This window comes from Eurosta solidaginis, chromosome 3 (genome assembly GCF_040869045.1).
Source record: "Eurosta solidaginis isolate ZX-2024a chromosome 3, ASM4086904v1, whole genome shotgun sequence".
Taxonomy (NCBI): domain Eukaryota; kingdom Metazoa; phylum Arthropoda; class Insecta; order Diptera; family Tephritidae; genus Eurosta; species Eurosta solidaginis.
In genome coordinates this window covers 220577253-220721431 of record NC_090321.1, presented here as the reverse complement: position 1 = coordinate 220721431, position 144179 = coordinate 220577253, and positions in this window count along the sequence as shown.

Genomic DNA, 144179 nt, shown 5'->3' with positions numbered 1-144179 from the left:
TCTTAGTGCATTTCGGTTAAAAGCGTACATAACTCCCATAATAATAATGCTATAATAATGAACTAAAATTTGAAAATTTGCTTAGTTCCATTGAGCAGAAGTTTATTCGCTATAGCATACTGTTATGGTGATTTCGATGATTTTAGGTTTCTTGCACCTAAATTGATATACATAAAAGGTCAATTAATTGTGTTAAGCAATAGTGCATAAATCATAATGTGATAAAGAGTTTCAAATTTTATATGTAAAAATTATATCAATTTCTTGGATATTCACGAGATATAGTTTCAGGCGCAATAAAGCGCATCCTCATACATCTCTAGTTATCAGGGTGTGTGCAAAACATTTGCTGTGCATGCACATGTATGCATGTGACGTACACAGGCATAATTCGGGTCTACCTATTTAGCTATAGAACCTCTGGTTCTAATTGATTATGATTCTTCAACTACACGCATGTTTGATTACAGCATAAACCTATCGCGTTTGCATCCTCGTCTTCGCTGGTACCAACGTCGCATCGATGGTGTAGCCGAGTAAGCATGTAAGTAAATCCGTTCACATTCTATTTTACATATGTATGCACATGTTTTATGTCATTCTTTTTTTTGTTTTTTTTTTTGTAAGTCAAGAGGGCATTATTTTCAATAGCCTCTTAAACTAAAATTTGCAATCCTTGGGTTTTAACCACGATTTCCCGGATATTACCGTTACATTGATATGCGCATTTGATCGCATGTGTAGGTCGATGTAAAAATCGCGTGGTTACAACAATTTGCACACCCAAGTTAGCTAAATGTGTATTGTGGAAAATACTACAAGGATAATTATGGTAGTAACCTTAAACAACTTCGTCCTCATATTTAGCCTACGTTCTAAATACATTCTAGTAAGCCAAATACAATTACATTGAATTTCTGTTTGTTAATACGTATACCTTCAGTGATATTTAGACTAATAGGCTATCTGTTTTGAACACGATGATAAAGTTGATTGAATCTAAAGTATTTCGTTTGAATAGATAACTATTAAATGCTAACAATAAGGAAACAGGGAAATTTTGTTAAAGATTTTCTTATGAATAAAATGAGAAATTGTGAATTGCTAAAGATGGAATTCTAGGGTTTTATTGGCCGTTGACGAAATGTAGGGATATTGGTGGCTGAGATGAAGTAAGTATTAAGAGGGTTAACCGACGAACATAACTTTTTTTTTTTTTTTGTTTAACAGGTCGGGTGGGTAGAGACATGGGGAGTTCTTCCAGCTTTTCTTCCCCATAAACGATGATTGGTGTAACGTTCCTCGTTCTTCTTTCTTGCCTTGTTCATTTTCCTAGTCACTTGGTTTTTTCTTTGTTTGTTTTGCGCTGTCAATTTGCTGGCGCAATTCCGCGTGGAATACCCCCTTGTTACCGTAGGCATATATTTAAATATTGTTTGTGCGACTTCGTTGCATGAGGCTGAAGCACCCCCACCCCCAATTTCCCTGAGCTAAGCTGAAGCATAGCTAGATATGCCACCTCGCCTCAGTCCAATCGCACCTTTGTAAATTTTCCTTATTTGAGCAACGTCGTGAGGAGAAGTTCGCTACAGTTGGAGGAGCTATAAGTTACGCTGGCAACCTCTTGAAAGTATTACGCTACACAGCCCCTTGAATCAGTTTAGTATTTTAGTCGCCTCTTACCTGCCGCGGATATATTCTAAGACCTTTAACCCACTAGGGGAGGTAAGGTTTGGTTGAACTGGCTGGTCAATGCTGACCTCACATAGATTGAATGTATCCATAGTGTTACCAGAATTTGTTTGATCAAAAACCCCAATTATGTACCAGGACTCATGTTATAGAATAACTCCATTGTTTTGGCAAATACTTGAGATCTGGCAACTCTTCCGTCCCTAGTAGCTGGACCCTTGACCTCGGGAGCTCAGTGCAAGAATATTCCCAACCATTAATTTCTGCAGCTTGCACTTCTTACATCTATATTTACTTATAAGTATGCGGCGCTAGAAAGCAGTGTACAGTTGGTATTCCCATCGTAAGTCTAATGCCTTCCCTCTTTAGATATCTCAGCAACTTTGTAGGTCTAATTCCGTAGGATATGTATATGATCTTAGAAATTTTGTAGCTCGCCGCTTTTATTCACGCTGGCTTGATGTCTCATTTTGATTTCTTTCGAACGTCATCCTTAAACAAGCCAAATATTCAATTTAAAAGCTCAGCTTTTTCCCCACTAAATATGCGCAATCAAAAGAATTAAGTTTTTCCATTAGACGAGTGTGCATAAATGCCATAGGAAATCTCTCCATCTATTGTTTACTTCTATTTGCCCTTATGCTGTTAGTTATTTTCTTGTTTTTGTTTGTATACGTTTTTATTTTCTCAATTGTAGCAACCAACAAAAAATTAAGCAAAAATTTTAATCCCCATGCCAGGTTGCTTATTTACAAAGTATTTATCGTAGTCAAAATATAATAAAAAATATGTTTATCACTTCAGATTACGTCATTTGCTAAAAAGGTAAATACAGCAATGTGCTATAGTTTTATAATTTTTTTTTGCACCCTCTTGAGTATAAAATGTCATAGTTGAAAAACACTTAAAAGTGAGAAGGTTTAGGATTAAAATACAGACACATACTGTGAGTGGTAAATAAGTTTCTAACGTTGCGTTTATATGTGTGTGTGTGTGTGTGTGTGTGTGTAGTACATAAAAACATACAAATTAGCTGGCGATCGACTCAAAACTTTAACGATAATATTACAACGACAAAAAGTGTGTCTATTATCTTAGCACACATACACATGAAAATAAGAGAAAAGTGCTAGGAACAAAACAAAAAACTCTTTTCTAAGAAGGACAAAAGAAAGCAAAGTTTTGAGCTTTGAAAAAAAAATCATAAAGACTTTATTATGAAAACATTAACTTACCTACAGAGTAACAAAGTTGGGTTTGTATATATATATATACAAATTCATAAATGTATATAACCCATTCAGAGTTGACATGGTTAAATATTTATATAAACTCGATTAAAGTTTAAAACTTTTCTTTAAGAAACTTTCCCTCATTTCATTTTCATTTACTAAAATTTACATTAGTACATTAAGACAATATATCTCTAATAGTATAACAAAAAGTGTCATAGATATATATTTAACTAGATTGAATAACATTTTGGGATAAAAAAGGGGTCCCAGTATTACTAAAGTTAACGTAAGTTAACAACGCTATATAAAGAATAATAGTAATAAAATATATTTTGGCGAATAGTAGCGTCAATATGCTATTAGTAAATGACCACAATAACAAAAACAGCAAGCAACCACACTTATGTACGTGTACACATTAAAGCAAGCAGCCAGATACAAGGCAACGAAAAATATTCCAAACATATAACGAGCAGCTTGAAGCAGAGAGGTTGTATGCGATACAGCTGTTCCATGTTCGTGAAATGTCTAGACCTTAGGATAAAGATGCAACAGATAGTTCCATAGGTGGGTTCCGATAAAAACATTTTCTTGGCCGGAGCATCGTCATTCATTCGCATAACATGGCCTAGCCAGCGCAGCCGCTGCGACGAGAAGTACATGCACACATATAACCGGCAGCTCGAAGTGACGAGATATCACACACACACACGCGCATATAGCTCAATTACCAAGCAGGAGATACAACATTTCTAGAAGGTGAAACGTCTAGACCTTTGGAGAATTATGCGGAAGAGGCAATAGAGAGTACAAAAGCAGCGCAAGCTGACAAATAACTAAACAATTTTATTTAACACGCTATTAGTTGTGAAGTATAATTATGAACTACTACTCCTAAAGTTGTCTAATAAAGACCATTTTTCAATACTGAATATTGGAGTTATTTATTCGACAGTTCAGCGACTCGAACGTTAGCAGAAGGTGTATAATTATCAGGAACTCCCCAAAATGTAATACAATGTATAGAGTTAGTAGACATGTTATAGATAGTGAATTAAAACTATAGTTAAATAGACGATTTAGGAAAAAACTTAGAAAATAAATAGTCAGTTTAAAATTAATGTGAAGAGAAATAATTGAACAGAATGCGCTTGTAGCTGCTTTGGTTTACATTGTTCCTTATTGCAGCTGGGAATGAGTTCCATAAACGAATGGTGTTGACGAAAGACAGCGTTGATGCGAACGCTGATAGCAACACTCAGCGGGTTACGTGGCTTAGAATATACCCGTTGCAGGTATGCCTTTCCTAAGAAGCGACTAAAAAACCAAACTGATTGAAGGGTCTTTGGGGAGTATCCTTATCGCTACAACAACTACAATAACGCAGATATCAATAATAATGTATAGTCAATGCGCTCGGTATAGGAGCGGTCCACCAGCAAGGACAAAGAACTAACAAGATATGGAGCTTAAGATAAGCATCTCACAATACCGGGCTGCATTAAGAATTTGCATCGCTTGCGTCCAGTGGTTGACTCATGATGAGAGAGGTCGCTTGGCATGTGCCCAAGAAACAGTGGAAGAATGACCGTTCACCTACAAAAGCTTTTCTATGATGACCCAACGTCAGTTTTACAACCACAACGGAGAGAAAGAAGCCCCGAGAGGCATCTATCGGCTGAACCTGACAAACCTGATTTTCATAGGAGAAGGGGGAGGGCACACTTCCATTCCCAGTAGGAGGAGGTGAAATAGCCGGAACGACAGGAAGCAAACCTAAAAATCTGCAAAGTGGAGAGAAGAATGAAGTATAAGTGCTGGAAAGCCATTAACCCCAAAAGCTGCAATACAGGCAGAGGAGGCCAATAACGGTTTAAAAAAAAAGCGTAAATTGTAGTAAGCTGAAAGGAGGTAACGATCAGGCTGCAGCTTACTTGGTGAGCTAATTTTAAGACTCCGGTTTTCAGCGAGAAGAAGATTTACTTAACTGCGAAGCAGTCCCTGACTGTGGCAGTGCCAGATTGCAGCAACCGCAATGGACATGTATCAACAGAAATTTGAAGATCCGTAGAAGGGGAGCTAATTAGTATTTCCAAAATTATGCATAAAAAAATAAATACACCGCTAATATCCTTCGAAATAGCAGGATGCTACAACGGGGTTAAAATGATGACCTGCACCAATAACGCGACTTTAGAATGACTGTAGAGAGTTGTTCCAGGTCTTCAGAAACAACAAGGCGCAGGGTTGAAGGTGGTGGAAAGAGCAGTGATCCCCACGATACCAAAAGCCATGGTTTGAATACACCGATTGCTGAAGACGGAAGATACGCTTAACATCCTGAAGCACCAAAAACCGAATAAACTAACATGGGGTTGAAAGGTACTTCACCATACAATCGATTGTTCAGACAAGAAGCTTTTCGTAATTTCTCCCATTTTAACAGCTAGAAACTTTAAGTTTTACCGAATGCTTACTAGTACGGTCAGTGGGCTGGCATATAGGTGCGCAAATGGTAGAACATACTACACACGAAATATGTAGAACCTTATCCTATAGGCTGCCAGACCACTGCACTGTCTTTCACAGTAGTTGCATATGATCAGTAGAGCACAAAACGTATGTATAGGGAGTATATGAAGTCATTATTTTCGGGCGAGTTCAACCATATTTAAACACTAATTTTGCTTTGCACTTGGAGTATTCAGGTGATCAAACATATACGCTTACGCATAATTTTAAAAGAAATAGGTTGATTGAGAGCTTACGTAAATAAATAAAAATAAAATAAATGTAAGGTGCGATAACCTGCGAAGAGATCCAAGGCCGAGCTTCTCCTCTAAATTGCGTCGTGCTTCTCCTGATTTTCCTTACAAATTGGCCGGACACATGTTTTATGCCGACTCCAAACGACATCTGCAAAGCAGATGAGTTTTCACAGAGAGATTTTCATGGCAGAAATACACCCGGAGCGCTTGCCAAACACTGCCGAGGGGCGACCCCGCTTAGAAAAATTTTGTTCTAATTGAAAAAAAATGTTGATGTTGTTTTGCCCGGGGTGTGCACCCAGGGCATACGGTGTGGTAGGCGGAGCACGCTACCATCACACACGATGGCCGCTTACGTAAATACCCTAACTAAATATTCCAGTTAATAGTTAATTCTTTTGCTCATGTATGGTAATAAAAATCTAAGCTTAAAAAACTTGAAACTAAATAATGGAGGGTACTTGTAGGCGACGGTCTACATCAGTTGGTTTTTGTATCATTGTAAATGAAAAGTCAGGTAAGCTGAAATTTTCAAAATATTGACAAGACAAATAAAGAGAAGAAGGTACCCAAATAGACTGCGAATGTCAAGCTCATGGCTAAATCAATCCTCTGGCCTACTGGTATGTAGTATAGTTGAACATCATTGAAATACAGGACCAGGGTGCCTTTCTTAATGTTCAGCAAAATTTTATCGAGCCGTTTTTAAAACCCGTCATTTACTCCTGTTTCGCTAAGTTCGAAGAGATCAAAAGCAAACAGACAGGGAAGGAAGCCAAGAGGTCAAGTTTTAATATTAAAATACAAAACGAAAATGGTTTGAAAGTTTTACGAAACTCTAAATAATTCAATAAATAAGAGGTCTCGAAATGATTATATGTATGAATAGATTTACTTGCACACTTGCTTCTATGACTCAATTTGCAAAATTGAAAAACCAGATTCATCAAATATGTATATACATATGTAAGCATATGCGTGCACGTATGTTTACCTGTACATTGATGTTAGTTATGCAAGAATAACCTAACAAGCTTTGTTTTAAGTTTGTAACCTTACAGTACTCTGAATATTTCAATTGGATTTACTAAACAATTATTAACTCTCTTACCATATATATTTATTCTCTTGAAAATAATATTTGTATAAATCACTTTGGGAAGTTGCATTTCAGGAACTTGAATATAAAATTTAATATTTCTAAAAATACCCCAGGCTTCTACAGTATATACAGTGATGTTCCATGAAATAGTGCCAAGCAATATATAAATCTTACAAATAAATAAAATAATTAAAAAAAAATTTTATTTAGACGGGTTTATTGAAAACAATACTTACATTAAGTAATAATGATACCAGAAGCTACAAAATAATTAGGTAGGTCCTAGGTACTAGCGATCGCACCCCTCATTAATCTAGGGCGTTGATCAAACAATTAAATAAAAGCGTTGGAAGCGTCAAATTTCTGTTGGTAATCATAGGTAAGACCAACTGAACCTTAATCAGGTTATGCTACGCCTCACATTTTTAGAAACATCACGCGCGCAACGTTTATATTTAGTTGTCTGATCAAGGTCCTAGATTGACGAGGAGTATGATGGCTATTACCTAGGACCTACCTAATTAATGTCTAGCTATTATTATTACTTAATGTAAGTATCGTTTTCAATAAAACCGTTAAACTTAAAATTTTTTTTTTTTAATAATTTTTTTTTTTAAGTTTTTAATCTTAATTGGCTATTATTTCTCATTCTACTTAGTTCATTCAGTGATTCATTATTACAAGGACCCTTTCCCGGCAATTTGTTACAATCTTAGTCCTCGAACTCCAAAGTATTTTGATGTCACCTCTAACAGACTGTATATAATATTTCTTCCAAATATGAGCCAAATCGGGCCACAGATACGAGCATTTTTGTACTCAACTGAGCAGAGCTCACAGAGTATATTAACTTTGTTCGCATAACGGCAATCCGTAATGGAATAAACTAATCGATACAGATATAGACTTCTATATATCAAAATGATCTGGGCGAAAAAATAAATTCATTTAGCCATGTCGATTCGTCTGTCCGTAAACACGAAAACTTGAATAAATTTTGAGGTATATTAATGAAACTTGGTGTGTAAGTTCCTGCGCACTTATCTCATATCTTTATTTAAAAGGAACGAAATCGGACTGCAACCACGCCCACTTTTTCTATATCGACAATTTCAAAAAACATAAAAAGTGCGATAATTCATTACCAAAGACGGATAAAGCGATGAAACTTGGTAGGTGGGTTGACCTTATGACGCAGAATAGAAAATTAGAAAAATTTTGGACAAAGGGCGTGGCACCTCGTACTTTTAAAATAAGGTAATTTAAAGGTTTTGCAAGCTGTAATTAGGCAGTCTTGAAGATATTATGATGAAATTTGGCAAAAACGTTACTCATTTTACTATTTGTGTGCTAAATAAGAACTATCAAAATCGGATGGCGAATACGCCCACTTTAAAAAATAAATGTTTTTTCATCAAATTTTGACAAAAAATTTGATATCTTTACAGTATATAAGTAAATTATGCCAACATTCAACTCCAGTAATGATATGGTCCAGCAAAATACAAAAATAAAAGAAAATTTGAAAATGGGCGTGGCTCCGCCCTTTTTCATTTAATTGGTGTAGAATACTTTTAATGCCATAGGTCTAACAAAAATTTACCAATCCTTGTGAAATTTGGTAGGGGCATAGATTCTATGACGATAACTGTTTTATGTGAAAATGGGCGAAAACGGTTGAAGCTACGCCCAGTTTTTTTTTATACACAGTCGACATCTGTCCTTCCGCTCGGCCGTTAACACGATAACTTGAGCAAAAATCGATATATCTTTACTAAACTTAATTCACCTGCTTATCTGAACTCACTTTATCTCGGTATAAAAAATGGCCGAAATCGGACAATAACCACACCCACATTTTCGATATCGAAAATTACGAAAAGTGAAAAAAAAATGCTATAATTCTTTATCAAATATGAAAAAAGGGATGAAACATGGTAATTGGATTGGTTTATTGACGCAAAATATAACTTTAGAAAAACTTTGTAAAATGGGTGTGACGCTTACCATGTTAAGTTGAAGATAATGAAAAAGTTATGCAGGGCGAAATCAAAAGCCCTTGGAATCTTGCAGGAAAAATAAATTAGCGGTACCCGACAGAAGATGTTCTGGGTCAGCCTGGTCCACATTTTGGTCGAGATCTCGAAAACGCCTTCACATATTCAAGTAAGGGCGACTCCCTTTTAGAACCCTCAATAATACCTTTGATTCGATACCCATATCGTACAAACACATTCTTGAGTCACCTCTGGTCCACCTTTATGGCGATATCTCGAAAAGGCGTCCATCTATAGAACTAAAGCCCACTTCCTTTTAAAATACTCATTAACACCTTTCATTTGATACCCATATCGTACAAACACATTCTAGAGTCACCTCTGGTCCACCTTTATGTCGATATCTCGAAAAGGCGTCCGTCTATAGAACCAAGGCCCACTCCCTTTTAAAATACTCATTAGCACCTTTTAGTTGTTACCCATATCGTACATAGAGATTCTAGAGTCACCCCTGGTCCACTTTTATAGCGATATCTCGAAAAGGCGTCCACCTATAGAACTAAGGATCACTACCTTTTAGAACACTCATTACCACCTTTCATTTGATACCCATAACGTACAAACACATTCTATAGTCACCTCTGGTCTACCTTTATGGCGATATCCCGAAACGGCGTCCACCTATAGTACTATGGCCCACTCCCTTTTAAAATGCTCTTTAGTACCTTCCATTTGATACCCATGTCATACAAACGCATTCCAGTGTTACCCTATGTTCATTTTCCTAAATGGTGATTTTCCCTTATTTTGTCTCCAAAGCTCTCAGCTGAGTATGTAATGTTCGGTTACACCCGAACTTAGCCTTTCTTACTTGTTAATATATCGATCCTTGCCGCACCTAGTGGGATTTTTATTTTTTTTTTCATAAAGCGATTTATATTTCTGTATGTAATATGTTTTCCAAATATGAGTCAAATCGGACCACAATTATGATTTTTTTAAATATTTCGATCCATGCGTCACCTATCGGGTTTTGAACTAAATTCCAAATTTGAAGCTTTTAGCTTATCGGGAAGTTACTTAAATTTCAATTACAAAATTCTTGCCGGCTGTCCTCTCAAATCAGGCTAAATAAAACCGTTTAAAAAAAAACCTATGGTATCAAATATTTTTAGGTAATGGGTAGAAGAGTTATATTTGTAGGCTTCACATTGATACATCAATTCAATTGATAAGCCATAAACCATTGACTCAAAAACTGCCTTTAAGCTATTAGCTCTTTGATGAATCGGGTGCTTTGGACACACATAACTGCGCATCTAATACCGGGTTAGCCTCCAATGCGGACAAGGCCGATATGGTCTTGTTTACTGAGAAGTATAAGGTCCCAAACTAGAACAAGTCTAAGCTGTGGGATGTAACCCTGCAAGAGAAATCGAAAAATATCTAGTAATACGTCTAGACAGTGAGTTGTCATGGAATCTCAATGTGAAGAAGGAGGTGAAAATGGCCTTGACAGCCACTCAAAGAAGTATGCATACCAAAAAAATTAGAGGGTCTTTGCAGATTATCCATGCTAACTACATTGGCCAAAGATATGACGTTAGTAACTGCAACAAGGCTGAAGGCTTCGGGACAGCTTGATTGCCGGCCATATGGCCATGGCAGCATAGCGTCATCTAATATAGGGCGAAAGGATATTACGGTCTCGCACTTGAGATTCTAAGGACATCTTTTGGCCACAATAGACCCGGAGGGTTCGCGCTAGGGTGTGGTAATGGCAGAATATACTATGCAGGTATATACAGATGGTTCCGAATTAACAGAATTGATCGGGGCTGCTATTTTCTGTGCTGATCCAGAAAAAATTATATCCGACATCCTGCCAAATAACTGCAGTGGCTTTCAGGTGGTCATTTTAGCGCTCAAACAAGTAACAGCAAATTTGGAGGAAGCGTGCTTAAGCTGCAGTTGCAACAATAATTGTATAAATAATCAGGCTTTATAAGGTTTAAGGCAATAATCTCATACACTACTTCATGAAGATGTCTCACGGAATGCGTAGAAGCTCTAAAGAGACTTTTTTAGGCCGGACCATAAATCTTTACTAGGTTCCCAGCCATAAAGTAATAGAACTAATAGGAATAGCACGCGGTCAATCGACGGTATAGGTCCCAATCCCTTTGGGAGAAATCAAAAGGAGATGAGACAGAAGTTGCATATGAAACAGCAAAGACGTGGACTGAAGCGCAGGGCTCCTTATTGTATAATCATAGAACAAAATTGCCTATTTCTCTAAATAGAGAAGGCTTAAGTTTTACTATGAGCATATTAACATAGCTCATGTAGAAAATGTGAGCTGCAGGAGAAACGGATTTTTATTTTATTGTCTGGTCGTTAAACAAAGTCTGGTAGCACTATGGGCACACTCAATCTTTGTGAGGTCTTTATTGACCGGCCAGAGATTATAGGATCCTCATAATGAATTTCGAATACTCGTGACTATGATCAAGGCTTATGGCAATATTAAGTACACAAATGAACCTTACCTACCGATTAAAAAAAAAATTGGATTCGACCTGTTTCTGAGATGTTTTCACTTAAATGATTTTGAAAGTACCTGACTCTATTTCAAAGAACATCACTGTATGTACATACTCATATAAACAGAAAAATATGAATGTATGCTTGCACGCTGGGAAATATAAATTTCCTGTTTAATCAAAGGAATTTATTCTATACAACAAATTTGTACACGCACCCTGTAAAAGCACAACCTACGCCCATTTAACACTTAACAAGTCAAAGAAGACCCAACGGTATGTATGCGCACCAATTTCGGCATATGAAAAACAAAGACACTAAATATGAACGTTTGAGTATATCACGGTATCGTAATTCGCAATAATTCATGGCGCACTTTAACTGAAATACAATATATACATTAATAAACAAACAAAATTTCCAAACAAAGCCCCACAAAAGTGCGCCAACTCGCACGTGCATTCGCGTCTTGGGATTCATTCACGCAAATTAAATAATACGTTAAATAAGTCTGGGATTTATATCAGGAAATTATCAGTATATATTGGAGGTAATTCTTATGATGGCGCGGTGGGGGATGAATATTTTTAAATTCAATTTTTAATGTAGCGAAAAAGCAATAATGCTTGTGATTCATTCTATTTACTTCAATATTTGCTGAGGATGTAACAATCAGTCTAGCGTATATACATATAACAACATGAAATTTTATGCTGACAGTTTCCTGAAAATAAATTAAAATCAATTTTCGGAAACATGTGGCATGCGAATAAGAATGTATGTATGATGAAATTATAAATTTATTTTTGTTACGTATACGCCGTGTATTGCCGTAGTGTGTTTCCATGGAGGTTGTCTTGTTTGATTCAAATGTACTTATATTGTTTCCATAGCTGAAGCTAACGAGCAATTTCAGTTGACATATTTATAAATTTAAAAATTCTTTCTTTAACGTTCTTGTATCGCACACCTATATCAAAAGGGAGCAAACTCAAAAATTTTAAATTTCAAAGTTGTCAGTATCTCAGGGCTTTCTGAGTCAATAGCTACCGAAATGCATACTCGCTTTATCAATACTATTTTAATCAGCGAGTAAAACAAATGCATTGGGAGAGAGGCAGCATTTCGTGTTATGAAATTATTAAGATTTACAAAAAGTACCCGCCACTTAAAAATACCCAGTTCAAAATATCTACCCGAAACCGAAAAATTACTTGGTTCCAAATAAGTATCCGGAACCGGAAAAGACCCGGATCCGTAGATTTTAAAAAACAACACAGATCCGAAAACATCTGCAAACATAACCAGTCATAAGAAATAAATCGGATCCGCAAAACGGCGCAGTTTTAAAAAAATGTCCGGTTCCCGATTCTTAGGGTTCGAAAATGTAGGACATTCTGCAAACATAACCGAAAAGAGGGAAAAATTACCCGGTACAAGAAAAAACACGAGGATGGTACCCCGATTTGAATAAGTATCTAGATCCGTAGAAAAAAATATCAATATCCCTAAGAGGAGTCGCTCTGGAGAGAATCGGGACAGGGAGATGCATACATCTATATTGGGTCTCAGGGCATATGGGAATAGATGGAATGAAAGAGCGGACGAACTAGCTAAAAAGGGCGCATCCCGTGAAGCTTACTCCGTAGACGTCCCAATTAGACTGGGCGAGATTAAGCGAAGGCGAGAGGTGCACATGATTGACCAAGCGGGAAAGGCGTGGGTTCAAGCGCGGGGTTGTAAAGTGTCGAAGATTATGTGTAGGTCTTACAACCTTAGACTAACAAAGTTGCTTCTATCATTAAAAATAGGGGACTGTAGACACATGACGGGTATTCTGACTGGCCACTGCCTTCTGGCGTCACATGCCTTTAAATTAGGCTTGGTCAGTGATAGCATATGTGGGAAGTGCGGGTTGGAGGAGGAAACAATCGAGCACGTTCTGTGCTCGTTCCCTGCGCTTGCCAGGCTAAGACTCCGGCTATTAGGAGTGATACAGCTGTCAGATCTAGAAGCAGCAAGTGGCTTAAGTCCTAGGAATCTTCTAGTATTTGCCAAGAGGACGGAGTTATTTATAACATAGGTCCTGGGTTTTGATAAGGTTTTTCAATTTGGTCGTTAAAACAAACTTCTGGTAACACTACGGACTCAATCAGTCTATGTGAGGTCCTCATGGACCGGCCAGTTCAACCTAACCTAAGAAGAGTCGGTTCTGAAAATGTATCCAATTATAATAAACTACCGCCTTTCGTAAAAGTACTCGGGTCTAAAAAAGTACCCGGATTCAAAAACCTACCCATTTATTAAAAAATTACCCGAATCTAAACAGTTCTCTATTCTCAAAACCACCCGGATCCAAAAACATACCTCGGAAAAACGGCGCGGTTCTGAAAAAATATTCGATTCCCTATTATAAAGTTTTGAAAAAGTATCTGGTTCTCAAAAAGTTCCGGATCCTAGAAGGCACGATGGTGGGAAAAATTATCCGGTACAAAAAAGCACCAGGATGGTACCCCGAAATAAGAGCCGCTTGTGGAAATGTATCCAATTATAATAAACTACCGGCTTTCGCAAAAGTACTCGGGTCTAAATAAGTATGCGGATTCAAAACCCTATGCAGTTTTGCAAGAATTACCCGAATCTAAACAGTTCCTTATTCTTAATAAGCACCCGGATCCGAAATTGTACCCGGTTTTAAAACAGTAAGTGGTTGTGAACTGCGCACGATCCTCAAGGTAAAAAAAGCACAGATCCGAAAAACTACCCAGTTTTAAATAGAGTTACTGGTTTCTGCGATGTACCTGGTAATAAATAAATACTCTGTCCTAAAAAAGTGCTCGGTCAGAATATACAATGTATCTGGTCCTTAATGAGTACCCGGCTTCGAAAAGGCACCCTTTTCTGAAAAAGTAACCGGTTCTTAAAACAATATTCGGTTCTTATATAAGTACGACAGTCAGAAGCATATTTTTTAGTTTTCTAACCCATATTTATATTTACATATTTTTATGTATAATAAAACTAAAAATTTATTTTAGGTCGGCGTTTTCGTTCAATTAACTTGTTAAATCGAAGAGAGTAAACATGATCACATTGCTATTCGAAGCCAGGCAGATTGACATTGGATGCGCGCAAAATTTCCGCTTGGATTAGCTATCCCGAAAAAAGGAAAACCCTAAACGAAAACATCAATGTGGCGACTGAACGGAGTATTTTCTGCCAGTGAAGATGGAGATGGTTCCAATTTGTGCCAATGGCTTACGCAACCTGAGGCTAGAAAGGCTTGAGTCGGTTTCTGCTTCACAAGTGAAACAAAATCAGGGGCCCATAACATGCTATCGGTGATGTAAGTTTGCATCAAAAGCAGACACAATTCTGGTGCTCTATAGGGAAGGCACAAATTCGGTTGGTAAAAAAATAGTAATTTGGCTTTTTCTGTTGTTTGTGCTCCATCTCCCCTGGGTCATAGATAAAATGACGACCAAAAGACTCTACCTGCGAGCTTTACAGGGGCTTTATTTGAATGATTCCTGTTTTGAAACTTAGCAAACCTTGCTGATTCCTTCGATCAAGCATATATCGAGTGAAATGATACCAACCTAGCAACTTTAAGTAAAATCTCGTATTTCCCTAACTCTTTGCTGGCAGCATGAAAAGTTAAGGATAAACACTCATAACTACCCAATTTCCGAATTGTGGATTATTTTTTTCTATTTCTATACTATATGTGACCTGGCCTATGAAAAGGTGGCTTATGGCTCAAAAAAGAAATTGCGAGAAACAGCTGATAAACAATGCATTTCTTTAGTTTCTTAGTAGTTTCCCTTTTGCATTATGAACAGTCATGCCCAAAAGGCAAAGCTCAAACCAGTTTCTGATCGATATTTTGGCTCCACTGCCATCGAAAAATGGTATCAAAACAAGTAAGGAAGGCTAAGTTCGGGTGCAGCCGAACATTGCATTCTCAGCTGAGAGCTTTGGAGACAAACTAAGGGAAAATCACCATTTAGCAAAATGAACCTAGGGTAACCCTGGAATGTGTTTGTATGACATGGGCTTCAAGTGGAAGGTATTAAAGAGAATTTTAAAACGGAGTGTGCCATAGTTCCATAGGTGGACGCCATTTCGGGATATCGGCACAAAGGTGGACCAGGGGTGATTCTAGAATGTGTGTTGTACTATATGCGTATCAAATGAAAGGTGTTAATGATTATTTAAAACGTAGTGGGCCTTAGTTCTATAGGGGGACCCCTTTTCGAGATATCGCAATAAGGGTGGACCAGAGGTGAATCTAGAATGTGTTTGTGCGATATGGAAATCAAATTAAAGGTATTAATGAGGGTTTTAAAAGGGAGTGGCCCTTAGTTGTATATGTGAAGGCGTTTTTGAGATATCGACGAAAATGTGGATCAGTGTGACCCAGAACATCATCTGTCGGGTACCGCTAATTTATTTATATATGTCATACCACGAACAGTATTCCTGCCAAGATTCCAAGGGCTTTTGATTTCGTCCTGCAGAACTTTTTCATTTTCTTCTACCTGCTACTTTTTTTTTTTTTTTAATATGGTAGGTGTCACACCAATTTTACAACGTTTTTTCTAAAGTAATATTTTGCATCACTAAACTAATCCAATACCATGTTTCATCTCTTTTTTCATATTTGGTACACAATTATGGCATTTTTTCTTATTTTTCGTAATTTTCGATATCGAAAAATTGGGCGTGGTCATAGTCGGATTTCGGCTATTTTTTATACCAAGATAAAGTGAGTTCAGATAAGTACGCGAACTGAGTTAAGTAAAAATATATCGGTTTTTGCTCAAGTTATCGTGTTAACGGCCGAGCGGAAGGACAGACGGTCGACTGTGTATAAAAACTGGGCGTGGCTTCAACCGATTTCGACCATTTTCATAGAAAATTGTTATCATCATAGAATCTATGCACCTACCAAATTTCACAAGGATTGTTAAATTTTTGTACGACTTATGGCCTTAAAAGTATTCTAGACGAATTAAGTGAAAAGGGCGGAGCCACGCCCATTTTGATATTTTCTTTTATTTTTGTATTTTGTTGCAACATATCATTACTGGATTTGAATGTTGACATAATTTACTTATATACTGTAAAGATATTAAATTTTTTGTTAAAATTTGACTTAAAAAAAGAATTTTTTTTTAAGTGAACACGCCCACTTTTAAACAAAATTTTCATCCGATTTTGCTAATTTTTATTTAGCACACATATAGTAATAGGAGTAACGTGCCTACACAATTTCATCATGATATCTTCAAAGACTGCGAAATTACAGCTTGCAAAACTTTTAAATTACCTTCTTTTAAAAGTGGGCGGTGCCACGCCCGTTGTCCAAAATTTTACTAATTTTCTATTTTGTGTCATAAGGTCAACGCACCTACCAAGTTTCATCGCTTTATCCGTTTATGGTAATTAATTAACGCACGTTTTCGGTATTTCGAAATTTTCGATATCGAAAATGTGGGCGTGGTTGTAGTCCGATTTCGTTCATTTTAAATAGCAATCTGAGATGAGCGCCCAGGAAACTACATACTAAATTTCATCAAGGTACCTCAAAATTTACTCATGTTATCGTGTTTACGGACGGACGAACGGACGGACGGACATGGCTAAATGAATTTCTTTTTTCGCCCAGGTCATTTTGATATATAGAAGCCTATATCTATCTCGATTAGTTTATGCCGTTACGGATTACCGTTATGCGAAAAAAGCTAATATACTCTGTGAGCTCTGCTCAGCGGAGTATAAAAATCTGAGGATGCTTCACCAGCCACCAAAGTGGCATCGAAGGAACCAAAGGCTTCATCGTCTTTCATTTGTGCTCTTTCTTCTCTACATTTTTAGTAAACATCTAAGCAAGCAAATTAGGACTTTCTAGTTTTCACCACCTAAAAGAGCGTGTCAAAAACTATCAAAACCAGAATAAAAGTGGAAACATTTTTTTTTTTTTTTTTTGAGTCATTAGCCACCTTTTCATAGACCGGGTCATATATGTATATTACATTTTTTCAGTAAATTTCCAGAATTTATGCAAAGCCTATGTCAATGAGCTTAAAGAAAACTTAAAGCCACAGCTCGAATAAAAATACAATAAAATAAAAATGCAAATAAAAAATTTCGTATTAAATAAGTAAAATATAAATCTCAAATAAACTGAATTGAAAAATACATTTTTTTTCCAAAAAAATAAAAGAGACGTCGTTGAACAAACCAAACCAAACTCGTCCATAACAAAAACAAATTGAAGAGCTTTAGAGTAGCGCAAACAATAAGAGTTAAATATCATATGCCAATCAGTAAACGTCAAACAAATACATACAACTTGCTCACCACTAAAACAGACAGGATCACGAACAAGGAAGACGCTTATAACGACAGGATATGGAACAGCACGTTCAAATCAATTTACTGGTACATGCAGAGAATGTGTAATGATAGATAATTTGTACAAATTACATTCATCCTTCATAATGCCAAAATAGATTTATATCATAAACACGAACACACATACACACATACATATATACACATGTAGAAGGAAGGCTGCGTTTTGGAAACGTTGTCCGTAGTTGCGGGTCAATTGTTTTTTTTTATTGTAGTGGCAAAATTTACCCTTAGAGAGGTTTTATTAGTTCGTCATTAAGCTAAACTTAGCTCAGAAATACGCACCGCCCATGGTTCTAGATTGCAATGAAGTCAAGATTTTCTAGTGTTGGCTTCACACAATTAAGAAACTTGCATTATCAACAGGTATGGATCAGGGAGAAAGGGGTGTTAGAGGCGTTAGTTCCACATTGCAATTGAAAATATGGTTGGTGCCATGTGAGCACACGTTACAAGCAGGAAATGCACTATGTATGTTGATTTTTGACAGGTAAGAGTTTAACCTGTTGCAGTATTTACATCGAAGGTGACGCAATTCACCCTGGGGAGGTTACTTTCCTCTACTACGAATTCAGGGTATTTGACTTTTAGAAAGGAGCACGCCAAGTTATTCCTGGCATAGAGGTCCGATGCGTTCTGTTGGATTTCTCTGAGAACATTTTTGTACTATTTTTCTTTATATGGCTGAGTTTCCTGGTACAGTTTTTCCTCAATAAGGCGACTTTATAAGTACATGAGAGGCTGGGCATTTTCAGTCAGATGCCTATTGGATTCCCAGGTTTGTTCAGCATTTCATTTCTCTCTTTTATGGAGAGAACTCTAGTTTGACTATGTAAATAATATTCTGGGGACATCAGAAGATAACAGTACCATTTCTGAGAGCGGTTTTTTGACAGGCCTGTAATTTCTTCCAACTTTTAGTAACCTATTGGCTCGGTGATTCAGTGTTGGTGAGCGTCTCTTTATCTTCAACCCAAGTGCTGCCGGTAATAGAATTGCGGATTTTATTATGGCTGTAGATTTAAGGTACAACTGCAGATGCATGCTCGCCAAAATGTAGAAACTAATCGAATCTAGGAATACAACTAACTAATCGAACATCACACCCAGTATTTTTTGATATAAGGCCGCCGGTGACGTAATGTCATCGACGTGGATATTCCATATGGTCAACATTTGCTAAGTCTGTGTTGTAAACAAGTTCGCAAGTTCATTACAGACATTGACCTGAAAGAGTTTAGAGCTTTGATAGCCGCTTGGCTATATGAGTAAATGTTAAATTACCTAAAAGTTACTGCTTCGCATAGCATCTACCATTTACCCCATCCTTAATAGCAGAGGCCTCTGAATGAAAAAAGTTGCAATGGTCGAGCAGCCTAATATTCCATTTAAGACAGAATACTTCACCACCAACCACGTATACATTAGTAAACAAGTTCACCAAATTCCCGTCCCATATTAATTTCCCACTCCATTTACTCCTTGAGTGAGTACGAGTGCTGAATTTAGCAGCAGGAGCGCGGCAATAAGGAAAAGAAAAGCAATCAGTAGATCTAAAGTCACATTACTTTAGAAATGATGCACGAATAATGAAAAAATATTACACTAAATGATGATGAGGAGGATGAACGTGACTCGGAAATATGGAAGGAGCAAATACAGTTTGAACGATGTAAATAAACTTTATGTAAGCTATAAATTAGTACTTGCTTACGACGAGTATTTAGCCTTAGCCGTATTATGTAAGTAAAATGAGTGGGATGAGATAACATAAGGTGGAAAATATGCTTTAAAAAATGTTTCGTATGTTTTATAAATATACTGCGTCTCATAAATATAGCACACATTTTTCGTCAGTGAATTAATTGGTGAGAAGTTATTGTGATGCTCTTAGAAATAATAATTAGGGAAGGCTAAATTAGGGTGTAACCGAACATTACATACTCAGCTGCCAAATAAGAGATTGCAAAACTTTTAAAATACATTTTTTAAAAGTGAGCGGTGCCACGCCCATTGTCAAAAATTTTACAAATTTTCTATTCTGCATCATAATGTCAACTCATCTACCAAGTTTCGTCGCTTTATCCGTCTTTGGTAATAAATTATCGCACTTTTTTAGTTTTTAGAAATTTTCGATATAGAAAAAGTCTATTTCTAGTCCGATTTCTTTCATTTTCAACAGCGATCTGATATGAGTGCCCAGGAACATACGTCCCAATTTCATTAAGATAAAAAAAAATAAATGTAAGGCGCAATAACCTCCGAAGAGATCTAAGGCCGAGCTTCTCTTCCAATTTGCGTCGTGCTCCTCTTGATTTTCCCTACAAATTGGCCGGACGGGACCTACATGTTTTATGCCGACTCCGAGCGGCATCTGCAAGGCAGATGAGTTTTCACTGAGAGCTTTTTCATGGCAGAAATACACCCGGAGCGCTTGCCAAACACTGCCGAGGGGCGACCCCGCTTAGAAAAATTTTCTTATAATTGAAAAACATTATTTCTAAAATTTTGATGTTGCTTTGCCCGGGAGTTGAACCCAGGGCATACGGTGTGATAGGCGGAGCACGCTACCATCACACCACGGTGGTACCTCAACATTTACTCAAGTTATCATGTTCACGGACAGACGGACGGGCATGGCCAAATGAATTTCTTTTTCGTCCAGATCATTTTGATATATAGAAGCCTATATCTATCTCGATTAGTTTATGCCGGCACGGGGTACCGTTATGCGAACAAAATTATTATACTCTGTGAGCCCAGCTCAGCTGAGTGTAAAAATATCGAAAAGTACGGCTATTCCTTCTCACTTATTTGAGCCACCAATTCTTCGAATATCTTTCCTGCATTGAATTGACCGTTATAAAAAACCAAAACACTTCCCAGATTGCGCTTATAACTCAGTTGGAAAATTACTCTCTAAAGGAAAAGTAGCTTCTTCTTTTTTGTACGTACAAATCTAAGCCAACGATGATAAAATTGCCACGTGGAACAAAATTAACTGAAACCGAAAGAAGAAAAATTTTGGTTTTGAAGGAAAACAATTTAAAAATTAGTGAAATTGCAAAAAAATTGATCGGAGTCGCAAAGTTGCGAGCAACTTTTTATTAAATAACAGCGGAGTTCCACAAGAAAATATTTTACTTTCCGAAACAAAAGCTTTCGGATTGCGAAATTCGTGAAATTATTACAAACGCCAGCAACTCCTCGCTGAGCTATTCAAAATTGGCGACACTCTTAAGGACAAGCGCAAGCAAATCAACAATAGGGAGAGCTCTGCAAAATGATCCAAATATTTTTGGCCAAAAATTTAAGATTGCTGCTTTTTTAACAGAGCGACATAAAAATGCTCGCATTGAGTTCGCAAATGAAAATGGACTGGTTTCATGTAGAGAAGTTTAATTGCTTTTTTGAAGATGAGAAAAAATGGAACTTAGATGGCCCGGACGGAATTAGAGGATATTGATGGGATTTCGAGAAGCAGCCCCAAATTTTTGGGTAGCATTTACAGGCTACTAGAGCTGTAGTATGTGATCTGATAAAATAAAAATCTCAAAATACTTTAATGTAATTCAGTGCAGTCTTCTTTCCATTTTACAGGTAAATAGTCAAAAACAGTGGACTTTTAAGCAGGATAATTCACCCATACATATCAGTCGCGAGACAAAAATATGTATTTCTGAAAATATAGTTAATGTTTTGGATTAGCCAGCTTGTTCGCCCGACCTTTATCTCATCGAGAATATATCGGGATTATTAGGCCTTAGAGTCTATCCCGAAAACCATCAAAATAGCTCCACAATCGAATTGAAGGATTCTATTGTGGATGAATGGGGTCAACTGGAGGATCATTTACTTTCAAATATAAAAAAAATGACTACTAGGCTGACTCTTATGCATGCAAAGAGTGCTAATTCACATCATCTACATCAAATGTCCCGGTAATGGTTCATTTTCCCCAGTTCAGCTTTCCTTTTTTTTTTTTTGGGAATTTGGGAAAGCAACAGGTGCTTGAAGATAAGAAATTTTAAATTTTTCAATAATCTTCACAGTTTTTCGGTAAAATTATTTGCATAGTGGTTAGTAATATTAAATTAAAATAATAAATAATAGAACATTCTTTGAGATCATATCATCCACTCCACGATTCATAATTCGTAGACAAGTAGCAAGGAGATATCAGTTTAATGATATAGTGTGATATAGATCTTTGTCTCTTACTTTGCCTTGACAATAAAACGGTAGTAAAGCGAATAGCGTAGTGCGTATATTACAATATGCTATTCAAAAACATCAAAGAAGCATGCGACAAAGGATCTCACAACAGTGCTGAAAAAGGAATAAGTCCAGCAGCATATCAGGGTGTGGGTAGCCAAGAACTGAATTGGAAATGGCATGACACAATTTCTGACTCTTGAAGAACGCAGTGGTGAACTAACTTTGAGCTCTCGAAATTCACCGTGAGAGGATGGCTTCGTGATCAAGAGAAAACTACGACGAAACACATTATGGTCCACCCCTGTTGAATCATCAAGTTTCCTTTGACTCCCGTTAGAGGATATTGATGACAATTTCTGATCGGTCGCACCTATTGGGTGGGGTGAAGCACTGCTAAAACAACAATAACAACGACACACTGTGTGATGCCATTCAAAGGACATTACGATTCTCGAAGGAGTAACTGCCGAAGTGACTCTAAATAGTAAATCAACTAAGATGATCGTTATTCTTTCCATTTTTTAAGACCACTTGGCAGTTTGGGAAGTGAAAAGTACAGGGTGACACAGTGCTGCATGGGTAGAGGCTTGGTTTTCTCAAACGCGTTGCCTCTAACTATATAGAGACATTACATTGCAATGTAAAAGCTTTCAGAGGAAACCAAGCCTTAACCTTTAATAACTAAAATATGGTAAACTTTTTACCAATATATTGAGAGACGAAATAAACATAGGACATTTTTTTCCACAGCTTCAAATTTTGTTATGCTCGGTTAGAAAAAAAATTCAATGGAAAATCAAAAACTAATTTATGCGAGAAGAAGTTTATTACTTAGTTTGTTTTTGCTGTATGCCAAATATATAGAAGTGAAAAAATTTATTGCTGGCTGAATGTGCACTATGCCCAACTATGATTACTAGCTATCGAGGTAAGAATCATTAATCTGGTGTTGTAATTTGAATGAATGATTGGAAAGGCCATGCTCGCGATCCATACCTTTGATTTGTACTTCGATGGAAAAGACTTTTTTTCCAATGCACGGTTTGTTTCTGGCTCTGTTGCGTAGTCGGATGATGGATTGATAAATATCAAGGGGAGCTAGGACTGAAAAATGCATGATTCCAAAATGTGGGCGGTGCTAAGCCAATTTACCAAAATCTTATTACATTGCTATCTGACGTTACGAAATAAATCCGTTTGTTAAATTTTATAGATATAGGTATTTGAAATGCATTAATCATTTCTTTTAACAACTAAAAACGTCACATAAAATCTCTGCTAAACATATCAACATCACACTTGTGTTCAGTCATATTTGGTTTAATTTATATCGAAACATTTCGTAGCAATATTTATAGCTCTAAAAGGTTTCACTTTTCAAATTTTATGGCATTTTTAATTTAATGTAGAAAATAAAAGAAATGACATATTTATTGCAAAAGCAAACTACAGCTGTGAGTTAAACATATTTTAAGAGTAGAATGTAAGAACACAAACAAATGAAATATGAGATATGCTAGATAAATAAAAATACATTCACTTACATATTTTACAACAAGCATAACCATCAAAAAGCTTAACCCACACGAATTAAGCGGGGGTTGCCCTTATTGCTTTTAAATATATGAAAACATTTATTTGAAGCAATTTTTAATTTTTATAATTTATTTAATAATTTGGGAAAAATTTAAAAAACTTGACATCGTTGTAGTGCGGATTCAAGTCCCACTGCCGGGAGAAAAGGCTTTGAAGAGATTTACAAGGTATAATCTTAACAGCTGTCGCCTTGCGCGTCGTGATGTCACATTGTTTAAATGTTTCCCAAATTATTAAATAACTTAATCCACACCATTCTCAGTTAGTTGCGAAAAAATAAAAAACATATCCCAATAAACATTTTTGTCAATTCTCAGTTTGAGATACATTTGAGAATCGGTCCATTTCTCACATTTCCAACGTTAGTTTTCAAATACATTCCAAATAACCGTTGATAGTATTCTCAAGTTAAAAGGCACATTTTTAATATGGAATTTTTCTTTATTTTCAAATTGAGAATTTTTGGATTCTACACTTTTTCTCAAACGAGAATAAAGCGGAACGAAATGGAATCCACTGTTGTGCCACTTTCGGTAAGCAAATTTGTTATTTGCCTCACTTCACTTTTAATTCGTTTAGATTTATGCATATTGTAGTACAATATCACTTATTATTAAAATATATAAATACTTCCTTTTTTTCACTTTATGTCCAACTTCACTCAATAAAATCGCTTGTTTACATTTCCAGCTAAAATATGCAAATTAGAGATCTGCGAACTATCAACGGCACTATCGACGACACTATCGATAGCATTGATGTAAAACAAACATGTTGTACTGTGTTTTGTTTTATTTTTGGGTTTCATGAACACTTATTATGTACTTTAAAATTTAGACACATTGGCGCAAAACGTATTCACATTATTATTAACGAAAATATTCCATGATAACTATAGATGGTTTTCAACCAGAATGGAACGAAATGCAAGTATATCTCAAACCCTTCTCAAGTTGAAGAACAACGTTTGAGAAAAAGTTGAGAGAATATGTAGCTTCAAATGATTAATAATGCTGAATATCAAACTGAGAATTAATGTTTTCTCAAACATTTGAGAGAAAAAATGTTCAAGTATGTCTCAAATTATTCTCAAGTTGAAGATCGATGTTTGAGAAAAAGTCGTGAAAATACTTTGTTTTAAATGATAAATAACGTTGAATATCAAACTGAGAATCAATGTTTTTCTCAAACATTTGAGATTTTTATTTTCAGTGTTTGTTGGGATATTAGTTTAACGCAGATATTTGTACATGTGTATGTGCTAAAGGCTTTAGGATTCTTTATATTCATGTATAACATCTGCATTAAATTTATGGCGCTTTGTAGCAAAACATGTCAATAAAACAGAAACTAAAATAACACTTACATACATGCCAACAAATACCCGCCAAGAATGAACCCCATATCCTATGCAAACAAAAACGTACTAAACTTTGCTTTTTTATATTTCCACTTAAGTCACAGCTTTGCCATCAACAACAATTTACTCTTATTGCGATTTTTATATTCACGCTTTTTAGCCTTTCAATTTTATTGTTCGCTTTGGCTACGAGAATGTTTACTCGACATTACTGCAAATTGTGACACATTTTGAAACAGCAAGTAAGAGTGTACCAACTGTTTATAACTAACATCGTAAAATATATGCAGCGTACATAAGCATACTGCTAACTTCAGAATATGGCTATGTGGGGTGTAATACACATATACCCATGGAATACGAATTCTTTCCACAAAAGAAAGCAAGTTTTTTAAAAATAAGGAAACCAGTCTAGAAGAAACTTTTATGGTGAAAAATCAAACAAAGTTTTGATGTTCTAAGGAAATTTTTTTTATACCCAGCTGTTCTTGTATACAGGGTATTATAACTTTTATTGGATAACGGTTGGTTATACAGGTATAAAGGAATCGAGATAGATATAGACTTCCATATATCAAAATCATCGGTATCGAAACAAATAATTGATTGAGCCATGTCCGTCCGCTCATCCGTCCGTCCGTCTGTCTATTAACACGATGACTTAAGTAAATATTGAGATATCTTCACCAAATTTGGTACACGAGCTTATCTGGACCAAGAATATATTGGTATTGGTAAAATGAGCGAAATCGGATGATAACCACGCCCACTTTTTATATATGTAACATTTTGGAAAACACAAAAAACTTGATTACTTAGTAATTAATACACCTGGAATGTTGAAATCTGACATGTGGACTGATATTGAGACTTTTGATAAAGGTTGAAATTTTTTTTTTAAATGAACGTGGTACCGCTCACTTGTGATAAAATCAATCATAAACCAAAAATCGTTAAACCTATGGTAACAAAATTCGGCAGAGAGATTGTATTTGCTATGGGAATGAAAATTAATGAAATCGGTTATGGACCACGCCCACTTTTATATAAAAGATTTTTAAAAGGGTAGTAGCCGAATAAAATAAGCTATATTTTTGCAAAAACGAGCTTTATATCAATGGTATTTCATTTCCCAAGTGGATTTATAACAATAAATAGGAAAAATTTCTAATTTTAAAACATGGGCATGGCACCACCCCTTTTATGACTAAGCAATTTTCTATGTTGTGGGAGCCATAACTGGAAGAAATATTTGTTCAGAATAGAAGCATATTTATATGTATTATTGCGTAGCCTTTTAACACTTTAAGCACACAAAACAAACAACAACAGCATTTCAAGTGTTCAAGTGTACATCTGGGTGTGTAATGTTCGGCTTCACCAGAACTTAGACTTCCTTACTTGCTTACTATGTATTGAGTACCAGCTCCATAAGGATTGGGAAGGACCACCCCGAGCTATTCGAAATCAAACGAGGCTTCAGATAAAGCCACTCCTTTGCGTGCAATTTCTTTAACATAATGCTGGAAAATATAATTCCACTGGCAGAACTAACCCTTAGAGGTACAACATATTATAAGAGCCTACAATTACTGAATTGTGCAGATGATATTGATTTAATTCGGCAGAAAAAATGCGCTGTGAGTTCTGCGTTGTCTGGATAAGATTTAGAAGCAAAAAATTGGATCTTGCAGTAAATGAAGGTAAGATGAATTATTTTCTCTCATCCAAGAAAGAATAGGCGCTTTCGCGGCTTGGCAGTCACGTCACTGATATAAGTTCTAGATTGTGAAGGATATCGTCTATTTGGGAACCAGTGTAAACAGCAAAAACAATGTCATCGGAGAATAACTCGTGCCAACAAGTGCCACTTTGGACTGAGTAGGCAATTGGAAAGTAAAGTCCTCTCAACAAAACAAATGCATGCTTTACGAGCCGCTCATCATACCTGTCCTGATGTATGGCTCGGAACCATGGACGCTGTCAAGAGAAAATGAGATAGTTCTCGGAATATTCAAGAAAAAAGTTCTCCGGAAGATTTATGATCCTGTCCGTGATGCCAACAGCGAGTACATAAGGAGGTATAGTGATGGTGGGACTCGTTTGAAATAAAGTGCAGGAGTTCCTCTTCGACAAGCTTTATACTTGGCCCCTTTCTTCCCGGCATGTGAAGCAAGGGCCTACCTATTACAATAAATTTAATTTTTTGTACAAAATTTTTGTAATGTTTTGTTTATGCAGCCTTTCTAATAGGAAAAGTAAGAGATTGGAGTGGAAGCTGAAGAGAGGAAGAGATATATGGAAGGGTTAGTATAAAGAATGAGTATATTGTGAGGAATATGAGTGACACTAAGTGATACTCACATCCCTAGTCTGAAGCTAAGTAAATGAAGTCACAACAATAAAGCAGACAGTCACTTTTATCTACATAAACGAATCAATCATTATGTCTACACATATGTACGTACACGCAGTTGAGAAGCAATGCACAACCACATGCATATATCTGAGATACTCCCGAAAGTAAGCAATGAGAGAAGCTATAAAATCGTGCAATTGTAGTTACAGCTGAGAAATTTGATAGCTGATGGCCAACTAGTAGATTCTGGAAATGGAAGCGCCTAGAAGATGCGAACGAGGAAATCAGAGAGTAGAAAGGGCGATACCAGTAGAGGCGCTAAAATCAGTTTCGATTAATCACGCTATCTGTCGAGCAATAGCAGTATTATTTTGAAAATCAGTTTGAGTGTTGAGCTGGATTGGGAGGCAGACCAATGAAATAAGGGACGGTCAATAATTATAAAAAAATCCAAGACAGAGTAAAAAGGAATGAGAAAGGTAGTGAATAGATGAAGCGAGGATCAATTTCTAAATATATCAAACCAATTTTCGAGCAAAAAGTCTGCGTGGTACTTATTTTATTTATTTTATAAATTTGTTAACAACACTTATAATAATAATTTTACCTAACTCTTTTCCATCAAATGCTTTATACTCCATTAATTTCAGCGCCTATTTCACTAGCTTGGCTTTGCAGATAAAAAAAGCCTATTTTTTTTAAGTTTCACTTTAAAACCTCCCACACACATAAATCAGAGCAAGAGTCAACTATATTTTTTTAAGGCACATTTTTAGTGAACTTTGGTTGCACACACGTAACTTTGCCAAGCACTAAAATGGATATAACGCGCCCTAAGGCGCAAATAACTCTCCAAAGATTGCCTATAAATTTAAGCAAAAAATCTCTGACTGTATCCGTGTATAATTTGTGAAACATACTAATGCAAAAACATGTATGTACAATGTGCTTCTCCCACATGATCAGATCCCTAGAGTCCATGTCGTCCTTAACAACCGAACCCTGCACAAGTGGCCATACATTCACTATGAAAAATCGTATAAAGAATGAATGTTAACAAAACGAAAAAGTTAAACCTAATGATGTTTTTTTTAGTTTTTATAAAGAAATGAAAAAATGTTGCCGTTGCTTTTTTTCTGATAGTCTTTTGTATGGGAATGTTAACGGATGAGCCCAAAGTGGCCATACATTTTAAAAAATTTCGCTTGTGAATCAATTACTTAAATGCTGTTCACATTTTGGCCCAATAACGAAGCTGCACGTACATTTTTTTTTTTTAATTTTTGCTTCTCTGTAGATATTTTTTTATTTTTTATACTCAGTTGAGCAGAGCTCACATAGTATATTAACTTTGATGGCATAACGGTTGGTTGTACAGGTATAAAGTAATCGAGATTGATATAGACTCCCATATATCAAAATCAAAAGTATCGAAAAAAAAAAAAAACGATTGAGCCATGTCCGTCCGTCCGTCTGTCCGTTAACACGATAACTTGAGTAAATTTTGAGGTATCTTGATGAAATTTGGTATGTAGGTTCCTGGGCACTCATCTCAGATCGCTATTTAAAATGAACGATATCGGACTATAACCACGCCCACTTTTTCGATAACGAATATTTCGAAAAATCGAAAAAGTGCGATAATTCATTACCAAATACACATTAAGCGATGAAGCTTGGTAGGTGAGTTGAATTTGGCAGGAATGTTACTCTTCTTACTTTAGGTCTGCTTAATTAAAATTAGCAAAATCGGAGAACGACCACGCCCACTTTTTAAAAATTTTTTTTTTTTTTAATTCAAATTTTAAAAGAAAAGTTAATATCTTTACAGCATATAAGTAAATTATGCCAACATTCAACTCCAGTAATGATATGGTGCAACAAAATACAAAAATAAAAGAAAATTTCAAAATGGGCGTGGCTCCGCCCTTTTTCATTTAATTTGTCTAGGATGCTTTTAATGCCATAAGTCGAACAAAAATTAACCAATCCTTGTGAAATTTGGTAGAGGCTCCTAGAACGATAACTGTTTTCTGTGAAAAAGGGCGAAATCGGTTGAAGCCACGCCCAGTTTTTATACACAGTCGACCGTCTGTCCTTCCGCTTGGCCGTTAACACGATAACTTGAGCAAAAATCGATATATCTTTACTAAACTCAGTTCACGTACTTATCTGAACTCACTTTGTATTGGTGTAAAAAATGGCCGAAATCCGACTATGACCACGCCCACTTTTTCGATATCGAAAATTACGAAAAATGAAAAAAAAAATGCCATAATTATATACCAAATACGAAAAAAGGAATGAAACATGGTAATTGTGTTGGTCTATTGACGCAAAATATAACTTTAGAAAAAAACTTGGTAAAATGGGTGTGACACCTACCATATTAAGTAGAAGAAAATGAAAAAGTTTTGCAGGACGAAATCAAAAGCCCTTGGAATCTTGGAAGGAATACTGTACGAGGTATTACATATATAAATAAATTAGCGGTACCCGACAGATGATCTTCTGGATCACCCTGGTCCACATTTTGGTAGATATCTCGAAAACGCCTTCACATATACAACTAAGGGCAACTCCCTTTTAAAACCCTCATTAATACCTTTAATTTGATACCCATATCGTACAAACACATTCTAGAGTCAGCCCTGGTCCACGTTTATGGCGATATCTCGAAAAGGCATCCACATATATAACTAAGGCCCGCTCCTTTTTAAAATACTCATTAACACCTTTCATTTGATACCCATATCGTACAAACCAATTCTAGAGTCACCCCTGGTCCACCTTCATGTCGATATCTCGAAAAGGCGTCCACCTATAGAACTAAGGCCCACGCCTTTTTAAAATACTTATTAACACCTTTCATTTGATACCCATATCGTACAAAAAAATTCTAGAGTCACCTCTGGCCCACCTTTATGGCGATATCTCGAAAAGGCATCCACCTATAGTACTAAGGCCCACTCCCTTTTAAAATACTCATTAACACCTTTCGTTTGATACCCATATCGTACAAACAAATTCTCGAGTCAGGCCTGGTCCACCTTTATGGCGATATCCCTAAATGGCGTCCATCTATAGATCTATGGCCCACTTCCTCTTAAAATACTCCTTAATACCTTCCATTTGATACATATGTCATACAAACACATTCCAGGGTTACCCTATGTTCCTTTTACAACATGGTGATTTCCCGTACTTTGTCTCCACAGCTCTCAACTGAGTATGTAATGTTCGGTTACACCCGAACTTAACCTTCCTTACTTATTTTATACTCAGTTGAGCAGAGCTCACAGAGTATATTAACTTTGATTGGATAACGGGTGGTTCCACAGGTATAAAGGAATCGAGATAGATATAAACTTCCATATATCAAAATCATCAGTATCGAAAAAAAATTTGATTGAGCCATGTCCGTCCGTCCGTCTGTCCGTTAAGAGGATAACTTGAGTAAATTTTGAGGTATCTTACTGATATTTGGTATGTAGATTCCTGGGCAGTCATCTCCGATCGCTATTTAAAATGAAAGAAATCGAACTATAACCACGCCCACTTTTCGATATCGAAAATTTCGAAAAACCGAAAAAGTGCAATAATTCATTACCAAAGACAGATAAAGCGATGAAACTTGGTAGGTGGATTGAACTTATTATTCAGAATAGAAAATTAGTAAAATTTTGGACAATGGGCGTGGCACCGCCCACTTTTAAAAGAAGGTAATTTCAAAGTTTTGCAAGCTGTAATTTGGCAGCCGTTGAAGATGTCATGAAGAAATTTGGCAGGAATGTTACTCCTATTCCTATATGTATACTAAATAAAAATTAGCAAAATCGGTGTACGAACACGCCACTTTAAAAAAATTTTTTTTTTAAAAGTCAAATTTTAACAAAAAATTTAATATGATTTTTAATAATCGGGGATTGCCCATATTGCTTTTTTTTAAATGTATGAAAACATTTATTTGAAGCAATTTTTTAATTTTTTATAATTTATTTAATAATTTGGGAAAAATTTAAACAACGTGACATCAGGACGGACAAGGCGACAGCTGTTTCGATTATACCTTGTAAATCTCTTCGAAGCCTTTTCTCCCGGGAGTGGGAGTCGAACTCGCACCCCTACGATAGTTGAAATGGTTGTAAACGCATTCAGCTACGTCATGCCTGTTGTGAAGTCTTTCCCAATTGCCTTCTTTTTGCATATTTTAATCTTTTACACATTGCATACTTCGTATGCAATTATGTGTTAAAGCTATGCTTGGTACGGCGGTTGAAGAGATTTACAAGGTATAATCGAAACAGCTGTCGCCTTGTCCGTCCTGATGTCACGTTGTTTAAATTTTTCCCAAATTATTAAATAAATTATAAAAAATTAAAAAATTGCTTCAAATAAATGTTTTCATACATTTAAAAAAAGCAATATGGGCAATCCCCGATTATTAAAAATCATACAAACAGACAAAATTGGTTAATTCGTTGTAGTTCTATAAATAGAACGAAAACAGCAACAAAACCAAAGTTTCTTTGAAAACCGCCGTACCAAGCATAGATTTAACACATAATTGCATACGAAGTATGCAATGTGTAAAAGATTAAAATATGCAAAAAGAAGGCAATTGGGAAAGACTTCACAACAGGCATGACGTAGCTGAATGCGTTTACAACCATTTCAACTATCGTAGGGGTGCGAGTTCGACTCACACTCCCGGGAGAAAAGGCTTTGAAGAGATTTACAAGGTATAATCGAAACAGCTGTCGCCTTGTCCGTCCTGATGTCACGTTGTTTAAATTTTTCCCAAATTATTAAATAAATTATAAAAAATTTAATATCTTTACAGTATATAAGTAAATTATATCAACATTCAACTCCAGTAATGATATGGTTCAACAAAATAAAAATATAAAAGAAAATTTAAAATGGGCGTGGCTCCGCCCTTTTTCATTTAATTTGTCTAGAATAATTTTAATGCCATAAGTCGAACAAAAAATTTCCCAAACCTTATGAAATTTGGTAGGAGCATAGAATTCATGACGGTAACTATTTTCTACGAAAATGGACGAAATCGGTTTAAGCCACACCCAGTTTTTATACACAGTCGGCCGTCTGTCCTTAGGCTCGACCCTTGACACGACAACTTGAGCAAAAGTCGATATATCTTTACTAAGTTTAGTTCACGTACTTATCTGAACTCGCTTTATCTTTGTATAAAAAATCCGACTCTGACCACGCCCAATTTTTCGATATCGAAAATAACGAAAAATGAAAAAAATACCATAATTCTCTACTACATATGAAAAAAGGGATGAAACATGGTAATTGGATTGGTTTATTGACGCGAAATATAACTTTAGAAAAAACTTTATAAAATGGTTGTGACACCTACCATATTAAGTAGAAGAAAATTAAAAAGTTCTGCAGGGCGAAATCAAAAGCCCTTGGAATATTGGCGGGAATACTGTTCGCGGTATTACATATATAAATAAATTAGCGGTACCCGACAGATGCTGTTCTGGGTCACTCTGGTCCACATTTCCATCGATATCTCGGAAGGGCTAAGGGCTACTCCCTTTTAAAACCCTCATTAGCACCTTTCATTTGATACCCATATCGTACAAACAAATCCTAGAGTCACCCCTGGTCCACATTTATGGCGATATCGGGAAAAGGCGTCCACCTAAAGAACTAAGGCCCACTCCCGTTTAAAATGCACATTAGCACCTTTCATTTGATACCCATATCGTACAAACACATTCTGGAGTCACCCTTGGTCCACCTCTATGGCGATATCTCGAAAAGGCGGACACCTATAGAACTAAGGCCCAATCCCTTTTAAAGGACTCATTAGTCCTTTCGTTTGATACCCATATCGTACAAACACATTCTGGAGTCACCCTTGGTCCACCTCTATGGCGATATCTCGAAAAGGCGTACACCTATAGAACTAAGGCCCACTCCCTTTTAAAAGACTCATTAGCACCTCTCATTTGATACCCATATCGTAGAACCGCATTCTAGCGTCACCCCTGTTCAACCTTTATGGCGATATCTCGAAAAGGCGTCCACCTGTAGAACTAAGGCCCACACCCTTTTAAATAATCATTAACCCATTTCATTTGATACCCATATCGTACAAACGCATTCTACAGTCATCCCTAGTCCACCCTTATGGCGATATCTCGAAGGGGCGTCCACACCTCACTCTCTTTTAAAATACACATTACCACCTTTCATTTGATACCCATATCGTATAAACACATTCTAGGGTCACGCCTGGTCCACTTTTGTGGCCATATCCCGAAATAGCTACCTATAGAATTATGGCCCACTCACTTTTAAAATACTCTTTAATACCTTCCATTTGATACCCATGTCATACAAACACATTCCAGGGTTACCCTAGGTTCACTTTCCTACATGGTGATTTTCCCTTTTTTGTCTCCATAGCTCTCAACTGAGTATGTAATGTTCGGTTACACCCGAACTTAGCCTTCCTTGCTTGTTTATTTTATTTTTTTATATTACAAAACATATATTTAACAAGTAAGGAAGGCTAAGTTCGGGTGTAACCGAACATTACATACTCAGTTGAGAGCTATGGAGACAAAATAAGGAAAACCACCATGTAGGAAAATGAACCTAGGGTAACCCTGGAATGTGGTTGTATGACATGTGTATCAAATGGAAGGTATTAAATAGTATTTTAAGAGAGAGTAGGCCATCTATGGATGGACGCCATTTAGGGATATCGCCATAAAGGTGGACCAGGGCTGACTCTAGAATGTGTTACGATATGGGTATCAAAAGAAAGGTGATAATGAGTATTTTAAAAGGGAATGGGCTTTAGTTCTATAGGTGCACGCCTTTTCGAGAAATCGCCATAAAGGTGGACCAGGGGTGACTCTAGAATATGTTTGTACGATATGGGTATCAAATGAAAGCTGTTACTGAGTATTTTGAAAAGGAGTGATCCTTAGTTCCATAGGTGGACGCCGTTTCGAGATATCGCCATAAAGGTGGAACAGGGGTGTCTCTAGTTGTACGATATGGGAATCAAATGAAAGGTGTTACTGAGCCTTTTAAGAGGGAGTGGGCATTAGGTCTATAGGTGGACGCCTTTTCGAAATGTCGCCATTAGGGTGGGCCAGGGGTGACTCTAGGATGTGTTTGTATGATATGGGTATCAAATGAAAGATGGTAATGAGTATTTTAAAAGGGAGTAATCCTTAGTTCTATAGGTGGACGCCTTTTCGAGATATCGCCATTAGGGTGGGCCAGGGTGACTCTAGAATGTATTTGTACGATATGGATATCAAATTAAAAGTATTAGTGAGGGTTTTAAAAGCGACTGGCCCTTAGATGTATATGTGAAGGAGTTCTCGCGATATCGACCAAAATGTGGACCAGGTGATCCAGAAAATCATCTGTCGGGTACTGCTAATTTATTTATATATGCAATACCACTAACAGTATTCCTGCCAAGATTCCAAGGGCTGTTGATTTCGCCTTGTAGAACTTTTTCATTTTCTTCTACTTAATATGGTAGGTGTCACACCCATTTTACAAAGTTTTTTCCAAAGTTATATTTTGCGTCAATAAACCAATCCAGTTACCATGTTTCATCCCTTTTTTCGTAGTTGGCATAGAATTATGGCATTTTTTTCATTTTTCGTAATTTTCGATATCGATAAAGTGGGCGTGGTTATGGTCGGATTTCGGCCATTTTTTATACCAAGATAAAGTGAGTTCAGATAAGTATGTGGGCTAAGTTTAGTAAAGATATATCGGTTTTTGATCAAGTTATTGTGTTAATGGCCGAGCGGAAGGACAAACGGGGGACTGTGTATAAAAAACTGGGCGTGGCTTCCACCGATTTCGCCCATTTTCACAGAGAACAGTTACCCTCACAGAATCTATGCTTCTATTAAATTTGAGAAGGATTGGTAAATTTTTGTTCGACTTATAGCATTAAAAGTATTCTAGACAAACTAAATGAAAATGGGCGGAGCCACGCCCATTTTGAAATTTTCTTTTATTTTTGTATTTTGTTGCATGATATCATTACTGGGGTTGAATTTTGACTTAATTTACTTAAATACAGTAAAGATATTAAATTTTTTGTTAAAATTTTAATTAAAAAAATTTTTTTTTTAAAAAGTGGGCGTGTTCTTCATCCAATTTTGCTAATTTTTATTTAGCACATATATGGTAATAGTAGTAACGTTCCAGCCAAATTTCATCATGATATCTTCAACGACTACCAAATTACAGCTTGCAAAACTTTTAAATTACCTTCTTGTAAAAGTGGGCGGTGCCACGCCCATTGTCCAAAATCTTACTAATTTTCTATTCTGCGGCATAACGTCAACCCATCTACCAAGTTTCATCGCTTTAACCACCTTTGGCAATGAATTATCGCATTTTTTCGGTTTTTCGAAATTTTCGATATCGAAAAAGTGGGCGTGGTTATAGTCCGATATCGTTCATTTTAAATAGCGATCTGAGATGAGTGCTCAAGAACCTACATACCAAATTTCATCAAGATACCTCAAAATTTACTCAAGTTATCGTGTTAACGGACGGACGGACGGACATGGCTCAATCAAATTTTTTTTCGATCCTGATTATTTTGATATATGGAAGTCTATATCTATCTCGATTCCTTTATATATGTACAACCAACCGTTATCCAATCAAACTTAATATACTCTGTGAGCTCTGCTCAACTGAGTATAAAAAGAATATAACCGCTAAATGCTTTACTATGTAAATTTTTAAGTATTTTACGTAAAGAGAGAGAAAGAGCTTTGATAAACTGCGTAGAAAAGAAAATGAAACTTTGTTCGTTTTATTAAGCTGTCTGCATAATTTTTAATGTAATTAAGTACTAACAGCTTATAAATAGAAATTTTAAATCTTTTTTTACTTACTTACTTGAGGTGCCAATAAAAAGACCCTACAAAAAAGTTTATTTCATGATTTCCTGTTTTATTATAAACAAGGCGAAAAGAAAATACCTTTTTTCGATATAAAGTTTGTTTTCGTAATAGTTATAGTAACAATACCATGGCGCTATAGTGATAAACAACGATCTGGAATAACTTAAAATATCGTCGCGAAAGTGTAAATATGAAGCTGATGATTTTTGTTATATATATGGGCAATTTTTTAAAGTTCGAGATATAAAATATGAAAATACATCTCTCTTCCTCTGAGAAACCTGCGAAGCATATTTTATTTGTCCCGTTTGGAATGAAGACAAGACATGGGCTCCATATGTTTCTTGTAGTTCTCATAAAAGATGGTTGGAAGATAAGCAAATTTTATTTATATAGTAAATAAAATAAAGTAGATATGTTGATTTCTCTTTCTAAATTTTAGGTTGGTATCGAGGTGAGAAAAGATCTATGAAATTTGCAATACCAAGAATCTGGCGAGAACCAGAAGCCTACGTTAAAGACTGCTACTTTTGCATTGTGAATCCGAGTAGCAGCACATGTACTTTTAATGACATCCTGCAGCCCATCGCCTTAAAATTTTTTAGCATATTTTCAACTAGCTTTTGGTAGTTTTCGTCTTTGTTATTTCCTAAAAAGACGCAGGGTTCTCTGCTCCAGTCGTACACGATCTGAAACGACCAGTACCAGATCCACCGAAAAAATTATCGCAGAGAAGTGGCTCATCTCTTAGTTCTTACAAAAGCAATGCCGATAAGGAGTTCTTACCGGCACCAGAACAACCAAAACATCATTTCATCACTACTGAAAATTTTAACGATTTGATTAGAGATTTAAATTTACCAAAAAGTAAAGCAGAGCTTTTAGGATCTCGCTTAAAGCAGTGGAATGTGCCTGCTGATGTTAATATCACGGATCAGCGAACTAGGCATGAAACATTCTCAACATTTTTCACAAAAGAAGATGGACTTTGTTTTTGCAATGACATAGAAGGTATGTTCGAAGAAATTGGCATACCTTGTGTTCCTAGCGAATGGCGTGTATTATTCATTGACAGCTCAACAAAAAGCTCTAAAGCTGTTTTAGTACACAACGGAATTAAATTTCCATTTCTTCCAATTGCTCATTCAGTACATCTTAAAGAAAATTATGAAAGTGTTAAAATTTTGCTTGAATCTATAAAATATCACGAGTTCAACTGGCAGCTGATTGGAGATCTTAAAATGGTGGGATTTTTGATGGGACTTCAAGGCGGATATACAAAGTATCCATGTTATTTGTGCTTATGGGATAGTAGAGCGCATGCTAATCATTATAACCAACGCTCGTAGCCTGTAAAAGCTGAACTTTGTGTCTGGAAAGAAAACGTAAAATTTGAGGCAATTATTGAAGCGCAAAAGTGTTAATGCCGGCTTTGCACATTAAATTAGTGTTGATGAAACAATTGAAAAACTGGATCACACTTCAGAAGCAGTTGAGTACTTGAGAAAAGTTTTTCCAAAGTTATCGGAAGCAAAAATTAAAGCGGGTGTTTTTATTGGTCTACAAATCAGATAGATTTTCGCCAATAAAAAATTTCGAAAATTGCTGAATCGTACTCAAAAAGCGAGTTGGAACTGTTTCAAAGGTCGCTTCTAGTTTTTTAGGAAATAACAAAGCTGAAAACTAGGAAAAGCTACTTGAAAGTATGCTAAAAAAATGTTAAGCGATGGGCTGCAGGATGTCATTAAAAGAACATATACTGCACGCTCTTTTAGATAAATTAAAAACAACATGGGAGCATATTCAGAAGAGCAAGGAGAACTTTTTCATTAGGACATTATGAGCTTCGAACAGCGTTATCATGGCCAATTTGATGAGAACATGATGGGAGACTATATTTGACCAGTAATTGCATCTGCTTTTCCAGAGTGGCAGTAGCAGCGAAAATATACTCTATTCCTGCTCCGACTCTAAAACAGAACAGAGCAAGGAGCAGTGCAATATCATAACAAAATGATAGCATTTCTTTTACTCTGCTATGAGCTACTTTAAAAGTAGAAGCTTAACGAGGAAAACAAGAAATCAAAAGAGTAATGAAGTAAAGAGATGTAACCATATTGAAAAACAACGCACGAGTTTTAATTACTTCTACATTATTTTTGCATCATTCTGGCAGACGTTGTCCAGCCTGAAAATTGCGCTGACAACATTTGAAAAATTACTCTTCCTTCCATTGTTATTACTCATTAAGTCATCCTCTTCTACTTTGTTTTCAATCTCTCTTTCATATTTCTGTCTTCAATCTCTCCTTCATATTTCTGTCTTTCCCTTGTTCTATATAAGGTGGAATTGGCTCAAAGGTAATTGATAAGCGCAATCACACCTTCGGCAACCCAATTATCAACCTCGCCTACGCGAGGCGAATTCCTCGTTTTTCCTTACAGGCAGGAACTATTGCTAAGTAGAGATATCAATGAAAGCACAAAATCACAAGGAAGAATGGTGGCCCAAAACTCCATAAATTGGAGGAGATACATGCGCCTAATTTTCATGGTGGTATATCTCACCAAATTTTAATAGAACAATAATGACTCCAGCTTGAATTGCTCATAGAAAAAGAATATTTTGAATTTTCGATTCAAAAAACTTGTCCAAATATTATATTAAGAGGCTTACGCAGAGGTCAAAGAAAAAGTATAGTTTGATATATTATATTTTTATAGTTATTTATTTATTACAGCTTAATTAAGCCTAGCTTATATCTATTTACAATGTATATATATAATAATCTTAACTAGACTAACATATAATTCTAACCTCTATGGACTACCGTATGGTGCTGAACTGTGGCAGACCTCCGAATCATGCCAACATTATTTTGATGCCAGTTATCTGAAGGTCGTTTACGAATAAGTATAAAGGCGACATCCGATGCACTGATATGATCGAGTGATGCGTTGCAGTATGTGCTTCGGCGACTTTTATTGTATGCGCACGATAACTTGGAAGTGAAATTGTTGGAAGACGCTTCATATCAGAATAGTTAGCAGGCATACATTTTTATTGATTCTATTGAAGCCTGCCTATACAGTACTAAATTGGTAGTGTTTTGCAATGAGTATATAATTTTTAAGCTATTATTGCATAGATTTTATCGCGGGCTTGGCAACTAAATCAAAAAAAACCGTAACGGATATTTGTCAAAAAAAGATCCGAAAAGGCTTGAAAAGGTTCGTAAAGGTTCGGTGTTAGCAACAGGCCAAATACATAAAATTGGATCTCTATCATAAACAGCGGTGGGCACCACTACATTTACACGGTTACCAAATTGCAAATGTGTTAGTAAACACGAACGCGTAGCGAGCACGAAAGAAAAAACAAATATTTATTTAGTTTGACTTCAATGCTTGAACGATAAACATATGTCACAGGCACTCTTTGGTACTCTGTTTTAAGGGCGCGTGCGACACTTCTTCACCGTACGACCATCGAAATCAAACTAAAAGAGCTGTCGTTGATTTTCACGAAGTAACCATTGTGCTATCGCTTATCGTATACATATATGGTCGCTTACAAGCCAACCTAATAAAACCGCACTGCGTTTTTTTAGCGCACGCAAACAACCGGCGTTTTTTGCCCAAACCCAAATAAGCATGCGTTGCGACAATATAAAGCATGTGCGCAAACGTCAAATCTAAATGTCATAAAAAAAAAAATTGGAAATCGAGTTAGGTTTTCACGCTGCAAATTCAATTTGAGTTGCTCTCATACAAGTTGTACTTATGTGCATGCGACATTTTTGACAGAAAATTACTTGCGTGCAGGTTATATTAGGTTGGCTTGTTAACAGGTGCTAAGCTCACGCCCACCCGGGATCATAAAGTTAAAGTTAAAGTTAAAGTGAATTTTAAAGTGAATTTTAAAGTTAAAGTTAAAAATAAAGTTAAAGTTAAATTGAAAGTTAAAGTTAAAGTTAAGGTTAAAGTTAAATTTAAAGTTGAACTTAAAATTAAAGTTGAAGTTAAAGTTAAAGTTAAAGTTAAAGTTAAAGTTAAAGTTAAAGTAAAAGTTAAATTTAAAGTTAAAGTTAAAGTTAAAGTGAATGTTAAAGTTAAAGCGAAAGTTAAAGTTATAGTTAAAAATAAAGTTAAACCTAAAGTTAAAGTTAAAAAGGAAGTTAAAGTTAAAGTTAAAGTTAAGGTTAAAGTTAAAGTTAAAGTTAAAGTCAAAGTTAAAGCTAAAGTTAAAGTTAAGGTTATGGTTAAAGTTAAAGTTAAAGTTAAATTTAAAGTTAAAGTTACAGTTAAAGTTAAAGTTAAAGTTAAATTTAAAGTTAAAGTTAAAGTGAATGTTAAAGTTAAAGTTAAAAATAAAGTTAAAGTTAAAGTTAAGTGAATGTTAAAGTTAAAGTGACGGTTAAAGTAAAAAGTTAAAAATAAAGTTAAAGTTAAAGTGAAAGTTAAATATTAACTTCTCATTTATTCAATAAAAGTAAAAAATTTGTTATCTTATCGGTCACACGCTTAAAGAGGTAAACTTGATTTAATATCAAAGACAAAACTTGAATTAATACCAAAGAAAAAAAATGTTGCATAAATATTATAATTGCATAAGTTGATAGTATGCAACAGCTTTACCGCGGCAGTCCCCGAGTGCCAAACGTCCGTTTTTTTTTTTTTTTTTGAATCTATTGGCATTATCATTGATATCATTAGGTTGCTCGTTATAGCAATTTAATCCTTTATAATACAAGTTACGTTTGTCTGCTTCAGTTTTATAAGCAGGTAGGTTGAAGTTATTTTTGCTTCGAGTATTTACAGAATGCATATATTTTACATATTTGATGTTACTCTTTAAGTACGCAAGCAAATTACCGTCTATTATGTTCTTAATAAATTTCATAGTAAAACAAAAAACTTGCTGTCTAACGCTTAGCCAATTTAGAGCAGAGAGCATGCCCCTGATAGGTGTGTCATAGCGTTTTTTGAGAATGGATCTCATAGCTCGGTTCTGTTGCTTTTGTAGCTTGTATATCTGACTATCTCGCAATATGAAAAATATATTCGGGCAGTAAATAAAATGTGTTCGATTATTGATCTATAAACCATTACCTTGTATTTCTTATTTAAATATTTGCAGGTTCTCTCTGTAAAATATATATTTTTTTAAGCTATTTTTCCCACTGTATAATCAACGTGCTCATTGAAATTGAGACTATCGTCTATTTTTATTGCCAAATATTTCATGGTATTTACTTTTTCGATTACTTCGTGGTTAATATTTAAATTTTTTAGGTCACTATTCCGGAAATTTCGTCTGGAAATGACCATAAATTTGGTTTTTTTGACATTCAGTTTAAGTCTGTTCACGCATAACCAATCATAAACACTATCCAGATCTTCTTGAATTTTATTATATATTTCAGTTATAATTTCCCCACTAAGCATCAGTAGTGTATCATCCGCGAAGACTTTAATATCTCAGTAATTTATAGAATTAATTATATCATTGATATAAATATTGAACAGTATTGGTGCCAGCACTGATCCTTGCGGTAGGCCAACTGGTACCTCTCTTTTCTCCGATAAGGATTTTTCAACTATTGTTCTTTGATTTATATTAATGAGGAAGTCTTGAAACCATCTTGACTCATTACCAGTGACACCTATATTGGCTAGCTTTTTTATTAGAAGCTTTTGGTCTATAGTCTCAAATGCACGTTTTAAATCCAAAAAAATACAGCTATTGTATGTTTATTCCTGCTTAGGTCTCTTTCCAGTTTGCTATAACTAAATTCAAAGCACTGAATTCTTCTTCCGAAAACCAGATTGCTGGGGGATAATAATTTCATTATCATCTAGGTATTTTACAAGTTGTTTTTTACCACTGTTTTTAGTATTTTCTCGTCACATTGTAACGTATTAATTGGTCTGATCTCATCCGCTTTAATGGTATTTTTAACCTTTTCTATGGGCACAACTATGGAAGATTTCCATAACTTAGGAACTGTACCTGTATCTAAGCTTTCGTTAAAAATTTGATCGTAAAAAAACCCTGTATAAGTTATGGAGTCTTTAATACACCTTCCGAAAAGAAATTTTCCCCTCTAATTTTGTTTTTGAACCTGCTTACTATTTCAAGTACGTCAGTTGTAGTAACTTTTTTAAACATAAAAACATTTGTGCCATTTTGCACACCTAGATAACTATCATGATTAACGGAAATAACCGGGATATGCAGACAGAATTCCAATATACTGTCAATAAAGTAATCATTTAAAGACTGCGCTATTTCACTTTCCTGATTATATCGTGAGTTGAAAAAGGAAGCGAGACGCCTTTTCAGGAAGAAAAAAGCAGAATCAGAAAGGCGTGAGTGCGAGGAGCTTGAGATTCTAGCCACCAGGAATAACGCCCAAAAATTTTACCAAAAAATACGGCGACAGACGGAAGTTTTTAAGACCGGGGCAAACTCCTGTAGGAATGAAAACGGCGACCTAGTAACTGATGTCCAGGGAGTGCTTAGATTATGGAGGGAACACTTCTCTGTTCTCCTAAATGGAGACAGCAATTCACCGCGCAGAGATGAAGAACCCGATTCCGCAATCGTTGGTGATGGAATATATGTCCCCCCGGCCGATTATGGCGAAGTTAGAATAGCAGTAACCAGATTGAAAAACAACAAGGCCGTGGGCGCTGATGGATTGCCTGCGGAGCTATTCAAGTACGGCGGCGAGGAGTTGGTAAGGCGCATGCCGCAGCTTCTTAGCAAAATATGGGCGGAAGAGTGCATGCCCGACGGTTTGAATCTAGTCCACAAGAAGGTGGATACTGCAAAATGCACCAACCATCGTGTAATCAGCCTTCTTAATATCGCATATAAGGTCCTTTAAAGTGTATTGTGCGAAAGATTGAAGCCCATCGTAAACCGGCTGATTGGACCTTATCAGTGCGGCTTCAGACGTGGTAAATCTACCATCGACCAAATTTTCACAATGCGCCAAATCTTGGAAAAAACCCGTGAAAAGAGAATCGTCACACATCACCTCTTCGTCGACTTTAAAGCCGCCTTCGACAGCACGAAAAGGAGCTGCCTATATGCCGCTATGTTTAAATTTGGTTTGCCCGTAAAACTTATACGGCTGTGCAAAATGACGTTGAGCAACAACATCAGCTCAGTCAGAATTGGGAAGGACCTCTCCGAGCCGTTCGAAACTAAACGAGGTTTCAGACAGGGTGACCCCCTATCGTGCGATTTCTTTAATTTGATGCTGGAGAAAATTATACTAGCTGCAGAACTTAACCGCACTGGAACAATATACTATAAAAGCGTGCAATTACTGGCATATGCTGATGACATTGATATCATCGGCCTAAACACCAGCGCTGTTAGTTCTGCTTACCCCAAACTGGAAAAAGAAGCGGTAAAGATGGGTTTGATGGTGAATGAGGACAAATCGAAGTACCTGCTGTCATCGAGCAAAGAGTCAGCGCATACGCGCCTTGGCAACCACGCTACTGTTGCCAGCCATAATTTCGAAATAGTAAAAGGCTTCGTTTATTTGGGAACCAGCATCAACACTAGCAACAACATCAGCACTGAAATCCAGCGAAGAATCAATCTTGCCAATAAATGCTACTTTGGACTAGGTAGGCAATTGAAAAGTAAAGTCCTCTCTCGGCGAACGAAAATAATACTCTACAAGTCACTTATTGTACCCGTCCTGCTATATGGGGCAGAAGTATGGACCATGACAACAGCAGATGAAGCGCTTTGGGAGTGTTCGAGAGAAAAGTTTATGGACCTCTACGCGTTGGCGATGGCGAGTACCGAAGAAGATTTAATGATGAGCTGTACGAGCTATACACAGACATCAACATAGTCCAGCGAATTACAACGCAGCGGCTGCGCTGGCTAGGCCATGTTATGCGAATGAGAGATGATGCTCCGGCCAAGAAAGTGTTTCTATCGGAACCCGCCTATGGAAGCAGGGGTAGAGGGCGGCCCCAACTCCGTTGAAAGGACCAGGTGGAAAACGATTTCAACTTCCTTGGTGTAACCAATTGGCGCCGGTTGGCGGAGCGAAGGAGCGACTGGCGCGCCTTGTTGGATGGCCATAACCATTTAAACGGTTAAGCGCCAATTAAGTAAGTAAGATTATGAAGTTGGTCGTTTATTATTATTATTTGAATGCCATTATTTTCTTTAGCCTTGCTAATGCAATTCTTTTAGCTTTTCCACATGGCCTTTCTGTCACCAACATTACAACCGATTTTGCGTTCCATATACTTCGCTTTTTTAATCTTAATTAGCTGTTTATATTTACGTTTTATAGCGATATATTCTTTCCATTTCCCAGTTGTTATAGCGACTTTGTAAAGATCTAGTTTAGCTTGTTCAAATTTGAAAGTTCAAAATCATACCACTTGTTCATAAGCTTAACACTGACTTCTTTGGAGTATGTCAGTGTGGCCATTGCATTTGATAGGGTATTGTGTAGCAAGATAGCTTTATTTTTGATACTCAAGGTTTCAAAGTCAGGGAAGTTGAACTGTCGTAATTGGTTAATAAGACTGTCACATGTACAATTTGCCCAAGAAATGATGGTTTTCTTAGTTCTCATTTGAAGTAATTTATCTAACTTGATATTGAATTAAATAGTTTTGTGGTCTGAAATCTGATATTCTTCTAGTTTTGCACATGATATTGAGCTACTATCTGTAAATAATAAGTATATACAGCGCTTTACCTAGAATATGATCTCTCTGGTAACCTAGGCGAACTGAGCAATGGTTTTTCTGATTTTGTCACAAATTTCCTCAAAACATCCCATAGTAAGCTACTAACGGAGTTCTGCCTCACAAGTTCGAATTTAAAATTAATTAAAATACAATATGAGCATTCGTTGAATTATAGCACTCAACGTCACAGCACGTAACATCAACAGCTACTCACGTGCATCAGCAATCAGCGCAGTAGTCGTCTTCTGTGACAAATCACAAGGTCACCTTGTCATTTTCATGATTATCCAAGTGACTACCGCCGCCAGCAAACTCCATATCAAATAAACTTCAACAATGATGTTGACTGGTGAAGATGAAGACATCTCTACGGTTTAGGAAGGAATAACAAAATTAAAAGTAACAGAAGCAATAGCAAACGATAGAAGCAAAGTTGAAGAAATAAGTAAAAAAAAGATGTTTTTCCGCTATATCTTACATTAAAAAATTGTTTATTCTCACCTCACCCCATTGCCACCAGCACTCAACTTAGTATTATATTAAATCTTATCAACTTAGGTAACATCATGCCTTTGCTAAAATTTGCTTTCCGACGGTGTCCCTCCTCATCATCTCTGTGCACATATATGCACATTTAAATATACTTACTTATGTACACTTGAGTAAAGATATATTGTTTGAATTTCTTCAATACATTTTTTCTTTTTCTTTATCTTCTTTATCCTCACATTATAACTACCCACGGTTTGTCCTTGCCCATTGAGTTTAATCCCATAGTGGCACGATTTTTCACCCCCACTACATTTTCATGCATATTTTCACGCATACAATGTGCATTGTTGTTTATCTTTTCTCTACATTGTTACTTTTTTGTTTGGCTTCTGTTGTCTTCTACTAATTTTATTTACTTACGACACGTCAACTTGTATGCCCTATGGCCTTATTTGACAGTAACTGTGATAGCAGTTATATAAACGCCAAAGATTATCGAAAATAAAGATGTTGCAGGGACGAAAAATGGTGTGAAGCAAGCTTCACAAAATTCTAGTAGGTCACATCCACCACTTACCACGGCAGAATTTGTTAAACTACCACTGTCTGTATTTATTATTTAACAATTATTTGTACACGTTTTATTCAGCTAATGTATTCAGAATTTTAAATTTTACTCTCTAAAACTCCAATCAGTGTATTTCTGTGCTTAAATTATGTTAAAAATTGTGTTAAAGTTTTTGGTGTGGTGAAAGTGGCCTACTTGGCTTTGTTACGCTCCACTGCTTTCCACCGAAGTTTGCGCCTGCAACATCTTTATTTTCGATAATATTTGTAAACACGCCGAGTGCCGCATACCAACGCGTATTGCATAACTAAGTCTAAAGGGAATTAAGTCAACAATTATAAATTTTGAATATCAACATATAATAAATATATCGCCTGACCACGCAGAAAACTTAGCAAAATGCCAAAACAAATTCTTTAGCGCATTTAGAAAACACCAACAGTGGTTCAAGCTTTATGAACTTTGTGAATTTCGCGCCAATTGCGGTTAATATCTAGGATTGCTTTGTAAATAAGTTTTTATTGTATTAGCTATAAAAACATTCATATGGATATCTATGGCGAAATGCTAAAATAAATTAAAGTCTTTTAATCTGAAAAACAGTTTGCCTACTTTTCAGTACAATTTCTGCATTTCTACAGTCTTCTTTAACTGAAGTTTAAGCTAAGCTTAAGCGGTTGATCTGGAGTGTTAAACTCTAGTGAGCCTATCAATTATTTCCGTACCATCGCAATGGACCCGAATATGCTTAACAAGCATTTTGGCTTGAACACCATTAGAGCTCATTTTGATAGCTAGCAAACTTCTCTAAAATCTCCAGAGTTGATTCGAAAAAGTGGCTCAACTTGTGAAACAAACAGTGCCGTAGTAAGGATTTCTTGCGCCCGGGGCGAAGTATTTTTTTGGCGCCCCGTCAACATCTTCTCCATACGAGACTATAAAAGTATGTAATTCTAACGGAGTAATATTTTACAGTCACATATTTCGATAAAAAGTTTACCCACTTTCGTACAATTACTTTCTAAGTCGTTATTATCCTTGTTTAACAAATTTCTAACGTCTAAAAGAAATCCAAATCTAAAACAAATAAGGAAAGCTAAGTTCGGGTGTAACCGAACATTACATACTCAGCTGAGAGCTTTAGAGACAAAATAAGGGAAAATCAGCATTTAGCAAAATGAACCTAGGGTAACCCTGGAATGTGTTTGTATGACATGTGTATCAAATGAAAGGTGTTAATGATTATTTAAAACGTAGCGGGGCTTAGTTCTATAGGTGGACGCCTTTTCGAGATATCGCAACAAGGGTGGAGGGGTGACTTTAGAATGTGTTTCTACGATATTGGTATCAAATTAAAAGTATTAATGAGGGTTTTAAAAGGGAGTAGCCTTTAATTGTATATGTGAAGGGGTTTTCGAGATATCGACCAAAATGTGGACCAGGGTGACCCAGAACATCATCTGTCGGGTACCGCTAATTTATTTATATATGTAATACCACGAACACTATTCCTGCCAAGATTCCAAGGGCTTTTGATTTCGCCCTGCAGAACTTTTTCATTTTCTTCTACTTAATATGTTAGGTATTACACCCATTTTACAAAGTTTTTTCTAAAGTTATATTTTGTGTCACAAAACTAATCCAATTACCATGTTTCATCTCTTTTTTCATATTTGGTACAGAATTATGGCATTTTTTTCATTTTTCGTAATTTTCGATATCGGAAAATTGGGCGTGGTCATAGTCGAATTTCGGCCATATTTTAGACCAAGATAAAGTGACTTCAGATAAGTACGTGAACTAAGTTTAGTTAAGATATATCGTTTTTTGCTCAAGTTATCGTATTAACGGCCGAGCGGAAGAACAGACGGTCGACTGTGTATAAAAACTGGGCGTGGCTTCAACCGATTTCGCCCTTTTTCACAGAAAACAGTTATAGTCATAGAATCTATGTTCCTACCAAATTTCACAAGGATTGGTCAATTTTTGTTCGACTTATGTCATTAAAAGTATTATAGACGAATTAAATGAAAAAGGGCGGATTTACGCCCATTTTAAAATTTTCTTTTATCTTCGTATTTTGTTGCACCATATCATTACTGGAGTTGAATGTTGACATAATTTACTTTTATACTGTAAAGATATTAAATTGTTTGTTAAAATTTGACTTAAAAAAAAATTTATTATAACTCGAATATAGTTCTCTTTAACTTACTCTCCTATATACGTTAATATCATCTCTAGTTTTTACTATGCTCTTTCTGTGTGAGTAGGGAGTAGTGGGTTAAATTTTAATGGTATGCAGATCTATGGGATTTGAGTTGGGAAACTGGGTACTATGTATAATCTCAAATGTTTCTACATAGTTTCCTCTTGTTGTGTGTTATATGTTCCAATGTAAGCAATATTCTCATAGAGAAAGTAATGCGGAATTGGCTGAATTTATATACCTTCCCGATTTTTATACTCAATTGAGCAGAGCTCACAGAGTATATTAACTTTGATTGGATAACGGTTGGTTGTACAGGTATAAAGGAATCGGGATAGATATAGACTTCCATATATCAAAATCATAAGTATCGAAAAAATATTTGATTGAGCCATGTCCGTCCGTCCGTCCGTCCTTTAACACGATAACTTGAGTAAATTTTGAAGTATCTTGATGAAATTTGGTATGTTGGTTCCTGGGCACTCATCTCAGATCGCTATTTAAAATGAACGATATCGGACAATAACCACGCCCACTTTTTCGATATCGAAAATTTCGAAAAATCGAAAAAGTGCGATAATTCATTACCAAAGAAGGATAAAGCGATGAAACTCGGTAGGTGAGTTGAACTTTTGACGCAGAATAGAAAATTAGTAAAATTTTGGACAACGGGCGTGGCACCGCCCACTTTTAAAAGAAGGTAATTTAGAAGTTTTGCAAGCTGTAAATTGGGAGTCGTTGAAGATATCATGATGAAATTTAGCAGGAACGTTACTCCTATTACTATATGTATGCTTAATAAAAATTAGCAAAATTGGAGATTGACCACGCCCACTTTAAAAAAAAATTTTTTAAAGTCAAATTTAAAAAAGAAGTTAATATCTTTACAGTATATAAGTAAATTATGTCAACATTCAACTCCAGTAATGATATGGTGCAACAAATACAAAAAAAAAAGAAAATTTCAAAATGGGCTTGGCTCCGCCCTTTTTCATTTAATTTGTCTAGGATAATTTTAATGCCATAAGTCGAACAAAAATTTACCAAATCTTGTGAAATTTGGTAGGGGCTTAGATTCTAGGACGATAACTGTTTTCTGTGAAAAAGAGCGAAATCGGTTGAAGCCACGCCCAGTTTTTATACACAGTCGGCCGCCTGTCCTTCCGCTCGGCTGTTAAGACAATAACTTAAGAAAAAAATCGATATATCTTTACTAAACTCAGTTCACGTACTTTTCTGAACTCACTTTGTATTGTTATAAAAAATGCCGAAATCCAACTATGACCACGCCCACTTTTTCGATATCGAAAATTACGAAAAATGAAAAAAATGCCATAATTCTATACCAAATACGAAAAAAAGGACGAAACATGGTAATTGGATTGGTTTATTGGCGCAAAATATAACTTTAGAAAAAAATTTTTAAAATGGGTGTGACACCTACCATATTAAGTAGAAGAAAATGAAAAAGTTCTGCAGGGCGAAATCAAAAGCCTTGGAATCTTGGCAGGAATACTCTTCTTGGTATTACATATATAAATAAATTAGAGGTACCCGACAGATGATGGTCTGGGTCACCCTGGTCCATATTTTGTTCGATATCTCGAAAACGCCTTCACATATACAACTACCACCACTCCCTTTTAAAACCCTCATTAATACTTTTAATTTGATAGCCATATCGTACAAATGCATTCTAGAGTCACCCCTGGTCCACCTTTATGGCGATATCTCGAAAAGGCGTCCACCTATAGAACTATGGCCCACTCCCTTTTAAAATACTCATTAACGCCTTTCATTTGATACCTATATCGTACAAACAAATTCTAGAGTCACCCCTGGTCCACCTTTTTGCCGATATCTCGAAAAGGCGTTCACCTATAGAACTAAGGCCCACGCCCTTTTAAAATACTCAATAACACCTTTCATTTAATACCCATGTCATATAAACACATTCCAGAGTTTCCCTCGGTTCATTTTTTTACATGGTTATTTTCCCTTATTTTGTCTCCATAGCTCTCAACTGAGTATGTAATGTTCGGTTACACCCGAACTTAGCCTTCCTTACTTGTTAATAACTATGTTTTATTTTTAATACTATTATTCGCTCCTTTTTCATTTACAGTACCAGTTCTAGTTCTAGTTTCGGTTTCAGTGCCGGATTCCGTTCTGTTCCCATTGAAGGTTCAGTATGCAATTTGGTTTAATTATGGTAGAATTGTTTTCGCTCCGAATTCGGTTTCGGTTATGATTTTGGTTCCATGACGATTTTCAGTTAACGAGTAATTTTCGTTCTTAAAAATTTCTAAAAAAAAAACAAAAATTGCTCACTACGGTTCCAGTTTCGATTTAACAAATTTTTCGGTTCCGATTTCGGTTACTCAAAGAGATTTGGTTTCCGATTGTCTAACTTTCTAAAAAATGTTTTTTGTTTCCGTTCTGAACGCGGTTTCGTTTGCGCCTATTTTTTCGGTTCCGGCTTCGGATTCTCAAAAAGGTTTGGTTTAATATTGGGGGTCGTTCTTCAAAATTCCTTACGTTTTCTAATTAAGAATTCCCTTGACATTTTGGGCCCTTTACGGTCTCGGTTGCGATTTCGATTTTGTTTTCGAGCATTATTTCGATTTCGGTTTTGCCCTTTTAAAGAGTCCCTACATTCGATTGGGTTCCACTTCGGTTTCGACTTTGCGAGTACTTTCCTACTTTCCTACTTTCCTTTCTTTTCTACGGCGGCCGCCGTGGTGTGATAGTAGCGTGCTCCGCCCACCATACCGAAGATCCTGGTTTCAAAGCAATATCATGATTTTAGAAACAAGGTTTTTCAATTAGAAGAAAACCTATTTAAGCGAGGTCTGCTTAAAATAATTAGGAAAATTGTAGGAAAAATTAAAAGGAGCACAACTCAAATTGGAAGAGAAGCTCGACCTAAAATCTCTCCGGAAGTTATTCGCGTCTTACACTTATTTATTTATTTTCAGCTTGGGTTCCGATTTCAAAATTTGGTTCAACTGCGCTCTTGGTTTCTGTGCCCGTTCTTCTATGGGTTTCAAGATTGTAAAAATTCGCAGTTCCGGTAGCCTAAGTAGAGTATTTTCAAGTTTTTCTGGGTCTTGTATTTCGAAACAGAACTTAGATTTTTTTCGCTTTTATTTTCGGTTTCTGCTTTATTTGCGGTTTCTCTATCATTTCGAGTTTCCCTTTCGTTTTCAGTTTCAGTTTTTATTACCAGGTTCTCATTTATTTCCGGTTTCTCTTTTATTCCCGGTTTCTCTTTTATTCCCGGTTTCTCTTTTATTCCCGGTTTCTCTTTTATTCCCGGTTTCTCTTTTATTTCCCGTTTCTCTTTTATTACCAGTTTATCTTTTATTTCCTGTTTCTCTCTTATTACCAGTTTCTCTTTTATTTCTGGCTTCTTTTTTATTACCAGTATCTCTTTTATTTCCGGTTTCTCTTTTATTCCCGGTTTCTCTTTTATTCCCGGTTTCTATTTTATTTCCCGTCTCTCTTTTATTACCAGTTTATCTTTTATTTCCTGTTTCTCTCTTATTACCAGTTTCTCTTTTATTTCTGGCTTCTTTTTTATTACCAGTATCTCTTTTATTTCCGGTTTCTCTTTTATTACCAGTTTCTCTTTCATTTCCAGTTTCTCTTTTATTCACGGTTTCTCTTTTTTTCCGGTTTCTCTTTTATTCCCTGTTTCTCTTTTGAGTCCGGTTACTCTTTTATTACCAGTTTCTCTTTCATTTCCAGTTTCTATTTTATTTCCGATTTTCCTTTTATTTCCGTTTTCTCTTTTATTTCCAGTTCCTATTTTATTTCCTGTTTCTATTTTATTTCCGGTTTCTCTTTTATTCCTGGTTTCTCTTTTGAGTCCGGTTCTTCTTTTATTACCAGTTTCTCTTTCATTTCCAGTTTCTATTTTATTTCCGATTTCCCTTTTAGTTATGGTTTCTCTTTTATTTCCAAATTCTATTTGATTTTCAGTTTCTATTTTATTTCCGGTTTTTCTTTTATTCCCGGTTTCTCTTTTGAGTCCGGTTCCTCTTTGATTACCAGTTTCTCTTTCATTTCCAGTTCCTATTTCATTTATGGGTTCTCTTTTATTTCCAGTTTCTATTTGATTTCCAGTTTCTATTTTATTTCCGATTTCACTTTTATTTCCGGTTTCTCTTTTATATCCGATTTCCCTTTAATTTTCGGCATGTGCTTGGTAAAAATTTTCAAAATAAGATTGCAGTTTAGCTTCCGGTTTCTCTTTCATTTCCGCTTTCTCCTTCATACTCGGTTGAGGTATTGTAAAATTCTTTACATAATATTTCAATTTCATTTCCTTTTTCTCTTTCATTTCCGGTTTCTCTTTCATTTCCCGTTTCTCTTTCATTTCCGCTTTCTCTTTAATATGCGATTTAGGTTTTCAGTTACATTTTCGGCTTCCCTTTCATTTCGGTTTAAAAAACACAATATTTTTTCGATCTCGCAAGGTTTTTCAGCTGTTTTTAAATTTTGGTAAATGATTCCTTTTAAAGTTTCTCTTTTGATTGAGATTTAAGTTTCTTTATTTTTTCTTTTAAAACGTGAGGTTACTCCCTTTTAAAATACTCATAAACACCTTTCATTTGATACCCATATCTTACAAACACATTCTAGAGTCACCCCTGGTCCACCTTTATGGCGATTTCTCAAAAAAGCTTCCACCTATAGAACTATGGCCCACTCCATTTTAAAGTAATTTTCAATACCTTCCCTTTGATACCCATGTCTTACAAACGCATTCCAGGGCTACCCTAGGTTAATTTTCCTACATGGTTATTTTCCCATATTTTGTCTCCTGGTGAGTTCGGTTACACCCGAACTTAGGATTCCTTACTTGTTTTCTTCTGCTTAATATGGTAGGTGTCACACCTATTTTACAAGGTTTTTTCTAAAGTTATATTTTGCGTCAAAAGCCAATCCAATCACCATGTTTCATCCCTTTTTTCGAATTTGGTATAGAATTATGGCATCTTTTCATTTTTCGATATTTTCGATAGCGAAAAAGTGAGCGTGGTCATTGTTGTATTTCGCTCATTTGTAATACCACGAACGATGCAGTGAGTTCAGATAAGTACGTGAACTGAGTTTAGTAAAGATATATCGATTTTTGCTCAAGTTATCGTGTTAACCGCCGAGCGGAAGGACAGACTGCCGGATGTGTATGAAAACTGGGCGTGGCTTCAACCGATTTCGCCCATTTTCACAAAAAACATTTATCGTCATGGAATATATGCCCCTACCAAATTTTTTGTTCGATTTATGGCATTGAAAGTATTCTAGACAAATTAAAAGAAAAGGGCGGAGCCACGGCCATTTTGAAATGTTTCTTTTATTTTTGCATTTGGTTGCCATATCATCACTGGAGTTGTGTGTTGACATAATTTACTTTTATACTGTAAAGATATTCAATTTTGTTTAAATTTGACTTTTAAAAATTTTGTTTTAAAGTGGGCGTGTTCGTCATCCGCTTATATGAGTAACGTTCCGGCCAAATTTCATTATGATATCATCAACCGCTGCCAAATTACAGTTTACAAAACTTTTTAATTACCTTCTTTTAAAAGTGGGCGGTGCCACGCCCATTCTCCAAAATGTTACTCATTTTCTATTCGGCGTCATAAGGTCAATCCACCTACCAAGTTTCATCTCCTTAGCCGTCTTTTGCAATGAATTATCGCACTTTTTCGATTTTTCGAAATTTTCGATATCGAAAAAGTGGGCGTGGTTATAGTAGGATTTCGTTCATTATAAATAGCGATCTAAGATGAGTTCCCAGGAACTTATATACCAAATTTCATTAAGATACCTCAAAATATACTCAAGTTATCGTGTTCACGGTCAGACGGACGGACGGACGGACATGGCTAAATGAATTTCTTTTTTCGCCCGGATCATTTTGATATATAGAAGTCTATATCTATATCGATTAGTTTATGCCGTTACGGGGTGCCGTTATGAAAACAAAATTAATATGCTCTGTGAGCTCTACTCAGCTGAGTATAAAAACATATGTATGTATGTGCGGCATATGAGAATTGGGTAAACACTGCTTGACATGAGAAAAGGCCCAATTTTTTTCATAGGAGAAGTCAACTTTCGCAAAACGATTGTTTCGATTGCTTTCATTTAACATATGGTTTTAAAGAGCTGATAACAACTTGAACTACACGAAAGAAAAACCATTTGAAAATGGACAAAGGATATCATGATATTCTTCAATTTCGCAAGGATGTGTTTCAGAATAATTTTATTGATCGAAATAAATTGTTCAACACTTCTGTTACGTTAAGGTCTTTTGTTGGCTTTTTTGCTTTTTTTTTTTCTGATATCCTTGCTAGAATAAACATGTTGGAATTTCCTTTCATCACTTTGTGTTTGTCTATTAAGTGTAACTACTTCAAACAAGTAAGGAAGTCTAAGTTCTGTACACTTGAAATGCTGTTGTTGTTTGTTTTGTGTGTTTCAAGGCCGCGCAAAAATATATATGGGGTATTCCATCCCATTTCGACCAATTTTGAACCCGACCCCTTTAGAATTGGCTGAAAGTTTTTCTTCTTTTTCTAGCTTACGAAAGACGTTCTTCAGAAGGTTTTCAAATTTTTTCATCCAACTCAAAAAAAGTTATGAATTTAAAAAAAAACACCGTCTTTGTTTTCAAAATGCTATAGCTTTTTCAAAAATTGGCTGTTTAGGAACTTTTTTTTTTTTTAAATTTGGTTTTAAATATACTTTTCGGAAAAACTACAAAAAAATGTTTAAAGTTTTTGTTTTTTGTAATTTTTCAGTTTTTCGAGATTTTTCGAATTTCGCCCTTTTTTTTCTCATAAAAACTTCAATCAATTTTGCAATCATCCCCACTAATCCCGGAGTGGGCCGAGAATTTTTTTTTTTTTTATTTAATTGAAAAAAAAACTTTAAAATTTTTTTTCCATTTTTTCCGAAAAGTACATTTAAAAACATATTAAAAAAAAATAAAAAATTTATAGCATTTTGAAAACAAAAACGGTGTTTTTTTAAAATTCATAACTTTTTTTTGAGTTGGATGAAAAAATTTGAAAAACTTCTGAAAAACGTCTTTCGTAAGCTAGAAAAAGAAAAAAACTTTCAGCCAATTCTAAAGGGGTCGGGTTCAAAATTGGTCGAAATGGGATGGAATACCCCAACATATGGTTCTTTTCTGAACTAATTTTCGTTTAAATAAGCCAAAAGATACAGACGCTAACACCAATGACCTTGAGCGGGTAATAATGCAGTTTTCCTTCAGATATGTGGTTTTTCCTACTGTTTATATTAAAGTAAAGATATAACAGAACAATAAACATAAACACACAAGTGCCATTGAACTAAAAAGCGTTATTACAAAAAAACAAGGGCACGGTTATTAAAGAAATTTTCCAACTTTTACTAGAAATAGCTTATTACTTGCATCTACGCACTTTTACAAAATCTTTTATATAAAAGAAGGCAAGTTAACCGATTTAGTCCATTTTTACTGAAAATATTTCCTGTTATGTGCACCAAATTTTTCGTAGAGTTATGGCTAATGTGATGCTGGAAATACATTGTAATAAAGGGGCAGTGCCACGCCCATTTTTCAAGATTTGAATGTTTTCCCATTTCTTGTCATAATGGCACAAAATGCGATTGGTACAAAACTATCTTCGCTAAGATTTAAATAAATTTTTTTTTGCCTACGACCCTTTTTATAGTCATGTATATAAAAGTGGGCGTGGCCCTTAACCAATCTTTTCCATTTTTAATAGAAATATTTCCTGCTATAGGTAAAATTTTTGAACCCAACTTTTTTAAGATCCGTTAATTTTTCTTCGAGTTATGGCTCTCGAAACAAAGAAAATTTCTTAGTAATAAAAGGGGCGGTGCCACGCCCATTTTTTAATATTTGAAGTTTTTCCTATTTATGGTTATAAATCCACTTGGGAAATGAAATAACATTGATATAAAGCTCTATTTTGCAAAGATATAGCTTATTTTATTAATCCAAGACCCTTCTAAAAATTTTAATATATAAAAAACACGTTTCACAATATTTTCGGCCGCGATGGACTCCTAAATTACTGAACTGATTTTGAATTTGTTTTGCACCGCGTGTGTAGTTTGATCTATCTTGAGACATAGGATAGGTTATATCTTAGTTTGTAGTCGCAATATCATTTTATTGCAATTTTTTTATTTGTTTATTCGTAATAATAAAATGTTACATATACGCAGTGGTCCACCTCTTTTCAGTTTGTATGGATATGTTTGTGCACGTGCTTATTTAACTTTACATACATACATGTATATATATATTATATATATATATATATATATATATATTGTTCGGCTGAGTGCGTCTGGCAGTGGGTAGGCGCACACGGGTCGATCTCGGGTTGATAGTGCTCTCGAAAGAAAATAAAAGAGCAAAACGCAAAGAGGATTTCCTCGTTATAATAGTGTTTTAATTAGAATGTAGGAAACTATATACAAGGATACAATATTACCTTCGAGTGTAAAAATGATGACGGTGATCCTCGGCGATGTGTGCTGGTTGGCGTTCGATCGAAAAAGAGGCACAACCGGCATGATGACAACCGCTAAGCCGCGAAAAAGTCCTCCGGTATTAAGGAGGGGAAGAGCCACACACACAACCACCCTTACGTATACGTGCATGGGTGCTGACAACCTGCACACACACACGTGCATGTGTATGAAATGTATGCATGTGCATGCATGCACACAAATGCGGCGTGAGTGTGGGTGGCTGGAAATATTATTAAAACATTAGGGAGGGGCTCCGTCAATCAGTTAAAGTTAGGCGTTGGGCCTAAACATGCCGCCCCTTGCGGTACGCAACGTCACAGTCCGCCAAGGATCACCGACTGTGAAGAAGAGGAAAACAAATAAAAAACTTATAGCTAATTATATCTAACTTAACATAACGCCGGCCAGTCCGCCGGCTTGGCGACACGCAAGATGGTTTGCGCAGTATGCGAGCTTGGTTGCTGATGCCTCGGTCATTCGGCACTTTCCCGTTCTGGTTCAAAGCCTGAGCCAGGTTTGCCTAGAGCTAGGGATTGCGAAAAGAAGTAAGAAGATACATTTGTTGATATTTCTTGCTGTTTATTACAAAGTCATTGGAAATGAATAAGCATAGAATTCTGTATGAAGAAAATTCAATAAAGATAACTTATTGTAATGATAAATGATTGTAAACGCACACCTCCATTGTGAATTCATACAAGTGGCGAATTTTTGATAAAACGTTCACAATATTGAACAGCTTCGATCACCTGTTCAATCGCTGTTCGATTACTTAAATCTTTAGCTTAACAGTGGTTTTCAACCATCTTTGTAGACGACTGGTATATTGTTTCATTTACCTATTTCAAAAATGCCGGCATGGCGGATTGCTCAAACTTAATCTATAAAGTTGATTTTTGGAATGAATATTAGTATGTAGTTTGATTTTCTGTATACACATTTAAAGGAAAAGCTGATTTGAAACACAAAAGTGCAAATTGTGGCACTTCAATTTAATAACGGCTAGTGAAACAAAACCTTTCTTCCATTCTCTGGCCATTCGCGACAACCGTTCTCCGTTTATTATTTGACAGGTAGGTATGGCAATGGAGGAAAAGAAAGATTTTTCGTTGGTATGAATTCACAATGCACATCCTTTGCAACCGTGTACAAAAAAAAAATTCAATAAAAATAACAAAGCGTAAAAAATGCATGTGTTTCGGTCGTTACCGAACATTTTGATGTTAGGCCTTGGTTGTGCCCGAGAGTACCCAACCGAAGATGGTACTCTGAGTTAGCAAAGGGCCAAACGTGGTGGGCAGAATCCCTGGTAGCATTATTTCCGCATATACGTCTGTCCCTGGTACGAGGCGGATAGGGGCGGATGAATAAAATTGCGGATCCGCCAGACGGAGATGTGCATACGGGGATGCGATGGCGCTGTCGACGCTGGTCGTGGGGGCCATTCGCCGAAAATTGGACACGACCGCCGCATGGGTTGCAATCCGTTTGTTTTGACCGTGTCTTCCTCGTATGCGTAGTAGGCATCCTGCTTGCCTGCCAATGGTGCTGGTAGGGAGTTGGAGCTCCTGGGCGAGCTCATCCGCAATCACTGTGGTGGGGGAGCATCCATCGATTAAGGCGCGAACGAGGTGTAGCCGCCCCCCTGCTTCTATTTTCACGACCGCGGTGGGGGTGATCGCTACCGTCGGTATCATGGTGGCGGTGGCAGCGGAGTGCGGTGCGAGGAGCCCTGCCCGGAAGGTGAACGCTGTGGAGAGCTGCAACGAGCTGTATCGTTGGCTGCGGTTTTGTGTCTGATGATGGGTGTGGTGTCGTTGTTGCCTGCGAAGAGGCCTTGTCTCCGCTCTGCGGTCGCGCGGTTGTTGTCTTCGTTGAGGTTCCTTGGTTTGCCGGCGAAGAGATGGAGTCTCCGCTCGGCCGTCACGAATATGGCTCTGGACTGTCGATGTGTTGTACTGCAGCCGCTTCCTTTCATGCTGCAAAAGCGGTAGAAACGATTTGGATGCTGGTGTTGTGTTCGGGCGAAGAGACCGAGTCTCCGCTCCGGTTCGGTGGATTCGAGCTGGACGAAGAGGCCCAGTCTCCGTTCCAGCATCTGACGCATATAATGATATGGAGTCGTCAATCCGCTCACGGGGTGATTAAAGCTCCTCCTCAACTTGTACACTCCATGGCTTGGAGCGGGCTTCGTGGAGTAGCTGTTCCTCTTCATCAATCGAGGAGATGTGAAGCATCGTGTGATGTTTTTCGCCGCATTTTTTACATCGGCCTTGGCTTGGGCACGCGTTACAGCGGTGGTCTAGAGCCAAGCAATTTCCACAGCAGCTCCCGCGGATCGCTAAGTACAGACGCTCCTCGGGTTTTTTGGCCCGAATAATGGGGCACAGGCGTATGGGATGTTGCTTAAAATAAGCGCGGCATTCCTACGTATAACGCATGACGTTCTTGGTAGCATTTCGTTGCATAGCGGCAAAGCGACCCATTTTCCGGAAAGAAATGCAATATGTTTGACTGGGTCGAGTCATTCTCGAAAATGCGGGGGCGAGTGGTCCCTAATTGTATTATTCGGATTTGGGAAATTTTTTAGCGCGCGCATAAGGGGAAACATCTGTCGCCGAAAAAAAAAATGTTCATATGTGACGTGCATTATGAACATGGCCTCTTTCCCCGCACGTTATGTGCCTGGGTCTTTAGTGCCTTATTTTGTTTATATCGTGTCACCCGGTAGCGTTTTAGTTGCCCTACAAAAATTTGGTCACAAAACTTACCCACGCCCATGCAAATGTGACTATGAATATGACCTATGACCGTAAAATGACTAGTCAAATGACGTGGAATGACGATAGCGTTTTTGCAGGGTGGCCACGGGCACACTAGTGCTGCAGAAAAATGAGCATATACGATTTTCGATTCGGGTAGAAAGTGTATAGCGTGGGTTCTTTTGAGTCGCTGTGATTTGTGTTGTTGGTGCTAAAAAACCAACAACTTTCCTGTCCGCCACAAAAAAAATGTTTGGACAGCAAAATTTTATGCGATATAAAGGAAAAATTTATATTTTTATTTCGCTGTATCATCGGTACTTCTTAAATATCGTTTTTTTTTTTTATATATATATATATAAGTAGAATGACGGTATTCGGCCACTTATTGATTCTAGTTCGTCTTGTGTGTCCCGAACCATGGCTGTTGACAGGAGGTGTAGGACACCTTTCCCAGATCGCGTCCCAAACAATCGGACTTGTTGCGCTTAAGGATCCGAATTCTGATTCCCATGGATCGCTTCCAACGTGTTCACGGCCGGAGGAAAATGTTGTACGAGTGGCAACCTTTCTTTGTTCATTCAGAAATGTCATTCATTCATGAAATATGAATACACACATATTGAATGAATTTTCATCCGGACGAGTACAATGTGGTTTGGTAAGTATATTGATAATTTCTTATAATATCTTCCTCTTTTACAGCTCTACTAATTTCTTCTTTATTTTTTATTTCGTTTCAGGTATCTATTTAAGCAATGCGCCCAAAAAACAGCAGCACCCGCTGAAAACTCGCCGAAAGACCACCAAAAACCTACCTGCGGAAAGGGCTCCTCAAACATTTGAGATAACGGGAGAAATCTCGACACTTTCCGAGTGAGTTTTACCCCAGAAGCTGGGCCCATTGAATTCTTACCAACAAAGCATACAAAACAACGCCATGGCCAACGAATCATCGCCGGCACCCATGTCCAACAGAACCAACAAAGCTTTCGAAGGAGCAGCGGTATATAGGGCCTAATTGTTATGCTATAACTCCAGAACCACCACGACAAATGATAGTTACGAATGCCGTTCAAGTTACGCCTGTTACTCATACAAGGCAACGACTTTTTACCTTCAACCCTGCAAATAAAGGTGGTATGCAACGCTTCATAGCCTCACGTGGAAAATTATAATTTAGCAATAATAAAATAGCTAACAATAAAATATTCTTAAACACAAAAAACGGCAGCGACTTTTCTCAATACAAATGCTCCGAGTAATTTCACTATACCAAGCTCAACATTGTCGAATATCCTAACACCAAGTACTGTCATACCTGCTGTTACAATGACCCCTCCTCATATTGAAAGGGATGCAGATGGAAGAGTGATACGACGCGGTTATGTGCCAGGCGAAATTAAAATTCAAAAAGAAATTGGGGATTTAAAGGCACGTGAACATGAACTAAAAAAAACGTAATAAATTTCGACAATCCACATCCGATTTACTCTTGTCTATTGGAAATGACTTTGCAAACACAGATGACGAAGACCCTGAAGTGGAACATTGTCTGGGGCCTACACAACTTCGTTCAGCGAAATCTGTCAGTGAAATTTGTTACTCCACACAGTTGAGTAATAGCATTTCGCCCAGACAAACCCCTAGTCCAGATTTTGATATTAGAAAAGGAGGTTGCGGTACAATGCGCCCTGCTATGCCATTGGCTCAGTTATGTGATTTGCCACCAGAAGAGGCTCCATCTTCGCATCGTCTCATAGAGGAATGGGAGAATCGCATACAAAAGAATGCTGCTCGTAACGCTGGTGTGCTTTTGAATGAAGAGTAGGTAAGCTTAAAGTTGCAGGAAACGAAAAATTATAAGGCACCAAAATTGTTTATAAATTTTCTGCTAAGCTTAAAACACCAGAAAAAGTTGTATTTTTAGTAGGCCATTTACCAAATATTATATTAAAGTATAGCGATTGTTAATGGCTGCTCTACAGAACACTCGACTGGCAGTTTGATCACGACTGTGTCTGTCGATTGTGTTAAGCATATCCTCAAGAAAAGTATTTAGGTACATATAAGTGTACTATAAAATCAAATATATGTATATACTTACAGTATGTACATAAAAACAGGGTACATATATACATAAATGTATACAACATCTCGTCGATGTGCAATTAATCTTAGTTTGGGTGTTTTAGAATAATTTGAATTTATTTTTATCTATTTATCTTTATAATCTCCATATGTATGGCCCATATGTATTCGCCATAAACTGAGTTTAATAAAAGGGTATACACGCGCTGCGCCAACAGAAATAGCTATTTGTTTTTCAGTCACTTTTCAGGAGAGCAAACATTATTTTTCTTTTCATAGCGTTTACAGTACTTTGAGGGCATAGCAGGCTCCTCAGTATACATTTAGATTTGAGTCACATCAGAGCTCAAGTTGAGGACAAGCTTAATTCTGAAATTTCAAGCGTTCTCAATAGTTGCCTAACTTGAGGATCATTGCGTTCTTAACCAAAGGAGAACTTTTTATGGCAAAGAATACTGTATGATGTTAGCAAAATGACAAGCACACGTCTTATTGAAAACAGATGTAAATCAAAATTTTAATTTTTCGAGATTTAATGATACTTAAAAACAGCCGGCTGGTGGGATTATTTTCACAAAGATAGAATACTCCTATGGACATAAATTACCGGCATTGTGGTCCTTGAACTAAAATTTTCTATTGAAGCTGTATAAAGAAAACAAAACTTTGTTTACGTTTTCCCAACAAATATATGTACATATGCGTGCGATGTATGTACTTATGTTTGTATAAATGATTTTTAATTTATAAAGTTTGATCAATGCTACCAACCTCTTATTAAGTTACTTCTGTACAATAAAAAGCTTTTGGCTTTGTTGGTACAGTCTTCGAGAAAATTTATATTTTCAATTTCATCTGAACTCAATATCTAATGTGGGATATCAACCGGAGAAATATGTTGGATATAGATTTGAGAACTGTAAATTCGTTCAAATTTCTCTAAGGTTGGAGAAATATTTGTTCGATGTTTAGTGGGTTTGATTAGGTCTCAACCAAAAGACATCAAAATGGCAAACGAAATATGCAATAAAAAAACTTACGAAAATGTAGGACCAATGATATTTATAAGCAGAGAAACGGTGTGAATTTTTAGGCTTATCAGCAAACTTTGATAATATTTTAGTATCGAACAAGGTATGTCCTTGCGATACTCGGATGAAAAGCGCATAGAATCAACGCGTTCCTCCCTTTTTATTGTCAACAAAAATTCATTGGGGATATTTGAAGTTTTATTGGGTGCGCCGAAACATCATCTGAGTATGTCCAACGATTTGTTAAATCAAACTTATCTGGATTACATGTGGATATTGCTATACTATTTTGTGCTAATAAGGAACGTGCAGCGAAGGAGCTACGTGAATCGATTGATTTTGAAAACGCATTGACCAACATCTCCGGGCCTGCTGAAAAAATGTCGCAACACCGATGAGCTCTATAATTTCGGCGCCATAAACCAGTTACAAGAAACCTATCCCTATGTGCAATGGTTGGAGTACACAAACGCTTTATCGCCTTCCAAAACCCAAGTAACAGAGGGTGAACCTGTTAATCTATCAGTGCCTAGTTTCTTCGATGCTTTAGGTCCATTGTTGGAACGTACACCAAATCGTGTAAGTGTCGATTATATGATGTGGCGTATTCACGCTTTCTCTATCGTATTCCTATCGGAACAATTCCGTAAACGTCAATTACAGTATGCAACGGCTTGGTCAGGATGTTCTGTGGCAGATGCAAATCTGCATGAGGGTTTTGGTGACCTCGCTCGGGGTGAGCGAGTGAATTGTGGGATGTTCTTTTGAAAATTTAAAATATATTGGGTCGCATGTCTTTACGTTCTGTAGCAGATAGCGGATCTGCGTTAGGATTGTTGGATGGCCTCGTTTCGGGCGAACGAGTGAAATTTGCGTTGACTTTTTGAAATTTGTTTAAAAATTTAATGGACCGAATGCCTTGGCTTTCTGTGGCAGATGGGTTCCCCTTCTGCGGTAGGCTTTTCTGGTGTCCTCGCTCTGGGGGAGCGAGTGAATTTGGGTTTGATGTTGTCCTCGGTCTGGGGAGTGAGTGAATTTGGGTGTTTTCTGGTGTCTTCGCTCTGGGTGAGCGAGTGACTTGTGGGATGGTTTCTTCAAGAGGCCCGCGGTTAGTGTCTTCATGAAGCACTGAGTTGTGCCTTTTGGTTTTGCGAGCTTTTGATAAGCTCTCATGCGTCCTCGTGCCTCTCCCTCCCTCTCTCCATTGCCCACCAGTAGCAAGGTGTAGGATTACCTCCGGTAGACTCGACACGAGACCGGAGGTAAAGAACAAAAAAAGAAGATGTAGGATCGCCCCTCGGTAGACTCGCACCATCACGAGACCGGGGGGTTGAGTATAATTAGGGCCTCGGGAGAGACACAAGCTTAGGGATAGCGGGGCATTACGACGCGTGGTTGAACGCGTCTTTATGTCCCGCGCTCCCTTTCCCCATTGCCATCGCGTAGTACGTTTCACGATTCCCCTCCGGTAGACTCGCACCATCACGAGACCGGGGGGTTGATTATAATATATGGCTAGGGAGAAACGCAGGCTTAGGGACAGAGAGACACGAAGACGCGGGTTCCTTAATATGCTTTCCATGCTATCACCAACCGTGGGTCTCTGATTTTAGGTGGTCGGGGGAAATAGAGATTGGGTTGATTTTCCTGAAAGGAGGGATATGGAGGAACGGAAGAATTGTTAAGAGGAACTCGTGGTCCTCTCACAATCTATCTCCGTAGGAAGAAGGATCAGTTTGACCAAAGGTCGTCTGACTTGACCCTTCTCGGTTAGGAGGTCGACTACACGTACTCGGTTATCTTCGCCGGGGTGTACGTTGACGACTCTACCTAACCTCAATTCGTTGGGAAATAATTTGTCCTCTTTGAGGACAGCCAGGTCTCCCACTTTTATATTTTCTTTGGGATGCTTCCACTTTACTCGTTTTTGAAGTTCGGATAGATATTCGACCTTCCATCGTTTGCAGAAAGTGTGGTGGAAGGCTTTGAGTTTCTGCCATCGATTGATTATCGAGGCAGAGCTCTCACTGGCATCTGGTTCTGGCGGAGCCAGTAGGTGGCTGCCCGTTAGGAAATGTCCGGGGGTTAGTGGTTCCAGATCCGTTGGGTCATTCGACCCTGGACTGAGTGGGCGCGAGTTGAGGTACGCCTCAATCCGGCACAAAAGGGTTTGGAACTCCTCTATGGTGTACTTATGGGGAGACGCGATCTTTTTGAAGTAGCTTTTGAAGCTCTTCACTCCCGCCTCCCACAAGCGGCCCATGTGTGGAGCGCCGGCGGGAATAAAATGCCAAGTTAACGCTTGATGGTTATACTGGAAGCTCCGACAAAGTTCGTACCATTGTCGGAGTAGATGTTCTTCGGACATCCTCTTCTCGCGATAAAACGCGAAAAGGCCGCGAGGAAGCATGGGGTACTAAGGTCACTAGTGGCTTCTAAATGGATGGCCTTCGTGGAGAAACAGACGAAAAGGCATACGTAGCCTTTTGACAGTCGACATCCCCTACCGCGGTAGCTTTTTATGTCGAAAGGCCCCGCAAAGTCTACCCCGGTATTAGTGAACGCGCGGGTAAAAGTAGTCCGTTCGCAGGGAAGGGTCCCCATAAGTTGGGACTGAGCCTGCTTTCGGTAAATAATGCAGGTTTTGTAATTGTGGATGACGGCTCTGATCATTGTTTTGACGTTCGGAATCCAATATTGGGTTCGAATAAGACGGAGCATGAGCTGGTTCTCGCCATGAAGCGAGTCATGTTGAGCCATCACAACTGTAAGGCGAGACAGCCTAAATTGTAAGGCAAGATGATCGGATGCCGCTCGTTGTATGACATGTCTTTTGAAGCCCCTAGATGCCCCCCTGTTCTAATAATATCATCTTTGTCGATATATGGGTTGAGTGACAGTATTTCACTCTTTCGATCGATAGGTTCCCTATTTTTCAATTTTAAATATTCTGTCCCATAAAATTGTTTCTGGCAGACTCGTATTAATGCTTGAGTCGTTGCCTTAATCTCATCGGCTGAGATTATATACGACCTTTCGTGGAACATTGCTTTAGTTTTTGGGTGAGTTCGTTTATAAAATCTCCTAACATAGGATAGAACCTTTAAAGCCCTGGGTAAATTTGAGAATCGGTCGAGAATATCTACATGATCTACCCTTGTCGTGGCATATGTTTGTGCCCTCTTCTCCTCAACGGACGTTTTATAGTCGGGCTCTTGTGCAGGCCAGTGGGAATTGTCTTCTTGCAGCCAAGAAGGTCCCTGCCACCACAAGGAATTGTTGACCAACTCTGATGCAAGTAGTCCTCTGCTTCCTAGATCCGCTGGATTAGATTCCGAGTCCACGTGAAGCCAGTCCTTGCTACCGACCATATCGATGATCTTAGTGATTCGGTGTGCGACGAAGGTTGACCAGGAACAGGGCGTCTTTCTTATCCATGCGAGTACGATGGTTGAATCCGTCCAGAGGTGAACTTTTGCTGTTCCAGATGAATGTTTCGGAATATTGATTCCATGATTTCTGCAAGCAGCACGGCGCTGCATAGTTCTAAACGTGATAGCGAGATGGTTTTCACTGGAGCTGCTCTGGTTTTCGCTAAAAGTAAGTGTATGAAAACCTGATCGTCTCTTTTCACGCGCATGTATATCGCTGCCGCATATGCTTTCTCGGAAGCGTCAAAGAAGCCATGGATTTCTATGTTGTCTTCCGGTGAAAAATTTACCCACTGCGGTATCCTAATGTTATCTATTTCGCTATAGTGTTTGGTGAAATTTTCCCACCGTTCTAAGGTAGTTGGGGAGACAGGTTCATCCCACCCGGTGCCCTCTAACCAGATATTCTGCATTAGTATTTTTTCCACAATGACCATTGGTGCAAGCCAGCCTAACGGGTCGAAAAGTTTGGCTATTGCGGATAGGATTGCTCTTTTGGTGATGTTCTCGCCATTCTCTAAAGCTCCTGCGGTAAAGTAAAACATGTCTGAATGCGCGTTCCATCGTATTCCGAGTGCCTTCACCGAGCTAGCCTCTTCAAACGCTAGGAAGTCCTCGCTGAGCAGATCCGTTTTGGGGATGTCCTGAAGGATTTCCTCACAATGTGATGTCCACTTGCGCAATGGAAAGCCAGCTGAGTGTAATGCTTCGCGAATCTCGTTTCTAGCTCCGATGGTTGACGCTATTGTATGTCCTCCAGATAAAACGTCGTCGACATACATACTTTCTCGTAAGATACCCGATGCTATTGGGTGGGTATTTTCTACATCATCAGCCAATTGTAGAAGTGACCGTATCCATAGGTCGCTGGTTCAGATCCGGCTCGAAGGACCAATGTTCGGCCTGAGTGCGTCTGGAACCGGCAGTGGGTAGGCGCACACGGGTCGATCTCGGGTTGATAGTGCTCTCGAAAGAAAATAAAAGAACAAAACGCAAAGAGGATTTCCTCGTTATAATAGTGTTTTAATTAGAATGTAGGAAACTATATACAAGGATACAATATTACCTTTGAGTGTAAAAATGATGACGGTGATCCTCGGCGATGTGTGCTTGTTGGCGGTCGATCGAAAAAGAGGCCGGTTGTGCCGTTGATGACAACCGCTAAGCCGCGAAAAAGTCCTCCGGTATTAAGGAGGGGAAGAGCCACAAACACAACCACCCTTACGTATACGTGCATGGGTGCTGACAACCTGCACACACACACCTGTATGTGTATGAAACGTATGCATGTGCATGCATGCACACAAATGCGGCGTGAGTGTGGGTGGCTGGAAATATTATTAAAACATTAGGGAGGGGCGCCGTCAATCAGGTAAAAGTTAGGCGTTGGGCCTAAACATATATATATATATGGCCGGCGAGAGGGGGACCCTGGCTTTCTGAGGGGGCCCGCGAGTTGAGGTACTAAGAAATTTTTTTTAATTCAGGAGAGTCTTTAGTTGTTCCATGTGCCATTTTTAAGCCGAATTTCAAAAGTAACGAATATCTGCATTTCGTTTTAATATTATAGTGAAGTGTGAAAAATAAAAATCTAGGGACTGGGACTGAGACTCGAAGTGGGACTGGGACTGGGACTGGAACGAAATACATAACACCCTCTGGGACTGGCAATAAGGGATGAAGAAGAATGAGATGAACTTGAGAGAAGAGAAAAGAGAGAAGGAGAAGGAGACTGAGAAAAAGATAGAATGAGACGAAGATGGAGATAGATGAAGCGAAAAATACGAAGGGGAGTGAATAACAGGATTAGGAAAAAGTAAAGAAGGCGGGTGGGCAGAGTTAGACGGAAATAGCTCATTAAAACGTATGCAGATAGGCCAAATTTAGGGTAGACCAATGTCTGCTGAGTCTTCTAGTCTTTTATATAAAAGTGGGCATGCTCCTTAACCGATTTCGTTAATTTTTCTTCAAAGCATTCCTTATAGTAAAGGCAACCTCTCTACCGAATTTCGTTACGATTGCTTTAAGGATTTTAATTTATAGTCAATAATATTTGTAAAACTGATTTTATAACAAGTGGGCGATGCCACGCCCATTTTAAAAAACTTTTTTAAATTTTTATTAAGAGTCTCAATAGCAGACCACTTATCAAATTTCAATATTCTAGGTGTATTATTTACTAAATAATCAAGCTTTCCAAAAAGTTATATATATAAAAATTGGGCGTGGTTATCATCCGATTTTGCTCATTTCTAACACCAATTTATTTTGGGTCCAGATAAGCTCGTGTATCAAATTTGGTGAAGATATCTCAATATTTACTCAAGTTATCATGTTAACGAACAGAAGGACAGACGGACGCACATGGCTCAATCAGATTTTTTTTCGATACTGATGATTTTGATATATGGAAGTGTATATATATCTCGATTCCTTTTTACCTGTACAACCAACCGTTATCCAAACCAAGTTATAATACCCTGCGTAGAAGAACAGCTGGGTATAAAAAGCCTAAAAAGCAAGATTTAGCCTATTCCAGTAACTAATAATAAACAAACTTACGTGGGCGCACACAGGACATTCAGTGACCAGAGCTGTTTTTCTGAGCATCAAAAGAAATTATCGGATAAAAAATAATAAAAATGATAGCAATTGGATAACAAAGATTTTTTGGAACATTTACGCGCATTGTTTTTTCCAATTAGTGATACGGGGATATTTTTTTCCTAAAGATTTAAGGAGACCGGTGTTTTCTATGCCGATTTCAAATCATAACTGCTTAAGGAGTGGTATTATAATATGGAAAACTTTTCATTACAGAATATACTCGGAAGGTATGCCAGATAACTTCTAACAGATCACCCCGCTTAGATATATTTTTTTAAAGTGTTTTCATATTAATCCTTCCATTGGCTGAACTAAGGACCTACGGTAGGGCAGGCCGGCAGGCCCGTCAAGCTGGACCCCCCCCCCCCCCCACCGATGGATTCGAAATTTGGTAGGCCAGGTATTATGTGCTATTTATGTGCTAATTTGTTCCCAAAATAAAAAACGGGATAGGTGCAGAATTTTGTGCTATTTATGGGCTCGATAGTTCCAAAAACGATGCGTTTTTTTGACAAATTTTAATGTTTTTTTTTAAACATCAAAAGTGGTGGGTCCAGCTAGACCCACCCCCCCCCCCCCCCCCCCCTCGTAAGCACTAGGTCAAACAAAAAAATTTAAATGTGGGAATTATGTGCTATTTACGTGCTCAATAGTGCCAAAAAGAATTCGGTTTTTTGACAACTTATAATGATTTTTTTAAAACTTCAAAAGTGGGGTGCCAGCTGGACGTCCAGCTAGACCCCCCCTCATAAGCAGTAGGTCAAACAAAAAAATTTAGATGTGGGAATTATGTGCTATTTACGTGCTCAATAGTGCCAAAAAGAATTCGGTTTTTTGACAACTTTTAATGATTTTTTTAAAACTTCATAAGCACTAGGCCAAACAAAACAATTTAAATGTGGGAATTATGTGCTATTTAGGTGCTCAATAGTGCCAAAAAGAATTCGGGGTTTTGACACCTTTTAATGATTTTTTAAAACTTCAAAAGTGGGGGGTCCATCTGGACATCCAGCTAGACCCCCCCCCCCCCCCCCCCCCCTCGTAAGCACTAGGCCAAAACAAACATTTTCAATGTGGGAATTATGTGCTATTTACGTGCTCAATAGTGCCAAAAAGAATTCGGTTTTTTGACAACTTATAATGATTTTTTTAAAACTTCAAAAGTGGGGTGCCAGCTGGACGTCCAGCTAGACCCCCCCTCATAAGCACTAGGTCAAACAAAAAAATTTAGATGTGGGAATTATGTGCTATTTACGTGATCAATAGTGCCAAAAAGAAAATGGGTTTTTGGCAACTTTTAATGATTTTTTTAAAACTTCAAAGGTGGGGTTCCAGCTGGACGCCCAACCAGACCCCCCCCCCCCTCATAAGCACTAGGTCAAACAAAAAAATTTAAATATGGGAATTATGTGCTATTTACGTGCTCAATAGTGCCAAAAAGAATTCGGTTTTTTGACAACTTTTAATGATTTTTTTAAAACTTCATAAGCACTAGGCCAAACAAAACAATTTAAATGCGGGAATTATGTGCTATTTAGGTGCTCAATAGTGCCAAAAAGAATTCGGGGTTTTGACACCTTTTAATGATTTTTTAAAACTTCAAAAGTGGGGGGTCCATCTGGACATCCAGCTAGACCCCCCCCCCCCCCCCCTCGTAAGCACTAGGCCAAAACAAACATTTTCAATGTGGGAATTATGTGCTATTTACGTGCTCAATAGTGCCAGAAAGAATTCGGGTTTTTGACAACTTTTAATGATTTTTTTAAAACTTCAAAAGTGGGGGGTCCAGCTGGACGTCCAGCTAAACCCCCTCCCCCCCCTCATAAACACTAGGTCAAACAAAAAAATTTAAATGTGGGAATTATGTGATATTTATGTGCTCAATTTTTGTTTTTTTTTTTACCTAGTGCTTATGAGGGGGGGGGGGGGGGAGGAGGGGGTCCAACTGGACGCCCACTTTTGAAGTTTTAAAAAAATCATTAAAAGTTGTCAAAAACCCGAATTCTTTTTGGCACTAACGGGCACGTAAATAGCACATAATTCCCATATTGAAATTGTTTGTTTTGGCCTAGTGCTTACGAGGAGGGGGGGGGGGGGGGGGGGGTCTAGCTGGATGTCCAGATGGACGCCCACTTTTGAAGTTTTAAAAAAATTATTAAAAGGTGTCAAAAACCCGAATTCTTTTTGGCACTATTGAGCACGTAAATAACACATAATTCCCACATTTAAATTGTATTTAGCGCTTGAGTGAAATAGTTTTTTCATACGAGATCGTATAACACGATACAGACCCAGATGTAGAAAATAAAAGATTTTTTACTCAAGTTCATGAAATTGTCTGTTTCATTGGATGCTAGCACATCTCGGACTCTCGTAGGAAAGATTGCACTTAATCTATTCAAATGAACGGCAGCGTACAAATGTACATATGTATGTATGTACAATGTGATGAACGTATTTGTTATTCTGCACCCGCTTTAACGCATTATTTCAGTGGAGAAACGCCACGGAAGTTAGATCAAGGTATTATCATTGTTTGCACTGTAAACATCTGCTCGTAGTTGTGAGGCCTAAAGTGAAATTACACTGTAAGATATCTTACGTGAAAAATAAACTCAACATAAACTCAAAATAAGTTTAAAATTCAATTTAAGTTTAGCAGTTAACATTTACTTCAGTTTGAAAATATTGGACTATTTTAGTATTAGGTACTACAAACTTGAGAATACAAGCCTTTGAGTTCTTTGAATTTTGTGCTGTGAAACTGTCAACTTGTAATAGAACATACAGCAATTTCCAGGTAGTCTTATTAGTAAGCCCGGATAACGACACTAATTTGCAAGTGCACTGAGGGTACTAATGCTTTTTGAGCTATTACAAGCTATCTTTAGTAGTATTGTAGAGAATTTTAAGTCCCAACACTCTCATTTGATATGTACCTATCAGCATCGGCTGAGTATTTGGCGTCAATAACTGACCATAATTATTTTTCCAGTAATCTTGAGGGGGTTTCATATCATTTTATATTTAGCTGGCCCGAAAAAACGTATCAAACAAAATGTAGTTTAGGTTGAGTAAAGTTATACTATTGTGGATTTTACGATAATTTCAGACATGAGTATTTGCACGTGATAAGAGGAGGAGCAATGTCCATCATCAGCAACACAGTTTCCAGGTACAACACTGGTACAACAGGACTGAGAATTTTAGAAGCCTCTTATGACATATATACCCACACGGGAATATTTTCAGCTCTTTAACGTGCTGTTTACCGTTTCTACTTCCAAAAATTCTATCGGCTGCTTTTTCATCATCTCTTGTCCTATACCTTGGACCTTGATAATCTATAGCTGCTCTTCCCATCATTCCGTCTGGTTATAACTATCTTCGTCGGACCTCTTTTGCTAGAATATGCTGAATAGCATATATTTATTCTGTCGTCTTCTCGGTGTTGAAGCTCACCTCAATTTCAAAGGAATAAGCTTGCCTAACCCGATGTTTGTGATCCATCAGAGTGCGTACTGTTGGCATGCTTATGCCAGATAGGATCACTTGAATGTCATGCACGGATGCCGTGATTTGAAAAAGTCGAACCCCTGAGCACTTATTTGATGGCAAGGAAGGTGGTAGTATCAACATCATATTCCATATTTTAATATACCGGAAACACCGAATTTCCTTCACCACGATCAAGCGCAGAGGTGCATTGCGAATAGCTTTGGCTAAAAAATACCGATAAATTTTCTTACTGAGAAAAGAAAAGCAAGATAAAACAGCAGATTGGAAGTAATATAGTTATCATAAGGTGCGAGAAGAGTCGATATAATGCTGGCAACGACAGTACACTATGGCAGAAAAGTGGACCACGAAACTAACTTCAGAAATGAACCCATGGTTGGAGCAATCACACGGAAAAGGATAAGATTGAAACCCCGAACTACCTGTACTGCGCTAATAGAGAAGATGTACGTCACATCTCTTTCGATTGCGAACACTTCGCCGAACAAAAAGTAAGCTAGAAGAAGTACGGTAGAGATACAGTCAGCACATATGTAAGTCATATACTTCTCAGCAAACGCGAAGATTGATGCCTAGCCCATTACCATAAGAGAGACCGTGAAGCTCATGTAGAGCCCAACAGTATCGAAAAGCCACATTAAGTGCAATCCCGGGTACCAAAAACAGAAAGGGCGCCGGAGGTAAGGTTTAAGTGGGTAGCCCTACAAATGATGAAGGGAGCCCCTTGCTTGGAGGGTCTCACGCAATTTTCGATTAAAAATCGATACCTGTAATTGGTAATACATTCATAACTGTTCGATAAGTTTTCCATAACATATCGACAACTTTTTCTATAAAAAATACATTGCGAGCCTTTAAGGAATTGATAGTACACCAATAACAAATCTATAACTTTTTGATAAAAAATTAATAATATTGCGATTACCAAATTTTAGATAACTTATCGATAACTTTTTAATAAATTATCGATAAATGTTTGACAAAAATTCGATAACTCAACAACTATATTTGTTATAAATAACAAAAAATAATATTTCTATAAAAAATCTATAGATTTTTTGATAAAATCACCAACTTTTAGATAACATATCGATAACCTTTCGATAAAAAATCTATAACGTTTTGATAAAAAATCGAAAAACTTCGCTCGAATCACTAAACTGTTGAATAAATAACTCCAATATTCAGTAAAGCAAAATGGTCTTTATTAGACTACTTTTACAATAGCACTTCTATTTCTCAACAGATAGCGTGCTTAAAACAAAATGATTCCATGCCTCAGCTGGCGCTGCTTTTATACTATTCGGTTTCCTCGTTTGCATATTCCTAGGCGTTTCTAGAATTTACTATTTGTTTACCAGCTTTAAACTCACCAGCTATAACTACAGATGCACTATTATAGCTTCTCGCATAGACATATGCGCGTGTATATGTGAGTGGTACTTCCATCGATGATGGCCTACTTTTGGGAGTATCTCAGATATATGCATGTGTTTGTGCGTTTCTCTCGCTGCTTGTATAGACATAATGATTGATTTGTTTATGCGCATATAAGTCAATGCTCATTATCGGCTTAGAGATGATAGTATCCCTTAGTGGTGCTAATATTCGTCACACTGCCCTCCACCGAAGTCTGATCATCCCGATCAGACAAATTTCCCGATCTAAACACTGCTAGCATCTCGAAATGAACCGCCCTTCTATTTCGTGGTTTCCCAATGGTTCGTATGCCGTAGATGGTATCACTGATCTTCTTCACAACTTTGTACGGGCCGTCGCAACTTCACCAAAATTTGGATGGAACACCTTTCCGCCGATGAGGGTTGTATAACGGTACCAAATCGCCCTCCCGGAAACCTTCCGAATTATTTTTCTTATCGTACCTGTATTTCATCTTACTACTTATTACCCTGAGCCGTTCCCTCACACTCTGTTGTTTGGCCAATGAACTACTTCGTAGACCTTGCGCTTGACGTATTGGTTTCGCATAATCGGTATCGTTCCAACGTTTCACAACAGTAGTGCACCCTGGCTTGGTTATACTCCCCAGTAACCGTACGCAACCTTGCTCCAGGTAATGGATTTTACTCTCCCGTTGACCAAACCAGATCGGATCAAGGAATTAAATGCGCCCGTATCTTCAGTCAGTACACGTTCTTTGCCATCCACATTCCCTCTGACGGTAAGGTTGCTCGATTTCCTTCCAATTTGCGACACAGATATCACATGACATTCAGTAGCTGGAGATAGCCCTAGATCTTTACATCTTACTCGTCTTTGCTCATCCCCTCCAGCTGTTATTAAGACCACCCATGCTGTTGAAACCACTAGGATCAAGATCACAATAACGTGCAATGTGACCGGGCTTCCCGCATTTGAAGCATTTGATAACTGTTTCACTCCGCTTTTGCGATCTTTTCAGCCCCTCCAATATTGTGTTCACCCAGTCTGGCGTTTCTACCTCTCCACACGGCGTGTTTGAACTCTGCCTTACACAGAAGCGATGCTGTTTCCTGAATCAGGGCATGTGATACCGTTTCTGTGAATGTAGGTTTTGGGTTCGCGTATGACGCTCGCTTCGTTTCGATATCCCGTATTCCATTAATAAAACTCTGGATTTTTACCCTTTCAGTATATTCCACGGGTGCGTCCGCATTCGCTAAATGAGCCAGCCTTTCAACATCCGACGTAAACTCTTGCAATGTTTCACCAAGCCTCTGGAAGCGGTTCAGTAACTCCATTTGGTATATCTGTCTCCTATGCTCCATTCCGTATCGCCTCTCTAGTGCGCCCGTCAATGCTTCATAACTATTATGTTCGTACTCTGGGATGGTCTGTAAGATTTCCGCTGCAGGCCCTTTCAATGCCACGACCAGTGCAGCAACTTTATCTTCCGCATTCCAGTTGTTCATTGCTGACGTCTTCTCAAATTGCAGCTTAAATACCTGGAAAGGAACAGAACCGTCAAAGGATGGAGTTTTTAACTTCGGATTAGACGTTGAAGTGACTGGGCGGTTCAATTGTAATTCTTGGATCTTATCTTTCAAAGCATGCATCTCTACCTCTATTTTATCCTGTCGACCACTGAAGCCTTCATGATACTGGTTTAGTTTTTCTTCCATATGCGCTTTCAGTTTAGATAATACACGAACTTCCTGCTCTTATAGATGTTGGGAGATCTGAGATGATATCTGTGCTGAAATTTGTGCCGACATTTCGGAAATATGCGTCTCCTGTGCTTCAACCTTAGATGTTATGCGTGTCTCTTGCGATTCCAGTTGGGATGCCATATATGTCTTCGGTTCTTCCAGTTGAGTTTCCATCTTGGGTGTTACTGGCGATGTTTGTGCAGATATTGCAGCCAAAATCATGTTCAAGTCTGGGCTCGTAACTGTCTGCGATGTTTCGTTTTTCTCTTAAATTTTTGTTGTCTCCTCGCCATCAAGATGAAAGACATACTCTTCAACGTCAATTCCCACTAATTCCATCGTCTCTCGTAGTCGTGCCTGAAGTTCGAGTTTATTGCCGGTTGTATTCAATCCACGGCTCTCCAACTCCTTCTTCAGTTACGGGATCTTCAATTCACTCCACTTTGTCACATCCAAGTTGAAGTCTTCGGAATTTATTCAACAATTCCTCTTCTGACGCCAATTGTAACGAATTTATGGTATTTCTGCTTATTTGCAACCTTCGCTAATTTTCGAATCACTAAACTGTTGAATAAATAACTTCAATATTCAATAATGCAAAATTGTCTTTATTAGATTACTTTCACAATAAAACTTCTATTTCTCAACAGATAGCGTGCTTAAATCAAACTGATTCCATGCCTCAGCTAGCGCTGCTTTTAGACTCTTCGGTTTCCTCGTTTACATATATCTAGGCGTTTCTAGAATTTACTATTTGTTTACCAGCTATAAACTCACCAGCTGTAACTACAGATGTACTATTATAGCTTCTCGCATAGCCATATGCGCGTGTATATGTTAGTGATACTTCCATCGATGATGGCCTACTTTTGGGAGTATCTCAGATATATGCAAATGTTGGTGCGTTTCTCTCCGCTGCTTGTATGGACATAATGATTGATTAGTTTATGTGCATACAAGTCAATGCTCAGTATCGGCTTAGAGATGATAGTACCCCTTAGTGTTGCTAATATTCGTCACAATATATAACAGAAGAATAACATTTCGAAAAAAATGTATAAAGGTTTTGATAAAATTACCAAATTTTACATAACATATCGATAAAATTTTGATAAACAATCGATAACTTGTTGATAACAAATCTATAAATTTTGTTATCGATATCAGAAAATAGCAGTTTTATAATAAATCAAAAGCTTTTACACAGCCCGTTGATTTACAGCCACATCGATACTTATAACAAACCTTTTCTTTCCATCCCTTGAACTACAGTTACGCTTACATTCTCTTTTCATCAGTACATCATACCAATGCCACACACCGCGCTTACATTCTCTACTCCCTTATACGGTATATCAAAACCCAATGCGCCTTCTTTTACATTATATATATAATCCCAACATAGCTTACTAGTTGCAAATACTACGCCAAGGATTACGCTTACACTTTTCACCTCACATTTACATTCAGCATTGTCCCATACTGTGAAAAAAGATATTTAGTCATCGAAAATAAGCAGAAGCGATTATACCTTGCACCTCGTTGTTGTCTTTTACCTAAATCTCTGTAACAACTTTTTCGAAAGCTCCTACAAAAATATTTGAACTCTATAATCGGATAGAGATCCGTTACTGCCGGCCTTCGTTTAAGTCAGGCAAAGGGCGATGCCGACAGCCATTCTTTTGTTATCCAACTCAACAATGGCTTATATTATATAATATTGGCTTACATTTTTGCAGACAACCCCAACAAGTAGGGACATTCCAGTTTTCGACCTTCACAAGTTGTTTACAAATTCATCAATTAATCTGTATACTAGCTCTATTGCAAGCACAGATTTATTAACAAATGCCACTCAGCACTTTCACGAACTTGTCACCTTGCAAATTGTTTCTCTTGAAATACTGACTAAGTGTCACAAACAACAACAAAGAAATACACATTTCTAATATCTTTTCAGGACTAAAGAAATTTTTGAGGAAAAGGGTCAAGATGATTCTGCAAAAAGTGGAATTAAAAAAAGTGGGAAAACTACTGGAAAGGAGAGATGATAAAATGTGTGCTTAGGTTTTTTACTAGCAAGCCAAATGCTTGTTGTTGTTCCTGTTTTTGATTTTTGATGTTACAATGATGTAGCATTTAAGGCGATTGAACGACCTTCCGTTTTGCATTGTTCTAATTTATCATTAAAACTGCATTAAGGGTACAGCGCGGAAGCGCGACCGGTGCCTATTAGGCCGATATTGCGCGCACAGGAAAGATAAAAACATGCAATGTTGGTTTGAAAGCTCAAAGTGGCATGGACATCATTTTGGCAAGTGGTTGATTGTTGCCGTTTGTCTTTTGTTTTATGATCGTCCTTCATGTCATTCATTTTCCTCCTGCTGTATTTCAAGCAGCTAAAGGGACTCCATTGTGCTTTTGAAATATGTCAAATATCAAAGTTCCCTTCGCGATTTAATAAAATTGAAGGTCCTTTTGATTCATTTACGGTACATTGGTGCTCAATTTGCTTTGAACTTATGGGACTATGACTGGACTGGGACTGTGTCTGGAACGAGGACTGGGACTGGAATTGGGACTGGGACTGCGACTTGGAATAAGGGATGGAGATGAATAAAGGGAACAAGGGAGAATAAAACAAGGGAAGGGGAAAGATGCTGTGAAAGAGATAACGTTGAACGAAGATAGAAAGATAGCATTAGATGAAGCGGGGGAGGGAAAATATGAGGGAACTGGAGAGAAAACATGGGATGGAAAAGACGGAGAGGGATTAAGATACATAGAGAGAAGAGTGAATTTAATGATAAAGGAAGGGGATAGAGGGGCTAAGTAAGAGTAAGAGATAAAGACTTCTTAGTATTTACATAATACTATACTTCTGAAAACGACCAATTTCTTTAAAAGTATTTCAAGTGTCACAATTTTAATAACCAGGGACAAATAAGCCTTAGGTGGCTCCCTATGTATAGATATGGCTGTTCTCCTAAGCAAATTTTGTTACGACTTTCACCGAAATACTTAAAAAATGTTTCTCTTCCCTCGGTAGTATCTCTTTGCGTATACTACCTGCATGGGAAAATTCAAATTATCACCGATCAAGTCCACAGCCACACTATTTACGATGTGGAAGGAACAGATGATGCGAATATCGGACGTTCACGAAGACATCGAAACGCTATCAACTGTTAGTAACCTAAAGATCAAAGGTATAAAGTTCGGCCTCACTCATAACTTTAAAGTACATGCCTTCGAAATTACATTTAAAATAGAAAGCCAGAGATCCCAGTGATTCGTGACCAAAATACTTTCGCCTTGATCTGGCAAAAGCTTCACAATCATCCATAACGTAACCCGATGTTTCCATCACTTCATCTTCCATACAGCGGCAGCAGGATGGAGTTTTCAGTATATTGGATATTGCACTGGGAAAATCACAATGACTTTTGATAGAAGAGCCTTAGTAAACATAATCATTTCGGCAGACCTCCTGCCATCCCTTGTGGCCAGAAGGATCTTCCTACCTCGCAAGAGTTGGTGACCGCTCAACGATTGGTGAGCGGTCTTGAACCCATTTATGCAAAAGCAGACCGCAGGTGGCCAGCGGAATTTTAAAATGCATACAGTCAATTTCATTCGGTTCAATTGTACCGATGCGGACTAAGGGATCCGCTTGACAAATGCCTAGAATATCACTACGGTCCATAACCCAGATAATCTTAATCATAAAATATTTCGATTTGGACCGAGAGCGGGATAGCTTTATGTAATCATACTAACTAATAAAAGGCTGCGAATCTTTAAGAAGACTTAAAATTTAACTAGTTAAGAATGAATTCGAAACGCCTACAATGTTATGCGTTTCGTTGGGCATCACAACGCTATTTTCTGTAGGGTATATCCAGCAGAATATTCATTCCAAGAAAGGCTTATCTTACATATGTCGCATAGGAGTTTGTTACAAACTCACTCAAGTTTTATTCAAATAAAGACTTAATCGACTCTTTGCTGTTCTTTTTCTACAAACTAATCTCATGGTAATCAACCCAGAAACCAATTACTTTGAAATTTTCATATCCAAAAACTTGTTTTATTATATTTAATTTGTTTTTTATTTTTTTTATTAATTCCGTAAATTTGTAGAAGTAAAATGAAAAATAATTGAATTCAATATATAAAATGTACCAGCATATCTGGCACATTTGCCGCTTACGGTGGTCCTATAAAATCTAGTTGGCGATTAATTCTAGTTTCTGCAAAGTATAACTTCAACTGCACGGAGGGGACGCCTCAACCGTTCCGAATTTCCAAAATTTATATGCAATAAATTTTACCTCGGAACTAGCACTTGAAGTGATGAGACTAGAAAAAATTTGAAATTTGATTTCTAAGGATCAACAAAATTTACCTCTCTCCTCATCTTCACCTTTCATACCCCCACTCAAACTTTCACTGCCATCCCTCATTTGCTTCATTCTTTCTCTTCAAATTTCAAATATTAAACTATGGTGAAGTGTGTAAAGTGAAAAAGAAATTGCGAACTCAACATTTTTCTAGAAGGGGGTGTAGTTGCGCCCACTTTTTAAATATTTTATACAGATTGATATTTAAGACACACACAGTAGCGAACACGAACATAGCAGTGCCAATTTTCATTAAACTTTGTCAACTAAATTTTATTTTTTCGTATCACAATTCGAGAACCAAATTCAAGGGCTTATGAGCGCAATACAAAAGTGTATAGCTTCAAAGCTTCCGTAACCCAATTGTCAACCTCACTTACGCGAGGGGAATCCTGTTACAAATATGAATGTACCATACACATATTTAGCAGGCGATGCTCTGGCGACCACAAGTTCCTCATGGGATTAGGGGTGGGGGCGGTATGGCCTAGAAGGTTTAATGTGGTCATATTAATTGTTCCCGAGATGGTCGAACTAGTACCTTAATGGTGCTTTGTTACCGGAAGGTAATGGATCTATATCACGTGAAGGACCATCAACCTCAATAACACTCCCCAAAACCTTCTGGGAGTGTCTTTGTCGTTAATACCACAACAGAAAAGTAATTATGCAAAGTAATCTCAAAAACTTTTTTTAAAAATCTAGAAATATCTTTTTCAGAAATTTTTTGAGTCTGCAGTTTTGTAGACCAATCAATTTTTGTCTAACAAAGTATAAATTACATTTCTCTTTCGAAATGTTTCTCCAAACGATGCGAATTTTATCATCACTAAGCTGTTAGTAAATAAACACAACAATAACACAACAACAAAAACATTAAAGCAAGCTACACTTGTGTATACGAACAGATCAATCATCATTTATACACATACATAGAAGGAGACGAAGAGATAACTCACTTACGTACATGTGGTCATCAGCTGAAGTTGCCACTCACACATACACACGCATATAGCTCAATTACCAAGCAGGAGATATAACAGTTCTAGAAGGCGAACATCTAGACCTTAGTAGAAATACGCGGACGAGACAACAGAGAGTATAAAAGCAGCGCAAGCTGAGGAATGAGTAATCAGTTTGATTTAAACACGCTATTAGTTGCGGAGTGAATTAAAATTGTGAAGTATAATTGTACTACTCCCAAAGAAGGCTAATAAAGACCATTTTGTAACACAGAATATTGGAGATATTTATTTGAGAGCTTAGCGATTCGTACGTTAGCAAAATGTTGCAAATGAGCGGAATTTCCCAAAATTCGTTACAATATAAAAGATAAAGCTATGCGCCTACATAAAAAAAATAAAAAAAAATAAAAAAATTTTGTCAAAAATCAATACGAATTTTTAATGATTTATAACTAGTTATTTCTCAGACTAAAATTGATTGGGCTAGAAAAAATTCAGAAAAATTAAATAAAACAAGTAAGGAAGGCTAAATTCTGGTTTAACCGATCATTACATACTCAGCTGAGTGCTTTGGAGACAAAATAAGGAAAAATCACCAAGTAAGAAAATGAACCTACAGTAACCCTGGAATGTGTTTGTATGACAAGGGTATCAAATGGAAGGTATTAAAGAGTATTTTAAAAGGGAGTGGGCCATAGTTCTATAGGTGGACGTCATTTCGGGATATCGCCATAAAAGTGGACCAGGGGTGACTCTAGAAAGTGTTTGTACGATATGGGAATCAAATGAAAGGTGTTAATGAGTGTTTTAAAAGAGAGTGGGTCTTAGTTCTACAGGTGGACGCCTTTTCGAGATGTCGCCATAAAGGTGGACCAGGGGTGACTCTAGCATGTGTGTGTACGATATGGGTAGGAAATGAAAGGTGTTAATGAGTATTGTAAAAGTAGTGGGCCTTAGTTCTATAGGTGGACACCTTTTCGAGATATCGCCATAAAGGTGGGCCAGGGGTGACTCTATAATGTGTTTATACGATAAGGGTATAAAATTAAAGGTAATAATGAGGGTTTTATAAGGCAGTGGCTCTTAGCTGTATATGTGAAGGCATTTTCAAGATATCGACCAAATGTGGACCAGGGTGACCCAGAACATGATCTGTCGGATACCGCTAATTTATTTATATATGTAATACCACGAACAGTATTCCTGCGTAGATTTCAAGGACACTTGATTTCGCCCTGCAGAACTTTTTCATTTTCTTCTACTTAAAATGGTAGGTGTCACACCCATTTTACAAAGTTTTTTCTAAAGTTACATTTTACGTCAATAAACCAATCCAATTACCATGTTTCATCCCTTTTTCCTATTTGGTATAGAATTATGGCATTTTTTTTTTCATTTTTCGTAATTTTCGATATCGAAAAAGTGGGCGTGGTCATGTCGGATTTTGGCCATTTTTTATACCAAGATAAGGTGAGTTCAGATAAGTACGTAAACTAAGTTTAGTAAGGATATATCGATTTTTGCTCAAGTTATCGTTTTAACGGCCGAGCGAAAGGACAGACGGTCGACCGTGTATAAAAACTGAGCGTGGCTTCAACCGATTTCGCCCATTTTCGCAGAAGACGGTTATCGTCATAGGATCTATGCCCCTACCAAATTTGGCAAGGATTGGTAAATTTTTTTTCGACTTATGGCATTAAAAGCATCCTAGACAAATTAAATGAAAAAGGGCGGAGTCACGCCCATTTTGAAATGTTTCTTTTAGTTTTGTATTTTGTTGCACCATATCATTACTGGGGTTGAATGTTGACATAATTTACTTATATGTTTACTGTAAATATATTCAATACTTTTTTAAAATTTGACTTAAAAAAAATTTTTTTTCTAAAGTGGGCGTGCTCGTCATCTGTTTTTACTCATTTTTATTTAGCATACATATAGTAATAGGAGTAATGTTCCTGCCAAATTTCATCATGATATCTTAAGCGACTGCCAAATTACAGCTTGCAAAACTTTTAAATTACCTTCTTTTAAGAGTGGGCGGTGCCACGCCCATTGTCGAAAATTTTTATTCTGCGTTATAAGGTCAACCAACCTACCAAGTTTCATTGCTTTATCCGTCTTTGGTAATGAACTATCGCACTTTCTCTGTTTTGCAAAATTTTCGATATCGGAAAAGTGGGCATGGTTGTAGTCCGATTTCGTTTGTTTTAAACAGCGATCTGGGTGCCCAGGAACCTACATACCAAATTTCATCAAGATATCTCAAAACTTACTCAAGTTATCGTGTTCACGGACAAACGGACGGACGGACGGCTAAATGAATTTCTTTTTTCGCCCAGATCATTTTGATATATAGAAGTCTATATCTATCTCGATTAGTTTATGCCGTTACGGGTTACCGTTAAGCGAACAAAATTAATATACTCTGTTAGCTCTGCTCAGCTGAGTATAAAAATGTAAAAATGTATGAATGTAATCAAAACTTCACAGTACTAATATTTTCCAGTTCGCTGATGTACATATCGATTCAAAAACCAATATCTTCAAAAAATCCTATTTGACCATATTACAAAATTAAAGTTATATGGGCGTAGCAAAAGTCGCTTTTGCAAAACCATTAAATTTCCTAGTTGTCACATAAACTTTAAAAATTTCACTTTAAGAATTTAATTTAAAAAATACTTGATACCTCCATTGCACCTTTCGTACTGTTCATAACAATTATAGCGATCCGTTTATTTTTACGTATTTATAGCTGTAGATAATTTCACTCCGAAACTTTTAGCTGTTGAAAGCACTTGTATTCTAAGCACAAAAAATACGAAATCATAAAAAACGACAATCTTCAATCAAGTGATGGACTAAGAAGAGACACTGAAGTGGACATCAAAAATGAACAACCATAATGAATGTCAGGAAATCACCATCACAGACAGAATGTTCAAATTAAGTGCCTGCTAGAAAAAATTCAGAGGTACAGACGGGAGGCGCCTGCAGTTACATGCCCTTCTGAATACAAATGACTACTGTGTTATAAGATGGATGGATTGCACAAAAAAACGAACATTTCACTCGAAAGCTGCTTTTTGCATATTTGATATTTAAGTGAATATAAAACACTTCGAAAGCCACTGTGCATCACTTAACAAAATTGAAGAGTGCAATGAGTTTGGGTATGATTTTCACTGTTCATCGTTTTTGATAATATCTACGTTGAAAATTTGGACAAGTCGGCAGCCTTCACTTTTTATCTTGTCCCTTGTTAATTTTTAATTTTCGTTATTTTCGCTCTAGCCTTGTTTATACGCTTTACCACCTTCTTGTTCACCCTTCACACTTAGGTACTATTTTTTTTTTTTTTTTTTGTCATTGCGATGTTTGGTATATTCGCAGTTTATACATTTTTATGTTTATTTGTTTGAGTCTTTGGTTACCAGTCCTTGTAGTATATTTTAACGAAAAATCATAGATATTACATGCACCTTAAGTTATACGTACAGATGAAATATCTTATAACTTTAAACGAGCAATTCTTGTTTGTTGGTATAGCCGAACGATCTCGGGAACGGCACAACCGATTTAAATGAAATTTGGCACAGAGATAATGTATCACCTTCTAAGACTTTCTACCTAGGTGTTGCCACTCAGAATGTTTCACAAGGTTGCCACCTATTCGAAATTAAAAAAAAATCCATGAGATATGCCGATATGGGTATCAAACGAAAGGTATTTCACTCCGCATTACAATAGAGACATTCTTGAGTAGGGTTGCCATTTAGGGTTGCCACCTACCGGAAATTAAAAAAAATTGCATGAGATATGCCGATATGGGTATCAAACGAAAGGTATTTCACTCCGCATTACAATAGGGTCATTTTTGAGTGGGGTTGCCATTTAGGGTTACCACCTATTCGAAATTAAAAGAAATTGAATGAGATATGCCGATATGGGTATCAAATGAACGGTATTTCACTCCACATTACAATAGGGTCATTTTTACGTAGGGTTGCCATTTAGGGTAGCCACCTGTTCGAAATTATAAAAAAATACATGGGATATGCCGATATGGGTATCAAGCGGAAGGTATTTCACTCCGCATTACAATAGGGACATTTTTGAGTAAGGTTACCATTTAGGGTTGGAGTAGTATACGAAATAGTACTCTACTTACTCATATTCTATTAAAGCTTTAAAGGAGAACATCAAAGTTTAAAATCTTCGTAAGAAAATCTTACACATGTTTCGAATTAATTTTCTAAATTTCATTCACGCTAATAAAATTTAAATGCAATATCAAGACACCGTGGCAAATTCTAGCAAAATATATCTAAATGCATATTTTTGGCAAATATGAAATGAATAATTGCAATTTCTCACAGATTACTATTAGAAAGATTTCTCACCGTAGCAAAAAGTTATCTCACCAAGGTAATTTTCTACTGTTGAACACTAGAGGCATATGTTCAATTTGAAAACGATATCTAAACATTTAACTTCTTACCAACAGATGGCGCTTAGGGAAGTAAGTTGACATTTAGTTAAACTAACTGATAGTTGTCATAACTGATAGTTGTCATTCGTGTAATTTACAAGTTTTTGGAATGTAATAATATTGTGAAACTTTCATAGTGTATAACTAAAAAATGTTTGAAATTAATAATTCGGCGCATGATGATACTCCACCTAAATAACTTCGTTATCGATTTCACTAATTGTCATAACAATCCCTTATACTATAGGCTGAAATTACCCATTTCAAAATTTTCATTCCAGTTCATTCTGCGGTTAGTGTTTGATATGTTTTTCAAATCTATTTTTAAAGAAATCAAATATTGGTAAGTAAAAATATATAATATATGTGCATATAAAAAAGTAGAGTTTGATTAATGATGACATGTAGAACAAAGTAAGTTATGCGGCATACTCGAACATTGCCGAGCAAAGCTCGGTCGCCCAGGTACTAGAACTTAAAAAACGAAACCTCAAATATTCATAAAAATCGGTTTAAAAGCAAAAAATTTAAAACGATCTTTTTAGTTGTAGCGTTGGTTTCAAGGATAGCATAATTAATGACAGCATCACGTGCAGAATTGGCTCTGAAATTATCCCCGTAGAAGGAATGGAAATTTCAGAAAAATCATTGAGGAATGTGAAAGCAGATTCTTTTCAACAAGTGTAGACAACCAATAATCCCCACAATATAGTATACGTGAAAGATAAGCGGAGTATAAATTGACAAGTTTCTACGCACTTGAGCCCCAAAAGCATAAGGCGAGAGGAGTAAGTTGGGATGGAGAAGTTCAATGGTGTAAGGGCATATTATAGTAGGTTGGTTGCGATTAAAATGGCCGCCTCAGTTTCCCTAACAGAGACACGCGTAGGCCTTTGTGGTAGCGGGACATTGTGTGAGGGCGGGACATTGGCATAAATAGTGCTCCACGCTTTCGTTTTCTTCCTCGTCCCTACAGCGCAGCTTCAGCAAGCAGAAATCATTTGTTTGCATGTCAATATAAGCACCATGGGCGCCCATAAGACGGTGATCTGTTAGAAGATCAATCAAGGGAGCTAATAAAGAGACGATTCAGAAGTATGACCGATTGTGATCTCTTTTCGTCCAGCTTGGATCACCTTTGCTTGGACACCCTACATGTTGGTTGCACATGGTCCATAGAAAAGTCACTGGAAAGCATTTAGACGAATTCAAAAATAAGCGAGACTTCAAGCACCATTGTTGTAATTTATCAATATTTTTTTTTTTTTTTTTTTTTCATCTTAAAAACGTAATCTAGTGCATTAACTGTTGAGATGCCAGCAAACACTTCCAAAATATAAAACTACTTCCTTGATTCGCCAACAGAGGTGGCAACAAAGGGAATAGAAGATATGCCAACAATGGAAACAATTTTAATCCGTATAAAAAAAAAAGAAGTGGAAACCAATAATAAAATTTGAAATTCATAAAGAAAGGTAAGTGATGCCTATTCTAAGTAGTTTTTGGATCAGTGCACTTAAAAACTTCACAACAAATGTTGTCGCTTACAAAGAGCAAATCCAGAAACCTATTAAAAAAAATAAATGTAAGGCACGATAACCTCAGAAGAGATCTAAGGCCGAGCTTCTCTTCCAATTTGCGTCGTGCTCCTCTTGGTTTTCCCTACAAAATTGGCCGGACGGGACCTACATGTTTTATGCCGACCCCGAACGGCATCTGCAAGGCAGACGAGTTTTCACTTTTCATGGCAGAAATACACTCGGAGCGCTTGCCAGACACTGCCGAGGGGCGACCCCGCCTAGAAAAATTTCCTTCTAATTGAAAAACCTTATTTTCAAAATTTTTATGTTGCTTTTCCCGGGGTGTGAACCCAGGGCATACGGTGTGGTAGGCGAAGCATGCTACGATCACACCACGGTGGCCGCCATTGTACATTGCTCAAGTTAAAATCAAGGTGACTATCAAGCAAATTGTTTAAGGATACACTGTTATTAGCGTGTGCCTTGTATAGCTCAAAAGAATTACCAGGTGGCACATATGACGGAATGTGTGACTTTGTGCATTTTGACCATTTACACAGATGCAACTCTAACCAAGCAAGGAGTCACATATTAAGCACTTATTCAATATTATTAGTTCAAGTATCGCCTTCCCAACATAATGTAGGGTTGGATTACGGTATCATCCTACATGAAATGCCTTTACACAACCAAGCGACCTTGTATTTGAATTTTTCCACAAAACAGGTATGCAAGTATATTGAATATTGAGAAAGCTCGGTTCAAAGTTGCCTTAGTGAGATTTTCCTGAATAATTATTTTAGCAAAGTTTATCTAAAGTAAATTAATATTTATAATCGAGTATTTGTATATACTCTTCTTCACTTTTCATATTATCTATCTTAATTTTCTCTTTTTCCTTCATAATTTCTTCTTTCGGCCAAATTTTTCTTCCTTTTTCAAGACAGATTATTAAATAAACTAAATACTTATTTATAAACTTTTGTATCTGAAAAGTGGAAAACTTTAATAAAAGTTGAGTTACTAAAATTGGTTGCTTGTTGAAACAGCAAAAGAGTTGGCTTTGCGGCAACTGCGGTTTGTTATGTCGCTCACAGAGAGAGAATCATACATCATCGGTTACCAAAAAAAAAAAAAAAAAAAACAAAAAAAAAACAAAAGAACCCAGTTTCTGAGAAGACATTTTTTTATATACATTAGAGTAGGTCGATTTATTAACCGATATCGCGCCAGTTCCACTACGCATACCCAAAAAAAATAATTTTTGGGACTGCGAAATTTCATTTTTTTTTACTTTTTTTCGACTTTGATTTTAAAAAAATTTAAAAAAAAAAACTGTTATCGCCAAGATTTTTAGTGGACATTTTAGGATCGGACAGGGTTTAAATATGAACATTTTTTTAGTAGGTCATTAAAAAAACATCAAAAATCAAAGTCGAAAAAAGTAAAAAAAAAATGAAATTTCGCAGGCTCGCAAATTTTTTTTTTGGGTATACGTATTGAAACTTTTTTCCTTAGCCCAAATCCTATCGAAAAATCGATGGCGCGATATCGGTTAACTTTCGTCTATACAAATCGACCCACCCTAGTATACATGTTAGAAATGCTTTTGGCTTTACTTTTGTTGTTCTGATGGAAAAGCGTGTCAAGAAACTTGTGTTATGGTACGCAGTTCTATTGAATTTTTCGTTTTTGAGGAGCATTGAAGTTTTATGGTTGCTATTTCGTATGTTTTATTTTGTCAATTTGTACATTTGTATTTAATTTCCTTACCAAGCAATTTGTTTTTGTAGTGTAAAGAACTTTTCTCATAGCTGAGCAATCCCAAGATTTACGCTTACGTATTACACGTTATTAATTTGGCTTGATCATAATAAGTAAGTAAGTAACCATAGACTCACTAAATGGACATGACGCAGTTAAGAGCAACAAAGTCGAAGTATTGAGAACATCACTTTTCAATTGATTTCCTCTCGTTGCTTTTGAATATAGTTGTGATTAGCTAGTTGGAAATTTATGTAGCCAATTTTAAGGATAAACTTTGGAATTTTCACGCCCATTTCCAAATTTTACCAAGTTTCTATTTTTTGCTATAAATTAAAATCTACGTATCAACCTTCATAATTTTATCTATCTTTGGTGATGAGTTATTGCTTTTTGCTATTTTTCGAAAGTGGGCGTGGTCGTTAACAGCTTTCTTTTATTTTCGCAAAATATATGTACAATTGTAAGTATATCCTCCACGCCAAATTTGTACATGACATCTTCAACGGATTTTGATTTTAGGCTTGCAAAACCTAGCAATTTCATTTCAAATAAATTCGTGTGGTATGATGCTCTTTTTCATGGTTTAAAAAAGAATTGGGCGTGGTCGTTAACGATTCAGATTTAAATATAATACCAAGGATCATAAGTCTGCAAAATTGCAAAGTGTTTCTAATGGTTTTCTGATATATGGATTGCAAAACTTTTGTTCTCCTAAATGTGTACAGTCCACGCCCATTTTACAAAACTTTAAAAAAATATTTTTTTTTTTTTTTTCAGTTTAAAAAAGTCTGTCAACATATAAATATCCAGCACCTAATATATCTTTTTTATTGAATTATCGCATTAGTTCCTATTTTTTTTTTAATGGGCGTGGTCGCCAACCAGTTTTGATTTTTTTTCATAAGGGGATTTTATATTGGCAGGGACAGTCTCCGTTCCAAATTTCATGATGATTATATCTTGATCGGCTTAGGCTCATGGCTTAGAGGATTTTTAAATTTTCTTCTCCCAAATGTAGGCGGTGCCACGCCCATTTTCCAACACTTTTCCAAATTTCTATATCCAGTGATAAAGTCTATGCGGGTTGACAAGTTGTATTACTTTCAGCCCAATTCTAAATATTCCCTCGGAATTTTGTTCTCGCTGAATTTTTTATTCCCGCGGAAGAATTCCTCCAATCCTTTTCTCCTAGGGACAGCAATAATTGGGGAATAGGAATTTCGAATTTTCCTAGTCAGCTGTTTTTTAATTGAAATTTCGTTGTGCATTTCTTATTTTGTTTAAAAAATTTAAAAGTTTAATTATTGTTGCAAATTTGTTTGAAATTAAGAAACAAAATATAAACAATGCACAGTATTACATTCCATGTGTTATTCACTGAAATGACTAATGAATCGGTGGCACAGCAACATCAGCAGAGGAGCATAAGAAGAAAAAGACGGCGGGATAACACAAATCCGCTGGAGTTGCCTGCTTCCATTCAGCAAAGCACTTTTCTGGCGGCCAAGTTAAGTTGAATTCGTCTTTCGTCATATGCCAAAATCTATTTAAGCCTTCTTAAAAAATCCTTGCGCAATTTCTGTATGGCTGCTTCAAATATACCAAGCGCTCTTCCGTTGCTTATGATATACTTTTCGACTTAAAACAAAGAATACTATGGTAGAATGTACATATTTTAGCACAAGTTTGTACAAATAAGTATTCTTTCTTAAAATAACCAATTTCCTTTAAGAAGTGAAAACAGTCCTATGAAATGGCAGAGAAATCTCCCTCTCACTCACATTCATAATACGTACTTTTCTCCCATAACCGGTTTCCGCTTTTTCGTACATTGTTCAGAATAGAAGGGAAGGGAGATGTGAAAAAACTCACAAGTAATTATTATTTAGAATACGAGGAATGGGAGAAGGGAAAAAAATCGCACGGAATTTTTGTTTAGAATTGGGCTGTTTATCCGTTTTTATCGGTGGATTTCACCATTTTCAATACAAATCTATTCTGGGTCCAGAAAAGCCAGTATACCAAATGGGAAGGCCTAGAAGGTTAGGTGTGGCAATTTTAAATGGTACGTGTAGAAACAGTTAGTACCCGTAGGAGTGTAAAAAAGATCAGTCAGACATTACCCGTTCAGGCATAAACAGGAAAATTTTCAAACAAAAGGGATCTCTCCATCTTAAACCGAAGAAAAGTCGAAATTGCTTTAGTCGCATTTTTGTATGGAATGAAAGAATAAAATGGACAGGAATAGTTTACCGAAAGTTTAAAATAAAAAGAGGAATACGAAAGATAGTTGTAATGATAAATGAGGATGATAATGATGATGCTGTTGACTGTGGTAACAGGGCCACCAGTAATGCCGACTTGTTGCCAATTTTTAATCATGCAAATTGGGGATTTGAAAATTTGGAATTGATAAGTAGATTACCTTCTCTAAAAATTTTGCTTTGAAAGAGAATTAATGTGGAGCTTTTTTAGATAAGAATTTTTTTGTCGATATGTAGACAAACTTTAACGACATGTGGGAAAGAACTGGCGACCATGTGCAGTAATAACGATTAATACATGATTAAGAATGAGACGACTTAAGAGACGAAGATTGCTATGAAAACGAAAATTCAGATGCGTGCCTTAAAGTCGTCTTATAGTTGTAGTTGTAGTTAAAGTTGAAAATATTTATGCCGCGGAAGTACAATAATCTAACAATATAAAGTGGGATATCGTGCGAACGTGTGCAGTTTCGCTGTCATCCATGAGGCATATTAATATATCCCTTTTGCTAGATTTCTGGCCATACGAAAATAGCAAAGGAAATAGCCAGGACATTTGACCACTGCTGGGATATTTCATGAGGAAAAACAAGGAATATGAGACTAAGGCGAAGGACTGGAGTGATTTCGACGTCTCAATCGAATGATATCTGTTGTGAGAGTACTTACGTGTCATGACAGGTTATTTTGCTATTGCACTGAAGCTGCCGCTGTGGCATATACCAACAAGCTCTCTCTGTGAAAGCTGTCAGAACGAGAAAGAAGAGGAATCGACTCATCACTTTCTGTGCTGACTTCCAGGACTGCAAATAACATGTCTCAGATTACAGAACGCAGACTTTTTCGACAGTTTGCCGGAGGCTAGAAGGGTGGTTCTTTCACTTCTATACGCTCATCAGTGAAGGCTCGTGGTTCGTTGAGAATTACTTGAAAGTAGTTTGGTGGGCCGAGTGTACTGCCACGCGTCACTCACTGACGACACTCACAATTTACAAAAAATTTTATCCTAGTGGAAGTGTGGAAAACTCCCATGCATGCTCTATTTTCCTCGCCCAACTAAAAATAATTTCTTGCCGTATTAAAGTTGTTCGCCAACTTTGGAAAGTCAAAATGTACTGCGCTGCAATATCTGCTGCCTGTATAATATTGACATACAAATATATTTATAAGGTACGTATTTTACACTCCCCAAAAGGGAATAGACTTTGTTACTGATTTGATTCGTAGTGGTGATGAAACCAGAATGTGAGTCGAATGCGGTTAATAATAAATTACATCCTGAGATGCATTAGATGTCAGACGGTTTGATATTGGTTTGCTTGACTGAACACCAATGTGACACAGCAATAACAAAATGCGATTAAAAAAAATGTCATAACAGTTACAGTGGCTGTAGAGAAAGTGTGTTAATACTTCAGTGAACATTTACGTAATGTAGTGCATAATCGCAGGCTACGTTAGTCTGGATCGAGAGTAGCAAAAAGTTATATCAGGCTACTCATCATCATCATTATCATCATTAATATGCGCTTAACCAACCAACGAAGTTGGAGGTCAAATCTTCCTCCTACTTGTTTTACTTACTTACTTAATTGGCGCTTAACCGTTTAAACGGTTATGGCCGCCAGTCGCTATTTTTCTCTGCCAACCGGCGCCAATTGGTCACACCAATGGAATTTAAATCGTTTTCCACCTGGTCCTTTCAACGGAGTGGGGACCGCCCTCTATCTCTGCTTCCATAGGCGGGTTCCGATAGAAACACTTTCTTGGCCGGAGCATCATCTTTCATTCGCCTAAAATGGCCTAGCCAGCGCAGCCGCTGCGTTTTAATTCACTGGACTATGTTGAAGTCAGCGTTTAGCTCGTACAACTCAAGTTAAATCTTCTTCGGTACTCGCCATCGCCAACGCGTAGAGGTTCATAAATCTTTCGAAGAAATTTTCTCTCGAACACTCCCAGAGCCGCTTTATCTGCTGTTGTCATGGTCGATGCTTCTGCCCCATATAGAAGGACGCGTACGATAAATGACTTGTAGAGTATGATTTTCGTTTGCCGAGAGAGGACTTTACTTTTCAATTGCCTACCTAGTCCAAAGTTGCATTTATTGGCAAGAGTGATTATTCGCTGTATTTCTGGGCTGATGTTGTTACTAGTGTTGATGCTGGTTCCTCTTCCTCCTACTGCCTCTCCTAACTCAGTGGAGGTCTCGCCATTCCACTAGCTTCATATCCACGTTAAGCTCTTACAGCATTCTACTACTCTAGATACTCGACATCTGCGTCACGGATAGGGTCATAAACCTTACGGAGAACTTTTGCCTCGAACAGTGCGAAAGCCGCCTCACCATCTCTCAGCACTGTCCATGATTTTGAGCAACACATCAGGACAGGTATGATTTGCGACTTATAGAGCATGATTTATGTTCGTCGAGAGAAGAATTTACTTTTCAATTGCCTACTTAGTCCAAAGTAGGACTTATTGGCACGAGTTGTTCTCCGATACCAGTATTGGTACGCTCTTACGGAGTACTGTTCTAGAGCGGGTTACTTCTGCTACTATAAATATTTTCTCCAGCATTATTTTAAAGAAACTGTATGAAAGGGAGTTGTCCTGTCTGAAGCCAGGTTTGGTTTAGAACGACTCGGAGCAAGTTGTTCCCCTACCAAGGTGGAGGTTTGACAAACGTTTTTATAAAGGGCACAAAATGATATTAAACTAATGTAATATAACTTGAACTACTCTCGAAAACAACCCTGATACCTCTCGATATACTTCTGATCGTCACTAAATTTTTAATGATATCCACTCACTACCACATTGCTCCAGCCTGTGGGAAACAGTTGTCACTGCTACAACAAAAACCACAACAGCAACATTTGTAATTTTCACCCGTGTCTCCTACCGACTAACAGCATGGTTGGCGAATTACTTTTTTGCTTACTACCTCATTACAAACTCATTGCTTTTCGTGCAAAAATACTAAGCAAAAATTCAGTTCGACTAGTGAATAATAAAAAAACATTTTCATTTTGTTGTAAAAAAATTTGCTAATTTTTTGCTGAAAGTTCATAAGAAGTGCAAAAGTATATGCAGCTTTAATTTCAAACGCTATCTATCAAGCTAAAATGATTTACCAGTTTTGGTGTTATTTGTATTTGTAAAACATGGTGCCACTGACGTGTCGTATATGTGCATACATATGTATATACATACATACTATTTTAATGATGAGTGTACGCTGTTCATGCTACGTGTCGTATACGCAACATTGCATTCAAATATTCAGCTGTGGCTTCTAGGAATTTTCCGTCACTTTACACTTCCACAATCGTGAAGGTCATTAATTCGTAGCACTGCAGTGGGCGTTTGCCCTAAAAAAGTTTTCGACATTAAATACATCACCTTTTGCTTAACGAAATACACAAAGTTGACAGCCACAAAATGGCTTAGGGAACTCTATCAAAATTACATTTCCGCCATTTGGTAGAATTTGTTGTTGATGGAATATTTACCTTGTAATCATGTTGAAGAAATTGTTTGTAATGAACCTAATCTTATTTACGATATTTAAGCAGGAATATGCGAATATTTTTTCCTGAAAATTCTAACTGAGACTTCTTTCAAGAAAAGTAAACTAAAAGCTTGCTATCGCAAAATTTATGATTTTGCAGAATTTTATTCCCTTTCTATATGATATTTTTCAATAATTGAATAATATTCTAGTGCTGCTGTTCTCTGCAGCTATTACAATTTGGCTTAGAAAAATTCTCGAAATTAAAATTTTTTGCGAAAACAATTTTAAATATCATATTTTTCAACATTTGAAAATTTTTTTAACAAAATGCATTCTAAAGCTATTCAAGATCGGATAAAATTTGTTTCGAAAATACTCTTTTTATACTCAGTTGAGCAGAGCTCACAGAGTATATTAAGTTTGATTGGATAACGGTTGGTTGTACATATATAAAGGAATCGAGATAGATATAGACTTCCATATATCAAAATAATCAGGATCGAAGAAAAATTTGATTGAGCCATGTCCGTCCGTCCGTCCGTCCGTTAACACGATAACTTGAGTAAATTTTTAGATATCTTGATGAAATTTGGTGCGTAGGTTCCTGAGCGCTCATCTCAGATCGCTATTTAAAATGAACGATATCGGACTATAACCACGCCCACTTTTTCTATATCGAAAATTTCGAAAAACCGAAAAAGTGCGATAATTCATTACAAAAGACCGATAAAGCGACGAAACTTGGTAGATGAGTTGAACTTATGACGCAAAATAGAAAATTAGTAAAATTTTGGACAATGGGCGTAGCACCGCCCACTTTTAAAAGAAGGTAATTTAAAATTTTGCAAGCTGTAATTTGACAGTCGTTGAAGATATCATGATGAAGTTTGGCAGGAACGTTACACTTATTACTATATGTACGCTTAATAAAAATTAGCAAAATCGGAGAAGGACTACGCCCACTTTTAAAAAAAAATTTTTTTTAAAGTAAAATTTTAACAAAAAATTTAATATCTTTACAGTATATAAGTAAATTATGTCAAGATTCAACTCCAGTAATGATATGGTGCAACAAAATACAAAAATAAAAGAAAATTTAAAAATGGGCGTGGCTCCGCCCTTTTTCATTTAATTTGTCTAGGATACTTTTAACGCCATAAGTCGAACAAAAATTAACCAATCCTTTTGAAATTTGGTAGGGGCATATATTTTATGGCATTAACTGTTTTCTGTGAAAATGGGCGAAATCGGTTGATGCCACGCCCAGTTTTTATACACAGTCCTCCGTCTGTCCTTCCGCATGGCCGTTAACACGATAACTTGAGCAAAAATTGATATATCTTTACTAAACTCAGTTCACGTACTTATTTGAACCCACTTTATCTTGGTATGAAAAATGAACGAAATCCGACTATAACCACGCCCACTTATTCGATATCGAAAATTACGACAATTGAAAAATATGCCATAATTCTATACCAAATACGAAAAAAGGAATGAAACATGGTAAGGTAATTGGATTGTTTTATTGACGCGAAATATAACTTTAGAAAAAACTTTATAAAATGGTTGTGACACCTACCATATTAAGTAGAAGAAAATGAAAAAGTTCTGCAGGGCGAAATAAAAAACTCTTAAAATCTTGGCAGGTATTACATATATAAATAAATTAGCGGTATCCAACAGATGATGTTCTGGGTCACCCTGGTCCACATTTTGGTCGATATCTGGAAAACGCCTTCACATATACAAATACCACCACTCCCTTTTAAAACTCTCATTAATACCTTTAATTTGATACCCATATCGTACAAACTCATTCTAGAGTCACCCCTGGTCCACCTTTATGGCGATAATTCGAAAAGGCGAACACCTATACAACGAAGGCCCACTCCCTTTTAAAAATACTCACTAACACCTTTCATTTGATACCCATATCGTACAAACAAAGTCTAGAGTCACCCCTGGTCCAGAAAGGCCCACTCCCTCTTAAAATACTCGTTAACTCCTTTCGTTTGATACCCATATTGCACAAACGAATTCTAGAGTCACCCCTGGCCGACCTTTTTGGCGATATATCGAAACGGCGTCCACCTATGGAACTAAGGATTACTCCCTTTTAAAATACTCATTAACACCTTTCATTTGATACCATATCGTACAAACGCATTCTAGAGTCACACCTGGTCCATCTTTATCGCGATATCTCGAAAAGGCGTCCACCTATAGAACTAAGGCCCACTCCCTCTTAAAATACTCATTAACACCTTTCATTTGATACCCATATCGTACGAACAAAGTCTAGAGTCACCCCTGGTCCACCTATATTGCGATACCTCGAAAATGCGTCCACCTATAGAACTAAGGCCCTCTCTCTCTTAAAATACTCATTAACTCCTTTCTTTTGATACCCATATTGCACAGACGAATTCTAGAGTCACCCCTGGCCCACCTATATGGCGATATCTCGAAACGGCGTCCACCTATAGAACTAAGGCCCACTCCCTTTTAAAATGCTCATTAACACCTTTCATTTGATAGCCATATCGTACAAACGCATTCTAGAGTCACCCCTGGTCCATCTTTACGGCGATATCTCGAAAAGGCGCCCATCTATAGAACTTAGGTCCACGCCCTTTTAAAATACTCATTAATACCTTTCATTTGATACCCATATCGTACAAACGCATTCTAGAGTCAACCCTGATCTACCTTTATGGCTATATCCCTAAATGGAGTCCACCTATAGAACTATGGCCCACTCCCTCATAAAATACTCTTTAATGCCTTTCATTTGATACACATGTCATACAAACACATTCCAGGGTTTCCCTCGGTTCATTTTTGTACATGGTTATTTTCCCTTATGTTGTCACCATAGCTCTCAACTGAATATGTAATGTTCGGTTACACCCGAACTTAACCTTCCTTACTTGTTAAGTCCAGCTCTGTCAGAAAAAAATTTTAAACATATTGCACTTTCTATTCCGTAATTTGGCTTTAAAACGTACTACTAAAATATTCGAATAGCAAATTTTGGAATAGAAATTACCGAGCAACCATCTTTCATAGCTATCGAGACAAGACAGTTATCTACATTTTTAATATAAAACAAGTAAGGAAGGTTAAGTTCGGGAGTAACCGAATATTATATACTCAGCGTAAGCTCCAATTTTACATTTCATTTCAGATAAATTAATTTTCTAAATGTCTCCCCATTTCCTTGTACAATAAAACTTTATAAGTGAAATACCATTGATTCAAAACTATTTTTTGCTAAGTTATAGCTTACTATTCTAGTCTACGACCCTTTTATACTTATATCATATAAAAGTGGGCGTGGTCTTAAACCGATCCCGTCCATTTTTACTACTATAAGGAAAATATGTCTACAGAATTTCATTACGATATGTTAATTTTTCTTCGAGTTATGGCTCCCGAAATATAGAATATTGCTAAGTCATAAAAGGGGCGGTTCCACACCCATTTTCCAAAAATTTTATTGTTTTCCAATTTAATGTTATAACTCAATTTAGAAGGTAAACTTCTATTGATATAAATCTCTTTTTTGCAAAGATATGGCTTATTTTATTCAGACACCGGCCTTTTAAAAATCTTTTATATAAAAGTGGGCGTGGCCCTTAACCGATTTCGTTAATTTTTCTTCAAAGCATTCCTTATAGCAAAGGCAACCTCTCTGCCGAATTTTGTTATGATACGTTTAACGATTTTTGATTTATGATAATAATATTTGTAAAATTTATTTTATCACAAGTGGGCGGTGCAACGCCCATTTAAAAAAATTTTTCCAAATTTTTATCAAGAGTCTCAATATCAGCATACATGTCAAATTTCAACATTCTAGGTGTATTATTCACATAATCAGGTTTTTTGTGTTTTCCAAAATTTGTGTATATATAAAAAGTGGGCGTGGTTATCATCCGATTTCGCTCGTTCTCAATACCAATCTATTCTGGGTCAAGATAAGCTCGTGTACCAATTTTGTGAAGATACCTCAATATTTATTGAAGTTATCGTGTTAACGGACGGACGGACGGACGGACGGATATGGCTCAATCAAATTTTTTTTTTCGATGCTGATGATTTTGATATGTGGAAGTCTATAGCTATCTCGATTCCTTTATACCTGTACAACAAACCGTTATCCAATCAAAGTTTATATACTCTGTTTGCAAAGCACGCTGAGTATAAAAATACAGCTCACAAAATAAGTTGAATTTCATTTTTCTTCAAACTACACATTTAGCCGGTTCTATGTACCGGAGCGACTCGGGATTTTTCTCGACCAACGGCTGTCCTGTTAGTGCAATCCCATTTAGTTTGTTGCGTCCCTCCCATAAGTAATAGATATTCCGATTTTTTTCTAATTTAAAACTAAAAAAGGTTAAAAAAAAAAATATTTTATAAATGTGACTTCATATTGTATAGCCATACGTATATAAAGTCGAAAAATTGTTTGAACATAGATCGAACTTATGTTGGGACTCCACGAATTTTTTTCGCACCCATTATACAAAGGAATAAAAATTTAGTTTGGCAGTACGTTTGTTTTCGAGCAATGCTTTTTGAATGCAGTTCTGGCTAAAAATACAATTTCGAAAAATTTGCCAAATACTTTCTTAAAAAATTGCGGCATACTTTTTCTAACATTCAGAATAGTTTTTCGCCTCGACACAGGCAAGCTAAAATTTATTTTTCGAAAAATGTTCAAAATTCTTATTATTACTGAATTAAACTTTTTTAATACAGGTGCATACAAAATGCTTAAGCTATAAAATTTTAGAACTTCTTTTCGAACATCGATTTTGAAACTTTCGATTCGATTTATTTTCAATATCATTTTTAACTTAGTTTCTTTTTCGGCTACATGAATACACAACCCAGTTAAAGAATATTTTGAAAATAAGGGCACTTTGGAAAAACATGTATATTCTTTTTTATTTGGAGCAACAAACTAAATATTTCCGCATTTTCTGCGCAAAGTGTTCATATTATTTTTTTTTTTTAATTCAGTGCACCTAAGGTTATTAAACTGAACAAATTTTTCACAATTAGCAACACAAAAAAAGAAGCAATTGAAACCGAATACATGACTTAACAAAACTCGAAGCTCGAACCGAAGCTTTATTCAAAAACAAGACAGTCAGTGTCATACTGTAAGACGGAATCATAACGGCAACTTATCAGTAACAGAATCCAATGTTTATACAGTTAAGTCAGGGCTATTAAGTTGTTCAGTGTTGCCACTTCGTGCTACATATTTACGTATATATGAATACCATTGCAAAGACGTTGTGGTTGTAAATTCTTAACTACTATTATAACCGAAATATAATAATTTGTCTCTGTGAATTTTAATTGTAATTACTTAAATTAAATTGTGCAAAATAGTATCAGAAACCAAATGTTTTTGTGGTAAGATTTCAACATTGAACTTTTCTTAATTTTATTTGCAACAAATTGTCTGCAATGTACTTTAATTATGTAATTGATTAATTAGTTAAAATTAAATCACAAAAGCTCAATCTATTTGTTTCTGTTTTGTTGTCGTATTGTCTGACAAAATATTGCGTGTCATTATCACTAATTCAATTAAATAATAAAAGTTAGAAGTTTGCGGTCTTTTTATCACATCTAAACCTTTATGCAAACACTTACATTCATGTACACACGCACAAATACACACATTTGCCACTGTACAATCATAGAAGCAATCAAAAAGTATTTTAAATGCGTTGAAATGTTTATCAGTAGAAAAACCACAACTTGTAATTTATTATGACATTTAAAATTTGTGCACATAGATCGACTGAAAGGCAACAACTCTGACATTAACAGCAACATGCCACAAGTTACACGACACATGATAAATGGGTAACACCTACATCACCCTACTTTTAGTTCCAGTAATGAAGCGAATGCAAGAGCTCGCTTGTTCTTTGGGCATAACACAAATATTCCCACAGAAATTGCGCTCTTTCGAAAGTAAAAAATAACTTGTATATATGTAATCACGATTGTACTCATGCCTTTCAGCGTATACATATCAAACACATTAGGGTGCTGCATATTTAGGATATATCTTTTTATTCCGTCCTAACTGATGAACTGTTACTTGATTGTCAACAACACTTGTCGCTTAACCGTCAAAGCGATTTTAAATATTGCTAACAAACAAAACGTATTGAAGTTAATATTCGAAAAGCCTTCGAAACCTTTTTCTAAGTACAGTTTTGTACAGCATATTTCTATACTCAGCTGAACAGAGCTCACAGAGTATATTAACTTTGTTCGCATAACGGTAACCCGTAACGGCATAAACTAATCGAGATAGATATAGACCTCTATATATCAAAATGATCTGGGCGAAAAAAGAAATTCATTTAGCCATCTCCGTCCGTCCGTCCGTCCGTACGTCCGTCCGTAAACACGATAACTTGAGTATATTTTGAGGTATCTTGAAGAAATTTGGTATGTAGGTTCCTGGGCGCTCATCTCAGGTCGCTATTTAAAATGAACGAAATCCTACTATAACCACACCCACTTTTTCGATATCGAAAATTTCGAAAAACCGAAAAATTGTGATAATTCATTGCCAAAGACGGCTAAAGAGATGAAACCTGGTAGGTGGGTTGATCTTATGACGCCGAATAGAAAATGAGTAAAATTTTGGAGAACGGGCGTGGCACCGCCCACTTTGAAAAGAAGGTAATTGAAAAGTTTTGCAAGCTGTAATTTGGCAGTCGTTGAAGATATAATGATGAAATTTGGCATGCACGTTCCTCCTATTACCGTATGTGCGCTAAATAAAAATTAGCAAAATCGGATGACGAACACGCCCACTTTTAAAAAAAAAATTTTTTAAGTCAAATTTTAACAAAAAATTTAATACCTTTACAGTATATAACTAAATTATGCCAGCATTCAATTCCAGTAATGATATGGTGCAACAAAATACAAAAATAAAAGAAAATTTCAAAATGGGCGTGGCTCCGCCCTTTTTCATTTAATTCGTTTAGAATGCATTTACGGCCATATGTCGAACAAAAATTTACCTATTCTTGTAAAATTTGGTCGGTGCATAGGTTCTATGACGACATCTGTTTTCTGTGAAAATGGGCGAAATCAGTTGAAGCCACGCCCAGTTTTTATACACAGTCGACCGTCTGTCCTTCCACTCGTCTGCTAACACGATAACTTGAGCAAAAATCGATATATCTTTACTAAACTTAGTTCACGTACTTATATGAACTCACTTTATCTTGGTATAAAAAATGGCCGAAATCCGACTATGACCACGCCCACTTTTTCGATATCGAAAATTGCGAAAAATGAAAAAAAATGCCATAATTCTGTACCAAATATGAAAAAAGAGATGAAACATGGTAATTAGATTGGTCTATTGACGCAAAATATAACCTTTGGAAAAAACTTTGTAAAATTGATGGGACACCTACCAAATTTAGTAGAAGAACATGAAAAACTTCTGGAGGGCGAAATCAAAAGCCCTTGGAATCTTGGCAGGAATACTTTTCGTGGTATGATATATAAATAAATTAGCGGTACCCGATAGATGATGTTCTGGGTCACCCTGGTCCACATTTTGGTCAATATCTCGAAAACTAAAGGCCACTTCCTTTTAAAACAAACGCATTCTAGAGTCACCCCTGGTCCACCTTTATGGCGATATATCGAAAAGGCGTCCCGAAATGGAGCACACCTATAGAACTATGGCCCACTCCCTTTTAAAATACTCTTTTATGCCTTCCATTTGATACCCATGTCACACAAGCACATTCCAGGTTTACCCTAGGTTCATTTTCCTACATTGTGATTTTCCCTTATTTTGTCTCCAAAGCTCTCAGCTGAGTATGTAATGTTCGGTTCCACCCGAACTTAGCCTTCCTTACTTGTTTTATCTAATGTCGGTTTACACCATCTTCCGTTATATAAGATTTTACCTGCAGGATAGCAATGTAACAGTTAGCTTTATTTAATATTTTCGTTTTCACCAACACAGGTGACCTAAATTTTTTGTAGAACAAATTTCAAAATCCCATTGTAAATACACGAAAACAGCTAATATTTGTTTACACTTTTCCCTTGGACACAACTAAATGCAAAGCTTCAGAAAACGAAAGAAACCCAAAATTTTGGTAACTAATAGAAAAGTTACTTGCTATAAAAATGCAAACGGTTCTAAAGTGTCGATCTGACAGTTTTCCAAATTCGATTGAAAATTTCAGTTTCGAAAAATGCACGAAATTCAATTTACTTGTCGCTATAATGTTTTATTATTCATGTTGCTTATTATCATTTTTGAAATTTACTATTTGTAATAAATTCAAAAAAAAATAAATCAACTTTGTAAGTCATTGGATTCAAATTCGAATAACAGAAAGAGTTGAAAATTTTCCAAACATTCAGCTTTGTTCAGAATAATTGTTTATGCTTTGGTACAATAAATATTTTCTAGGTGCTATCATGGCATGGAGAAATAAAAATTTGTTTTCAAAAAACTTAGATAGTTCAAAATATTTTCGAACTCATTTTTGTGAATACGATTATATACAAAATTGCATTTTTTAACCATAATTGGACAAATACAACTTCGAAAGATGTTCGAGATTATTTCGAAGTTCTAGTTCGAAAAGACACGATATAACATTTAATATTATTTTCAGTGATAATGTTGTTGTACAAATAGATTAACTCATTCACAATTTCGAATAAATATATGTAAAGGCGTTTTTTGCGGTGACATCCAGTACCTCATCTTGTTCTGGTTCACTACAAGGACCGCTTGTGTAGCGTCATGTAGTGCCAGCCAACTAAAAACTAAAAATAAAACTAAAAACTAAAATAGCTGGCATCACCCCCACATGCAACCATGCATGTATGCACTTGGTGTTACTGGGTGAGAGAGTCGAATGACGGAGAGAATTCTGATTGGCTGAATCTTCCGTTACTCGACTCTATCACGCCACTGCATCATGCGATTTTACCGCTATGCACTTTTGGCATAGCGGCAGGGCCGCTTTGAAGCTTCAGCTTTTTTCCACAGTTTTCAGTTTGAAATGAGCCGGTGAACGCGTCACTTAAGCGCGCATTAAAGACATAAGTGAAGGTAGAAATAAAATATTGAAAATAGTTTGAACTAAAAAAGAAACTACAAGTAAAAGTGGTTTTTTTTATAATTGACTAAAGAAAGAAAAGAGTGTGTGTTTAACTAAAGAAACGATAACTAAAGAAATTTTAAATAAAACAAACTAAACCGAAAGAAATTAAAAATAGTTTTATTGCGGGTGTGTGTCGGTGCGCTGGGGGCTGCAAGCCCAAAGTTGAGTGGCATCAGCATGCCACTTTACATGGCGACCGTGACGATTCGTTCCTATGTGACGGTGATGATGAAGATTATGAAGTGGAGCGGATGCGTCAGCATCAAAGAGCGCGCTCAGATCGACACAGAGGAAGCGATCATAGTAGTCCAAAGCGTAAACAGCGTGGTTCACGTAATAAAAAGCGTCCACGTTACAGCGAACAAAGTGAAGATGATGTCGCATCACATGACTCTGTAAGCGCACGCAAAAAGCGTCGAGAGGAGGATGTCAGTGTTGGTGATATGAACTTGTTTGAATACAAATATTCATAGTTTAATACACTTAGAAATTATAAGATCACATCAAAATACAATTGCAAAAAAAAAAAAGAGCAATTGAAAAATGGGTAAATCAACAAAGTATACAGAAATACATACATATATAAAATCTAAAAATTACAAAAAATTCAAAAACTGAAAACATTACAAAATACTAAAAATCCAGAATTATATGGACAAATATACATACATGAAATTCTAAAAAAAAAAAAATAAAAAAAAAAAAAAAAAAAATCAAGAATCTAAAATTTTACTAAACAATCCAATCAAGACAATTTCAACTTAATATTTAAAAAGGCAACGTAACGGAAAAAAAGCATTTTTCTATAAAACCAAAACTTTGAATTGAAAAAATTTATAATTTTTAACGATATATGTACATATTTTTATGTGCTGGTGCGTACAGCCGCTCAAAAAGTCAGTCTCATAAAATAACGGCACTAAAGCCGTAAAATCACCTGTAAAACATAAAACAGCGGCAGTAAAGCCGAAAAATCATCTTTAAAGCATTAATAAGCGCAATTAAATAACGGCACTTAAGCAAAATCAGGGTATATCACGGTAGCAGCAGAAGAGGAAAAAGGAAGGCGGAACAGCAGGCAGAGCAGCCGCATCATAGCAATTCAGAGGAGCGCAATAAAGTACAGTCATGTACACATGTATGTATGCATAAAGGTTTATTTTAATATATGTATGTATGTATATCGAATTGATTTTGCCATTACAAAAAAAAAAAAAAAAAAAAAATTTCGCTTTAATAACTTTCTGAATTCTACACTTTACAAAAAGTTACCATTATTTAATTACAATTTCAGATATTATTGAAATCGAAATATAAATTAAACAATTTCATGTAACTTCATTTAGCTAAATAACATTTTAAATAATTTCATATTAAAACTAAAAATTCTAAACTTCTGTTTTTCCAAGTCAAAAAGTTGCAATAGTTTTTCGTATTTTTCGTAATTTCACAGTTAAGATATTCATAAACAGTTCTCCCAACGCTTATAAAATTGTTTTTTTGGGAAAATTAAAATATATGAAACATTATTATATAAAGCTAACGCTATTATATTATTATCACAGCAAATCTGTTTGTAAGCCTCTTTAAATCAAAAAAAATTATTATTTTTATAATAAAATCGTCCTCTGATATGCCAGGAAATGAAATTTTTGCCTTCATATACAAAAATTGAATTTAACTTGGAAACAATAAAATATTTTCATTCATTTCGTTCGATTGCTATAGGAATTATAGAAACATTTTGGAAATTTTATTAAAAGCGGTGCGTCTGTGACATAATATACGTTATACTTTTCATACCTTCAATATAAAGCGATGTGGTCGTAAACATCGCCGTATATTCGGAAAAATTTTGGTTAGGCTTGTGAAAACAAGTGCGGTTTTTTTATATTTTTTTCCAATAGTCCGAAAAAAAATATACCAGCCTGTTTCGGTTTTCACTAAATAAATTTCGAAAAACCGGAACACGCTTGCCTATTTCCTTTTGCAAAGCCCATTCTGGGGGGCGAGAAACCACAGACCAAGTGTCCTTTTTAGGACAGCCTGTCCATTGGTTAGCTAGCGGGGCTAACCTAGTGGGGGACAGTCGGTAAGTCCGACTAAGTTCGGCACGGAAGGGGGGTAGGCATTTCTCTAGCCTATAATTTAGAGAAAATCCGCAGACCGGATGTTCCTTTGTTTTCAAAAAAAAAACAAATTATATAATTTTCTTAACCAGACTTACCATTTTATAAAATTCATACCAAACGCGACAAATATTAACCGGATTTTCAAATAATATTTACAAAATATTTACCTGATTTACAAAATTTTTTCTCTTAAATAATTTTCAATAAAATTACCCTGTTTCAAACACATGTCCGATTCTGAGGGCAATTCCAGCGATAAATCAAGCCCTAAAGGAAGGTGTTCACTAGCTCGTCAAGAAGATTTTTTAGGATTTAATGAATCAGATATCGCAGAAAATAATAATTCAAATTTTCAGTCAGTAACTAATATTATAAACACTCAGCCTTCAGCAAATTCGTCTAATAATTCAGACAACCTACTAACTAGCACTTCCAATTTTCAGTCAGGAACTGACTTTTCCAATTCTCACTCTACTTCAAATTCTTCTAATTTGCCTTCAACAAATAATTCTTCAGATTTACAATCGAATAACAATATTTCAATCATGGCAACCTCAGAACAGAAAAAGGTGTTCATTACCAGTTGCGCCTCAATTATTAGGGACAACTACAGCGGCGATCCACTGGCATTAGAATCTTTTATCGACAAAATAAAATTAATTGAAGTCTTCTCAGATGAAAACTTAAATAGTACTTTTATTGCATTTTTGAAATCCAAACTTGAGGGAAAAGCACGCGAAGCATTACCAACCGTAATAAATTCAGTCGATGACATAAAGACTGCCTTGAGAAATAGAATAAAACCCGACAACTCGAAAGTTGTTTCTGGTAAAATCGCGTCTTTACATGTCATCAATAATAATTACTCAGACTTTGCTAAGCGCGTTGAAGAACTATCCGACGCATTGGAACGTTCTTTGATTATTGAAGGTATGACACAAGCCAAGGCACATGAAATGGCCGTAGAGCAAACAGTGAATGTGTGCAGGTTGAACACTCGTTCAGAATTGGTCAAATCCATCCTGGCTTCAACTACCTTCAGTGATTCAAAAGACGTAGTTGCAAAAATGATAGTCGAACGTAATAATGAGGTAAAAGAAAGACAAGTACTAGCATTCCGTACTCGTGGTAATTGGCAAAATAGTTTTCGAGGAAATTATAGAGGTAATAATTTCAATAATAGGTACAACAATCCAAACGCAAGATTCAACAATAACAATAGAAATAATTACAACAATAATAATTACGGGTACACTAATTCTAATAGAGGTAATAATGACAGATATAGCACTAATAGAAACAATCAGCCTAGTAGTAGTAACAATAATGCTAATAATAATAGACGTTCAAATTCGCGAAGTAATGCCAATGTACGCGCTTTAAACGTGAACGACCCTCAGGAGCGAACACTGGGGGATCGGGATCACGATTTAGACAATTAAACGAATTTTCTTCAAAAATATTAAAATCCATCTACTGCTTGAACCTTAATTATTCAGATTTTATTGAACTTCAATGTAGCGATTCCTACAAACCATGTACTTTTCTAGTAGATTCACAAGCAGATATTTCTTTAATCAAAATTTCAAGTTTATATCAAAATTGTAACTTTAATACTAACGAAATAACAAACATAACAGGCGTAACGCCTGAAACAATTTCAACTTTAGGAACCTTAAAAACCAACTTAATTGCATATAAATTCTTAATACCGCATACTTTACATGTAGTTAACGACGATTTCAATATACCTTCAGACGGAATACTCGGCAAAGACTTTTTAAAATTTAATAAATGCATTATTAATTACGCAAGCGATAGCATAACTATTAATACCGGATTAGATAACGCAAATATACCAATTTTACACGGCACAAGTAACGATTCTTTAGTTATTCCTCCGAGATGTGAAGTTTATCGGTTATTTAAATTACCAAAATGCGGTAATCCTGTTTTTGTAGACTCGCAAGAAATCTGTAATGGTGTTTTTACGGCAAAGTGCATTGTTGACACAAATAATCCAGTTATAAAAATTTTAAATATTACTGACGAAGTAAAACATGTCAACAATTGCAATATCGTAACGGAAGATATCACCAACTACAATGTCTACAAAATCAATGAAACTTCAAAAGATCAAAAACGCTTAGAGGAATTAACGAAAATTTTGAAAAATCAAATGCCGGGTTATGCTCAAAAACAATTACTAGATTTATGCTTAAAATATGCCGATGTATTCGCTTTAAAAACTGATCGTATGACTTTAAATAACTTTTACGAACAAAAGCTACGTTTAACTGATAAAAATCCAGTCTATATAAAAAATTATCGTTTACCATATACACAACGTGCAGAAATTAATAAACAAGTCGAAAATTTAATGCGAAATGATTTAATAGAACCCAGCTTTTCTAATTATAACAGCCCTTTAATTTTGGTGCCGAAAAAGGATCCTACAGGCCAAAAGTCTTACCGTATGTGCGTTGATTTCAGAGCAGTCAACAAAAAGCTTATCGCAGACAAATTTCCGTTGGCACGCGTAGACGACATACTCGACAATCTTGGCAGAGCCAAATATTTTTCGACTTTAGATCTTTTTTCTGGTTTTCACCAAATACCACTTCATGTTAATTCTAGAGACGTTACATCTTTCAGTACAGATCGAGGAGCTTTTCGTTGGAAAGTTTTACCTTTCGGTTTAAATATAGCACCAAACTCTTTTTCACGTATGATGTCATTAGCATTTTCAGGCATTTCGCCAAATCAAGCTTTTATGTACATTGACGATGTTATCGTCATCGGATGTAGCGAGACACATCACCTCAAAAATTTAGAAAAAGTTTTCGAAACTTGTAGAAAATTCAATTTAAAGTTAAATCCCAACAAATGCAATTTCCTTCGTTCTGAAGTAACTTTTTTAGGCCATAAATGCACCTCCAAAGGCCTGCTGCCAGATGACTCAAAAATAGACGCAATTAAAAAATACACTAAGCCTAAAGACAAGGACGCTGTTAGGCGGTTCGTTGCATTTGCAAATTATTATAGGCGTTTTATACCTAACTTTGCGTCACTGGCAGCCCCTTTAAATCGTCTAAATCGGAAAAAAGTTGAATTTGTTTGGGATGATGCTTGCGAAAATGCTTTCGAAAAATTAAGATTATCATTAATGTCTCCTCAATTATTACAATATCCTGATTTTTCAAAAGAATTTATTATCACTGTAGATGCATCTAAGAGTGGTTGTGGCGCTATATTAAGCCAAAAGCATGGAGATAATGACTTACCGATTTGGTTTGCATCAAAATCTTTCAATAAAGCCGAACAGAAAAAGGCAATCATAGAATTAGAACTTTTAGCAATACATTTTGCTATAAAACATTTTCGGCCGTATGTCTACGGTACACATTTCACGGTAAAATCAGACCATAGACCATTAGTTTATCTATTCAATATGAAAGATCCTTCCTCGAAACTCTCTAGAATCAGATTAGATTTATCAGAATACAATTTTACAATTGAATATATTAAAGGAAAATCGAATGTTGTGGCTGATGCTCTTTCGCGTATAAGTATAGACGAGATTAAAGATTCGACAAAACACGTTTTAGCCGTTAAAACGCGATCACAAATTAAACAACAAGAATTACAAAATGAAAAAATAAGTTTAAATGATACGACCTCTAACGATAATAAAGTACAAGTTTATGATAAATTTTCATACGATTTTTCAAAAAAGATACCGCGAGTAAAATCAACAATACAATATAATAAACATAAGGACATTTTCAATTTACAAATTTATGCGCATTTAAAACACAAAAAATACAATTTGCTTAATCTCGTGACTGTTAACGAAATAACGAATTTAGATGAGTTACTTTCGAGGCTGGAAAAAGCAGCCGACAATCACAATATTAAACAATTAGAATGGCCAAAAAATGATATCTTTTTCAATAATTTTTCAATTACGAATTTTAAAATCCGCGGAAATGAAATTTTAAAATCATTACAAATAATATTGACGGACCCTGTAGAGACCGTAACAGACAATGAACAGAAACAAAAACTTATGACAATTTATCACGAAGATCCACTGTTAGGAGGCCATTGCGGAACAAAAAGGTTATATGCCAAATTAAGAACTAAATATTACTGGAAAAACATGACACGTGATATAGCGAAATTCGTGAAAAATTGCAATAAATGTCTTTTAAATAAAGCGAGACCAAAAACAAAAGAAAATCTTGTCCTTACTCCAACACCCTGCAAACCATTTGACATAGTGATTATCGACACAATAGGTCCACTTCCAGAATCAAACTATGGTAACAAGTTCGCTGTTACTATGATTTGTGACTTTTCTAAATACCTGGTAACAGTAGCTGTACCAGATAAATCAGCAAAAACTATCGCATGTGCTATTTTTGAAACCTTTATATTAACATATGGTACAATGAGAGCCATTAGATCCAATTTAGGGACGGAATACAAAAATGAATTATTCTCGGAATTAACAAAACTTTTAAAAATTAATCATGATTTCTCAACAGCTTATCACCACGAAACTGTTGGTACTGTTGAAAGAAACCATAGAGTCTTTAACGAATATTTACGTGCATATCTAGATGAAACGTATTCAGATTGGGATACGTATTTGAAGTATTTTACATTTTTACATAATACTACAAGTAGTTCGGTTTTTGATAATAAATTTGCTCCTTTCGAATTAATATTTGGCAGAAAATCTACAATGCCACATGAATTACAAAAGGAACAAATAGATCCGATCTATAATGTAGAAAATTATACAAAAGAACTAAAATATAGAATGCAAAAATCTCATAAAATGGCAAGAAATTTGATTAATAAACATAAAATTAGAAATAAAGAATTATATGATAAAACGGCTAAGCCTTTAGAAATTAAAATTAATGATAGGGTTTTAGTAGAAACAGAACCGAGAAATAAACATAGAAATATATATCAAGGTCCCTACATAATAAATAATATCGATGGACCAAATGTAAAAATTTTTGATGAAATTAATAAAATTGAAAAAATTGTACACAAAAATCGTATACAAAAAATTAATTAAATTGATAGCCGAAAATAATCTTTAAATATAAACCTACTTTAAGAACACGCCAATGAAGGCCAAACTAAACAAACTATTAATGTTAATTCTTAATACGGCCTAATGTACAAAATTCATAAGTTAGATTGAAATACTTAATAAATATATATTTACTCAATTTAATAATAAGCACATAAATAGTAACGGTTCACTTCAAACTAAAAACATTATTTTTTACATATTTCATTTTCTTATAAATTTATATCTTAACCCTAGTAAAGCCTAAAGAAGAATGTGGCAAGACTGATCACCTTGCCAAATTCTTCTTTTCCAAAGGGGGATGATGTAGCGTCATGTAGTGCCAGCCAACTAAAAACTAAAAATAAAACTAAAAACTAAAATAGCTGGCATCACCCCCACATGCAACCATGCATGTATGCACTTGGTGTTACTGGGTGAGAGAGTCGAATGACGGAGAGAATTCTGATTGGCTGAATCTTCCGTTACTCGACTCTATCACGCCACTGCATCATGCGATTTTACCGCTATGCACTTTTGGCATAGCGGCAGGGCCGCTTTGAAGCTTCAGCTTTTTTCCACAGTTTTCAGTTTGAAATGAGCCGGTGAACGCGTCACTTAAGCGCGCATTAAAGACATAAGTGAAGGTAGAAATAAAATATTGAAAATAGTTTGAACTAAAAAAGAAACTACAAGTAAAAGTGGTTTTTTTTATAATTGACTAAAGAAAGAAAAGAGTGTGTGTTTAACTAAAGAAACGATAACTTAAGAAATTTTAAATAAAACAAACTAAACCGAAAGAAATTAAAAATAGTTTTATTGCGGGTGTGTGTCGGTGCGCTGGGGGCTGCAAGCCCAAAGTTGAGTGGCATCAGCATGCCACTTTACACTTGCTTAGCCCACTTATTTTTGTCAAAAAAGGCGGAGCTTACGAATTAGGTAAAAGGAGTCGTATCATCCAAAGTAAATGTTTGACTGCGATAAAATTAAAAAAAAAAAACAAATGTAAGGCGCGATAACTTCCGAAGGATTTTAGGCCGAGCTTCTCTTCCAACTTGTGTCGTACTCCTTTTAATTTTTCATACAAACTGGCGAGAAGATGAGTTTTCACTGAGAGCTGTTCATGGCAGAAATGCATTAGGAGTGCTTGCCAAACACTGCCGAAGGGCGACCCCGCTTGGAAAAATTTTTTTTTAAAAACCTTGTTTCTAAAATTTTTATGTAGCTTTGCCCGAGACGTGAACCCAGGATTCTCAGTGTGGTAGGCGGAGCAAGCTACTATTAGACCACGGTGGCCACTATGAGTCCAAGAGGTTCTTCTTAATCTTTCTGGAGCTGAATATAATACCTACCAAACGACATTTGGCAAGTTAGTACAACCTGTTCAGCACCCATAAAAGTAGCAGCATATAAACGACTCCTTTTCAATCCGCCAAAAATGCTTCAAAGTCGTCAAATAAAAATGAAGTAGGGCACGGAAAAAACATTGCCAAGAAACGTGCCAACCTAGGGCACATATTCCGTATATATAAAAACATATTCATTCAAACCCAATATGGAAAAACTGTTTTATGCATTCAATTGTTTGAATGCGTTTTGTAGTATTTTATTTATAATGCAGCCTTCTGGATGAAGTTGCAAATAAGTAGCTAAAATTAAACATAGGTTTTGTAACTAAAGGAACAACAAATGCGTGCCTTCATTTAAGCTCATAAACATTCTGCAACTAGTCTCGTAACAAAATGCTGAAATTAACTCGAAACAAAAGCAAAATTTTCGGAACTTTTCTCAAAATATTTCGAAGTGCTTTAACATGGAACTATTTGTACCCGATATTACCAAAAAAAATGTGGAGATTGTGGTCGACACATTTCCTCGGCTAAAAACCAAAGCACGCACCAACACCGTTAAAGTGTGTGGGGAATGTGGAACATACCTCTCAGGGGCATATTAAACAAAATTCAGTTTCTAACAGATTAACTTCATATCGTAGAAAAATGCTGGAAAAGATATTTCGATCAGTAAAACTAAACAGCACAGGTTAATAGAGGAATAAAGTGGCTACAAAGAAGAACTATTTGATGACTAATGTTATATATAATTTGATAAAGGGTTCCACTAACTTTACCAACTTTACGAATGACAGTATGCCTCCAGATTGCAGCTAAAGTTTTCTCTGCCCGGCCCACAAGAAAGGCGATCCGCGGCAATTGTCTTGGAATCAGCCTGCTTAATATCGCAAAAAAGGTTTTATCTTGCGGACTGTGCGCAAAACTGAAATCCACAGTGAACAAACTAAATAGATCTTATTAGTGCGGCTTCGGATCAGGTAATCCTGCCACCGACCAGATTTTCATGCTACGCCAAATCCTGGAGAAGACTCACGATAAGAGAATCGACACTCACCATCTCTTTCGTATGACTTCAAAGCAGCCTCTGATAGTGCGAAAGAAACATTTTGTATGCTGCTATGTCAAAATTCAGGATTCCTGCGAACCATATAAAGCTCTGCCAAATAACGTTGAGCTACACCTCCAACTCCAAAAGTATTGGGAAGGACCACTCCAAGCTATTTGAAATCGAACGAAGCTTCAGCCAAGTCGACTCCCTTTCATGCGATTTCTTTCATAAAATGCTGGAACAGATAGTTCTAATAGCTGAACTAAACCACGTGGTAAAATCCATTATAAGAGCCTACAAATACTAGCGTATGCTGATGATATTAACAAAGTTGGCCTGAACAAACACGCTGTGGGTTCTGTTTTCTGTGGGTTAGATTAAAAGGCAAAGAAAAGTAAGTCTTGCGCAAACGAGGCCAAGACAAAGTATTTTCATCCAAGAAAGAATCGACGTATTCCCGCCTTGGCAGCCACGAACCTATAGACGGATATAAATTAGAGACTGTGAATTGTTTCCTCTATTTGTGAGACAGTTTTAATGACAAAGAAAATTTCAGCTTAAAAATCAAACGGAGAATAACTCTTGTCAACAAGTGCTACTTTGGACTGAATAGGCAACTGAAAAGAAAACAAACAAAAACAACGCTCTACAGGTAATATATCATACCTGTCTTGATGTGTGGCTAGAAATCATGGGCGGTGTTGAGAAAAGATAAGACGGCTCTTGAATATTTGAGAAAAAGTGCCGGCGGCGAGTATAATGATGAGCTGTATGAGCTTTATGCCGACATAACGATAGTGCAGCGAATAAAAATCCAAAGGCTTCGCCGGAAAGGTCATATATGCGAATGGACGAAGACGCCAAGAAAGTAATTCAGTTGACACTGAAAGTTGGAAGCAGAGAAAAGGGGAAACCTGTCAGCCCTTGGTGCCGCCTATTGGAGTTATTTACTGCAAAACACGAAAGCTGGCGTGACTTGTGACTTGGTCTAGGCCATTCATGCACAATTTAGTGAATGATCCAATAAAGGTTCTAACTAGCTTTCGAACATTTTTAAAAATATTTTATTAAACAATCGTAGCACTGACTTTATTATCATGCTGGGACCAACTTTAATGTGAATAATGTCCTACATTTACATAGCCTAGCAATAAAATTTCCATTATTTTCCTTAATGTGGGTGCAGAAGAAGAAGAGTGGTGGTGATGGAAATCCGTCAAATCAATCTTCAGCATTCTAAGGCGGCTTCCGCAAACTTGTTGCTCTGTCTTGAGAAAGGCGGAGTGGATATTGTCCTTGTCCAGGAGCCGTGGCTGAGTAGTAACGAATTTACAGTTTGCCCAATCCATTGTGCAAGATCTGCTGTACAATGAAGCCAATAAAAATTCCACATAAATTTTAATAGGTTAGGTTAGGTTAGGTTGGGTGGTAGCTTCCCTGATGAGAGGAAGCTCACTTGGACAACACGAAGGTCCGTTGTGATACCACATACACCAAAAATAACGGTGACCTAGATCCAGCTACTTAGAGAATCGTTGGGTAGCAACGATAAAGCTCCGAATGATACCGATCTCAACTTTGGATATATCCTCGGGAGATCCAAGTGAGTCGCGACCGAAGTACTTTCGCCTAATTCTGGCAAAAGCTGGACAATCAAGCATAAAGTGATTTGGTGATTCCACCTCATCATCCTCCATACAGCTGCAGCAGGATGGAGTTTCCAGTATATTGAGACGTACCGCATGGATACCCATGGGACAGTGCCCTGTCAAAACCCCAATGACCATTGATAGGTGAGCCTTAGTGAACCCAATTATTTCAGCAGACCTCCTGCCATCCACTTTCGGCCAGAAAGATCTTGCTACCCTGCAAGACGTGGTATCCGCCCAACGTTTGCTGAGCTGATTCGAGGCCCAGCTATGGAGGAGCAATCCACAGGTGGCCAGCGGGATCCCGAAGTCCCTACAGCCATCTTCATCCGGTTCAGTTGTACCGATGCGGGCTAAGAGATCCGCTTGACAGTTACCCGGGATATCACTATGGCCCGGGACCCAGATAATCTTAATTGTAAAATAATTCGATGCAATCGCAAGCGAGGTCAGGCACTCCCAGACCACCCTCGATCGCACTGTAGTTGAGCTCAAGGCCTTGATAGCCGATTGGCTATCAGAGTAGATGTTAAATTCCCTAACCGTGGTAGCACTGGATAGCATTCCATCCACCGCATCCTTAATCGCAGCAATTTCCGCTTGGAATACACTGCAGTGATCAGCCAACTTAAACTTGCGGCTTAAATTTAGCTCTTGACAAAAGACCCCCCCACCAACCTTTCCATCCAGCTTTGACCCATCCGTGAACAAGTTAACCGGTCCCATGCCCCAGATAATTCCTCTTCCCCAATCCTCTCTCTCTGGAATAACTGGGGTGAAGGTTGTATAGGGAGCTGTACACTTCAATATAAAATACTATAAACAGCACTGCTTATGGTGCTTATTGACAGAGTGCCGGATCTATATATGGCAAAGAATCATCAACATCGATAACACTCCCCAAAACTTTCGGAGAGTGTGCCGCTACAATAACAACAACACTTGTGTTGGACAGAGATGTAACATGCGACAATCTTCTGATACGAGAGCTTTGAAAACAGATTTTTCGATAGAATTGTATCAAATTCTAAAAAATGTGTGCAATATATTTTATTTTCCTTGGTCCCGAGGTTAAGAGGCAAGGTATTTAAACGTAATTCTGGATTACACTTTCATATTATTAAATTTAAATCCACCAAATGAAATGCAGGAGCTCATACAATTTTTAAGAAAACCTGGCGTGAACCCAGGATCTTCGGTGTGGTAGGAAGAGCACGCTATCACCACACTACGGCGGCCACCAAGATTAGAATTTGTAAGCCAAACTCACACAGAATCGATAAACGCTTTTGCCAGGCCGCGCCCCGTGAACCCCGCTATTAATATACAATCTCGAATCCTTGCAAAAGAAGGAAGCAGACTACCAAGGTGGACACGACTAAACTCTTAGGCTAAACAGGCTAAACTCTTTCTCGTAAAGAATTAAGCTCGACCCCACATAACACCAACCCATCTTTTCAATTGTATTGATGAGCCTACGCCTCTAACACTAACCCCCTTATGGTCCATATCTGTTGAAACAGCTAGCATTCTAACCTTCTTTGGAACGTTATAAATTTAATGATTTTATACAACACTTTACTTTCGCTTATATCTAGTATTTCTTTTAAAAGTGTCATCTACTACATGTAACCTACGCCTGATTTCATATACGCTTGCTTTCAAACTGTCTCCTTTATGATTTGACATCACTTGGATGCTTCGAAAATTTGTGTCAAGAAACGGAAGACTTGTGTGTTTGCTTTTAATATCCGGTTTTAATTAAAAATTCATCACTTGGTGACAGTTTATACAACTAACTAACCAACTCAGCTGGAAATTAATTAAAGTTTAATTGCCTCGTTTGGCTAGCATCATGTTCGTAGTACTTATTATTAACACAGGTTAAGTACGCAAGGGCATGAGCATAAAAGGTAAGCAATAAACTATAATTTTCTAATGAGAAAAAAAAAACAAAAATTTCCTTTGGCCTAATACCTTGAACCGTACACCGTAAGCCTTTTCTTATATAATATAATATTTAACTGCTTCGTTTATGAATTATCCTTTTTGTGTGGCTAGAGCTGTCAATATGGTAAAGTGCTTCGAATATTTTCGCAAAAGGATTATATGGGTATTAAATTCTTATTGCGATCATTCATTAGCCGAAGAAACACGTTTAAAAAATAAATTCAAAGGAAATAAAATTTAAAATTTGCAGTTTTTTGGATCAGGCCAAAGAATGGAGAGGGGAGAGGTGAAGCGGCGGTAGAAAGCTTGCACCGAATGTCAGTAAGTTGTCGCGGAAATTCAACATTGACGCGAGAGTAAGGGTGGCCTCCTCTTTACGTATGTAAGTGCATACTTGGGTGTACGCGGGTCAAACGCACAGTATGTCGTTCTACACAATCGACTTTAGACCTGTGCCTCGGAGACTCAGTGCCTTGAGACAGTTTGGGCGCAGACCATATGGTCATATAAGTAAAGCGCCATCAATTCAAGGCTACCAGATTCCGTATCAGCGCTTTGAAGGACCTCTTAGAATCACAATAGAAATGGATTGTTGGCACAAGGGTGCACAATTGGCGGACGAAACTATACACCATCGTTCCAAAGTAGTGAAAGGAGTCGGGTCTCTCGTATACTGTGCTGATCCGGAAGTAAACAGATTCTAAAAGCTGCCAGACTTCTTTAGCGTTTTGAGGCAGAACTAGAAGACGTACCCAAAGCAGTTGAAAGATTGGAAGAAAAAAGCTGAAACTGAAGCTGCGTCAACTTTTATATTGACAGTCAAGCAACAATTAAGGCAAGAATCTCGCATAGCATAGCATCTGAAAGTGTGTTAGAGTGTAAGCAATCCCTGAATCAGTATCCCCCTTACAATATCATACATACATCAATATTGGGTCACAGGGCGTATAGCAATAGATGGGTCTGCAAAAGCGGATGGGCTAGCTAAAAAGGGTGCATCCCTGGTAGCTTACTCTGTAGGCATCCCAATAAGATTTGGCAAGAGAAAGTGAGAGTTGCGAATGATAGACCAAGCTGGAAGGGCGTGGCGCTGTAACGTTTTGAAGATCATATCTAAGTGTTACAATGAGAGGGCTTCATTAAAAAGAGAGAGCTGTATGCTCATTGCGTGTATTCTGACTCGACACTGCCTTTTGGCGCCACATGCCTTTAAATTATGCTCCATTTCACTGTACGTCTCATCATTTTTTTTTTTACTTTCTTCATATAGTCTTACAATTGATTGTTGAAAAGGCCAGCATCCATTAGCATAACGCATTCTGTGCTTGAAGCAATAACAGATTTGTAATTCGAACATGGACAAAAAACTTCTCTCTTCAGCACCTTAGCAAAAGCAAGTCGCTGGAGACTGCCTTTCAAACGACGTTCCCAAACAGAGAGAGCTTTGAAATAGGAAATCAGATATCTAAGCATCAAGAAGAAAAGATCCTTCTAGTATTTGACAAGCGAAAAGAGTTTTTCATATGCTTAAATTAGCTTCACTTGTATGTTTGTATGTACTTTTTGTTTTATATTGAAAAAATATGCTACATACACACACCAACACAAGTCTTTTCAAGTGTTTATTTTATAACATAAATCACCGTTATAAATAATGTGATTCGTTCTAAATAATGGGACTCGTGCATAAAACGCGAGCACTGTTTCTCTGAATAAGTTTTTGCTACAACAACGAAATACATGCCCAGTTTCTACTCACACACTCGAAGTCCGACCAAGTACTCGCTTTTTATGCATGAGGTTCAATGTTTTTAGTTTGATTTTCAAGCAAAAGACTGATCACTTAATGCATGTATTTAGTCTATGTGATATCATTAAGGACCACCAAGATTAACGGTAGGCCAGCAATCTTTATAATAATGATATTTTTTTAAATTGGCTGTACACTAATTTGTAACACAGTCCATTTATATACAAGTTTTTGATACTCACCTCAAGTATATCACACCAACATCGGATCAAGCACTGACGTTCTTAGTAACCAATGTACAACCAAAAGATTCACCTGAAATAAAAACGTTTGTTTTTATATCTCAAATACCTTAATTTATGAGAAGTTCCAAACCAAAACGCAATAAGTACACCACTATCTTTTTTGGGATGTGGATGGGATTTAACTTCACTCTCTTAAACCTATTAAAAGGAATAATGTAACCCTCTTAAATACAACAAAAATACGTTTGCGGGTAAAACGCAATAATTTCATAAAATTTTTACATATTTTGAGTGGGGAATGTTGTTATGTACACTGTGGCGAATATTAGCATCACCATGCTGTTAGTAAATAATCACAACAACAAAAAACAGCAAGCAGCCACCCTCATGTACATGTACACATTAAGGCAAGCAACACTAACGTACATAGAAGGCGAAGAGAAATATCTCACATACACACATGTAGTCATCAGCTAAGACAAGAAGCAGTTACTCACACTTACACACGCACATGGCTAGAAGAAAAGCATAAACTACAAATATACATGTATATAGCTGGGTAACCAAGCATGAGGTGCAGCTATTCTAGGACACGTGATCATGAAACGACTAGACCTAAGGATAATTGGCGAACGAGATAGCCGAGAGTATACAAGCAGCGCAAGTTGAAAAATCAGTAATCAGTTTGATTTAAGCACGCTATTAGTTGTGAAGTGAAACTGTACTACTCCCAAATTAGTCTAAAAAAGACCATGTTGAACATTGGAGTCATTTATTCGACAGCTCAGCGATTCGAACGTTAGCAGAATGTGTATAACTATCAGGAATTCTCCAAAATTGATAGAGAATAAGTTGTGGACTACTATTATAACCCTTAAGTATGACTTAAAAAGTTCGTTAGGCATATTTGAGTATGTATGACAATGTAGGTCAGAAGCACCTACTTCAGTTCCGAATACTTCTTCAGAGTACTCCACAGATCTTTACAAAAATAAAAAAAAAATAAAAACTGCTTAATAGGCCATTCCCAACAAAGCTGGAGCCATATACTTCATATTAGAGTCCTTATATGACAAGAACGTTACGTATCGTTAGCTTAACTCACAAAAGACATTACCAAAAAATTTTTCGAAACTGCGTTTTTGACATAATTTGGTATGATATAATAAAATACACCTCTAGGAAAAATTTGAAAATGTTGGAACCAATAAAAAGGCTGTTAAGCCGCTTTTATAAAGCACTTTCTACATGTGGTGAATGAGAAAACAAAATTTGTCCCTTCTCGTGTAAAACTTGAAATTTGTTGGTTAGGGAATTTTGTGAATTAAGCTAACGATATGATTCAACTATTTTTTCCACGTTGCTTAAGTAATGGTACCACTTATTTCGTTTAGGTTTGGAACTCTTCATATGTACATATTTTTAAATCAATTTTCCCTATAAACAAAAACATATGAGCCATAAAAGCCGTTTAGGCGCTTAACTTATTTACCTTCCACCAATTGCTACTTTAATGGGCAGCATTAAATAAATGTTATTGAAAGTCATTATCAAATACGTAAAGTGAATGGCAAATGAATAAACAAGAAACAAAACATCAAAAAACAATAAAAAAAATGTGAATGTCCTCATTAAATCAAATGAAGGCAATTATTTTTATAGACAAACAGGCTCTTTATAGACTCACCGGCTACGTTGGAGATATTTATATGAAGACCACACTACACCTCACAATCAGCATTCATATTCGGATAAGAACATAACGATATCATTTGCTATAAAAAAAAAATGTTTAAGAACTTACAGTTGCGTTCAAAGGAGGCTTCTAGAAAGCAGTCTTTGGATAAATGCTCATTATGAAATTCCCAATGAGTTAGGTGGAGGTTTCGTTTCACAGTGGGTTATTTAATTTTCTTGAAATTATTTAATCAATCCAATAAGGAGATACTTTAAAAATGTGTCAGAAATTCTTTCCCAGCTTTTGGATGCAGGATAAACTGAGTCCAACTTTAACTGCAACTTAAACTTGCACTAAATACCTGATCGTCAAGATCTTACAATAGAGCAACGGTGCTCTTCAGAATCATGCTTTTTATAACTAGAATGAATTTTTTTTTTTTTCATACTTCAATTTGTCCTAAACTGATACTGTAGTATTTGAAGCTTTCATTCCAACATCATTATCAATATTTTGTTTATATTGGCATGTGTAAGTTTCTTAATTATGATTAATCATTTACTTTTGGCTGAGTAATACAGTTGAAAAGTACAGTCCTTTATCGAACAAAAATCTTACACAATAAGTCCCTCTTACTTGTTCAGATACATAGCTCAGACTCATGGATGATATTGTAACGAATTTTACTTGCAAATCCTTTTATTTGCCCTTCTGCTAAGTTCGAATCACTTAACTGTTGAATAAATAACTCCAATATTGAATAATGGAAAAACGGCCTTTATTAAAGTACTTCACAATAACACTTATACTCTGCAATTAGCTGGCTTAACAACCAAACTGACTGATAGCTCAAATGAAACTCTACTTTAAAAATAATACTGCTAAGGCTCGCTAGATAGCGTCTTAATCGAAACTGCTTGACAGCTCAATTCAAACTGAATTCCAGCGCCTCTACATTTGCTGCCTTTTATACTCTCTGATTTCAACGTTCGCATCTTCTAGGTGCACAGTAGGGTGGAGAGATACCCTATGGATTTTATTTTTTATAATAGCTTAGCAATGAAAAGTTGTCTTTATAATCGTTAACCAAAACCACCAAATACTATTTTCGTAGGATGGCGTTTGAGGTGCCCCAGCCCCAAGAAGTTGAGCAAAATAATCGCGATTTTACAAAGCTCATTATTTACATATTTATTTTATTTCTTTTTTAATATATTTAACTTTAGTAAAATTACATATTATAACTAAAAACGACAAATGGTGCTTCACAGTTTTTTGTTGATAATAGTATATTTATAATCAAGTGTATAAGTAAAAGTTTTACTGGCACATACTAGGCCATGAAAACTAGTAGGCTTTGAAATCGATGAGCACAATAACAACAAGCGAAATTAAATCAATGACAAAAAAAAAAAAAAAACAATTTGTACCTACCGTCTTTATATACTCAGTTGAGCCGAGCTCACAGAGTCTATTAAGTTTGATTTCATAACGGTTGGTTGTACAGGTATAAAGGAATCGAGATAGATATAGACTACCATATATCAAAATCATCAGGATCGAAAAAAAATTTGATTTAGCCATGTCCGTCCGCCCGCCCGTTAACACGATAACTTGAGTAAATTTTGAGGTATCTTGATGAAATTTGGTATGTAGGTTCCTGAGCACTCATCTCAGATCGCTATTTAAAATTAACGATATCGGACTATAACCACGCCCACTTTTTCGATATCGAAAATTTCGAAAAACGGAAAAAGTGCAATAATTCATTACTAAAGACAGATAAAACGATGAAATTTTGTAGGTGAGTTGAGCTTATGACGCAGAATTGAAAATTAGTAAAATTTTGGACAATGGGCGTGGCACCGCCCACTTTTAAAAGAAGGTAATTTAAAATTTTGCAAGTTGTAATTTGGCAGTCGTTGAAGATATCATGATGAAATTTGGCAGGAACGTTACTCCTATTACTATATGTACGCTTAATAAAAATTAGCAAAATCGGAGAAGGACCACGCCCACTTAAAAAAAAAAATTTTTTTTTAATATAATTTTAACAAAAAATTTAATATCTTTACAGTATATAAGTAAATTATGTCAACATTCAACTCCAGTAATGATATGGTGCAACGAAATACAAAAATAAAAGAAAATTTCAAAGTGGGCGTGGCTCCGCCCTTTTTGATTTAATTTGTCTAGGATACTTTCAATGCCATAAGTCTAACAAATATTTACCAATCCTTTTGAAATTTGGTAGGGGGATAGATTTTATGACGTTAACTGCTTTCTGTGAAAATGGGCGAAATCGGTTAATGCCACACCCAGTTTTTATACACGGTCGTCCGTCTGTCCTTCCGCATGGCCGTTAACACGATAACTACAGCAAAAATCGACATATCTTTACTGAACTTAGTTCACGTACTTACCTGAACGCACTTTATCTTGGTGTAAAAAATGAACGAGATGCGACCATGACCACGCCCACTTTTTCGATATCGAAAATTCCGAAAAATGAAAAAAATGCCATAATTCTATACCAAATACGAAAAAAGGGATGAAACATGGTAATTGGATTGGTTTATTGACGCGAAATATAACTTTGGAAAAAACTTTGTAAAATGGTTGAGACACCTACCATATTAAGTAGAAGAAAATGAAAACGTTCTGCAGGGCAAAATAAAAAACCCTTGAAATCTTTGCAGGTATTACATATATAAATAAATTAGCGGTATCCAACAGATGATGTTCTGGGTCACCCTGGTCCACATTTTGGTCGATATCTGGCAAACGCCTTCACATATACAACTACCACCACTCCCTTTTAAAACTCTCATTAATACCTTTAATTTGATACCAATATCGTACAAACACATTCTAGAGTCACCCCTGGTCCAGCTTTATGGCGATATCTCGAAAAGGCGTCCACCTATAGAACTAAGCCCCACGCCCTTTTAAAATACTCATTAACACCTTTCATTTGATACCCATATCGTACAAACACATTCTAGAGTCACCCCTGGTCCACCTTTATGGCGATATCTCGAAAAGGCGACCACCTATAGAACTAAGCCCCACGCCTTTTTAAAATACTCATTAGCACCTTTCATTTGATACCCATATCGTACAAACACATCCTAGAGTCACCCTGGTCCACCTTTATGGCGATATTTCGAAACGGCGTCCACCTATAGAACTAAGAACCCACTCCCTTTTAAAATACTCATTAGCAACTTTCGTTTGATACCCATATTGAACAAACGCATTCTAGATTCACCCCTGGTCCACCTCTATGGCGATATATCGAAATAGCGACCACCAATACAACTACCACCACTCCCTTTTAAAACCCTCATTAATACCTTTAATTTGATACCCTTATCGTACAAACACATCCTAGAGTCACCCCTGGTCCACCTTTATGGCGATATCTCGAAACGGCGTCCACCTATAGAACTAAGGCCCACTCCCTTTTAAAATACTCATTAACGCCTTTCGTTTGATACCCATATTGTACAAACGAATTCTAGAGTCACCCCTGGTCCACCTTTATGGCGATATCTCGAAAAAGCGACGACCTATACAACTACCACCACTCCCTTTTAAAACCCTCATATTAATACCTTTAATTTGATACCCATATCATACAAACACATCCTAGAGTCACCCCTGGTCCAACTTTATGGCGATATTTCGAAACGACGTCCACCTATAGAACTAAACCCCACGCCCTTTTAAAATACTCATTAACACCTTTCATTTGATACCCATATCGTACAAAAATATTCTAGAGTCACCCCTGGTCCACCTTTATGGCGATATCTCGAAAAGGCGTCCACCTATAAAACTAAGGCCCACTCCCTTTTAAAATACTCATTAACACTTTTCGTTTGATACCCATATTGTACAAACGTATGCTAGAGACACCCCTGGTCCACCTTTATGGCGATATCTCGAAAAGGCGACCACCTATATAACTACCACCACTCCCTTTTAAAACCCTCATTAATACCTTTAATTTGATACCCATATCGTACAAACCCATCCTAGAGTCACCCCTGGTCCACCTTTATGGCGTTGTTTCAAAACGGCGTCCACCTATAGAACTAAGGCCCACTGCCTTTTAAAATACTCATTAATACCTTTCGTTTGATACCCATATTGTACAAACGCATTCTAGAGTCACCCCTTGTCCACCTTTATGGCGATATCTCGAAAAAGCGACCACCTATACAACTACCACCACTCCCTTTTAAAACCCTCATTAATACCTTTAATTTGATACCCATATCGTACAAACAAATTCTAGGGTCACCTGGTCCACCTTTATGGCGATATCTCGGACGGCGTCCACCTATGGAACGAAGGATCACTCCCTTTTAAAATAATCATTAGCACCTTTTTTTTTGGTACCCATATTGTACAAACAAATTCTAGGGTCATCTCTGGTCCATCTTTATGGCGATATCTCGAAACGGCGTCCACCTATGGAACTAAGGATCACTCCCTTTTAAAATACTCATTAGCTCCTTTTTTTTGATATCCGTATTGTACAAACAAATTCTAGGGTCACCCCTGGTCCACCTTTATGGCGATATCTCGAAAAGGCGACCACCTATACAACTACCACCACTCCCTTTTAAAATACTCATTAGCACCTTTTTTTTGGTACCCATATTGGACAAACAAATTCTAAAGTCAACCTTGGTCCACCTTTATGGCGATATCCCTAAATGGCGACCACCTATAGATCTATGGCCCACTCCCTCATAAAATACTCTTTAATGTCTTTCATTTGATACACATATCATACAAACACATTCCACGGTTTCCCTCGGTTCATTTTCCTACATGGTTATTTTCCCTCATGTTGTCACCATAGCTCTCAACTAAGTATGTAGTGTTCGGTTACACCCGAACTTAACCTTCCTTACTTGTTCAAAGTTAATTGCGTTGGAGCACCTCTAAACATATGATGAGTGAAATAAAAATGTTCAACCTTATTTCTGGTCTAGAAAGGCAACTTTCTGGAGGTCAGCCAAAAACGATTTCGAAAAAAAATAAATTCACTCCACCCTAATGCACAGATTATATCAGAATATTTAATCTACTTTCCTAACTAAGGCACCTTAAAAGATATTAAGGGCAAGGCAAGAGAGAAAATATTAAAAAAAGAAACCATAACATAGCAACTTATCGTGTGTATACATGCGAACGCACAATTATATGGTTAATAACAAAACAAACACATTTTTATATGGAATATGTTCGGCGGTTAATGACAAAGAAATCAATTTGATATGATCGGCGTTTGTTTGCAGTGTGTAAATGTATCGCCATAATTAGTTACATTTTTCTTTCACATTGTCAAAGCTGTCAGCAAATCAGTGGTGGAGACTACAGATAAGATATATACGCGTGAACAATTTTGACAACAACACTGCCTAGTTTTTTTAAAGGACATTTACGTTATTAACCTTATCGTAAAATAAACCAACTAAAGGAATTTTTAGAACAAAAAAGATTTGCTGAAAAAGCAAACAAGTGATTGCACCGTTTTCGAGGTAACCTCGAAATTAACCGTTCATTAGAATGCTCAAATTAGCAAATTAAATTAAATTAAATTAAATAAAATAAAATAAAATAAAATTAAATTAAATTAAATTAAATGATCCAAAGTTTCGATTCGAGCTTAAGGCCGGAACAATAATTTTTTTAATAATTAATTATTAATAATTATTGTTTTTTTTTTTAGTTTCTCTATAATTGAAAAATTTTATTTTGTTTTTGGGATAGTAAATGAAAAACTTTTCAGACAACCTGCCATAGCTGCGCAGATAAATCCATTTCGAAGAGCGTTCATCATCAATACGCTTTAGGCGCGCTGTGCTAACCACTTAGCTATAGAGCGGTTGTTTGTTTGATTGATAAAATGCTGTATAGCGAAATTGTTAGCGGAGCGTGCCTAAAACGTACTAATGGTGAAGGCTTAGCACCCTTCGAAATGGATCACTTTCTACTTACTATTCCAAAAACAAAATACAATTTTTCAATTATAGAAAAATTAAAAAAAAATAATAATTATCATTAAAAAAATTATTGTTCTGGTCTTGAGCTCGAATCGAGTATTTAATTCTTCATCAATAGGAAGATAAAACAAAAGCAATTTGTTAAAGCATCAAAGCAGTTCAACTATAAAAACATGATTTGAATGGATATTGTTCAACTGTAACTTTTGTAACATGTTAATTTTAAACTTATCTATCTCTGAGTTTTTGCTATCTGAATTATATTTGTTTTTATTAAGTTTTTTACTCTAAAATAAAATACTTGGTCGTATACTTTAAAATCGGCGTTTTATCACAATTGTTATTAAATTAAATTAAATTAAATTAATTTAAATTAAATTAAATTGATTTAAACTAAATTAAATTAAACTAATTAAATTAAATTAAATTAATTTAAGATAAATTAAATTATATTAAATAAAATAAGTAATAAATATAAAAAAAAAAATTAGGCGGTATGAACTGAAATAGAATAAAGAATATAAATTTAACTTTATTAAGCTAATTAAAAAAAATTTATATAAAATTTAATAAAATAAAATAAAATGAAAATAAAACTAAATTAAAATTTATTAGTTTTAACTAAATTAAAATAAATCTATTTTGAATCGATGAGTTATCCACTTTTGCGTTTATCGTCGAAAAATTATTATATCGGATTTTCGCCAATCTTTTATCGGAGTGTAACAGAAAAATTATGGATTTGTTTTCAAAAGACGTGCTATAGAAAATTTAAATATTCCGTTATTCAAAATCTATCAGGCTTTTATCGAAAAAATATCGATTTCTTATCGAATTGTTTATTATTTTTATTTATTAACGATGACTCATATGTTTTTTATGAAACAAATACCTATAAAAATTCAATAAGAAAGCGATGACAAATGTGAAACGTTCCGATAACAAAGCGACAAGAAACCAATAAGACGATGACAAGCAGACAACAAATCGATAACAATCTGATAATAAGTCGCACAAGCAACGATAAAAATTCGATATCAATTATAAACGGATAATAAATAAATAACTTGTCTATATCGGTGATGAGAAGCCGACGAAGATCTTCTTAAAAAGCCCTTAACTATTTGTTTTCGGTAAAGTTATATCTCTTGTAGTTCAACTTCAACCCCAGGTCGAGCACTAGCTAACTTAAAAAAATTAGCTTCCATACGTACACCTGTACATTTATACATCGCATTTCACGAGCACTCGGTACTTATGCCTTTTTTTTTCTTTTTTATTTTTTTCACACGTTCAACAAAGCCTAAAAAACAAATTTGTACATCATTTATTTATTACAAAGAATAAATAATGGAAGGAAAACATTAGCCACACGTCAGCAACAAAACCAATGTTTAAAAAGATTTTAAAGTAGTATACAATTTTGATGAACGTGCTAACCAGTAAAAATATTTATTGCTGTGGTTGTTCGCTACATGGCCAAAATGCATAAGGTGTAACTTAGTATGTCCAACAAAAATTTTAAATTATAGTGGTCCCAAATTATAGTGGCAGCAATCTAAATAAAAATATAGGACTCGAAGAAATTTATGACTTTAACAAAAAAAAAAAATGGTTTATTAGTGTATCGTAATCACAATGGAAGGAAATTACACCAAAGTACATATACTTTCGGTTTACTCACTCAGGCTGTAGCTCAACAACCCTGCAGGAAAAATTTTCAATTCAAAACTGATACCCCTTCCAGCGCAATGGCGATCACAACCAGTTCTTCCTCTACCTCTTTTTCATGCTTTCGCCAGGCAAATGTAACACAGTGATGTCATAGCCGTTGTAAATTGTCCCTCCTACATTACATTTCCTGTAGTTCTGAACTGGGTAAAAATTTCCAGATTGGAATTAATAGGCTACTTGGCACTTTTTGGATAGCTCCCAACAATTTACAAAATCATTAGTATAGATTTAGTGTATTGACATTGTTTGTCAGAAAATGAGGTAAAATGTAAACAGCACATAAAGCTTTCCTTTGGCTGTAAACTTTTTACCGCCAAAGTTCATTTTAACCACTATCCGCTCAAATATAATCTTTAGTTTCATTATTCTTTTATTGCAATTTCTTACAAAAAGTTGTTTGAAAACAGCTTTGCAATTGTGTACAAGCTAGATTAAATTGACTGCCAGAAAACAAGTCCCCCAAATTACACTTGGAGGTATTTTTGTTATTGTTGCAAACCTTAACAACTTTTGGTAACTCTACGCCTTCTGTTATCATTAAAATCAGTGCACTGTCCAGTAAATAATCGCGAATATTCAGTATATAAAATTTTCTTCTATGAACAGCACAACTATGGTAGAAGATCTTCCAATTTAAGGTATTCGCGTACATCACTTATAGCGCGTTAAAATCAATTTGATTGAAAATTACTTAGTCTGTGCTAGTATTAATACTTTCAGTTACCTCATTTGCCTATAATAATTATTCCCGATCACTTCAAACACATTATCATTCTCTTTCATTTAGTATGTAGAGTAGCAACATCAGAGGAGGCTATTTTTCATTTACGTGTTTTCAAACAGATATTTTGCAAACAAACGTCCAATCGCCTCTCCAAATACCCTACCCTTCTTTTATTTCTTGATTTTTGAATTATTTGTATGCGGTAGATGACAACGCTAAACCAGTTTTATTACTTTCTACGGGCGTTCTCAGCTACACTGAAGTTTGGATGGAATATCTTTCCGCTGATGAAGGTTGTAAAACAGTGGCCAATCTACCTTCAGGAAATATTCCTAGTGCGCTGTCTCACACTCTGCCAATGGAGTACTTCGAAGAGCTTTACAGTTCGGCCTTGCATCATCAGTTCCCGTTTTATGTTTCACAAAAGAAATTCGTCTTAGCTTGAAATCATCTCTACATGCTTTTTGTGAAGTCATTTCCTTTTTTGTGATGTGTTCATCTGGGTTTGTCAATGCTAGCATTTTGTTTGCTGGTACATTCGGTTTTTAGTAGTTTCTCGCACATTTTACATCGATCTTTGCCCAGTCGCATGTCCCCTAAATTAACGGTATCTGTCGACTTTCCTCCACCAGCTAGCTCCACTTGTTTTCATATACAAATTTTTGTATGCAGCTTATGGATTTCGATACCCCTCCACCGTTTTTGAGAGAAAATTTAAAGCACCAAATATGATGGCGTTTGTCGCTTTTCAAATAGTAGTTGAATGCGAATTTTTGATTTTATAAAAACTTAAAAAATTTAAAATTTTTGCTAATGTTTTCTTATAACGGATGGTAATTTTATTTGCCACTCGAAACCAAAAAAAAGGTGAAAAAATATTCCCATCAAATTGGTTAAAAAAGTTTATAAATGTGTAAATAGTTTAGATAACTTATGTTTACTCGCATTCCTTGGGTGTTCGCTGTCAATGGGCCAACTGGCATATGGTTACCTCCCCTTTCGAAATTCTACAAAAATTGTCTGTCAAATGCACAAAACCTCTTTTAATATAATTAACCAAATTTCTTAACTATTTTAGCATCAAATAACGTGAAGAAAGTTCAAAAGTATTTTAATTTATTGGGAGGCAACTTTATGCTGTCATATAACCTAAATTTAGTATGTGTGATATATATACATACATACAAATATATCACAAACAATTTCTGTGTTTTGTATAAACGAGCATATTCATGCAATAAATATTGTTTCTAGTTAATATCATTAAGTATTTGAAAGCTTTGCCAGATAACCAGATGAAACACATACGTTTTTTTGATTTTTCTTATTTATTTTCCAATTACTGGTCTTTCTATGGAAGACAAAACGAAAAAAATCGATATAATTTTATAGTAATAATTTTACGCGTAATGTGAGCTTAATAAATTTTTAAAAATTTTTATTGTATTTTTAAGTATAAGAGTAATCGGGTTTACAAGTAATTTAAAGTTATGAACAGCAAATTCGTTTATAACAAAAAACAAGTAAGGACGGGACTGTCTTCGGCTGTGCCGAAGACTTCATACCTTTCATGAACAATAATCTTATCCTGTTGGTAATCTCCAAATAATCGGATGTATAAGATAAGAAATATATAGTGAACAGATGTACTTACATAAACGATTTTTAAGATAAATATAAAATAAAAAATGGCAAAAAACCCCCTTACCTGAACGATCGGGTGTATGGGATAGGTACATACTATATACATATAGCTCCGATCAAAGCGATTTTTTCAGGAAATCTTCTATGATATATTAGAATAAATATCACCAAGTTTAACGTTTTTATATTGGAAATTAAGGGAGAAATGGCTAAAAATCTTTCTATCTGAACGATCGGTTTTATGGGATATATATTAAGTATATCTCCGATCGAAATGATTTTTTCACGAAATCTTCTATGATATATAAAAATATATATATATCACTCAGTTTCACGTTTATACCTTCTAAATTAAGGGAGAAATGGCCAAAAATCTTTCTATCTGAACAATAGAAAAAAATTCCATAATTCTATACCAACTACGAAAAAAGGGATGAACAATGGTAATTGGATTGGTTTATTGATGCAAAATATAACTTAGAAAAAAACTTTGTAAAATGGGTTTGGCACCTTCCATATTAAGTAAAACAAAAGGATAAAGTTCTGCAGGGCGAGATCAAAAGCCCTTGGAATCTTGGCAGGAATACTGTTCGTGGCATTATATATATAAACAAATTAGCGGTACCCGACAGATGATAGTCTGGGTCACCTTGGTCCACATTTTGGTCGATATCTCGAAAACGCCTTCATATATACAACTAAGGGTCGCTCCCTTTTAAAACCCTCATTAATACTTTTAATTTGATACCCATATCGTACAAACAAATTCTAGAGTCACCCCTGGTCCACCTTTCTGGCGATATCTCGAATAGGCGTCCACCCATAGAACTAAGGCGCGCTCCATTTTAAAATACTCATTAACACCTTTCGTTTGATACCCATATTGTACAAACGCATTCTAGAGTCACCCCTGGTCCATCTTTATGGCGATATCTCGAAAAGGCGTCCACCTGTAGAACTAAGGACCACTCCCTTTTAAAATACTCATTAACACCTTTCATTTGGTACCCATATCGTACAAACAAATTGTAGAGTCAGCCCTGGTCCACCTTTAAGGCGATATCCCTAAATGGCGTCCACCTATAGATACATGGCCCTCTTAAAATACTCTTTAATACCATCCATTTGATACACATGTCATACAAACACATTCCAGGGTTACCCTAGGTTCATTTTCCTACATGGTGATTTTCCTTTACTTTGTCTCCATAACACTCAACTGAGTATATAAGGTCCGGTCTTAGCCTTCCTTACTTGCTTATATTTAGTTCATATCATTAAAAAACGAGAGGTATTGTGCCTGCCTCTACTATGTCGATCCAGAAATAAGTAGCTCCTACAGGCTGCTATATTCCTAAGACGTGTTTCGGGCAAAAATTGTAGCTGTGGAGAAAGCAGTAAAAACTCTGGAGGAAGCGTGCCTAAGCTGCAGTAGCGTTATTATTTACATTGATAGTTAGACGGCAATTAAGGCAATGATCTCATACAGTGTTTATCAAGAAGTCCTCTGGAATGCAAAGAAGCATTGGAAACACTTTTCTCAGGCCGGAATGTACATATTTATTGGGTTCCTGGTCATAACGGAATATAAGGTAACGAAAAGGCCAATGAAGAGGGTGCAGCACTCGCTGGATACACGACAGACTTTGAGAGAAATGAAAAGAAATAGTATTTGCACTTGATCCATCAAGCAGGAAAGGCGTGGACAGACTTCTTAGATCATTTGGGAATCGCGCGATATTAGACTCACAAAGTAGCTCATATTTTTTAGAAGAAAGCTCAAGGCTTGTCACTGCGCCACATGCTTATAAGTTAAGCCACGTCAATACCAGCAGATGTAGAAAGTGTGAGCTGCAGAAAGAAATGGTCGAGTATCTTCTTTGTTCATATCTTACGTATGCCAGGTCAAGGCTCCAAACCTAAGGAGCAGCAGAACTGCCAAATTTCGTGGCAGCAATTAAGCTTGGTTCTAGGAAATTTCTAGTATTTCCAAAGAGGATGAAGTTATTCTATAACATAAGCCCTGACACCTTACTGGGGTTCGTCAGTTGACCTTACCTAGTTGATATCATTCATATTTAATCTGTAGGCATTTGAGCGAGCTCAATTTGAAACACTGTTTTTTAGAGAATATATGAGACATAATTTTTGACATTAACACAAGTCTGATTTTTCATTTTTTTTTATCATTTTATAAATTTAAGGCGCGATAGCCTCTAAAGAGATTCAGGCCGATCTTCCTTCTACAATTTGCGTCGTGCTCCTTTTACTTTTCCTACATATTGGCAGGACAGGACATATTTTACGCTGACTACGAACGGCATCCGCGAGGCGAGTTTTCGCTGAGAAGCTGTTCAGGGTAGAAAAACAATCGGAGTGTTTGTCAAATCACTGCAGCGGGGCGACGCCGCTTGGAAACACCTTTTTATACCCAGCTTTGATTGGAGAACGGTTGCTTGTACAGATGTAACAGAAACGATATAGATATGATTCATATATCATAATCATCAGTATCACAAAAAAAGTCATGTCCGTCCGTCGGTGTGTCCGTCTGTCCAAATACAAAATAACTTGAACAAATATTCAGGTAATTCACCGAATTCGGTATACGAGCTTATCTGAACCCAATATAAATGAATAAAATTTTTTTAAATGTGCATGGCATGTTTCGGAAGCCATAACTCGAAGAAAAACTAACATTTCGTATTGAATTTGGGAAAACATACTTTCCTTGTAGTACTAAAAATGGACAGGATCTGTAAATCACCACGCCCAATTTCATATCAAAGATATTTAAAGGGTTGTCGATTCGAATATTAAGCTAACTCTTAACGAAAAATAGTTCTATATCAATGACATTTCACTTACCAAGTTTTATTGTAAAAGTAAATTGGGAGACATTTAATTGACGGTGCCACAATCCTTATACGATCAAACACTACAAAACATTTCTAGAGCCTCAAAAAAAATAAATCTCTCGTAACATAATTCGAAAAAGTAATTACACTGAAGCGAATTTTACAATTGAAACTCATGCTAAGTGTATTATGTTCGGTTACACCCGAACTTAGATACCCTTACTTGTTTAATCTCTTTTGTGACTAAATTTAATATACTCTATGTGCAAAGCGCTGCGACGTATGAAAATTTGTAAGATATCATCAGTACCCTGCGAAAATCCCCTGCAAAAATCGCGAGTACTCCACGCATGCATGTATGGAGTACTCGCTATGGACCAACTGAGTGCTCCAAAATTAACCATAATTCATATAAAAGATATGGTCCAATTAACATTGCGATGTCCTAGGACGGGACCATATACTCCAGCTCCGCATTACATCAGAGTAATCCATGGAGTACCATATATCAACATTCAAGTTGATATTTTAAAAAAATCTTTTATTTTATTTACTTTTGAGTTTAAATATTTTCAAACTAATTAGAATTTTCTTTATTGAAGTTATTCAAAAATTTTAAGTTAACACGAAAACTCAATAAAAATTATTTTAAAAATTAAAGTAAAGAATACAAAGTAGTTAACACTATATTTACTCCCCCTCCAAGAAAATTTGAAACAAACAAATTATTAATTAATATTAAATGTAACCTTTTTTTGTTTTTTGTTGTTTAATGTATTTGTATTTAAATTAGTGTTAATAAGTATGTTTGCTGGTTTAAGTAAATCAATTGAAATATTTTTAATAGTATTTTTGTATTGAATTGTAAATGTTTTATGTTTCTTAGAGATAACTTTAAAATGTCCTTCATAAGGTGATTCTAAATTAGATTTACGAAGAATTTTAACAAAAACATACTCACAATTTTCTAATTGTTTAGGAATGAAAAAGTTTTCTTTGTTATGATACAAAACTTTAGAACGAACAAGCGAAAAATATTCTCTTATTTTATGAAGAGCGTCATTAGAAAAATCATGTTCTTTATTACTATTTGAAATAATTAATTCACCAGGTATTCTAAGTGTTTGGCCATAAACAAGTTCAGCAGATGAACATTTTAAATCTTCTTTAATATAAGTTCGTAAACCAAGTAGAATGAATGGTAAAATGTCAGACCAATGAATCGAGTCGTTTGATGCTATAATTCCTGCTTTTAAAGTTCGATGAAATCTCTCTATCATGCCATTTGCTTGGGGATGGTAAGGAGATGTATGAATTTTATGAGAACCTAAAAGTTTAGTTAATTCTGTAAAAAATTTTGAGGTGAATTGTGAACCTTGATCTACTGTAATATTTAATGGTATACCAAATCGTGGTATATAATTTTGAATAAAAGTTTTTACTATAGTATTTGTTGAAATATCTTTAAGCGGATAAGCTTCAGGCCAACGTGAAAATCTGTCAATAATTGTTAAAATATAACAATTTCCATTTGAAACTAGAAGAGGTCCAGCAATATCCATATGAATATGTTCAAAACGGCCTGATGGTATTTGAATTTTTTTGATAGGAGATTTAGTATGTCTTGAAATTTTGGATTTTTGACAATTGATGCAAGATGAAGTCCAATCGTTAATCTCTTTACGCATGTTAGGCCAATAATATTTATTTTGAATTAATTTTCTAGTTGTTTTTATACTTGGATGAGATAATGAGTGAATTTTGTCAAATATAATTCTTCTCATAGAATGTGGAACATAAGGTCGAAAAGGTTGTAGAGAAACATCACACCATATATTTAAATTAATAACTGGAATATGAATTTCTTTTAAATTATTTTTAGAATTTGGATCAGAAATGGTTTTTTGTAAAAATGTATCAGTTTGATGTTCTTTATATAAAGTTTCTAAATTTATATCTTGGGTTGAAATTGCATTTATTTCTGGAATACGGGAAAGTGTGTCGGCAACTATGTTGTCTTTTCCACGTATATATTGAATATCATTTGTAAATTGAGCAATATATTCAAGATGACGTAGTTGACGAGGAGATCCATCTACTTTAGAATTTAGAACATGAATTAAAGGTTTATGATCAGTATAAATTGTAAAAGTTCTACTTTCAAGAAAATGTTTAAAATGTTTAATTGAATTATAAATTGCCAAAAGTTCACGATCAAATGTGGAATATTTAGTTTCTGTTGTAGTTAATTTTCTTGAAAAATAAGCTAAGGGTTCTAGTATATTATTGCTAGTTTGTTGAAGAACTGCTCCAATAGCAACATTTGATGCATCTACTGCCAATGATAAAGTATCATTTTTGTCGAAATGTGTAAGTAAAGTATTTTTAGCAAAAAGTTTTTTAACATTTTCGAAAGCTGTTGTGGTTTAATTTGTCCAATTTAATTGTTTGAGTTTGTTTTTAATTGCATGTGTTAACATTTCATGCAGAGGACTAAGATCTGTTGCTAACGTTTTAATATATCAGTGATAGTAATTTATCATACCTAAAAATTTTTGTAATTTATTTATAGAAATTGGTTTTTCAAAAGTTGTTATGTTTTCAATTCTATGTAAAGATGGTTTAGTACCTTCGCCTGAAATTTCGTAACTTAAGAAATTTAATTTATTTACACCGAGAGTACATTTTGAAGGTTTGATATTTAAATTATATTCTTCAAGTCTTTTGAAAACTGATTTCAAATGATTTATATGTTGATCTTCATTATCACTGGCAATAAGAATGTCATCAATGTATGTAAATACAAAATCGAAATCAGAAAATACTTCAATAATAAAGCGTTGGAAAGTTTGAGCACTATTTCGTAAACCGAAAGGCATTCCTACGAACTCAAACATTCCAAAAGGGGTAGTTATTGCAGTTGTATGAATGTCTTCTTCTGCCAATGGAATTTGGTGGTAAGCACGCACAAGATCAATTTTGGAAAAAAATTGTTTGTTTTTTAAATCAATTGTTAAATCTTGAATATGTGGTAAAGGATACCGATCTGGTGCAGTAATAAAATTAAGTCTTCGATAGTCTCCGCAAGGTCTCCAATCATTTGGTTCTTTTTTAGTAACGAGATGAAATGGAGATGCAATAGGAGAATTTGGGGTTCTGCATATACCCGTTTTAACTAAAAATTCAAATTAAGTTTTAGCAATTTTAAGTTTGATTGGATCAAGACGTCTGGGTTTCGAAAATGTTAAAATACCTTTTGTTTCTATCCTGTGAACCGTATGGTGTTTAACTTTTTTAGTATAATCTGGCTCGTAGGTAATAGATGGAAATTCATTAAGTAATTTTGAAAACTTATTTTCGACAATAGGAATTTTGAGTGAGAAAATATCAGAAAATCCAGAAGATCAAGCAACTTTAATTTTTGTAGTAGAATCCATTATTTCTTTATTTTTAATATTGACAATAATTCCGAATTTTTCTAAAAAGTTTGCTCCTAAAAGTGGTGTGTCAATATTCGCAATAATGAATGGAAATTCAAAATCTCTTCTTAAATCTAAATCAATTTTAAGTAGTTTTGTACCGAAAGTTTCAATTGCAGAACCGTTTGCTGCAGTCAAAGTAAGATCCGGATTTCTTTTATAAATTTTAAATTTAGGAAAAGGAATAACTAATACAACTGCGCCGGTATCGATAAGAAAATTAAGTTTATTGAATTTATCAAATATGAATAGACGACGAGTAGGTTTAATAATAGTTCCATTATCCGTCACCGTCATAATGGATCGTTTCAGTTTAAATTTTGTTCGCAATTTGAATTATGATTTTGATTAAAATTGCATGGGGGTATACATTTAAGAGCGTTATTCTTAAATTTCTTGTGATACCAACAAATAGTTGTTTGTGAATTAAATTTACGATTGTTTGAAAAATTTCTTGATCTTGAAAAATTTCGAGATTTAGATCTATTTCTATCTTTATATCTTGAACGGATTTGTAATTGATTAATATCATTAGAAATTTTATTTAAATTTTGATAAATAGCCGTAGTTAATTTCGTTAAATTTTTAACGCATTGTTTAAAATATTATTATTTATACTTGAGACTACAGGAGATTTGGAAGAATGAGGTTTATTGATTAAATCAAAAAGTTTGTCAGCTAAAATAATAATTTCATCTCTGTTTTGATTATTATTGGAAGTCAAATGAATTTGTATTTCTTGTGGTAATTTACGAATCCACAATTTAAAGAGTAATTCTTGGCTAACTATGGAGTCAGAACCTATAACTGATTTCATAAATCTGAATAATTCAGATGGTGAACGATCACCAAGTTCAGTTTTTGAAAATAATTGTTCTAATCGTTTTTCTTCGCTAAGAGAAAATCTTTCACATAGAATTTTTTTGATTGTATCATATTTATTAAAAAGAGGAGGAGTGTTAATAACATCTACAATTTTAGATATAGTATCTCGTTAAAGAGTAATTAGAACATTTTGAAATTTTAAATTATCATCATTGATATTGTTAATTTCAAATTGTCCTTCAACAAGCAAAAACCAGGCATCGGAAGATTCTTGTCAAAATTGTGGTAATTTAATAGATTTAGTAGAAGAAATATTTGTAAAGTTATCTTGTGTTGAAGTATCTTGTGTTATATTAGAGATGTTGTTTTGTGTTGTATTAATGTTAGAATTTTGAGTTGTATTGTGAGTCATTGTGTTATTTGAATAGTTGTTATTTTGATTTTCCGAATTTGTAAACTTACGGGTTCGTATTTGTGAACGTAGAACCATATGAAAAAAAAAAAAAATTTAATGAAAAATTTGAAAATTAGAAAATATTTAAGATTTTTTTTTTGGAAAGGGAGTTAACAATTTAAATAAAATATTTAATTTTATATAAAAAATAAGTAAATTTAAATAATTTATATTAAAATTGTTAAAATATAAAAATAATCTTAAAATAAATTTGAAAGTTTAAAAGGTTTAAAATTTTAATTTAAATTATAATTGGAAAATTTGTAATATGATATTAAAATAAAAATTATACTTACATAAAATTAAATTAGTAAAAAAATATTAAAATTAATAAGTATTTGATTGATGATTGTAGAGATTTTGAGGGAATTAATGGCGTTTTTTGGACGTGATAACAATTAAATTCATTGCTGTTGCTGTTTATGCAATGGTTTTGTTGTTTTCTTTATAAATCTCATCATTTTCATCGTGATGTCTTATACTTTAAATCCGTTCTTGTGTGTATTTTGCGTAAAATTGTTGTAATAGCTCTTGTTGTAGTGAAGTGGAAAACTTAACTTTTGTTTTAAGCGTAGTATTTTGTTTTTTAGAGTTCTTTATTAATTAACGATTCATAGAAAAATTTTATTTTTATTTATGTTGCATAAAATTTATAGCATGTCTACTAGTAAATTTCTGCTATAAGTACTTTATGTTTTTATTTGATTTTCCGCACTTATTTTTTGTTTTTGTTTCGTATATAGAATTTACAGCGACTGTTATATGCAATTTGCACAAAATATTGTTTATTAATTGAAGTAGATTTAAGTTTAATTTTTTTTAAATCGATGTGCGATTTACAATTATGGTACTATGATTTTAATTTTTAATTTTTTTATTGTTTCTTTAAAAGTTTTAACAATTGGTTAAACTATTTTGTTCATCAAATCTGCTAAAATTTGCTTTCCGTTTTCGGGTGTTTCCACACAGTCACATCTACGAATGTCTATGGACTTTCACTTATTTTCACAATAGTAAATGTTTTAGGCACTTTCAAAACGAAATACTTTTAAAGTTAATTATAGCTTCGTATTATAATCACTAAATTCATAATTTTTTGTTTTTTGTTGATGCCGAATGCATTTCCAAATTGGACCCTAAGTAAACAAACTGATAGCTGTTCGTTTAGTCTGTTTCGCACAACTATTTAAGTCGTTGTAAATATGACGGAGTAGTTACTTTAAAATTACGAAATTTTTTGTTCAAAAAATCATTTATCACAAGCACGAGGTATTATATATACAAGCACGGACGGATATAGATTCAGATAATAAATGCATTTTAATTAAAAATTAGCGAATGGAAATTTTCGTAATCATTACAGCCATTAATGAAATAAAACACCTGCGCAGGATCGTTGGTAGGATCGCCAATATATCAACATTCAAGTTGATATTTTAAAAAAATCTTTTATTTTATTTACTTTTGAGTTTAAATATTTTCAAACAAATTAGAATTTTCTTTTTTGAAGTTATTCAAAAATTTTAAGTTAACACGAAATCTCAATAAAAATTATTTTAAAAATTAAAGTAAAGAATACAAAGTAATTAACACTATATACCCACAGTCCAATAAACATCGTGTAGTGATTACAATCGTTAAAAACGAGCAATGATCGGCTTACAATATGTTCGTGTAGAAACATGAGTTGGTCCATTACTTCATTACAGTGGACTACAATGGTAAGTACTTCATTGTAATGCAGCAATGGACCAACTCATATTTCTACACGAACATATTGTAAGCCGATCATTGCTCGTTTTTAACGATTGTAATCACTACACGATGTTTATTGGACTGTGGATACTCCATGGATTACTCTGATGTAAAGCGGAGCTAGAGTATATGGTCCAGTCCTAGGACATCGCAATGTTAATTGGACCATATTTTTTGTATGAATTGTGGTTAATTTTGGAGCGCTCGGTTGGTCCATAGCGAGTACTCCATACATGCATGCATGGAGTACTCGCGATTTTTGCAGGGTATTTGCATCCGCATATGATTATTTTAAATATTCATATTCCTAGCGGCGGATGTCCAAAAAATCGCAACATGGCGCAGCTCACGTGTAACTGTATACCTGCACGGTGTATTTATAATTAAATTATAGTGAATTTTCTACTAAATATAAATTGGTGTAATAAAATATGGTGCATGTTCACATACACATATACTCACACACAAATAAATATAAATATATACAAAACGTAAAAGTGCTAGCGCACTGTGTTCGAGAAAATCCGCTTATGCAAATTTTGAAAAGGATGATGAAATAATGCACTGAAGGTTTAAGCGCAAAAAGTAAAAACAACAAAAAAATTTACAAAATAAAATAAAATGTTTAATAATTTGGGAAAAATTTAAACAACGTGACATCAGGACGGATAACACCATTTCAACTATCGTAGGAGTGCGGGTTCGACTCCCACTTCCGGGAGAAAAGGCTTTGAAGAGATTTACAAGGTATAATCGAAACAGCTGTCGCCTTGTTTATCCTGATGTCACGTTATTTAAACTTTTCCCAAATTATTAAATAAATTATAAAATTAAAAATTACTTGAAATAAATGTTTTCATACATTTAAAGCGATACGGGCAATCCCCGGTTAACTCATATAAAATAAAATGTGTTCATTGTCCTTTACCCAAATGTTTCTTTATTTACGCTAATTTAATTTAAAAATTTTAATGTATATATTTTTTTTTCTTATTCATGCCATTTACAAGACTGGCTTGTTTCACGATTTACCTTTTGCATTTTTTCTTTTGTTTTGTTTCGTATCCTTTTGCGACGATTTTCAAGGAAACGAGGGTGACGATACCAACTTTTCGTGAAGCATTTTTTTTTTTTTCTTGACGCTTTTCTGAATTTTACAAGGCAAAAAGGTCAAATCCGATAAACAAAAGCCTATTTACTTGAGGTGTTGTTGAAAAAAATTAGTGTTGGAAGAGAAAAGTGTATACCTAGTAGTGTAAATATATTAAGCACTCCTTTGTGTTTTGTAAATATCTTTTCTCGAAGTACGGCGGTATCCAAAATGTAAGCAAAGTATATATATACTAGAAGACCCGGCAGACGCTGTCCTGCCCTAAATTTTGCCTATCTGCATACATTTTAATAAGCTTTTTCCGTCTGACTCTGCCCTCCCCCCTCTTCACTTTTTCCCAATCCTTTTATTCACTCCTCCCTCCATCTTTTTCGCTTCATCTATCTCCATCTTCGTCTCATTCTATCTCTTTCTCAATTTCCTTCTCCTTCTCTCTTTTCTCTTCTCTCAATTTCTTCTCATTCTTCTGCATAACTTATTGCCTGTCCCAGAGGGTGGTATGAATTTTATTCCAGTCCCAGTCCCAGTCCTAGTCCTAATCCCGGTCCCAGTCCGTCTCTGGATAATATATTACTCTGTACTAAAGCACTCATCAACAGCTTTCATTTGATATCTATATTGTATAAACACTGTCTAGGCATTCACTGGCCCACGTTTTTGCATATATTTCGAGACCCTAATTACCCAGGGGTATGAAAATTACCCTCTACTAAAGCACTCATCGACAGCTTTCATTTGTTATCCATATTTTATAAACACATTCTAGGGGTACTCGGGTCCACCTTTCGGCCTATATCTCGAGACCCTGTACGTCGATCGCAACCAGGCCTATGTAGTAACCACCGCTTGAGGTTTACGCAACATGTGTGAAAGTTTGAAAAAAATCGACTGACGCATCGCTTCAAACACTGGCGACCAACTAACACACATTTTAGCCTTTCTTTTTATATATATAGATTTTTATTTTTCACAATTCACTCTAATATTAAAACGAAATGCAGATTTTCGTTGCTTTTGAAATTCGGCTTAAAAATTGCACATGGAACAACTAAAGACTAAAAATGTCATAGTACCTCTAAATCGCGGGCCCCCTCAGAACCGCCCCCCCCCCCACCCTCTCGGCGGGCCTGGTGATGTGCTATACTTGATATCATTCGCTATAATATTTGTTTTATTGGTAAGCACATTGTTTAATTAAACACCAACCAATTACGTGGAAGTATATCCGCACCCCTGAAAATGTGAGTGCCAGTGCGTATACGTAACATTTTATTATTATGTATAAACAAATAAAAAAAATTTGCAATAAAATAATATTGCGACTATAAACTGAGATATAACCTATCCGATATTTCAAGTTAGATCAAACTACATGCGGAGTGCAAAACAAATTCAAAATCGGTTTAGTAGTTTAGGAGGCCATCGCGGCCAAAAATTGTGAAACGTGGTTTTTATGTATTAAGATCTACATAAATGTATTATTGACAAGGCATAGCCCACTTTTTTTTTTGTTATAGTAGCGTTATAACGAAAACGAAGGTTATCAATGATATATTGATATCGACGACTTATTATTTTTTATCGAAAAGCTATCGATTTATCATTGAAAAGTAATCCTTTAGTTAAGGAAAGAAAGAAAACGTAATCGATTTGCTATCGAAATGTTATAAATTTTTTATCGGAGTGCTACCAATTTGTTACTGGTCTGTTATCGAAAAGTTATTCATTTTTTTCCAAAAATTATCAATTTTTTATCAAAAGTTATCGTTTAATTATCAAAAATTTATCAATTTGACGTCGGTTTCTTATCGTACAGTGCACGTTGCCGATCGACTGATCGGTGTGTTATGAATATAACAAAATTAAGTCGATGATATATCTGTAACCCGTTGATAACAAACCGTTAACCAAACAATAAGAAGCCGATAACTTGGCGATAACAACCAATTACAAACCCATAACTCGACAGTAAATGTTCGCAATCGGAAAAAGCTAATAATGAAACAACAACTTTTGGATATAGTTTGTTACCCACAAGCAGTTTCGGAAGGTATTCTACAAAAGTTCTTAGCTATTCGTTTCTGGTAAAGTTGCATCTGTTAAATCTGTTCTAACTTATTTGCGCGTATGTATGTTTACAGTAAAGCAACCGTTACAATATGCCTAAATGTTGCCATAAGCATAAGCTTAGCTTTAAACGTTGTAATTAGACACCTTTACTGCAACCGAAGTACTGGCCGAAGGTAGAAGCACAAATGGAAATAACTGCAGCTATGAATGTATTGGAACATGTAGCTGTGCCCATAGCTATGTTGCCAGGTAAAAGCCTATAACGCAGTTATCATGGCCGTGGCATTTTGAACCCGGCCTCATTTTCACTTTCAGTTTTCCCTTTGCCCTAACCTTTTACCTGATCTACTAACTTTCTGTTACCCTTTTCCCCTCTTAAACTTCGTTTATTAACCTGCCAATATTTTGTCTTAAGTTTCTTGGTATTTTCTTCTAATGTTCCTCGATCTGTTATTGTTGTTTTGTTAGCTATAGACAAATGTTGATTTCCTACTCCGGTTATATATAAGAAACGTTCCGGAGACTAACATCATTAGGATACCAGACCAACTATCTGGAGAACTCTTTAGTATGACCGCAACAAAATTCCGGCGCGTCAACTCCCATGCTATTAATCAGGTACCAGTTGCTATTATCATTCCTGCAGAAGTTTCTTTTACTAGTAGATCACATTTTTCCCCGTTGAGTCACGCTTTTATTCTCTAGACAAAATTAAATTTTAAATTTAATTAGATGAACCCATTCAGTCTGTGTGGGGTCCTCACGGACCAGCCATTTCAACTTTAAAGCTAAAATCATCTTCTACTATACAGGGAAAACAGAGAGCTATCATTATATATGTCAAATACTATTATACCCAAATTTTATATGAAAAAGCGTATATTGTTAGAAATTGCATGTCATTATTCCAACTCTCACTTATAAGCAACGTAAGAAACTGCACTAACATTTTTGCAGAAGCGGAGCCAATAGCGGAATCTTAAGGCAAATAGAATAACGAAGACTCGTTAATGTGATTTCCTAACATTTCAGATACAAGAAGAGACAATGGTGTGTAGATACTAAAGA